The 144179-nt window shown below is 45.8% G+C and overlaps 2 protein-coding genes across 3 annotated transcripts; one reads left to right on the top strand and one right to left on the bottom strand.

Moving 5' to 3' along the window:
• Positions 1 to 32403: 32403 nt before the first annotated feature.
• On the top strand, positions 32404 to 75885 carry C6 (complement C6). Of its 2 annotated transcripts, XM_044276700.1 has the most exons (18): positions 32404 to 32524; positions 35149 to 35299; positions 35402 to 35558; positions 38145 to 38289; positions 41713 to 41851; positions 41990 to 42137; positions 44680 to 44880; positions 51984 to 52224; positions 53535 to 53657; positions 54237 to 54403; positions 55924 to 56149; positions 56857 to 57028; positions 60460 to 60571; positions 64912 to 65044; positions 73645 to 73836; positions 74633 to 74723; positions 74809 to 75047; positions 75242 to 75885. In XM_044276700.1, exons 2-18 carry the CDS (start codon positions 35157 to 35159, stop codon positions 75415 to 75417), a joined length of 2805 nt encoding a protein of 934 aa, XP_044132635.1. In that variant the 5' UTR covers positions 32404 to 32524; positions 35149 to 35156; the 3' UTR covers positions 75418 to 75885. The 2 variants fall into 2 exon arrangements, with proteins under 2 accessions (XP_044132635.1, XP_044132636.1); XM_044276701.1 differs by lacking the exon at positions 32404 to 32524 and having other exon boundaries at positions 35146 to 35299.
• Positions 75886 to 78640: 2755 nt separating this feature from the next.
• On the bottom strand, positions 78641 to 133984 carry C7 (complement C7). The gene is made up of 18 exons (XM_044276699.1): positions 133844 to 133984; positions 125730 to 125803; positions 123752 to 123827; positions 123257 to 123398; positions 122022 to 122163; positions 118470 to 118608; positions 116113 to 116250; positions 114489 to 114732; positions 112969 to 113082; positions 110016 to 110182; positions 97348 to 97576; positions 94928 to 95105; positions 86961 to 87048; positions 86344 to 86476; positions 84902 to 85093; positions 81592 to 81688; positions 81129 to 81313; positions 78641 to 78938 (listed from the first exon to the last, which is right to left on the bottom strand). The coding sequence occupies exons 1-18, from the start codon at positions 133967 to 133969 to the stop codon at positions 78766 to 78768; spliced, it is 2637 nt and encodes an 878-aa protein (XP_044132634.1). The 5' UTR covers positions 133970 to 133984; the 3' UTR covers positions 78641 to 78765.
• Between the last annotated feature and the right edge of the window lie 10195 nt (positions 133985 to 144179).

The raw sequence follows: 144179 nt of genomic DNA, 5'->3' as shown, positions 1-144179 counted from the left end.
GGGGCCCTTGGCACATGGATCCCATCAGCTGCAGACCACAGCACACAGAGATCTCCACAACCATTCAATGTCACCTCTCCTGGTTGCACTGTCCCTGCAGTTAATTTTGCCTTAGGACCATGGACAGACTGGGAATTTAAATTGGCCCTGGAAAAAAATAAAAATAAAAGTGGCTCCAAATTGACAGACGGTGGGACAACACAAATACAGTATGCAGGACAGCAATACCGTAGTGCAGCACTAAATACCGCCCCTGCAGAACAAATACCAGAGGGTAGCGCAGATTTTTGTCTCCTGAGGATGGTGATACCGGTGAATTCAGGAGAGCTCATGGCGGCCATGAGGAGGGTTCAGACAGCCCCCTGGGCATCGGCTCACAGGGAAATTGCCCGGTATGGTCTATGGCCAGTCCGCTCATGCTTAGGACCCAGGAGCTTTAAGTGACACCTCAGCCTCCTGTCCTGTATGTTGGTGTCTTGGTGGACAATCTTGTCTTTGTAGGCCCTACTGCTTCCAGGTTTCAGGTGAGTATTAGGCCTCTTGCACACAAACGTTGTGTGCCCGTTGCCTTATTGTGTCCCGCATACGGCGGGTCCGCATTACACGGGCACCGGCCGTGTGCACTCCGCATCATGGATGCGGACCCATTCACTTGAATGGGTCCGCAATCACGGAAATGCGGAACGGAAGCACGGATCGGGACCCCACGAAAGCACTACAGAGTGCTTCCGTGGTGTTTCTGCCCTTGCCTCTGCACCACAAAAAAATAGAACTTGTGGTGCAGACGGATCACGGACTCATTCAAGTTTAATGGGTCTCGATCCGTCCCGGCTGCTGCACGGACGTTGCCCGTGCATTGGGGACCGGACCACAATTCGCACGGAATGGGTGCACAGCGTTCCTGTGAAAGAGGCCTTAGAGTAACATTCGAGGATCATATTTGTAGACTGAAAGATGATCGTTTTAATGCGAGATAAGCCAAAGACTGACGTGAATCCAGGATAAACAAGAAGTGGAACAGAAGGTGAACTGCTATTCTCAGCTGGCACCATCTGCAGGAAACTGGCAAAACCTGATATGTCAGGTCACTGCCAGGTACATGTGAGAAGATCTGGATCTCTCTTCATCGTAGCCACAGTTGTCAGAGCCCCGGAAGGCCCTCCAGGTTGATGGTGAGTGCTCTCTCATTTATACTTTAAAGGGGCACTCCGCTTTGGAGACACACACTTTCATCCTGTATTATCTGTATAGGGATGGCCATATTGGAGACACAGACTTCCTTCCTGTATTATCAGTATAGGGGTGGCCAATTGGAGACGCACACCTCCTTCCTGTATTGTCTATATAGAGGGAGCCACATTGCTGGCATCAGCACCCGGCAAATCGCTGTACAGGGAATCCCCCAGTGTTACTGACCAGTCAATACTCTAGTTCCCAGCTTAGGAGTCCCTGCTCTGACTCCATATATGGCTATGTCAGTATGCTTGGGGACACCCAGTGTATTTGAGGGCTCATGCACACGAACGTATATTCTTTCCGTGTCCGTTCCTTTTTTTTTTGCGGACCGTATACGGAACCATTCATTTCAATGGGTCCACAAAAAAACGGACATTATTCCGTGTGCATTCCGTTTGTCCGTATTTCCGTTCCACAAAAAAATAGAACATGGCCTATTATTATCCGCCTTACAGACAGGGATAGGACTGTTCTATTAGGGGCCAGCTGTTCCGTTCCGCAAAATACGCAATGCACATGGACGTCATCCGTACATTTTGCAGATCGCAAAATACACGCGGTCGTGTGCATGAGGCCTAAGTCTAATTTAGCCCTATTTCTGAAATGTTTGTGCAAGGATTTGAACTCACAACCTTTTACATTAGATGCAAGAACCTTAACCACCGAGCTATGAAGGGCTGAACCCAGAAATACCTCCATTTCTCCCCGGCAGCCCGAATGACATGAGCATCAGAGCAGTTCATGCTCTGATGCTCTCCTTTGCCCTGCGCTAAATCGCGCAGGGAAAATGCATTTTTTGAAGATCTGGTAACGTATCGGGGCTCTCCATGGAGCTACCAGGAACCCCGGTGATGTCACTGGCACTGATGGGAGGGATTTAGCGCTGCCCTAGCCAGTAAAACCGATGACATCACCAAACACACTGCCGTGTGTTATTGAAAACAAAAGAGCCCATGCCATGCTCGATTTAGCTCCGATGCTAGCCTCAGGGGGGCTGCCTGGGTGAAAATAAGGGTATGTCCGGGTTCAGCTCTGAATCCGGACAACCCCTTTAAAGGGATTCTGTCACCAAGTTTTGGGCTATAGAGCTGCGGACATGCACGGCTAGATTGCCGCTAGCATGTCCGCAATATACCTGTCCTATAGGGCTGTGTGCTTTTAATTTCTTTAAAAAAGGATTTTATAGATATGTAAATTAGTCTTGTATGTGTCCAAGGGGCTGTACTAACCTTCCTGGTGCCCAGCCGTGCCCAGCCACGCTCACCTGTGAAGGAGCCCAGCACGAATCTCCTCCTTTCATCAACTATAGATTGCCATAATCTCGCAATGCGCGAGCTCGAGCATGCGCAGTGCCGGTATAGTGTTTCTTCCCTGTGCTGGCATCAACCTTTTTAATTTGTGTAACTATTATTTTTTGTTGGGAAAGGTGGCAACCCTAACAGAACCCCTGCTCCTTAGTGACCCCCATAACTTTTTTTTATAGTTATGTCTACAGAGATGTCTGGGGTCTCATTTGAGGGAAATCTGTCTTTTTTTACAATACCATTTTGGGGTATGTATGACTTTTTATTCAATTTTCTTGGGAGATAAAGTGATGAAAAACAGCTAACTTTTTTTAATATTTTAATAGTATGGGTGTTTTCGCTTGCGACGATCCCCATAATTTTATTCTTTTTTTGTTCATTTTTGGGGAAAGTGGGTGATATTAAATTTTAAGATTTTTTTTATATTTTCAAAACTTTTTTTAAATTACTTTTCATTAGATTGCAACTTATACAGAATAATGGAAATTGCTCCATTATTCTCTATAGAAATCCCTATATCACAGTTTAGTGCTGCCACCTAGTGGCCTGAACTGGGATATACTAACAATAAGCCTGGAAGCCTAGTACAGGCTGCAGCTCATTTTTAGAACAGGGTGCTTTCCATGATCTCCGCTGGTGGAAGGCCTGTCTGAGCAGGCCTGTCCGTTTTTTAACACTCTCAGATGCCGTGGTGACATTTTACAAATGCCACAAGGGGGCCCACTGAGATTTATCACCGAAGAGCCCACATGAACCTGGAGCCGGCCCTGATATTGGAGATGCACACTTCCTTCCTGTATTTTCTGTATAGAGGCGGCCATATTGGAGATGCACACTTCCTTCCTGTATTGTCTGTATAGAGGTGGCCATATTGGGGACACACACTTCCTTCCTGTATTATCTGTATAGGGGGTGGCCATATTGGAGACACACACTTCCTTCCTGTATTGTCTGTATAGAGGCGGCCATATTGGAGATGCACACTTCCTTCCTGTATTATCTGTATAGGGGGTGGCCATATTGGAGACACACATTTCCTTCCTGTATTGTCTGTATAGAGGCGGCCATATTGGAGACACACACTTCCTTCCTGTATTATCTGTATAGGGGCGGCCATATTGGAGACACACACTTCCTTCCTGTATTATCTGTATAGAGGCGGCCATATTGGAGACAAACACTTCCTTCCTGTATTGTCTGTATAGGGGCGGCCATATTGGAGGCACACACTTCCTTCCTGTATTATCTGTATAGAGACAGCCATATTGGAGACACACACTTCCTTCCTGTATTGTCTGTATAGGGGCGGCCATATTGGAGACACACACTTCCTTCCTGTATTATCTGTATAGGGGCGGCCATATTGGAGACACACACTTCCTTCCTGTATTATCTGTATAGGGGCGGCCATATTGGAGGCACACACTTCCTTCCTGTTTTGTCTGTTTAGGTACTGAAGCATAGCGTGCGCTTCATCGAAGCTGCAATGAATGGGAGTTAAAAGTCAGAGAAAGGTCTATAGACTAATACAGTCGATACAAAGAGAGTGAATACAGCCCCTTGCCCGAGACTAGGGAGCAAATGGGTGCCTTATCTATGCATATACATGGATCAACCATACCATTAAAACCTCTGAGAGGTGAAGTGATTAACTGATTATCTGGTGACCAAAATGGTTAGGGGGGAAATATCAGTCAGTTCTTGAATTTGGGAAGCAAAAAAAAAAGTGAGTATAAGGATATGAGGGAGTCAAACAGAGCCAAGTTATGATTTGCAGACGACTTGGTCATATCACCATCCAGAACAGCTGGTCATGTGAAGTGTTCCCCATGTAGTGGTTAATACCTACCTAGAGTGTGGTGATCTGGTCACTCAAGGCTCACTGATGTATTTGGCCCCCAGTAGTACAATAGAGCTTTCCATAATATATATCCCCTCAAATGAGATGACTCTGCTCACTCTGTCCCAGTCTATAGTGCAAAACCGACGAGGGAGATGCAGAAAACGTCATGACAACAATAAAAAAATATAAATAGCAAAAATATTTTTATATTAAACATTTTAGAAAATTCCTTTTCTGTCGATACATTCCCTTTCATTAGCTTTGCACCAGTAATAAAAAATAAAATAAAAGTTGCAGTGTAGAATTGTGTATGGTGGGTCCCTTTAAGAATGTGCTTCTTTTCTGTGGAAATATTTGATAGCGATTACTTTTTGTTCTAGATTTTTTAGAATTCCATGAAACTGTTTTGTACTGAAGTACGGAGTCGCGTCCTTGTGCCGCTGTTGAATAGGCGCAGGATACGGTTGCTAGGAAACGCGAGAATAACGCAGCAATACGCGTGAGGGCCACAATTCCGACACAATAGAATGGAGCGTCTAAATGTCCTATGGGTTGTTAACCTTTTCTAAATCATATTTCAGAAATGTCTATGGAGTATAAAGGTGTTCCTGGCGAGGATTAATGAATGTATTAGTACCTGGTGCTCTTCGCAGTCGGCAGAAGCCGTAATTACAGACAAGTTCCTTCTGCTTTATTGTCTACCTGAACTTTCTATCAGTCTCATATTAGTCACATTCTCCTCAGCGACTCCTTGAAGACTCTTACGGAAAAACTTCACGACGCTCCGATAAATGATGTTGCTGCCAATAACTGGGATACAATTATATTTCAAGGGGTTCTCCAGGACTTTAACAATCATGGCCCAAGCGATCAGCAAAAGGGGTGCCTGGGATTTAAAAACCCCCACCCTGCATCAACAGCCAAGATTGGAGCAAACTCTAATCCCAGCTGTTTGGTATGCTATGATAAAGACCTCCATTACAGGACCCCCTGTCAGGCTTAACGACCAACACTTTTAGACAGCTATGGGCCCGACAATGAACCCAAGGACTATAAAACCATGTAAGGCTATGTTCACACCTGCCCTGCAGACTTTCGAATGAATGTTCATTTCTCTACCATAAGCCATCTCCAAAGGCGTTTCAGATAATTTGGCAGTACATCCAACCGGCCTCACAATCGCAGACCACGTGTAACTGCAGTGGGCAGGTATGGATGGATAATATTCTGTATTTGTGGTGACGTCAATTGCAGCGTGCGCAGGGTATTATCCCAGGGCCCTTCCAAGGTGTTATAACGCACGTCCCAGGTTAGGAATGCCAGAGTGGTGTAATGGCCTATAATGTCTCTATAGTTTTGTGGGAGTTGTGCCACGGTGTCTCCTACCTGGGTACGGCCGGACTCCTGGCTCCTGGCTCACTTGCAATACATTTTAGTGTAGTGATAGTAGGAGCAATAGAGGAATAAATGATGTTCAGACCTTTAGGTGAAGTTCAAACATTGCTTTACTTGAAATAACTTGCATCCATACAGTATACAGCTTTGGTCTCTTGGTCCTAATCATTGGCAGGAATGAGTACCTCTGCTTTAAATGTGGAGCTTGCAGGATAAACGTCTGATAGCCCTGTAACTGTTGCAGGATTAGCTTCTGCACTATCTGTAACTTCGGCTGTGTGGGGACAGACTAGCTGAGGAGGAATAAACTTCTCCTAGGACTCTGGACTTATCTCACAGATGGATTCTCAGGGGATGCTTTCTTCCTGGAACTCTGGAGTTTGTCTGGTGTTTCTGCTTTCCTCATCCAGCAGAGCTAAAGGTGCTCAGACTGGTTATATGGCCAAGTCTCAGCCGAGACTAGGTCCTTGCTGTCTTCCCTATGCAGGGGGTAAACTATATCTGGTCCTAACTGGTTTTTCCCTCCCTTGCTGCAGGAAGAGGGACTAGCCTAACTCTCTCTCTAGAAGTCTAGAGGGGGGAGGGGGGGGGCAGAATAGAACAGGATTGTTCCACTCTGAACTGCCATAACATTAAGACAATCTCTGCCAATGATGCTGCCACCTGCTGGTAATCAGGCTAATTACATGAACCATTACAGTTAACAGAGTTTTATATGTACATTAGTGTAGGACATGAGCAAAATTATATCTGATGACAGTATAAAGGCTTTTAGGAGATAGTAGTGGGGTAGAGGCTTGTAGTACTAGTAACACAACTCTGGGGTGTTACATAACCACACCAGCCCAGGACCTCCACATCCAGCATGTTCACCTCCATGATCGTCTGAGACCAGCCACCCGGACAGCTGCAGCAACAATCGGTTTGCATAACCAAAGAATTTCTGCACAAACTGTCAGAAACCGTCTCAGGGAAGCTCATCTGCTCGTCGTCCTCATCAGGGTCTGGACCTGACTGCAGTTTGTCGTCGTAACCGACTTGAGTGGGCAAATGCTCACATTGGATGGCCGTATTCACGGATGAGTCCCGTTTTTCACTGTTCAGGGCAGATCGCAGACAGTGCGTGTGGCGTCATGTGGGTGAGCGGTTTGCTGACGTCAACGTTGTGGATCGAGTGGCCCATGGTTTCGGTGGGGTTATGGTATGGGCAGGCGTATGTTATGGACAACGAACACAGGTGCATTTTATTGATGGCATTTTGAATGCACAGAGACACCGTGACGAGATCCTGAGGCCCATTGTTCTGCCATTCATCCACGACCATCACCTCATGTTGCAGCATGATAATGCACGGCCCCATATTATAAGGAGCTATACACAGTTTCTGGAAGCTGAAAACATCCCAGTTCTTGCATGGCCAGCATACTCACCGGACATGTCACCCATGGAGCACTTTTGGGATGCTCTGGATCTGCGTATATATGACAGCGTGTTCCAGTTCCTGCCAATATTCTGCAACTTCGCACAGCTATTAAAGAGGAGTGGGCCAATATTCCACAGGTCACAATCAACAACCTGATCAACTCTATGCAACAGAGATGTGTTGCACTGCGTGAGGCAAATGGTGGCCACACCAGATACTGACTGGTTTTCTAACACCCCCCTTCCCCCCAGTAAGGCAAAACTGTGCACATTTCAGAGTGGCCTTTTATTGTGGGCAGTCTAAGGCACACCTGTGCAATATTTATGCTGTCTAATCAGCACCTTGATATGCCACACCTGTGAGGTGGGATGGATTACCTCGGCAAAGGAGAAGTGCTCACTAACACAGATTTGTGAACAATATCTTAGAGTAATGGGTCTTTTGTGTATGTAGAAAATGTTTCAGATCTTTGAGTTCAGCTCATGCAAAATGGGAGCAAAACCGAAAGGGTTGCGTTTATATTTTTGTTCAGTGTATGTATAGTTCCTTCCACCCCTGCTGTCATTCCCTGTCCCTCCAAAGGTGTCCTCCAGTGCAGTCTTATCCTGTCCCTCCAGAGGTCTCCACCAGTGCAGTCTTATCCTGTGCCTCCAGAGATCTCTTCAAGTTCAGTCTTATCCTGTGCCTCCAGAGGTGTCCTCCAGTGCAGTCTTATTCTGTCCCTCCAGAGGTGTCCTCCAGTGCAGTCTTATCCTATCCCTCCAGAGGTGTCCTCCAGTGCAGTCTTATCCTATCCCTCCAGAGGTGTCCTCCAGTGCAGTCTTATCCTGTCCCTCCAGAGGTCTCCACCAGTGCAGTCTTATCCTATCCTTCCAGAGGTCTCCACCAGTGCAGTCTTATCCTGTGCCTCCACAGGTCTCCACCAGTGCAGTCTTATCCTGTGCCTCCAGAGGTGTCCTCCAGTGCAGTCTTATCCTATCCCTCCAGAGGTCTCCACCAGTGCAGTCTTATCCTATCCTTCCAGAGGTCTCCACCAGTGCAGTCTTATCCTGTGCCTCCACAGGTCTCCACCAGTGCAGTCTTATCCTGTGCCTCCAGAGGTGTCCTCCAGTGCAGTCTTATCCTATCCCTCCAGAGGTCTCCACCAGTGCAGTCTTATCCTATCCCTCCAGAGGTGTCCTCCAGTGCAGTCTTATCCTGTCCCTCCAGAGGTGTCCTCCAGTGCAGTCTTATCCTATCCCTTCAGAGGTCTCCACCAGTGCAGTCTTATCCTATCCTTCCAGAGGTCTCCACCAGTGCAGTCTTATCCTGTGCCTCCACAGGTCTCCACCAGTGCAGTCTTATCCTATCCCTCCAGAGGTGTCCTCCAGTGCAGTCTTATCCTGTCCCTCCAGAGGTGTCCTCCAGTGCAGTCTTATCCTATCCCTCCAGAGGTCTCCACCAGTGCAGTCTTATCCTGTGCCTCCACAGGTCTCCACCAGTGCAGTCTTATCCTGTGCCTCCAGAGGTGTCCTCCAGTGCAGTCTTATTCTGTCCCTCCAGAGGTGTCCTCCAGTGCAGTCTTATCTTATCCCTCCAGAGGTGTCCTCCAGTGCAGTCTTATCCTATCCCTCCAGAGGTGTCCTCCAGTGCAGTCTTATCCTATCCCTCCAGAGGTGTACTCCAGTGCAGTCTTATCCTATCCCTCCAGAGGTGTCCTCCAGTGCAGTCTTATCCTATCCTTCCAGAGGTGTCCTCCAGTGCAGTCTTATCCTATCCCTCCAGAGGTGTCCTCCAGTGCAGTCTTATCCTATCCCTCCAGAGGTGTCCTCCAGTGCAGTCTTATCCTATCCCGCCAGAGGTGTCCTCCAGTGCAGTCTTATCCTGTGCCTCCACAGGTCTCCACCAGTGCAGTCTTATCCTGTCCCTCCAGAGGTGTCCTCCAGTGCAGTTTTATCCTATCCTTCCAGAGGTGTACTCCAGTGCAGTCTTATCCTATCCTTCCAGAGGTGTCCTCCAGTGCAGTCTTATCCTATCCCTCCAGAGGTGTCCTCCAGTGCAGTCTTATCCTATCCCTCCAGAGGTGTCCTGCAGTGCAGTCTTATCCTATCCCGCCAGAGGTGTCCTCCAGTGCAGTCTTATCCTGTGCCTCCACAGGTCTCCACCAGTGCAGTCTTATCCTGTCCCTCCAGAGGTGTCCTCCAGTGCAGTCTTATCCTATCCTTCCAGAGGTGTCCTCCAGTGCAGTCTTATCCTATCCTTCCAGAGGTGTCCTCCAGTGCAGTCTTATCCTATCCCTCCAGAGGTGTCCTCCAGTGCAGTCTTAACCTATCCCTCCTGAGGTGTCCTGCAGTGCAGTCTTATCCTATCCCGCCAGAGGTGTCCTCCAGTGCAGTGTTATCCTGGCCCTCCCTTGGTGTCCTCCTCAGCGGTGTATCCTTTAATAATACTGGGGTATCCTCCTCTGCAGTCTTATCCTGTCCTTCCTGGGGTGTCCTCCTCTGTGGCCTATCCTTTGTTCCTCTTGGCATGTCCTCCCCCTCTACAGTCTTACCCTGTCCCTCCAGTGGCGTCTTCCTCTGCAATCTTACCTTGTCCCTCCTCTGCAGTTTTTACCTATCACTCCAGAAGAGTCCTTCTCTGCAGTGTTATCCTTTCCCTCCCTTGTCATCCTCCTCAGCAATCTATCCTTTGATCCTCTATGTGCAGTGACCAGGCCGCAGGGGCAACACGTGAGGCACAGTGGGCCGATGGGGGTAGTAGTTTTTTACTCACAGTTAGCAGAGCCTCCCTGGGCCGGTGTGCAGTGATAGGGAAGACAGCACTAAATCCTCCGGGGCATTCTCTGGTACAGGGATCACCAGCCAGATGGTAGTTCAGGTGCCCTTGATCTTATAGGCGTTTAGGGTGCTTGTGAGGCTGGGACTCTGGTCGATTTGTGACGCCAGCACCGTTAGGTAAAAATAATGGTGGTGGAAAAGATGAGGAGTCAGTTGTAGTAAAACAGTTGAACTTTTACTCAAATCACTTGTCTCAGGTAGTCAGTACAGTTCATGTAGATAAGAAAGCAATAATCCAAATATTAGTTCAGCTGTATTCCTTATAACAGGCTTGGCAATTGTAATTTGAGGAATTTTCCTACTTTCTATATCTGACTATACTTCGTCCACAATCTAGCACTCAGGTACTGAATATAATAACTCTTACTTGTGAGTAGCAATCCACAGGGCGGCTCCCTAATGGCAGGCATCAGTCTTCTACTCCATGGAGGCACATTACACCCACGAGGCTTAACTTAAGCATAACTAAATTAAGACCAAGTCACCTGCATTATTTTTCGCCCTATAAGACGCACCTGCCCATAAGACGCACCTAGGTTTTTGAGGAGGAAAATAAGAAAAACTTTTTTTTGAACAAAAAGGTGTGCTTTTGGTGGCTTTTGAACTAATGGTGGTCTGTGGATAACACTATTATGGGGGATCTGTGGGTGACACTGTTATGGGGGATCTGTGGGTGACACTGTTATGGGGGATCTGTGGGTGACACTGTTATGGGGGATCTGTGGGTGACACTGTTATGAGGATCTCTGGATGGCTCTTATTGGGGTCTCTGGATGACACTGTTATGGGGATCTGTGGATGACACTGTTATGGGTCATCCACAGATCCCCTCCATAACAGTGTCCCTGTAGTGTGAATGACCCCCAATACAGGGGGTGGGGGTCGCATCTGGTTTTATAATGACAGCATGGCCCGTGCAGTGACTGTATTCTATTACACGGGCCCCGGTCACTGTATATACCGTAATCTTATCTATAATTGTAGGCATTGTTAATATATACAAATTCAGGGTAATCAGCGCCTGTATTACTTACAACAAGCGCTCGGTAGCAGAGAGGAGGGAGGAGGCAGGCCGGGAGGATGGGCGCTGGCACCGTGAGTCACTACGTCATGCGCCCACGCCGCCTGCTTCATTCATAAAGTGGGCGGCGCAGGCATCGCGGCGTATCATTGACAGTTCGGCAAAATGCAGCATTCGCCCCATAAGACGCACTGCTATTTCCCCCCCCAACTTTTTTGGGGGAAAAAGTGCGTATTATAGGGCGAAAAATACGGTATCTGATGGAAGAAATAGCTGCAATGCTTTATTATGAGTTACCCAATAAATAAATTAATCAATAGATCAGAATAAATAAATAATTAACCCTTAAAAAACAAATCATTAAAGACCACAATCCACTCAGTTATACCTTCTGAAGCTAATGCGACAGGAAAATAAAAAAATTCTGAAATTTTAGGGCGGGCGGGCGGGCGGAGATCAGGTCCTCTTCAGACTGGTACCCCAGCTCAGTCAAGTGATGCCATATAAAGGGGTCAGTTTCCCACCGCAATTTGCTACGACAAATCAACGGCTTGGATTTCCCCCCCAGCAACTGATGGCAACCAATCAGCAGAGACCTCCACTACCCATCAGAATCGGCTTCAAACCAGATTAACCTGGTCATCTTCTCTCGGGGAATTCTCCTGAGGTAATTTTACCTGTCAAATATAAAACAGACAAGGGGGGGTGGGAGAGAACATACAAACCCTAAAAAAAACAAAATGCCCTACCCTAAAGGTGTATGTGTCCCCCAAGATAAACGCTCTGGGGGGGCCTATCTATGGAGGCACATTACACCCACGAGGCTTAACTTAAGCATAACTAAATAATAAATAAAGACCAAGACACCTATCTGATGGAAGAAATGGCTGCAGTGCTTTATTATGAGTTACCCAATAAATTAATAATTCGGATTTATTGATTAATTAATTAACCCTTAAAAACCAAATCATTACCCATTAAAGACCACAATCCACTCAGCTATAGCTGAGTGATGAATCCCACAAGCTCTGCCTTAACAATGCGAGGCCCCCCACACGCATTGCAGCCCTTTCTCAATAGCACATTTTTTATGTTGGTTTGCAATGTGAACCCCAATTTCTGACAAATGCACATTTTTAGATATGAAAAGGCCTAAAACACAGCCCTCCAAATCAATGTGCCTGTAAGAAGCACCACCTAGCAATTGAAGGAACTGCGCAGGGCGCAGAAGGAAAGGAATGCCATACAGTTTTGGAAAGGCAGATTTTGCTAGACAGTTTTTTTTGGACACCATGTCCCATTTGAATCCCCCCTGATGCACCCCATGAGTAGAAACTCCATAAAAGTGACTCCATCTAAGAAACTACACCCCTCAAGGTATTCAAAACTGATTTTGCAAATGTTGTTAACCCTTTAGGTGTTCCACAAGAGTTATTGGCAAATAGAGATGACAGTTCAGAATTTAAATTTTTGGGCAAATTTTCCATTTTACTATTTTTTTTCCAGTTACAAAGCAAGGGTTAACAGCCAAAAAAACCTCATTATTTATGGCCCTGATTCTGTAGTTTACAGAAACGCCCCATATGTGGTCGTAAACCGATGTACGGGCACACGGCAGGGCGCAGAAGGAAAGGAATGCCATACGTTTTGGAAAGGCAGATTTTGCTAGACAGTTTTTTTTGGACACCATGTCCCATTTAAATCCCCCCTGATGCACCCCTAGAGTAGAAACTCCATAAAAGTGACTCCATCTAAGAAACTACACCCTTCAAGGTATTCAAACTGATTTTTACAAACGTTGTTAACCCTTTAGGTGTTCCACAAGAGTTATTGGCAAATGGAGATGAAATTTCAGAATTTCAATTTTGGGCAAATTTTCCATTTTACTATTTTTTTCAAGTTACAAAGCAAGGTTTAACAGCCAAACAAAACTCATTATTTATGGCCCTGATTCTGTAGTTTACAGAAACGCCCCATATGTGGTCGTAAACCACTGTACGCGCACACGGCAGGGCGCAGAAGGATAGGAATGCCATACAGTTTTGGAAAGGCAGATTTTGCTAGACAGTTTTTTTTGGACACCATGTCCCATTTGAAGCCCCCCTGATGCACCCCTAGAGTAGAAACTCCATAAAAGTGACTCCATCTAAGAAACTACACCCCTCAAGGTATTCAAAACTGATTTTGCAAATGTTGTTAACCCTTTAGGTGTTCCACAAGAGTTATTGGCAAATAGAGATGACAGTTCAGAATTTAAATTTTTGGGCAAATTTTCCATTTTACTATTTTTTTTCCAGTTACAAAGCAAGGGTTAACAGCCAAAAAAAACTCATTATTTATGGCCCTGATTCTGTAGTTTACAGAAACGCCCCATATGTGGTCGTAAACCGATGTACGGGCACACGGCAGGGCGCAGAAGGAAAGGAATGCCATACGGTTTTGGAAAGGCAGATTTTGCTAGACAGTTTTTTTTGGACACCATGTCCCATTTGAATCCCCCCTGATGCACCCCTAGAGTAGAAACTCCATAAAAGTGACTCCATCTAAGAAACTACACCCTTCAAGGTATTCAAAACTGATTTTTACAAACGTTGTTAACCCTTTAGGTGTTCCACAAGAGTTATTGGCAAATGGAGATGAAATTTCAGAATTTCAATTTTTGGGCAAATTTTCCATTTTACTATTTTTTTTCAAGTTACAAAGCAAGGGTTAACAGCCAAACAAAACTCATTATTTATGGCCCTGATTCTGTAGTTTACAGAAACGCCCCATATGTGGTCGTAAACCACTGTACGGGCACACGGCAGGGCGCAGAAGGATAGGAATGCCATACAGTTTTGGAAAGGCAGATTTTGCTAGACAGTTATTTTGGACACCATGTCCCATTTGAAGCCCTCCTGATGCACCCCTAGAGTAGAAACTCCATAAAAGTGACTCCATCTAAGAAACTACACCCCTCAAGGTATTCAAAACTGATTTTACAAACGTTGTTAACCCTTTAGTTGTTCCACAAGAGCTATTGGCAAATAGAGATGACATTTCAGAATTTCAATTTTTGGGCAAATTTTCAATTTTACTGTTTTTTTCCAGTCACAAAGCAAGGGTTAACAGCCAAACAAAACTCATTATTTATGGCCATGATTCTGTAGTTTACAGAAACACCCCATATGTGGTTATAAACTACTGTACGGGCACACGGCAGGGCGCAGAAGGAAAGGAATGCCATACGGTTTTTGGAAGGCAGATTTTGTTGGACTGGTTTATTGACAATATGTTCCTTTTGAAGCCCCCCTGACGCACCCCTAGAGTAAAAACTCCAAAAAGTGACCCCATTTTAGAAACTACGGGATAGGGTGGAAGTTTTGTTGGTACTAGTTTAGGGTGCATATGATTTTTGGTTGCTCTATATTACACTTTTTGTGAGGCAAGGTAACAAGAAATAGCTTTTTTGGCACGTTTTTTTTTTTGTTATTTACAACATTTATCTGACAGGTTAGATCATGTGGTATTTAGATAGAGCAGGTTGTCACGGACGCGGCGATACCCAATATGTATACAATTTTTTTTATTTATGTAAGTTTTACACAATGATTTTGTTTTTGAAACAAAAAAAATATGTTTTAGTATCTCCATAGTCTGAGAGCCATAATTTTTTCAGTTTTTGGGCGAATATCTAAAGTAGGGTCTTATTTTTTGTGGGATGAGATGACGGTTTTATTGGCACTATTTTGGGGTGCATATGACTTTTTGATCGCTTGCTATTACACTTTTTGTGACATAAGATGACAAAAAATTGCTTTTTTTTACACGTTTTTTTTTTTTTTTTACGGTGTTCACCTGAGGGGTTAGGTCATGTGATATTTTTATAGAGCCGGTCGATACGGATGCGGCGATACCTAATATGTATACTTTTTTTATTTATGTAAGTTTTACACAATGATTTCATTTTTGAAACAAAAGAAATCATGTTTTAGTGTTTCCATAGTCTAAGAGCCATAGTTTTTTCAGTTTTTGGGCGATTACCTTGGGTAGGGTATGATTTTTGCAGGATGAGATGACGGTTTGATTGGCGCTATTTTGGGGTGCGTGTGACTTTTTGATCGCTTGCTATTACACTTTTTGTGATGTAAGGTGACAAAAAATTGTTTATTTAGCACAGTTTTTATTTTTTATTTTTTACGATGTTCATCTGAGGGGTTAGCTCATGTGATATTATTATAGAGCTGGTCGATACGGATGCGGTGATACCTAATATGTATACTTTTTTTTATTTATGTAAGTTTTACACAATAATATCATTTTTGAAACAAAAATAAAATCATGTTATAGTGTCCCCATAGTTTTTTTTATTTTTTGGGCCATTGTCTCATGTAGGGGCTCATTTTTTGCGGGATAAGGCGACGGTTTGATTGATACTATTTTGGCGTACATGCGACTCTTTTGATCACTTTTATTACCTTTTTTGGGAAGTAAGGTCGGCAAAATTTCAATTTCCTGATAGTTTTAATTTTTTTATGGCGTTCACCGTGCGGGGAAAGTAACATGACCGTTTTATAGATCAGGACCTAATATGTGTAGTGTATTTTATTTTTTTAGTTTTTATTAACTTTTTTTATTTACTTTTTTTATTTACTTTTTTTTCCCTTTTTTTTTACATTTTTTGGACCCAGACCTACTTGGTTCTTGAAGATCCAGTGGGTCTGATGTCTGACTGTATTGTACTGTACTGTATTTTGCATACACTGAACAGATCTATGCTTTTAGCATAGATCTGTTCAGCACCATGGACAGCAGGACGCCTGAGAAGGCGTCCTGTTGCCATGGGAACCTTCCCCGTCTGCCACAACTGAGCAGACGGGGAAGGGGAAGGAGAGGAGCTCCCTCCCTCTGTCCACCCATCCATCTGGGGGCTGCAAAGGCACAGCAGCCCCCCGATGGCAGAGGGGGGGAGCTCCCTGACTTAACCCTTTCCATACCGCCGTCCGTACGGACCGCGGTATGGAAAGGGTGAAACAGCTAAACGGCTGACATCGCAGCGATGTCAGCCGTTTATACCAGAGTGTCAGCAATGTGCTGACACTCTGGTACCACTGACCACCAATGAAAATTTAGCGGGAGGCGGGCGGGGGATCGCGATCCCGCCTGCCGCACCGCCCGCCTCCCGCAACTGCTGCACCGCAACTGCCGCACCGCCCACAAACCGCCCCCCTGCACCCCGCCACATAAATGAATTCAGGGGTGCAGGGGGGGGTTAAAAAATGTTGATTTTGGCCATTTTTAGGTTTCTGATCCCTGCGGTCAGGGACCGCAGGGATCAGAAACTATATAAAGAGCTGCAAACCGCAGGTCTGAATTGACCTGCGGTTTGCAGTGATCGCCGATATGGGGGGGTCACAGGACCCCCCTCGGCATTGAGCCTGAGTGCCTGGCTGTGTGTAACAGCCGGCACTCAGCGCTGTCACCATGTCTGCATGGTGCGCTAAGTACCCTCGCTCCAGGATGAGTATACTCGTCCAAGGTCCTGAAGGTGTTAAAAGACCAAAGCAAGCGAGGCACTATTTCAGAAAACACCAAAACAGTGTCTGGCAACAGGCATCTTAGCAGTGAGAAGTCTCTTTTCATCTCCCCTACATGTAGAACCAGAACATCAGGAAGAGGCCATTCAGAACATAACTTCTTAACCTCCCACAACACACTACTCCAGCTCATTCCTCTGTTGCTGCTCCAATCCTGAAAGAATGCAAGGACATTTTAAGAGAGCCAAGCCCAAGAGCAGCTAAACATTTCTTAAGTGCCGAGCAAAATTGAAACTTGGTAAGAGGAGAGACATCTTTATGAATCAAAAATAAGCCTGACACAGCCGGCCGCACCACAAGCCAATCACGCACTATATTAACTGGACAAAGTAAAGAACCAACCCAAGCATTTAGCCTTATCACTCTACCCCTTCCAAATCGATCAGTTTCAGACCGCTTCAGAAAAATTTCAACAAAATCAGCGTTTAAGGAGACATCTGAAAAATCTAAACCAGAACAAACTGAACGATTTGCCGAAACTAACTCCCCAATCCTTAAAGCTGCAAAAAATGCTAGAACAAAACTAGTATGAAAAAGTAATACTTCGAATGAATCCACACACACCACAGACAGAATCTCATATACACTCACCTAAAGAATTATTAGGATCACCTGTTCTATTTCTCATTAATGAGATTATCTAGTCAACCAATCACATGGCAGTTGCTTCAATGCATGTAGGGTTGTGGTCCTGGTCAAGACAATCTCCTGAACTCCAAACTGAATGTCAGAATGGGAAAGAAAGGTGGGCTACAACAGCAGAAGACCCCTCCGGGTACCACTCATCTCCACTACAAATAGGAAAAAGAGGCTACAATTTGCACAAGCTCACCAAAATTGGACTGTTGAAGACTGGAAAAATGTTGCCTGGTCTGATGAGTCTCGATTTCTGTTGAGACATTCAAATGGTAGAGTCCGAATTTGGCGTAAACAGAATGAGAACATGTATCCATCATGCCTTGTTACCACTGTGCAGGCTGGGGGTGGTGGTGGTGTAATGGTGTGGGGGATGTTTTCTGGGCACACTTTAGGCCCCTTACTGCCAATTGGCCATCATTTAAATGCCACGGGCTACCTGAGCATTGTTACTGACCATGTCCATCCCTTCATAACCACCATGTATCCATCCTCTGATGGCTACTTCCAGCAGGATAATGCACCAGGTCACAAAGCTCGAATCATTTCAAATTGGTTTCTTGAACATGACAATGAGGTCACTGTACTAAAATGGCCCCACAGTCACCAGATCTCAACCCAATAGAGCATCTTTGTGATGTGGTGGAACGGGAGCTTCGTGCCCTGGATGTGCATCCCTCAAATCTCCATCAACTGCAAGATGCCATCCTATCAATATGGGCCAACATTTCTAAAGAATGCTATCAACACCTTGTTGAATCAATGCCACGTAGAATTACGGCAGTTCTGAAGGCAAAAAGGGATCCAACACCGTATTAGTATGGTGTTCCTAATAATTCTTTAGGTGAGTGTATACTTCCCAACAGCTTAACAGATATCGGTCTCATGTTATCCAATTTTTACGGTATCCCTTTAACATCTGCTTAATAGGAAAATAAGCTGACAACGTTTTTTTGCCAAATAACTTTGATTCAAGATTCTAGCAACAGTTTTCGCAACTGAAGAAAAAGTCAGTTGTTTTTTGAATGGATTAGCAACAAACTGCACCCAATATCATCATGCTCTCCGCTTAATGAATTAGAAAATAGCCAATCCCGCCATGCAGCTGCATACGCAGCCCATGTTTTAGGCGCTACAGACTGTTTAATAGCCTCAGCTATCAATCCCATACCATATCCCAAAGATGACAAGGACAAGGAACTCCCTTCACATCCGCTCCTGGTGCTAGCTCCCGAAACTTGCCAAACTGAAAACGAGATAAAGAATCCGCTAAGAAATTAAATTTACCTTGAACATATCTTGCCTTAACCCAAATGTAGAATGTGCTCTGCTTTGCGGGTGCCTTAAATTACTGAAGAACAACTACATCTTAACTCAGTGTTGGATTTATTTACAAAATAGGGATATATCTACATTCTAAATACAATTAAGGGAATGGGAGAGGGGATTGGAGGGGGTCAGGATCCTTGAGCTAGCTACACCCTTCTCTCTCTCAGTCACACATGCCATGGGCTTTTCTCTCTCCTCTCCAGTAGGTCTCAGCGAATCACATTCTTGATTGTAGAGTCCAGGAAGACTTGTCTTGTCCCAGAGGTCACCAAGGTCACCATTGCTCTTACTTGTGAGTTAAGGTTGGTGCAGGTAATTACACAGGAAGAAAGTTGTATCATATACCCCTGCCCCCATCCCAGCATATATGTCCTTGCTGACACAGGTGTGGGCAGTAAATACCAGCAGGGGGTCGGGCTTTCCCCAGGATGTGACAGTCCTGGCAGATCTTCCTTTCATCAGTGTCCTGCCCCAAGAACCCTTTGATGGTCCTCATTTGCATAACAAGCAGACCCGGGCTGATTCAGTTCAAGATATCAAGGAACATCTTTGCATTAAAGCTGTATCATAGATGTCAATTTTATCAGTTCCAACACCAAATATTAAGTTTCATACAACATAAAACAAAATGCCTCAATAACGTAACCACTATTTCACACTTAGACAAAAGCGTATTAATTGCGAATACGACACCCTTGTTATCTGTGTTGATCACAAAATCCTTCTGTTTTTAAAAAAACCTACCCCATAAAACAACTGACACCAGCACAGGAAAAAATTCTAAGAGAACAATGTTACGAGTCAATCCATTATTAATCCATGAAACTGGCCAAGCCTCTGCTCACCATTTACCATCCCAAAAAGTGCCATAACCATAACTCCCTGCCGCGCCTGTAAATAAACCCAAGGCATTACCTCCACGAACTCCTCCTGCCAACTGGCTTCATTGGAATTCTCTAAAAATTCTAACCAAATCGCCATATCATCTTTCAAACTTTTAACTAACCTAATATGCGAAACTAGGAGATTTCAGACCTCTAGTAGAAAAGTACAGCCGTTTGGAAAAGACCCTTCCCACTGGAATAATCCTGCAAGCAAAGTTCAACGTACCTAGCAAGGATTGCAACTGCTTCAACCTGCATTTTTCTTTTCTTATTAAAGAAACCTTTAACCCCTCTGGCCCGCCCAGGTTCTTCTGATTGCGTCCTCCTCTTAGTGAGAAATCCAGCGCCGTTCAACAGATTCGCCGCACCTGCGCACTTCATTCCCCATTATGGGCAGAGGCACAAGGCCGGCTAGATTGAGATGTACAGGCTGGCACATGCACATTAAACGCTCTTGTGCCTCTGCCCATAATGGGGAATGAAGTGCGCAGGCGCGGCGAATCTGTTGAACGGCGCTGGCGCTGGATTTCTCACTAAGAGGAGCACGTAATCATATAAACCTAGGGCGTGCCAGAGGGGTGAAAGGGGAGGGGTTTCATATGAAAAGCACCGAGAGCCCTGGGCACCGGCCGGCGAAAAACGCCGCCCTGGGCACCTTCAGAAGCTAATTAACATATTGAATAATAGTGTTTTTCTGTGAAAATCGGCGATGGACAGTAATATGGAAGGTAGCATTCTAATATGGGGAATGTAATGGAGATCCTGATGTTAGTGGTCTATAATGCTAATTTTAGGTGAAAGACTCCCTTTAAACGACCTTGGCATAGCACGCTTCCTATCATCCTCACTTCTTTCTTATCCCGCACCACATTTTTATTTGCAGACGGCAAAAGGGACATGATCTCCACATATTCCATCCTCCAAATCCTCTCTTTCGTACCAGAGGCCAAATGATAACCAAGGGGCGATATCTCACACACCATCGCCTCTTTAACACACATTTCATTAACTCCAACATCCTTTTCCAACACAGGCAAAGCATTAACTGCAGCATTGCTAGAAGCAACCTGCTTTTTACTATTACTCCAAACGTCAGACGCTGTGTGAGGCACCTGCCTCTGCTGACAGCTTAACCAGCCCAGACAACAGCGTGGACTCAGACAATACATGGAGACTCTCACCATCCATATGATCCTCCTGGGCCGCTCCAGAGGCTGTCTTCAATCTTCTGTGGAGGCTTGGAGGTGGCTCTACACCACCAAGGGGGAGCCCGTCAACAAGCTGCCCCACCACTGCTTAGCTGCATGAAGGGCCCACGCTGTTCACTTCCTGGATGGCCTTTACTGTATGTGGAATGCAACGCTCCAAAGCTCCGCCCTTCGGCCGCCGCTCCCTTGCGACGTCTTCACCCTGCACTCCACAGGGCTCGCCATTTTGTACTCTTAAGTCCTCCCGCCTGGAGGACCGATGCCACGTCTTCTTGCTTCCTGCTGCCGGCGATGGGCTCCCTGCTCTGCTGCGTCGACGCCCCGCTTCAGGAGGAGGAGTATAGGCGCTCCTTGACTTCCTAGCTCTTTTGCAAGGAAGCGGCAACAACTCCTCCCCCCTCCGCTGACAGGCAGCCGCAACCTCCGCCGTCACGTCCGGCGCTCCAGGGTTCTTTTCCTCCGCTCTTCCCTCCTCAGTGGTGCTTGATCCAGGCAGCTCCTCATCCATTCTTCCCCGCCAGCGGCCTCCGCTCTCACGATCAGCTGATGCAGGAGCTCTTCTGAAATTTTAGGGCGGGCGGGCGGAGATCAGGTCCTCTACAGACTGGTACCCCAGCTCAGACAAGTGGTGCCAAATAAAGGGGTCAGTTTCCCGCCGCAACCTGCTACGACAAATCAACGGCTTGGATTTCTCCCTTAGCAACGGATGGCAACCAATCAGCAGAAACCTCCACTACCCATCAGAATCCGCTTCAAACCAGATTAACCTGGTCATCTTCTCTCAGGTAATTCTCCTGAGGTAATTTTTCCTGTCAAATATAAAACAGACAAGGGGGAGGGGGGAGAGAACATACAAACCCTAAAAAACCCAAATGCCCTACCCTAAAGGCATATGTGCCCCTATGTGTCCCCCAAGCTAATCGGTCTGGGGGGCTATCCATTCTTTGGAAAGGATGCTCACTGAAGAATTACAGTGCACTATGTCTATAGAAGCACATAAAAGGATAATTTTGCACATTAATCATCCGGCTGTGTCCAGGTACTTTTAGGCTTCTCCCGATCACTGGTGATTGTGAAGTCCATTGGATAATTTAGCTCTAATCTCCACTAGACTTTCTCTATATCCAGATGTAGACTGGTCCGTGCTTTGTTGCTGCAATACTGTTCTCTATACTCTCTTGGCTTGATCAGGGCAGCTACATTGTGGACTAGACCTTTTCTGCTCCTCCATTAACTTCCTTCTCACTACACATCAACTAACAACAACCTCCCTATTAGCATACCCCAGATATATATATATGTGGTGCCAGCACCGCCTAGGGGGTGAATAAATGTAATAAGACTCCTATCAGCCTGCTATAAGGAATTTACAGGTATATACAGAAATACATATCATAAGCATATACAAAAGTTTGAAGTCCCCACGACCCTTACTGAGTGGGACACTGCACATGGGTGTCCTCCTTTGCAGTCCTCCCCTGTCCCTCCTGGGCTGTCTTCCTGCTTCATAATCTTACCCTGTACTTCCAGAGGTGTCCTCCTCTGCAGTTTTCCCCTACCCCTCCCGGGGTGTCCTCCTCTGCAGTTTTCCCCTACCCCTCCCGGGGTGTCCTCCTCTGCAGTTTTCCCCTGTCCCTCCTGGGGTGTCCTCCTCTGCAGTTTTCCCCTGTCTCTCCCGGGGTGTCCTCCTCTGCAGTTTTCCCCTACCCCTCCCGGGGTGTCCTCCTCTGCAGTTTTCCCCTGTCCCTCCAGGGGTGTCCTCCTCTGCAGTTTTCCCCTACCCCTCCCGGGGTGTCCTCCTCTGCAGTTTTCCCCTACCCCTCCCGGGGTGTCCTCCTCTGCAGTTTTCCCCTGTCCCTCCTGGGGTGTCCTCCTCTGCAGTTTTCCCCTGTCTCTCCCGGGGTGTCCTCCTCTGCAGTTTTCCCCTGTCCCTCCTGGGGTGTCCTCCTCTGCAGTTTTCCCCTGTCCCTCCTGAGGTGTCCTCCTCTGCAGTTTTCCCCTGTCCCTCCCAGGGTGTCCTCCTCTGCAGTTTTCCCCTGTCCCTCCTTGGGTGTCCTCCTCTGCAGTTTTCCCCTGTCCCTCCCGGGGTGTCCTCCTCTATATATATTTTATATATTTATATTGTTTTTTTATAGAATTTTCCTTCTATGTACATATATCCATATGTATGTATATATACATATATATTTAGATATGGTATTTATATATATATATATATAAATATTTTATTTATTTTTTTTGTATATATGTATTTTTCCATATATATTTATATTTTTATTCTATATATCTGTGTTTTTTACATGTGTGTGTGTGTGTGCATATGTGTGTGTATGTGTATACATGTATGTGTGCATATATATGTGTATGTGTGTACATGTATGTGTGTATATATATATATATATGTGTATCTCATCTTTTTGATTTTTATCTATTTATATATATTTTTAATTCTATTTTTTTATTATATATTTTTTTATTATTATTTAGTATTAGTTTTTGTTCCCTCTACTAATCTTCTAATGTATCCTGTAATTGTGGTATACATAGATATGGATATTCATTGCATTGTACTTTTGAGGTTCTACATTATTTTATTTTATTTTACTATATTTCATTCTATAGCACAATATTTCTAGCCTGTTGGCAGCCCTCTGCACGCTTTTCCATGGTGGAGTGCATTGTTCCTGATGCGTTCCACACACCGTAACCCCTGGTTGGCCTGTGGTGGAACGCATCGTCCCCGATGCGTTCCACATACCGGAACTTCTGTCTGACCCGATCCTTTATAGTAAGACGCACCACCTCTGATGCGTTCCAGGCCTCCGCACTTCCGGTTTACACATCTTTTTATTTTAGATCTTTTTTATGTCTCCCTCATGCCCCTTATTGTTTGGTCCCTCTCATGCACCGGCCCTGTGCTTATACATCTTTTTTACTCTGCCACCCTCGGCCCCAGCCCTGCTTCTATGACGGACATCTGGAACGCACTTCCGGTGATGCGTTCCACACACCGGAAGTCCCTCCGGCTGAGTCCGTTCTCAGCCATAAGGTTTCTTGCAGCTGTTCATACCGATAAGAAGATCGAGTGAGACTACCCTAGAGGGGCACACTCTGTCTGATAGTTTTGTCGCTTTATATTTTTATTATTTACATTATTTTTACATTGTATATTTACCATGATTGATGTCACTTCCGGTAATGACACCCATCACTGTTTTGGCGCCAAACACGCCTCCTTTTTCACCTGTGATTCTGCTATATATGGCTGTATGTTTCTTTATTTCTTTGTATAAACCTATCACTGACTCTGCTCCTGAGGAAGGGGTCTATGTGTCCCCGAAACGCGTTGAGCCTACCTGATTTATTCTTCAATTAAAGGGATTATACCTGAAGACCCTTGGTGTGGACTGCCGTATTTTTCTACCACTCTACTTACGAACCAGGCGAGGGAGGCGGCTGTATTGGGTGTCTTGAGTTTTATCCCTCTTCACCCCTCCCTGGTGAAGTGAGTTTCGGTGTTGTTTACCTTTTACCCTACCTTCTTTTATATCAGTTATTCCTCGTGACCCCATAGGGGCTTTTAATTAATTATTTATCTAACAGTGTTTCCTCTGCCGTATTCTGAGACACTCTATACCATAGCATTCACTACATGTTATCAGCGGTTGGCGCCATTTGGTGATTTTTTTCTTCTTTATCCCTCTCCAGTTTCACTATACTGCTTTTCTGCAGATAGTTTATCACCTAGGCTGCCCTGCTTTCTTGACTCTGATCTCTGATACAACAGTATATATACCTTACTATTTAACAATTTTTTGTTCCCCACTCCACTGTGTCCTTTACCTCTGGCGCCCTGTCTGTTCATCCCATACTTCCTATTTTTGGAGTACAGGATTAACCCTCTTCTTTTTTCCCCCTCCTACCTCGATTCATTACTCGGCCGATGGGAGACCATAGGCCGACTAGAGGAGCAGAGGCCGACTCAGGTTGGACCTATGTGGAAAAAGACTTACCGGACCTATTCCTAAGAATCCGGCGGGAACTCAATTCCATATTACCCAAAGAGGAATTTCAAAAACTGGATACTCATACTGTGGGAACCTCACCGACTTCTGAAGATCACCATCGGAAAGTCCAGGTGGACGAACGAGTATACAACCTGTCTGACACCATCAAGAATTTCGTACACAGTGAGATTGACTGGTTTTTTCTTTCATGTTATGTTGCCCTGGATCTTATCCCTAGAGGTCTTAGACTTCCGCTGAAACCGACCTTTTCTAATGATTTGCTATTCTCTAAAAAATGGTTTGAAATCAGTGATCAATGTTCAGCACAATTTCTGAAAATGTTAATACTAAAAAGAAAAATGATCTGCCAGGATCTAAGGAACACTATAGACCGCTTAGGGCTATCATCATCACCTAAAATCCTTGCCCCCAATATATACATTAAATACAGCTTTTTGCGTAACTTTGAGTATAATGAGGTACGTAAGAAATGTAATAAACTTATGAGAGACCTCAATGATTACCGGCAGGGTAAAATAAGAAATTGGGAACGAAAATGGCTCCATCACAACAGGGCCCTTGCAGGAAATACTAATACTACCAGTTTCTCCTCCGCCCCCTCTCATAGATCTTTAGAGGGTAAATCCACGTGCCATATCCCTTATTCCCCACAGGGAAAAACCTTTTATAATAGGAACTATTCTAGACAACAAACACTGGTTCCCCCCAGAATACAACATAAACCTTATTCCGTTAGGCCGGCCAACACTTTAGACCACACAAAAGTTGTTCCACCTAGGACGATTCCCCAACTTAGTTCTAAGGAGAAGCCCTCCATCAGTACTAGTAGCATCGTTCCGGTTGCTACTCCCACACTTGTAGAGACATTACAAACCTATACTCCGACCATGGACATTAATGTAAGTTCATCTCCACATATTCCCCTGACCCCTATCCGACTATCATCAGCCAACAGAGAATCAGTAGTCTTATCCCCTTGTATTGGTAAGAATGGTGATTTATCTAAAGGACCCCTTATTGAATACCCAGCTGATTCTACACTTAATTTCTCTGTACACTCCACTTCCACCATTCATGACGACCTTTTTTTAGATCTTCCGGAAAACTTATCAGAGAGCCCTTTTTTAGGGAAAATAGCATCAGACACTGCCTCACTTCCCCCGACACCACCAAACAGACCCACATTTTGCAGTATTCAACAACTCACCCCATTCCTGACACCGACTGGTCCATCACCTCACAGGGTGTCATTCGATCACCAGAACCACAAAATCACCCAATTCTTCACCCCAGTATCACAAACCAGAAAAAGGCGAAACGTTCCAGAGGATGCCGCGGAGGCAAATTTAAACACACCCGAAAAGAAAAAAACAAAAACATAATAGGATCGCCTATGGTCCCAATAGATATCTGTCATCTAAGTGAAACCTTATCACTTCCTACTACTGCTCCTTTGGACCGTAGTTCCCCTTCCCCTGAACCTAGTATTGCCAAAGGTATTTTTAACCTCTCTAAACACAGCCTGTCTACTGATGAAACAAAATTGCTTAGTAAAGGGTTGTCTTTCTGCCCATCCAATCCTCCAGATCCCTTTGAACTCTTTGTGGATCTGAATAAATTCATCCGTAACCTTACTCTAAAACGTCATTTTAAAATTAAAGAACTCACCAAAATAAACACCACTGCTAATACCACAGAGACTACAAAGTCTATCATTGACCCTCTCATCCTGACATCTGAAAAAGAAGGCCCAACCCCCATCCGGTCCAAACTTTGTATGAAATCCACTTTTTATCCGCTAGAGAGTAAAGGTCCCCACCTCGAGAGCTATTACAACATGGTTCTCGATGACTTTAAATCACTTACTACTAATAATAAGGCACCATCTGACGTTAGACACCACAATTTAACCTCTAAGGAGAAAAAAGCTCTAAAAAACCTGCGCAATAATAATGATATTGTCATTAAGAACGCTGACAAAGGAGGGGGAGTCGTAATTATGGACACTGACTATTATCTCAAAGAAGCCAACAATATCCTCTCAGATCCAGAGTATTACAGAACCCTAGATAGTGACCCGACTGATGTTTTTAAAAAGTCACTTACTTCACTAATTGAACTAGGTTATGCCTCCGGGATCATAGATAAGAAAGAAAAACAATTCCTTATCCCTTTCCACCCGGCAACTGCTATTTTTTATTTTCTTCCAAAAATCCATAAGAACGACAAAAACCCGCCGGGCCGACCAATTATTTCAGGGATAGACTCCCTTACCACTAACCTTTCAGCTTATGTGGATTCCTTCCTTCAAAAGTACGTTCAATTACTGCCGTCCTATCTAAGGGATTCGTCGCACCTAATTAATCTCTTGAAGAGTATACAGTGGCATGATAATTATATTTGGGTCACCCTTGATGTGACTGCACTATATAGCAACATTAGACATGATTTAGGTCTAATGGCTGTTAAACACTATCTGGAAGGTGACCCACTATTACCTAACGAACAAAAAGAATTCATATGGAAAGGCATTGATTTTATTTTACATCACAACTATTTTACCTTTAACGAGAAATTTTATATACAACGAAAAGGGACCGCGATGGGGACAAAATTCGCGCCATCTTACGCTAATCTCCTTATGGGTCGCTTTGAAGAATTACACAACCTTTTATATAACCCTAAGATTAAATTTTACCGTCGCTATATAGACGACATTATTTTTATCTGGGAAGGCACTGATGTCGAACTTTTATCTTTTTTTAATATTCTTAATACCAATGATTGGGGCCTATCGTTTAGCATTGACCATCATCCATTAGAAGCTATATTCTTAGATATCCACCTCAATTCCTTCAATAAGACCATTCATACAAAAACCTTTTTTAAGAAGGTGGACGCAAACAGTTTCCTCGATTTCACCAGCTGCCATTATCTGAAATGGAAAAAAAATATTCCTTTCAGCCAAATGAAGCGTTTAAGAAGGAACTGCTCCGACGACCATATCCTCAAAAGGCAATTAACTCTTCTAAAAAACCGCTTTAGAGAAAAAGGTTACCCCAAACCACTTATAGCAGGATCTGAAAAACGGGCACTTTCACTTAATCAAGATGAATCATTAAAACCTAAGATTATTGTCAAAAATGATCGCCCTTTCGAAAGGATGGAAACCCAATCTTATCTGGTTACCAGATATAACACCAAACATAAAAAAATTAGGGAAATTTTAGCTAAACATTGGCCTATTCTACAGAAGGACCCCATATTGGGTAAAACACTCCCACTCATCCCTTCACTCACCTTCAGAAGAGCGCCGACTCTAAAAAATATACTGGCCCCTTCATGTCCTAAACTAAAACACAAACGTGCAAAAACTTCCATCTTTGGGGAACCTTTAACATCCATGCCAGCTGCTATCCCGGGGATCTCTAAATGCTATAGGACTAGATGTAAATGTTGTAAAATGATCATACATGGTAGGAAGACAATTAACATTCCAGGAACAGATGAAGTGTTCACCCTCAGACATAATTTGAGCTGTAGCTCCACAAATGTTATATATCTGCTGGAATGTTCGTGTCAATTAAAATACATAGGTCGGACTACTCAAACAGTCAGAGAGCGCATGAATGACCATAGGTCAAACATAAAAAGAAAGGTACTAACACACAGTGTCTCTAGACACTTTTCAGAGATTCATGATGGGAATCCGCAATCTCTCTCTGTCACCCCACTTGAATGGGTCCCTTCCTCTTTCCAGAACCTGGCGAGGAAGGAGATGTATTGGATCTATCGTATGAACACGCTAACACCTTTTGGCCTCAATGAGAGTCTTGAATACACTAAATATTGATTAATCGTCCGTCCTGCCTGTCCATTTATTTATCCTTATTGTAGTTTTAGAGCTATCCTACTATATATATTTTATATATTTATATTGTTTTTTATAGAATTTTCCTTCTATGTACATATATCCATATGTATGTATATATACATATATATTTAGATATGGTATTTATATATATATATATATATATAAATACCATATATATATATATATGGTGCGTCTTACTATAAAGGATCGGAACTTCTGTCTGACCCGATCCTTTATAGTAAGACGCACCACCTCTGATGCGTTCCAGGCCTCCGCACTTCCGGTTTACACATCTTTTTATTTTAGATCTTTTTTATGTCTCCCTCATGCCCCTTATTGTTTGGTCCCTCTCATGCACCGGCCCTGTGCTTATACATCTTTTTTACTCTGCCACCCTCGGCCCCAGCCCTGCTTCTATGACGGACATCTGGAACGCACTTCCGGTGATGCGTTCCACACACCGGAAGTCCCTCCGGCTGAGTCCGTTCTCAGCCATAAGGTTTCTTGCAGCTGTTCATACCGATAAGAAGATCGAGTGAGACTACCCTAGAGGGGCACACTCTGTCTGATAGTTTTGTCGCTTTATATTTTTATTATTTACATTATTTTTACATTGTATATTTACCATGATTGATGTCACTTCCGGTAATGACACCCATCACTGTTTTGGCGCCAAACACGCCTCCTTTTTCACCTGTGATTGTGCTATATATGGCTGTATGTTTCTTTATTTCTTTGTATAAACCTATCACTGACTCTGCTCCTGAGGAAGGGGTCTATGTGTCCCCGAAACGCGTTGAGCCTACCTGATTTATTCTTCAATTAAAGGGATTATACCTGAAGACCCTTGGTGTGGACTGCCGTATTTTTCTACCACTCTACTTACGAACCAGGCGAGGGAGGCGGCTGTATTGGGTGTCTTGAGTTTTATCCCTCTACACCCCTCCCTGGTGAAGTGAGTTTCGGTGTTGTTTACCTTTTACCCTACCTTCTTTTATATCAGTTATTCCTCGTGACCCCATAGGGGCTTTTAATTAATTATTTATCTAACAGTGTTTCCTCTGCCGTATTCTGAGACACTCTATACCATAGCATTCACTACATGTTATCAGCGGTTGGCGCCATTTGGTGATTTTTTTCTTCTTTATCCCTCTCCAGTGTCCTCCTCTGCAGTTTTCCCCTGTCCCTCCCGGGGTGTCCTCCTCTGCAGTTTTCCCCTGTCCCTCCTTGGGTGTCCTCCTCTGCAGTTTTCCCCTGTCCCTCCTTGGGTGTCCTCCTCTGCAGTTTTCCCCTGTCCCTCCTTGGGTGTCCTCCTCTGCAGTTTTCCCAGTGAATTCCTGTGCCGTTCTCCTCATCACTTGTGCCCACCTCGGCCCACCTATTGCTCACACCGTGACCTCGCGTATAATTCCCCTGTCGGTCTGGCATACTCCAAGTACAGATCCTTCATTGCTTCCCGGTCCTCCGGTACTAATCAGCGTTAAAGGGGAATCAGCGGGGGGAGGCACCCGGGAGCACGGAGGTGACAGGCTTGATTAGGGTGTGCCCAGGCACACCCCGTGCACACGCCTATGAGTATATCATGCATATCAGTCTGTAGTAGACTGAACAGGGAAATCCAAGCAGTTTGACCCCAGATCCCCCAGGAACCACCAAATTTACCGCAGTAAACAACAGGTGAAGCGGTCTGGCTAAGGAACGCCGGCATCCCCCTGGCATTGAAGTTAAGTAGTCGAACTTCCGGTCTGCGTTCCTGCATGCGGCGTGTGCGCACTACAAGCTCCCCACAGCCCTCTGCGCATGCATCTGCCCAATATTGCCGTGGCCAAGTAACGGCTCTGTGGAGTGAGGCACTGTATACACTACACAGGGGGAAGGTGCGCTCATCCCGCCTACCCCCTGAGGGACAGGGGAACCCTGTATGCCACCTGGATCGGGGTCGGGTCTCTGCTGACCGTTAGTATGTGTCCATCTGATACCTAGAGAAATAAAAAATACAAGGCTCTGGTGTCATGCATTACCCTATATAGCCTGCTGATTGTGGTAATCAATGTTTATTGCTTTCTAATGTGTCTCTATCTTGGTTGTACCTAGCGGACTTAACCCTTCAGTCATGTGCTGCCAAGGACGATCAGGAAAGAGGAAATACCGGCTCTGATATCCTTGTTTCTCCACATTTACGGGAACTGTTTTGAAATCCTGTTCAGACTGGACATTAGACGGGAATTCAGCCTGGGGAATGTTTACGACGGGTCAAGTAAACAGTACAGATAAGGAAAGTTATAAGCAGGCATTGTGCTTCCTACGGGAAGTGGTCAGCAGAAAGCAGAGACCCTGCAGATTCCCAATTATCTGCACTGGAAATATTGCGTGAAATGAAGCAGAAATCCTAAGTTGTCGCAGATTGTTGGACACGAGGCAGCGGTGAGGGGTAGTAAGGGTAACTGCCCACGGTGCCACTAGGCAACCTGCAGTTTAATTTTGAAAAAAATAAATGAAAATGATAGGCAACCGATGTACGGGTGACTGCTCAGATTCTGTGCATAAATCTATTCTGCATCATAAGAAAGCGAATTGGGGATTCAACTGACAGAAAAAGGGGGGCAGCCAGCACATCCCAATGTGCCGGTGCACGCTGCCATGGCTAGAAACACAAAGAGAAAAAGACAATGCCGCAGCACTCCGCTTATTTTGCAAATGTGAGATTCTTGGCAAATACATTTTGTACAAAATTATTTGGGCCCGTCTGCCAAACGTCAAGGCGATCTCTATAAGACAGGAACCTAATTTTGGTGGCCATTTTGGCACATAACAGGTAGTATTTAGTGCTCTTACAGAGATCGCCTTGACGTTTGGCAGACGGGCCCAAATAATTTTGTACAAAATGTATTTACCAAGAATCTCAAATTTGCTAAATAAGCGTAGCATTAGTACCAGAATGTTTTCTATAATTATGGCATTTTTGTACTTGAATTGGGCATTCAACAACCACGATTTTTAACTGTGCCACAGAAAAAAACTACACAAGAATTTTGCTCAGTGTCTTTGGGCCCCCTCAGGCTCCTAGCCCGGTAGCAACTGCTACCTTCGCACCCCTATAGCTACACCCCTGGTGACTGCTACCTCTGCACCCCCTGTAGCTACACTTTTATCCCAACATGATGATACGGTACCTTATGAAGCCAACATGTGGTTGCCCCCACCACTCTCACCTTCTACCACCCTGCAGCCTGACCTGTCTTGACTGACTACGCACACCTATGGGCACCATATAACCAAGTTCTGTATAAGAAGCTACTCTAAGGCATCCTTCTCCAACCATGCTCTGCTCATGGCCGCCTATTCTTGTTGCTACAAGCTTTTTCGTAAGCCCTTACTGGCTCATATAGCAGCCCATGCATCTGGGAATGGATAAGGCACATTGGCTGCTGCCTTTGTCCATGGTCTTGGATTGTAGATGGAGGGAATCCCCGCCCCCGAGGTACCTGCCATGTATAAATCATCACCAGGGGCTCACGTGGGAAATCTGAATTTGCCAGGAATTTTTTTAAAAAATTTCAAATCCTTTTTATTAAAACTAAATGTAATGTAATGTTTGCATTGGTCTTAGTCTGGGGTGGGAGGAGGGTTCTGATAGCGAATTCAATTTGTATTAATACTGGAAAGATATTGGGTCCTTCCTACCAGTAGTCTGAGCAATGGTTGATGCTGTCTCCTTGCCAGAGATTAGTCTGGTTTTAAAGGGGCATGTGGTGGAAAAAGGTATGACTGCCAGTTTCAAAGGCTAAAAAAGCCCAAACAGAGAAAGAGACAATAGTTTTTTTGTATCATTCCCAGTTTGCTTGCAGAGTGGGAGGGAGTGGTGAATGGTGGAAAATTAACCAGTGTACACACAGACCCTGGACTTTTAGGTGATATCCTACACACAGAGAAGAAGCCATCAGAAGGGTAAGGTCTACTCATATCCTTATGTTGTACATATGGGGGGTTCACCCCAGGACGAGGTATAGGTTATAAATATAACATGCACGACCATCCTGCTTCTGCCTTTTTGCACCAATCATAGAGGTTTAAGGGGTGAGAGTTGTGGATCCACACAAGAGAACATCATGGATGTTCACGGCTCAGCTATGCACAGGAGCAGATACTCTGTAACATAGGGGACTGCACATGAGAGCCGTCCTGGAGGACACACACAGTGACATACATAAATAGCAGTCTTGATGCTCTCCAAAAGAGAAACAATATAAAATATTGTGAGTTGATACCCTTTAATGGCTAACTAAAATACATGATGTTACGAGGCAAGCTTTCGAGACTCTGAGGTCCCTTCTTCAGGCCAGGAATAAAAAAATGTAAAGAAACATGGATATACACAGGATAGAACAGATTGCAAAACACAAACAAACAGGGAATGGTCTTGGAGAAAGAGTCGTTAATTAGTTTAGAGATAAGCTGTGTGAAAGTTTGTTAGTCTCTGAGTTTAGAGAGGAGACCTCAGATGTTGTAGGAGGCCATAAAACCTTGAGACAAATTCAGTCCTGAGTTGAGTGTGTCAAAGACAGTCATAAATGTGTATTCCCAAACTCGTCTATCCCTTTGGGATTTGAAATGACCCTTTAATATTAATACTTGGAGGTCCGTAATGTTATGGCCAGGATCACAAAAATGTTTGGCAACGGGGAAAGTTGTCTTTTTCTCTTTTATAATATGACGGTGAGACCTTATCCTCGCTCTCAGAGTGTCTTCCCTGTTTCCCCCACATAAAGACCCTGAGTGGGACATTTTGTGCACATAATGAGGTACACCACATTGGATGTAGAACATATGAATGTTCTAGGAATCTCATAGTCCTGCTGGGTGTTGGGGATACGTATCCTGTCTGTGGTCACTATGTGTGGACAGGTTTTGCAGCTCCTCACATTGCAGGGAAAAGTTCCTTTCTGTATATTGGATAGTAGTGAGCTTCTGATAATTAGATTTCTTAAATTTGGAGGTTGTCCAAAGCATAGTATAGGGCGGTCTGGGAATATTGTCCTGAGACGGTCATCTTTGAGTAGCGTGTGGTGTAGTTTCCTTGCGGTTTTTCTTAGTACCTCTAGTTGTGGGTTGTAGGTCACCACTAGAGGTTATTACCTTCCTTTTGTTTATATTTATACGGTACCAAACCTTTTTCTTTTGACATAAATAGCATTGATGGAAATAAATCCCACAGGGTGGAAGGGTCTTGTCTTTGTTCCCCCCCCCCACCCCCACCCTTTTGTTTACCCATGACCCCCACTGACCCTTTTATTTCTGAAAGGGATTGTGTACTCTGGATAATCCCCTTGCCGATAAGCAGATCGCAGAGTCTCGCCTGCTGGGACTTCCAGCGATCAGCCTTAAGGTTCATATCCATACTGAAATGCCGGATCCGTCCTTCCTCGCGGACTGAAAAATAGGTAAAAAAAATAAATGCCTGATCCGTTTTTCCGGATGACACCGGAAAGACGGATCCGGTATTGCAATGCATTTTTCTGACTGATCAGGCATTTTTCTGACTGATCAGTCTTACAAATGCCATCAGTTGGCATACGTTTTGCCGGATCCGGCAGGCAGTCCTGGCGACGGAACTGCTTGCCGGATCACTCTGCCGCAAGTGTGAAAGTAGCCTTATACTGGACAGTCCCTTTAACAATGGAGTCCCCCCGATGTGGGAAGTCCTGCTTAGTAATAGAGAATGGACCAATCAGGGCCACACATACAGTCATGTTGGCTTCATTTATGGTACATTTGCCCTTGATGGCCCTGAAGTGTCTGCTTCACTATAGTCAGGGGTGTACACAAATCTCATAGAGCCCCATAGCAACACTTAATATACCCCCACCCCAAATGACTTTTATTTTTTTTATCAAGTGGAGTAAACCTTTAATAGAAAGAAAAAGTTGTACCCTGACTTCTATGTTCTTTCTATTATTTACAACAGACAATAAGATTAACTATATTGATAAATCTCATAAATCTCCCCCATATAGCTCTAAAATCTGCTGATTCCCTTCATTTAGTACATGATAAAACTGGCTTCCCACAGCCACCACTAGGGGGAGCTCATGGTGTAGGAATTTATATAGTTACCATTGAACATAATGTAAAGAAAAATCTCTATGCACTGAGCTCCCTCTAGTGGTGGCTGCTGGACAATGCCATGGATTTATGTCAACAACAAAAGAACAACACTAACCCCCTTCCCCCTCACCTCCGGTGGTCCGCCTCCATGCTAGGTAAGTTACTACTAGGTAAGGTAAGTTACTGTTCTTGCTCCTCAGTGGTGGCCCCTCAACCAGGGGAGTAGCTATAGAGGGTGCAGAGGTAGCAGTCGCTACCGGGCCCAGGAGCCTGAGGGGGCCCAAAGACCCTTGGGCTGCATAAGAAGACACACAAAGCACTGAGGGAAGGGGGGCCCAAGTCTAACTCTTGCACCAGGGCCCATGAGCCTTTAGCTACGCCCCTGCCCTCAAGGTTTTGGAATCCTGATTGCAGCATGGGGATAGGGCAGATGTCAGCTAGTAAAGGCTTTTTTTCTCTTCCAGCAGAAACCTCCATGGATTGCAGCATTTTTCTTGCGTGCTTGCTCTTCAGCTCCATCGTGGGGAAGGCGTCTTCGTGCTTCTGTGAGCATTATCCCTGGTCCTCCTGGTCAAGTTGTTCTAAAACCTGTACACATGGAAGTCAGAGTAGATCTCGGTGGGTTCAACTTCTGAAACATTTTGAGTTTAGACTTGAGAGAAATATCATCAAAATGTATTTACTTAACATTGCTTTTACGCAAATATCTTTTACACACAGTAATATCATCTATGACGAACACTACAGAAGAAACAATTGTGAACAGCTTTGTGTGAAGATTGAGAGTCGATCTTGCAATGAACAGCCATGTCCAATCAACTGCCAGCTAGGAGACTTCGGTCCCTGGTCCGAATGTGATCCGTGTCTCAAGAAGCAGGTATTTCAGTCATGGGAAAATAATAATGATCATGTACATTGGGGTGGACTATTGCCATAAGGTCAGATTTACACAGTGCAATGGACCCAAAAATAAGGATTAGAAGTTTTTCGTTTATAATTTTCCTCCAATCTTGTATTTCTGTAAAAGAAAAAAGAAAATCTAAAACTACAGTGTGAACCAGGCCTTATGAAAATTTACCCTTATAATATATACCTATAATCTGGACAAAGGAGTCTGGAGGGGAACAGAGGAGACAAGAGGAGCCTGGGGGGAGCAGAGGAGCCTGGCGGGAGCAGAGGAGCCTGGGGGGAGCAGAGGACCCTGGGGGCACAGAGGAGTCTGAAGAGGGCAGAGGAGTCTGGAGAGGACAAAGGAGTCTGGAGGTATACAGAGAAGTCTGGAAGGAGCTGAGGAGTCTAGAGGGGATCAAGGAGTCTGAAGATACACAGAGAAGTCTGGAGGGAGCAGAGTCTGGAGTTATACAGAGAAGTCTGGACAGAGCAGAGGAGTCTGCTTGGGAAAAAGGAGTCTGGTGGGAATAGAGGAGTATGGTGGGGACAGAGGAGTCTGAAGGGGTCAAAGAGAATAGGAGGGAGCAGAGGAGTCAGGAGTGGGACAGAGAAAGATGGACTGGATCAAGTGGACTGAGGAAGAGGGATTGGGAGGGTACAGAGGAGTCAGGAGGAGATAGAGGAGTCTGGATGGGACAGAGGAGTCTGGAGGTGACAAAGGAGTCTGAAGGGGAAATAGGTGTCTGGATAGGGCAGAGGAGTCTGGAGGGGAAAGAGAAGACAGAGGAGTCTGGAGGGGACAGAGGAGTCTGGAGGGGACAGAGGAGTCTGGAGGTATACAGAGAAGTCTGGAAGGAGAAGAGTAGCCTGGAAGATAGAGGAGTCTGGATTGGACAGAGGAGTCTGGAAAGGGCAGAGGAGTCTGGAGGTATACAGAGAAGTTTGGAGGAAGCAGAAAAGCCTGGAGAGGACAGGGGAGTTTAGGGGTGGGGGGGGGGGGTGGAGTGAGGAGTCTGGAGGGGAAGAGGAGTCTGGAGAGGGAGTGGACAGAGAAAGAGGGATTGGGAGGGTATAAAGGAGTCTGGAGGGGACAGAGAAGTTTGGAATGGACAGAGGGATGTATGCGGTACAGGGTAGTCTGGAGAGGGCAGAGGTGTCTAGAGGGGACAGAAGAGCCTGTTGGGGATAGAGGAGCCTGGAGGGAACAAAAAAATCTGAAGGGGACAGATCATTTTGGACAGAGGAGACTGGAGGTGACATAGGTGTCTCAAGGGGATCGAGGTGACAGTGGTATGTGGAGATTGGGGTCTGGAGAGAACACAGGGGTCTCAACAGAGGAGTATGTAGGGGATATAGGATTTATGACAGAGGAGAGGACAAAGAGATGTGGAGACAACATAAAAATCTGGAGTGGACAGTGAAAGAGGGATTGGGACAGTATAGAGTAGTCTGGAAGGACATAGGAGTCTGGAGAGGACAGAGGGGTCTGGAGAGGGCAGAGGAGTCTGGAGAGGGCAGAGGAGTCTGGAGAGGGCAGAGGAGTCTGGAGAGGGCAGAGGAGTCTGGAGGGGACAGAGGAGTCTGGAGAGGGCAGAGGAGTCTGGAGAGGGCAGAGGAGTCTGGAGGGGACAGAGGAGTCTGGAGAGGGCAGAGGAGTCTGGAGAGGGCAGAGGAGTCTGGAGGGGACAGAGGAGTCTGGAGGGGACAGAGGAGTCTGGATAGGGCAGAGGGGTCTGGAGGGGGCAGAGGAGTCTGGAGGGGACAGAGGAGTCTGGAGGGGACAGAGGAGTCTGGAGGGGACAGAGGAGTCTGGAGGGGACAGAGGAGTCTGGAGAGGGCAGAGGAGTCTGGAGGGGACAGAGGAGTCTGGAGAGGGCAGAGGAGTCTGGAGAGGGCAGAGGAGTCTGGAGGGGACAGAGGTATATGGAGGAAGCAGAGGAGCCTATGAGGACAGATGAGTCGTGACTCGTGACAGAAGAATCTGGAAGGGACAAAGTTGTCTGGAGGAGATAGAGGAGTCTTGAGTGGACAGAGGGGTCTTCGGGGGGAAAGAGGAGTCTGGTGGAGATGAAAACAAGAGTGTTGCCATTCACTGACAGCAAACACATATCTTGAAGAATTGAAACGCACAGATTCTCAATCTCAATTAGAAAGATGTAGAACTTTTTAGTTATACAGAGATTCATCTTTATATATACAGCGGTGGAATACCTCTTTAACACCACAGTACGAACTGTATAAACAGCTCTATATCTATTAACCTGTTGCATCCGGGACCAACAGATTTATTTTTCACTAATCTGATAAAGAGCAGGTTCTCATTGAAATGGGAATGATTCTTCAATAAAGCAGAATATCTCAGTTCACAGGAAATATAACGGCATATTTACTGTCTATACCCTTCAGGGTGTGTGGAAAGCTGGGTGATGTCCCAGTGTTATGGTTGTCAATCAGTGAGGACAAGACTAGGGGACATCCAGATAGAACACAATAATATAATACTCCCATCAGGCAGACATGCTGTACATTTGCTGATTGTTTTTTTCCATGTCCTGCTCCTTTATATTTCCAGTTCCGGGTTCGATCATTACAGCGCCCCTCTCAGTTTGGAGGTCAGAGCTGCGCAGGACAGTTATCAGACTCCCGGCCATGTATCCCAACCAAACTGTGTAATATTGAGGAAGCCGACTGCACGAAGAGGTTCCAATGTGACAGCGGTAAGACGAGGGTGACCATAATATAAGATAGATATGTGACGTCACATGGACAAACCATTCTCTTAAACAAAACAAAAAAAATGAATACTACATTTTTCCCTGTGGGGGGCGCTGCAGAGGAATTGAACATTTCCTTTCAGGTTCTTCCAGAGATTACAGGTCATCGTTGGGGATCCAAGTAGTGGAAGAAATTGTGACCAGCTTATCTTCAGGGACAGACACAGTTCCAGCACTACTAGAAGCCAAACCCCAGGGCTAGTGTACTCTTCCCAGGGTACCCAAGGCCTTATAGATAAACAGTTGTGACCTCAGGTATGGGGACATCATAATGGACAATGTCATTGATGCTTTCCTTTAAGGAGCAAGACCTGGTAGTGATGTCATAATATGAAGGCCTAAGGAAGCATTGCTTCAAGGCTAGAAATATGTTAGGTCTGGGGTCTGAATAAATATAGGAACTGGTCTGGAATCTGATTAATACAGGGATCAGGTCTGGGGTCTAATTAATAAAGTTGTCTGGTCTGGGTTCTGACAAATATAGGAGTCTGATATGGGGTATGATTAATATAGGAGTCTGGTCTAAGGTCTGATTTATATAGGTGTCATGTCTGGGGTATGATTTATATAGGAGTCTGGTATGGGGTCTAATTAATATAGAGGTCTGGTCTGGTGTTTGATTAATAAAGGTGCCTGGTCTAGGATTTAATTAATCTTGGAGTCTGGTCTGGGATCGTATTACTATTGGAGACTAGTCTGGGATCTGGTTTATGTAGGACTCTGGTCTAGGGTCTGATTAATATGGGGATTTGGTCTGGGGTCGGATTAATATAGGGGCCTGGTCTGGAGTCTGATTTATATGGGAGTCTGGTGTGGGGTTTCATTAATATAGGGTGTCTGACCCGGGTCATGATTACTATAGAGGTCTGATTAATACATGGGCCTGGTCTAAAATATGAATAATATAGGAGTCTAGTCTGGGGTTTGATTAATATAGGAGTCTGGTCTGGGTCCTGATACTATAGAGGTCTGATTGATATAAGGGTTTGTTCTAAAATATGATTACAATGAGTCTGGTGTGGGGTCTGATTAATATAGGGGTCTGATCTGGGGTCTGATTAATATAGGGGTCTGATCTGGGGTCTGATTAATATAGGGGTCCAGGGTCTGATTAATAATGGATTCTGGTCTGGGGTCTGATTAATATAGTGGTCTTGTCTGTGGTCCGATTAATATAGAAGTCTGGTTTGGGGCCTGATACATATAGGGGTCCAGGGTCTGATTAATACAGGGGTCTGGTCTGGGGTCTGATTGATAGAATGGTCTTGTCTGGTGTCTGATTAATATAGGAGTCTGGTCTAAGGTCTGAGATCATGAGGAGAGGGGCAGAAGATACTGCATAATTAAAACTGTGGGAGTCCGATCTGGTGAGTACCAGGAAGTATTGGCCCCTTTCTTTGGACTAGCCGCTGATGGCAGCTCTGAGAACAGGTACAGTATGTGCAGCAGTTTAGCAGTAGGTTCTAGGTAGGTGACACCGGTCACAATTACCTTCTCTTGTTTACATTGTCGCCGGCAAAGTTTTGTTGGATTTCAATCTCTCGCTTGTCCCTTCTGTTAACATTATTTTCCTACTACTTTAAATGCACAGCTTCAGAACACAAACTGTTTACTTGGAGGAAGCGGCGATAACCCACCGAGACATCAGCGAGCATCTGTTCAGTGCAAGGAGAAGCCGCTCGTCTGTTCCTTTTGTGATAATTACTACACTCACCTCTGATGTTTCTGGACAGGAAGGGAACAGTCAGATCCATCAAAGATATTACTGATTTGGATAATTTCATTTCCCAGCAGATGCTGACAGACCGTGGCAGAACGAAAGGAAACAGTTACATGTTTGTTTCCTTCATTTGCCCAAATAACTTGTAAATGTAGTCCACACAATGCATTCATTACAATTAATGGGGGAATTTACTAAAATGAAATCAATTAAAGAAACTTTAATCATAGAACGTCACATTCCCCATATTACGATTATAACTGAGAAATATATTAAAATCACCTTTACAAGTCCCAGAGGCTCAGCCATATCCCCCTTCTCCTCCTTACTGCCCTGTGTCAACTTGCTGCAGCAGGAAAGTACTGCATACAGATATATACAGCCACCACTAGAGGGAGCTCAGGAGATTACTACATACAGATATATACAGACACCACTAGAGGGAGCTCAGGAGATTACTACATACAGATATATACAGACACCACTAGAGGGAGCTCAGGAGATTACTACATACAGATATATACAGCCACCACTAGAGGGAGCTCAGGAGATTACTACATACAGATATATACAGCCACCACTAGAGGGAGCTCAGGAGATTACTACATACAGATATATACAGACACCACTAGAGGGAGCTCAGGAGATTACTACACACAGATATATACAGCCACCACTAGAGGGAGCTTAGGAGATTACTGCATACAGATATATACAGCCACCACTAGAGGGAGCTGAGTAGATTAATGCATACAGATATATACAGCCAACAATAGAGAGAACTCAGGAGATTACTACATACAGATATATACAGCCCCCACTAGAGAGAGCTCAGGAGATTACTGCATACACATATATACAGCCCCCACTAGAGAGAGCTCAGGAGATTACTGCACACAGATATCTACAACCAGCACTAGAGGGAGCTCAGGAGATTACTACATACAGATATATACAGCCACCACTAGAGGGAGCTCAGGAGATTACTACATACAGATATATACAGCCACCACTAGAGAGAGCTCAGGAGATTACTGCATACAGATATATACAGCCACCACTAGAGGGAGCTCAGGAGATTACTGCACACAGATATATACAGCCACCACTAGATGGAGCTCAGGAGATTACTGCACACAGATATATACAGCCACCACTAGAGGGAGCTCAGGAGATTACTGCATACAGATATATACAGCCACCACTAGAGGGAGCTCAGGAGATTACCGTATACATATATATACAGCCACCACTAGAGGGAGCTCAGGAGATTACTGCATACTGTGTTCAATGTATATACAATGTGCAAGCTCTCATGTGAGGTAGCTAATTAAACCACAATCTTATGGTTAACTCTATTTTATGCAGAGGTTTTGGAGCTCTGTATCAAAACAGAGATGCAACTGCTAAAAATTTATTATATCAATGTTTTAATTTTAAAATTATATGGGCTGTATATGGCAGTATTATATATTTATATATATATTGTAATGTGAGCTGCAATTATGAGCTAAATGGTCTAAAAATGGCAAGTGGCATGGGGGGGCCCTATGTTGCATGTTGCCCAGGGCCCCATTTTTTTTTTATAAGACTCCCATAAAGCACGTTGAATTTAAGATATTATATACTGTATATATTGTATACAGGTCGCTGCATCGACCCCAAGCTGAAGTGTAATGGAGACAATGACTGTGGAGACAATTCAGATGAAAGGGGCTGCAGGAGAAAGATCGAACCCAAAAGAAGCTTCGAGAACATCCCCGGGGTGCAGCTGATGGGAAATGGGTAAAACATGGAGTAAACAAATGATCTGATTTCTCCATATATAGAAATACATGGACCTAACGTGGATCGATGCAGCCCCAGCCCAGGGCACCCTCAGTCAATACACCTGCCTGATATAAATTCATGTCCCATGTTTAGGTATAACTACTTGTCCGGGGAGAGTCGGGGCGAGATCCTTGATAACTCATTTTTTGGAGGAAGCCGTGAAACAGTTTCTGGGAATGGAACAGGACCAAACAGGAAGTTATATCGGCTGCCTGCAAACGTGGAAAGCATCACATTTCAGGTGAGTACATCTCTTTTTGCATTTTGTCCAAGAGTACTAGAGAATAGTTGCCATATCTTTCACCTTCCAGAAGCTTTAGCCCTTGCCTGTGCTTGTAGGAGATCTGTGAATGTCCAGGAACCTCCTCAACCACTAAACAGTCCACCTAGTGTAATACAGTAAATAGGGGAGAGGAGCTGAAGAGGAGGAGGAGATGAGGAAGAGGAGGGGAGAGGAACTCAAGAGAAGGAGGGGAGAGGAGCTGAAGAGAAGGAGGAGGAGATGAGGAAGAGGAGGGGAGAGGAACTCAAGAGGAGGAGGGGATAGGAGCTGAAGAGGAGGATGAGACGAGGAAGAGGAGGAGAGAGGAACTCAAGAGAAGGAGGGGAGAGGAGCTGAAGAGGAGGAGGAGATGAGGAAGAGGAGGGGAGATGAACTCAAGATAAGGAGGGGAGAGGAGCTGAAGAGGAGGAGGAGGAGATGAGGAAGAGGAGGGGAGAGGAACTCAAGAGAAGGAGGGGAGAGGAGCTGAAGAGGAGGAGGAGATGAGGAAGAGGAGGGGAGAGGAACTCAAGAGAAGGAGGGGAGAGGAGCTGAAGAGGAGGAGGAGATGAGGAAGAGGAGGGGAGATGAACTCAAGAGAAGGAGGGGAGAGGAGCTGAAGAGGAGGAGATGAGGAAGAGGAGAGGAGAGGAACTCAAGAGAAGGAGGGGAGAGGAGCTGAAGAGGAGGAGGAGATGAGGAAGAGGAGGGGAGAGGAACTCAAGAGAAGGAGAAGAGAGGAGCTGAAGAGGAGGAGGAGATGAGGAAGAGGAGGAGGAGATGAGGAAGAGGAGGGGAGAGGAACTCAAGAGGAGGAGGAGATGAGGAAGAGGAGGAGGAGATGTAAAAGAGGAGGAGGAGATGAGGAAGAGGAGGGGAGAGGAACTCAAGAGAAGGAGGGGAGAGGAGCTGAAGAGGAGGAGGAGATGAGGAAGAGGAGGGGAGAGGAACTCAAGAGAAGGAGGGGAGAGGAGCTGAAGAGGAGGAGGAGATGAGGAAGAGGAGGGGAGAGGAACTCAAGAGAAGGAGGGGAGAGGAGCTGAAGAGGAGGAGGAGATGAGGAAGAGGAGGAGGAGATGAGGAAGAGGAGGGGAGAGGAACTCAAGAGGAGGAGGAGATGAGGAAGAGGAGGAGGAGATGTAAAAGAGGAGGAGGAGATGAGGAAGAGGAGGGGAGAGGAACTCAAGAGGAGGAGGGGATAGGAGCTGAAGAGGAGGAGGAGATGAGGAAGAGGAGGAGGAGATGAGGAAGAGGAGGGGAGAGGAACTCAGGAGAAGGAGGGGAGAGGAGCTGAAGAGGAGGAGGAGATGAGGAAGAGGAGGGGAGAGGAACTCAAGAGGAGGAGGAGATGAGGAAGAGGAGGGGAGAGGAACTCAAGAGGAGAAGGAGATGAGGAAGAGGTGGGGAGAGGAGGTGAAGAAGAGGGGTGGGGTAGCTGCAGCTTTTTACTTAGTATTTAAATGTAAAGGGGACATGGGAGGGTCAGTAGCAGTGAGAGGCGGCTAACTGGTTCATACCCAGCACAGCACCTACATCACATCAGGAGGAGCCTGGAAATCTGGAGAGAGAAAATGCACATTTCCATATTGGAGGCACACACTTCCTTCCTGTATTGTCTGTATAGGGGTGGCCATATTGGAGACACACATTTCCTTCCTGTATTGATAGTATAGGGGGGGTCATATTGGAGGCACACACTTACTTCCTGTATAGTTTGTATAGAGGTGGCCATATTAGAGCCACACACTTCCTTCCTTGATTGATAGTATAGGGGTGGCCATATTGGAGGCACACACTTCCTTCTTGTATTGTCTGTATAGGGGCGGCCATATTAGAGCCACATACTTCCTTCCTTTATTGTCTGTATAGGGGCGGCCATATTAGAGCCACACACTTCCTTCCTGTATTGTCTGTATAGGGGCGGCCATATTGGAGACACACACTTCCTTCCTGTATAGTTTGTATAGGGGCGGCCATATTGGAGGCACACACTTCCTTCCTGTATAGTTTGTATAGAGGTGGCCATATTAGAGCCACACACTTCCTTCCTGTATTGTCTGTATAGGGGCGGCCATATTGGAGACACACACTTCCTTCCTGTATAGTTTGTATAGGGGCGGCCATATTAAAGGCACACACTTCCTTCCTGTATTGTCTGTATAGGGGCGGCCATATTGGAGACACACACTTCCTTCCTGTATAGTTTGTATAGGGGCGGCCATATTGGAGGGACACACTACCTTCCTGTATAGTTTGTATAGGGACGGCCATATTGGAGACACACACTTCCTTCCTGCAACCTTATAACCTTATATGTGCGTATAGTGTTACCCTCTAGACCTCCAGCAGTGTAATAGAGCTGTCATTATATTACCATCCCTGTAATGATGAGATGACTCTGCTTATTCCGTCCCATTCTACACAGCATATAAATATGACAAGTTAGCTGAAGGTAACAGGATGTATCAGCCTATTGTGTGCTCTAGTGGTAATGTAATGTGTGTGTTTGTCCTTTCAACAGACGAAAGACGAGGAGGATGATGTGTCCTCTGATTTCTACAACAGTCTCATCAATTTCGCTCATTCCGGTAGCCAATCTGGCATTTATCAGGGGTCAGGAAGTAGATCTAGTGGAATTCCCATATTATTCCACTCTAAAAGTAAAACCAAAAGGACGTCCTCCTCATCCTTTAAGGAAGCCTTACAAGCCTCTTATAAGAAGGTAAAACAACAAGTGAATTCTGCGGGGTGAATGACTGTAGAGGCAACGCCCTGTACCTTCTGTTTGGGGCCCCAATCTGTGTGCCTCTAAAGGCCTTAGGACCGTTTCAGACATTCCGTTTTTGGTCAGTGTTTGCTCAGTGATTGTGAGCTGAAACCAGGAGCAGGTCAGAAACACCAAGCAGGGCCAAGTCCTTCCCTTATACCTTACCTAGATATGAGATAGATACAGAGGCGTAGCTAGAACTGACTGGGCCCCACAGCACATTTTTGTACGGGGCCCCCCCACACACTTACACACTTCTCCACAAACCCCCTCCTCCTGTCCAAACCCCTCTGATATGGCTATTTTGTGACTTTTCATTAACTTTTTTTTTTTGCCTCTCATTTTTAGCCCGACTTTATTGTTTTTTAACATTTCCAGTCGCTGACAGGGTTTATATTCAACTCAACCCCTTTAAAACCTGCGCTGCAATTGTAATAAACATGTCAGATTTACCTTTACAAGTATTTTAGCCTCTGTACCTTTTATACCTTTCATACTGCAGCCATGGACGCAGTCATACACACACTCTCCACATACATGGACGCAGTCATACACACACTCTCCACATACACGGACGCAGACACACACGCACTCTCCATATACATGGACGCAGTCATACACACACTCTCCACATACATGGACGCAGTCATACACACACTCTCCACGTACATGGACGCAGTCATACACACACTCTCCACGTACATGGACGAAGTCATAAACGCACTCTCCACATACATGGACGAAGTCATACACACACTCTCCACACACATGGACGCAGTCATACACGCACTCTCCACATACATGGACGCAGTCATACATGCACTCTCCACATACACGGACGCAGTCATACACACACTCTCCACATACACGGACGCAGTCATACACACACTCTTCACATACATGGACGCAGTCATACATGCACTCTCCACGTACATGGACGAAGTCATAAACGCACTCTCCACACACATGGACGCAGTCATACACGCACTCTCCACATACATGGACGCAGTCATACATGCACTCTCCACGTACATGGACGCAGTCATACATGCACTCTCCACATACACGGACGCAGTCATACACACACTCTCCACATACACGGACGCAGTCATACACACACTCTTCACATACATGGACGCAGTCATACATGCACTCTCCACATACATGGACGCAGTCATACATGCACTCTCCACATACATGGACGCAGTCATACACACACTCTCCACATACACGGACGCAGTCATACACACACTCTCCACATACACGGACGCAGTCATACACACACTCTTCACATACATGGACGCAGTCATACATGCACTCTCCACATACATGGACGCAGTCATACATGCACTCTCCACATACATGGACGCAGTCATACACACACTCTCCACATACATGGATGCAGTCATACACGCACTCTCCACATACATGGACGCAGTCATACACGCACTCTCCACATACATGGACGCAGTCATACACGCACTCTCCACATACATGGACGCAGTCATACACACACTCTCCACATACATGGACGCAGTCATACACGCACTCTCCACATACATGGACGCACTCATACACGCACTCTCCACATACATGGATGCAGTCATACACGCACTCTCCACATACACGTACGCAGTCATACACGCACTCACCACATACATGGACGCAGTCATACACGCACTCTCCACATACATGGACGCAGTCATACACGCACTCACCACATACATGGACGCAGTCATACACACACTCTCCACATACATGGATGCAGTCATACACGCACTCTCCACATACATGGACGCAGTCATACACGCACTCTCCACATACATGGACGCAGTCATACACGCACTCTCCACATACATGGACGCAGTCATACACGCACTCTCCACATACATGGACGCAGTCATACACGCACTCTCCACATACATGGACGCAGTCATACATGCACTCTCCACATACATGGACGCAGTCATACACGCACTCTCCACATACATGGACGCAGTCATACACGCACTCTCCACATACATGGACACGCTCATACACGCACTCTCCACATACACGGACGCAGTCATACACGCACTCTCCACATACATGGACGCAGTCATACACGCACTCTCCACATACATGGACGCAGTCATACACGCACTCTCCACATACATGGACGCAGTCATACACGCACTCTCCACATACATGGACGCAGTCATACACGCACTCTCCACATACATGGACGCAGTCATACACGCACTCACCACATACATGGACGCAGTCATACACGCACTCTCCACATACATGGACGCAGTCATACACGCACTCTCCACATACATGGACGCAGTCATACACGCACTCTCCACATACATGGACGCAGTCATACACGCACTCACCACATACATGGACGCAGTCATACACGCACTCTCCACATACTTGGACGCAGTCATACATGCACTCTCCACATACATGGACGCAGTCATACACGCACTCTCCACATACACGGACGCAGTCATACACGCACTCTCCACATACATGGACGCAGTCATACACGCACTCTCCACATACATGGACGCAGTCATACACGCACTCTCCACATACATGGAAGCAGTTATACACGCACTCCCCACATACATGGACGCAGTCATACATGCACTCTCCACATACATGGACGCAGTCATACACGCTCTCCTCACATGCATGGACACACTCTCCACATACATGGATGCACTCTCCATATACATGGATCACCATATACAGGTGAAACTCAAAAAATTAGAATATCGTGCAAAACTTCATTTATTTCAGTAATGCAACTTAAAAGAAATTGCATTAATTCTGCTTAAAATTAGAGTTTTGTGAAAAGGTTCCATATTCTAGGCTCAAAGTGTCACACTGTAGTCAGCTAATTAGTCCATACCCCCTGAGCAAAGGGGACCTCAAAATTGTGACTTTGGGGTTTCATAAGCTGTAAGCCATAATCATCCAAATTATAACAAATAAAGGCTTGAAATATCTCGCTTTGCCTGTAATGAGTCTCATATGTTAATTTCACCTTTTAATTTGCATTAGTGAAATAAATGAACTTTGCACAATATTCGCATTTTTCGAGTTTCACCTGTATCTAGATGCACTCAAATACACACAGTCTCCACATACATGGACGCACACATATACAATACACATATACAGACACCCAGCTTTCCTGCTGTGCCTCTCCCCCATACTCTGATGCCTCTGCACTTGTGCCATGCAGGATAGCAGGGAAGCTGGATGACATCTCATGATATAATTCACCCAGCTTTCCTACTGGGAAGTCTGGGAAAGCTGAATATACCCGCAGTTCCCCTGCCGCTCACATCACTGGCGCAGTGGTGGCAATCCAACCAGGAATCGCGTGTAGGAAAGGGGCGGGGCTATTCTAGCTCCGCCCACATTGGACCGTCCTGATGCTGGTCACTGAACTGAGGAGGGGGAGAGGCGGAGCAATGTCACTGATGTCAGGTCAGAGGTGCAAGTGCAGGAGCTGCTCTGACAGGGGCCCGGGGTGACCAAGTACAGTGACTGCTCCCGGGCCCCTTCTGAACTCGGCCCCGAAGCAGCTGCTTCCCTGAAAGCTACGCCACTGGATAGATAGGTAGTAACATAGTACATAAGGCCGAAAAAATACATCTGTCCATCCAGTTCGGCCTGTCATCCTGCAAGTTGATTCAGAGGAAGGCAAAAAAAAAACTGTGAGGTAGAAGCCAATTTCCCCCACTTAACCCCTTCACTACCGAGCCACTTTTTATCCCAGGCCGAATTTTGCAAATCTGACCAGTGTCACTTTATGTGGTGATAACTTTAAAACACTTTTGCTCATCCAGGCCATTCTGAGACAGTTTTCTCGTCACATATTGTACTTCATGACAGTGGTGAAATTGAATTTTCATTTTTATTTATAAAAAAAATACCAAATTTACCAAAGATTTAGAAAAATTTCAATTTCTCTACTTTTACAATACATAGTAATAACTCCAAAAATAGTTACTACTTTACATTCCCCATATGTCTACTTCATGTTTGGATCATTTTGGGAATAATATTTTATTTTTTGGGGACGTTAGAAGGCTTAGAAGTTTAGAAGCAAATCTTGAAAATTTTTCAGAACATTTCCAAAACCCACCTTTTAAGGATCAGTTCAGGAGAGTGTGTCCATCAGTGAAAAACGGACCGCAAAACAACAACGGTCGTGTGCATGAGCCCTAAGAGTCCGTCCCTTGAGGACACATAATGCTGGTTGTTGATGGCTTTCAATTATACATCAATGATATATTGCCATGGTCTGGTATACTGCATTTGTAGTAATAGTCGGACCTGCAATGGTTAAGTTCACTGTATTATACTGCGCAACAGACCGTTCTGTTTGATTTAAAATATTGTCTTCCAAATGACAAATTGATGCAGTTCCAAAGGTTCACCTTGCGCAGTCTAATATGGGTCTGGATGGTTATATGAGTAGATGTCGCAGCCACTAATGTGTAGCCGGCACTGTGTATGCACAACCCGCTGTGCTCGGCCTCCCACGTGGTTCTGTGTTGGGATGCCCAGATTTGCAGGTATATCCACAGGTAAATACGGGTGAATAGATTAGTACATGGAAGCGCTTGCAAATAATGTATCAGACAGAGTTCATCTAATCATAGATTAAGCGGGTACTGTGTTAAGAACTTACCATCACCACCTCCTCAGGCAGAGAGCTCCATAGTCTCACTGCTCTTACCATAAAGAATCCTCTTCTATGTTTGTGTACAAACCTTCTTTCCTCCAGACGCAGAGGATGTCCCCTCGTCACAGTCACCGTCCTGGGGATAAATAGATGATGGGAGTGATCTCTGTACTGACCCCTGATATATTTATACATAGTAATTAGATCCCCCTCAGTCGTCTTTTTTTTTAAGTGAATGACCCTAATGCTGATAATCTTTCAGGGTACTGTAGTTGCCCCATTCCAGTTATTACTTTAGTTGCCCTCCTCTGGACCCTCTCCAGCTCTGCTATGTCTGCATTGTTCACAGGAGCCCAGAACTGTACACAGTACTCCATGTGTGGTCTGACTAGCGATGTGTAAAGTGGTAGGACTATGTTCTCATCACGGGCATCTATGCCCCTTCTGATGCAACCCATTATCTTATTGGCCTTGGCAGCAGCTGCCTGACACTGGTTTTTGCAGCTTAGTTTGCTGTTTATTAAAATTCCTAGATCCTTTTCCATGTCAGTGTTACCCAGTGTTTTACCATTTAGTATGTACGGGTGACTTGCATTATTCCTTCCCATGTGCATAACTTTACATTTGTCAGTGTTAAACCTCATCTGCCCCTTCTCTGCCTAAGCCTCCAGTCTATCCAGATCCCTCTGTAGTAGTATACTGTCCTCTGTAGTATATATATACAGTATACTGTCCTCTGTAGTATATACACAGTATACTGTCCTCTTCCGTGTCAATTACTTTACACAGTTTAGTGTCATCTGCGAAAATTGATACTTTACTATGCAAGCCTTCTACAAGATCATTAATAAATATATTGGACAATAGGGCCTAATACTGACCCCTGAGGTACCCCACTAGTGACAGTGACCCAATCTGAGTGTGTACCGTTAATAACCACCCTCTGTTTTCGATCATTGTGCCAGTTACTTACCCACATACAGACATTTGCTCCCAGTCCGCGCATTCTCATTTTATATACTAACCTTTTATGTGGTACAGTGTCAAATGCTTTGGTGAAGTCCAGATACACGACATCCATTGATTCGCCGCTGTCAAGTCTAGAACTTACCTCCTCATAGAAACTGATTAAATTAGTTTGGCATGACCGATCCCTCACGAATCCATGCTGATATGGCGTTATTTGCTTATTTCCGTTGAGATGCTCTAAGATAGCATCTCTCAGAAAACCTTCAAACAGTTTACCCACAACAGATGTTAAACTTACCGGCCTATAGTTTCCAGTCTCTGTTTTTGGACCCTTTTTGAATATTGGCACCACATTTGCCATGCGCCAATCCTGTGGGACATTCCCTGTCAATATAGAGTCTGCAAATATCAGAAATAAGGGTCTGGCTATGACATTACTTAATTCCCTTAGGATACGGGGGTGTATGCCATCTGGTCCTGGTGATTTGTCTATTTTAATATTTTTAAGTCGCTGATGTACTTCTTCCTGGGTCAGACAGGACACTTTTAATGGGGAATTTATTTCAACATTCGGCATGTCATCTGACAGTTTATTTTCCTCAGTGAATACATTGGAGAAAAAAATATTTAACAACTTTGCTTTCTCCTCGTCGCTCTCTGCGACTCCCCCCTCATTACTCTTTAACGGGCCGACACCTTCAGTTTTATACTTTTTTACCATTTATATAATTGAAGAACATTTTAGGGTTAGTTTTGCTCTCTTTGGCAATTAATCTCTCGGTCTCTAGTTTGGCCGCTTTTATTTGTTTTTTACATGTTCTATTTTTTTCCTTATAGTTTTTCAGTGCTTCCGTGCTCCCCTCCTGTTTTAGTGATTTAACTGCTTTCTTTTTGTCATTTATTGCTTTCTTTACATTTCTATTTATCCACATTGGTTTCTTCTAGTTCCTTAACCTTTTATTCCCATACGGTATGTACCTCTCTGAGATTTTAAGATGCTTTTAAAGATATACCATTTTGTGGCTGTATTTTTATTTTTGAGGACTTTGTCCCAGTTAGTTAGGCCTATGGCCTCTCTTAGTTGGCTAAATTTAGCTTTTTTGAAGTTTGGTATTTTTGTTCCTCCCTGAATAAACACTCTTTTGAATGATAATTGGAAAGTTATTACTTTATGGTCACTGTTGTTCTGTCAGGTCTATTGGTTAATACTAAGTCCAGTATGGCCATCCCTCTAGTCGGGTCCTGAACCAGTTGGGAAAGGTAATTGTCTTTGGTTATTGCCAAGAACCTGTTTCCTTTATGAGATGTACAGGTAGATAAATAAATAGATAGATAGATAGATAGATAGATAGATACAATGTTTTAGCAGTATATTACTATTAAACTGTTTTTCTTCTAGAATTCTAACTTTATTCGGATCCATAAAGTGATCTCGGTGTCAGAATTCCGAATGAAGCCGGACAATCTGTGGCTGTCGGACGTCTTCCTGCGAGCTCTGAATCATCTGCCCTTGGAATACAACTATCCGCTTTACAGCAGAATATTTGATGATTTTGGCACCCATTACATCACAGCGGGCTCCATGGGTGGATTATATGACCTCCTCTACCAATATAGTGCGGAAGAGCTGAAGAGTTCAGGTACTAACAGACCCTGCACCACAGCACAGAGACTGGACTCCTGCTCCACCACTGACTGGACTCCTGCTCCACCACTGACTGGACTCCTGCCCCAACACTGACTGGACTCCTGCCCCACCACTGACTGGACTCCTGCCCCACCACTGACTGGACTCCTGCCCCACCACTGACTGGACTCATGCTCCACCACTGACTGGACTCATGCTCCACCACTGACTGGACTCCTGCTCCACTACTGACTGGACTCCTGCCCCAACACTGACTGGACTCCTGCCACACCACTGACTGGACTCCTGCCGCCCAACAACTGAACGGACTCCTGCCCCACCACTGACTGGACTCCTGCTCCACCACTGACTGGACTCCTGCCCCACCACTGACTGGACTCCTGCCCCACCACTGACTGGACTCCTGCCCCACCACTGACTGGACTCCTGCCCCACCACTGACTGGACTCCTGCTCCACCACTGACTGGACTCCTGCCCCACCACTGACTGGACTCCTGCCCCACCACTGACTGGACTCCTGCCCCACCACTGACTGGACTCCTGCCCCACCACTGACTGGACTCCTGCTCCACCACTGACTGGACTCCTGCCCCACCACTGACTGGACTCCTGCCCCACCACTGACTGGACTCCTGCCCCACCACTGACTGGACTCCTGCCACACCACTGACTGGACTCCTGCCCCACCACTGACTGGACTCCTGCCCCACCACTGACTGGACTCCTGCCCCACCACTGACTGGACTCCTGCCCCACCACTGACTGGACTCCTGCCCCACCACTGACTGGACTCCTGCCCCACCACTGACTGGACTCCTGCCCCACCACTGACTGGACTCCTGCCCCACCACTGACTGGACTCCTGCCCCACCACTGACTGGACTCCTTCTCCACCTCTGGAGGTTACATGAGGATAGATACAATGTAACAAGACATATTTGTATTATGTTATATGAGGTTACTGTAGCTTCACATTCCAGGCTCTTAGCTCGGTACATTAGATTTTTAGGGGGTCTTACCCCCAGGGTGATATGCGGCAGGCAATCCCTTTATAGTACAGCAGCGGAATATATTGATTGAGGTGTATAAGTCTCCCAGTTGTGGGGAATTTAGCAATGACGGCTCCCACCCGACATCAGTAGTGTAACCGCACATTGATCTCATTTCCCTGCACTGATCCTGATTACAGGATTTACATTCACTGATACATCCAGAATTCTGCCGGCTGCCGTGAGAACCAGTTGACGCCGCGCTGACGGGCACGTCCCTAAGCTCACTATATCCAATGTGTCTATTCTTAGGTCTGACCGTGTCTGAATCAACAGAATGTTCACGAACGGAAACAACGAAGCGGTTTCTTTTTTTTAAGAAGAAAACCGTGAAACACATATGTACGACCAACAAGATGAGCGAGCAACACGCAGGTACCGGCACTGTGCGAGTAATGTATGAAGGGGATCATATTATAGACCTCCTATCACCACCAGACACTAACGGGTTAGTCCCATCTCAACATTTCCATGGGATAAATGCCTGAGGGGTGCGGGTCCCACCTCTGAGAACCACACCTATTCTAAGAGACTTTGCTGCGCATGCGCAGCTCTTTCCATTGACTTCTATGGTCATTACAAAGGAACCTTTTCTTTCGGACTCCAATAGAAGTGAATGGAGAGAGCTGCCCATGCCAACGGCCAATGTATATTTTTCCAGAGAATCTGCAGAAATCTAAGGCTGCCACCTGAATTTCTGCAGCGCATGCGCCGACAGATCCACACAAGGGTTAGTCCTCAACTTTTCAAAATCGCAGACACTTCAGCTCTCAGGATCCACAGTGCAGTCATCATTCCGCATGGATCTTTTCATACCCTCTTCACTTGCCTTGGAGGTGGATTTGATTGAATTGGAGCCTAAATCTCTATCAAGTCCTGAGGGTGTGAACGCGTGGTACGTGTATCCGTTGTATCGGGTGCTGCCTCTTGTAACCAGCCTCACTTTCCTCTCAGGTTCATTTTTACAGTCCTCTGAAAAATCGATATCTCTTGTCAAAGGCGGCCGGGCGGAATATGCAGCGAAATTAGCCTGGCAGAAGAAGGGTTCCTTCCCAGAGCACAACGTCTACGCAGAATGGAGCGCGTCCACCGCGGATAACCCTGTGGTGGTGGATTTTGAGGTAATGTAAGCTTATTCTGGTTCATTGGCATACCTGGCACAAAATGTTTGCTGCTAGAGGACACATGTGCTTCATAAAACTCAATGTCACAAACCCACACGGTGTGTATTATCTTGTATGCAAACTGAACTGATTGCAATCCTTTCTGCTGCCACTAGATGGAGTTCACTGCAAACTAATTCATGATTGAGGCCAGTGGGAGCTGTACTTGCAGGGTGCTCCCCCTAGTGGCGGCTGCTGGAAGACAGAATTTTCTCATTTAGTTTTTGGGACTATTGTGGACTATTTCAATGAAATCAGAATAAATTATAGGCATAGTTGCAATGCTCGCGCCCTAGGGGTCTTATGTGAATGTAATGGTGATGGTGTGCCGAATGAGGGTAGTAGTAAAGTTTAGTTGTCCCCTGGGCCGGCCTGCAGTGGAGGGAAAGACAGCACTAAATCCTCTGGGGCACTCTCTATTGCAGGGAACACCAGACAGATGGTGGTTGAGGTGCCCTTGATGGTAATGGGTATTTAAGGTGCTTTGGTGGCTGGGCCCCTGTGTTGTTCGTGACGCCAGCACCGTACGGTGCAAATGTTGAGGGTAGTAGAAAGGATGAGGAGTCAGTTGTAGTAGAAACAGTTGAACATTTATGTAAATCAAATGTCTCAAGACCGTTGGTACAGTTCTTCAGTACAGTACACTTGTATGGCATAAAGGAGGATTCAGAAATTAGTTTAACTGTAATCCTTACAACAGGTCTGGCAATTGTCTTTTGAGGAGTTTTCCTAAAGCTGTTACTTTACAGGCAAGACAAAAGTTCTCTTATTAAATAGTTCTACTTTAAGTCCAATCTCTGGCACTCAGGTACTGAATATAATGGTTTCCTTACTTTATATTGAGCAATCCAATAAGGGCGTTCTCCCTCGTGGCAGGCAAACTCTCTGCTACATTATTTGATGCAGGATGCTCTCCTGAAATATTCAGGTTCACTATGTCCCAGAAGGCATTTAGTGAAAAAGGATAATTATGGCCTTTAATTATCCAGTTGTGTCCAGGTACCCTTAAGTTCCTCCTGGACACTGGTGCTTGTGAAGTCCCTTGGCTAGACTCAGCTCTAATCTTCGCTAGACTTTCTCTATATTCGTACATAGACTCACTTGTCTGTGCTGGGCTGCTGTGACTACTTGGTCTGTCATCTCCAGGCTTGATCAGGGCCCAGAGGAAACACTCCACTACACACTCTCCACTAAGTCAGCAAACCCCAAGCTATATATAATATGTGGCACCAGCACCACCTAGGGGCGAATAGATGTAATGACAATGCCAGCCTGAACTTAGGAATTACAATACTTTAAATACATATACAGAAATTTAAGGAAACCATTTATACACACATAAGTGGGACACTGCACTGTTTGCCCCATAAACGTTGCGCTGCGTGCAGTTTGGGGCGCCATGATTTGCTGAGGGGCCCACATTAAATATCTTCGCACCTTCTGCATTTCAAGATGTCCTCCTATTATTGATATTGCAGCTGAAGCCGATTGTGGATCTGTTGACTGGTTTTCCGTGTGCGGTGACAAAAAGGCGCAACCTCCTGAAAGCGTTTGATGAGTATTTAGGAAATTTTGACCCGTGCCGCTGCTCGCTGTGCCCTAATAACGCCAGGACTGTATTACTGGACACTGAGTGCCACTGTGTGTGCCAGCCCGGCACCTATGGGGAAAGTTGTGAGAAACGGGCTCCAGATTACAATTCAGGTAAAGTAGCGTCTAATGTAAAGAGCCTAATGTAAATGTAAAGCAGGACTGTGTTTAGATAATATCGTCATACAGTGCTCAAATAATTCATCTATGCAGTATGCAAACAATACCATCATGCAGTACTCAAACAATACCATTATACAGTGCTCAAATAGTGCAATCATACTGTGTCCAAATAATACCATCATACAGGACTCACATAATACCATTATGTGGTGCTTAAATAATACCACCATATACCTTATTCAACTAATTCCATCATACAGTACCAAATAATATCATTAAAAAGCGCCTTAAATTACAATCAAAAAGTGCTCAAATAATACCACAATAAAGGGCTAAAATAACACCACCATACCATGCCCAAATAATACCATTTTACAGTTCACAAATAACACCAACATACAGTGCTCAAATAATACAGTTGTACATTTCTCACATGATACCATCATATAGCGCTCAAATAATAACACATTACAGTACTCAAATAATACTACCATATTGCGCTCACATACTGTGCACATATAAAACCAACATACAGTGCACATTTAATATCATCATACAGTGCGGAAATAATGCTGTAATATAATACTGCTATACAAATTAATATTAGGATTCTTTTTAGTGGCCAGTCCCCGGACACCTGTGGTCCTCCACCAATGAGTTTGACCTTAGTTAACCCATTGTTGTCTTACCTCCTCTAGTTGTGGTTGACGGGTCTTGGAGCTGTTGGTCAGCCTGGAGCTCATGTGACGCCTTCTCAAATAAGAAGAGAACGAGGCAGTGTAACAACCCTACCCCTCGTAATGGGGGCAAACCATGTGAGGGTCCGCAGATGGAGGAGGACTATTGCTACGTCGCTCTTTTTGAAGACAAGTAGGTCAATCAGATGTGCATAATATTATACATTTCATATATACATGGAGGCAGAACGGGCACCTGCTATGGGGCGGTGGTGGCAGGGGATGAGGAAAACTGGAAACTGGTATGGCAGAACTATAGCAGATTGTAGCAGAGTTAACTGGAGACTGATGTAGCAGAGTTGATGTAGCAGAGAAGCTGCACTTGGATGAAGATCTGGGCAGAGGTTGGCATCCCACCAGCCAAACTAGGTTCAGATAACCCGTTGGAATGATGTTATCAGTGCAGACAGTGGCAACCCACGGTGTAGAAAAAGAGACAGAGCCTGCCAGAGGAAGGGAGCAAACGGGTCTGGATCCAGGAGAGGTGAGTAACAAAGCTACAATGTTCCCAGGTCACTGCCGGGATAACACATCATCAGGTATCTACGGAATGTTGTTTGCTCTGTCTTATACTGCCATTCTTTCTGTAAACAGCAGTTTTTTGGAGTATTAGTCGGGGATTTGCAATGACCTACAGATCCACTGCAAAAGGGTTAATGCTTTGGTTCACTTAAAAAAATTGTTGCAGTGTTTACTGAGATGACAACTGTGCACATTTAGTGCTGTAAACGGCTAATGTAGCTTAATATACACTCTGTATTCCAGAAGGCTATGTATGGGTGAGGAAATAGTTAACTGACAGTGCTTAGTAATAGTTGCTGGGCAGTGGACTGGTCACCTTCTCCTCTGGCTAGTTAGGAGTTCCTGGCAAGTCATCTTACATGCTGCTAATAGGTGTGTAAGCCAGATAAGGAACAGCAGGAACATTCTTCTCCAGAGAGAGTCCACCCTCTGTGAGCGAGAGCTGCCAGAAAAGCAAGTTTGCTAAGAGCCATATCCCTAGGGAAAGAAGCTGAAACAGCAGTTGCTGACCGCCGATGTCCGAGCCCTCCTGCACCTATATAAGTGGTCCAGCCCCCTTCCCAGGTGCCTGAGCGTCAAAGTTCCTTGTATCCTGCAAAGGTTGCTGTTACCTGTGCTTGTGTTTCTCGACTCCGCTACCTGTGTGACCTTTACCTGCTCTACCTCGACTCTCCTCTTGCTGACCCAGATTACCTGCCCTGACCCATTGCCTGTTTGACTTTGCCTCTGCCTCATCCTTCAGTCCTGCACTGTTGCTCCTGGTTACGACTCGCCCTGCTGACTACATCCATACCTCTGGTACTTTGCACTGGTACCCTCTGGTCCGCCTGGACCAGCTGCCTCGTGTGCAAATCCTCCTAAAGTTAGTCACCTGGTGTCCCCCTTGACAAAGTCTATCCCCACCATCAGAGGTAATGTGAAGAACCGGTGGTTCACTTAGACAACGCCTTAGAGGAGGTAAGACATGTGGCACAGTGGGTTCACACCCACTGGTTTGTGGCAGAAGCATAAAATTTGTGCAGGTGGTTGAGGACCATAAGGGACCGTGCTTAGATAGAGGCAGTAAAGGTAATCTGCACATGTTGCTGTAGGCTTTACTGCACATGGTTTGGGTTTGATTGCTTCGGACTCCCGCCACATTACTAAGACAGACCGGCCATCCGGTCTAGGACTGCACCCCACAGTTGCAGAGAAATATTGAGAGTTTGTAATCATTTGTTCATTTGGCAAGATTTCATGGTATATCTAGAGAGAGACTTAGATGGGACCATCATATAATCAAGCTGTGTACATAAAAAGTCCGGACCGCACGTGTCATAAATATAAGGTATAAAACAGTTTTTTTTCTCTTCCTCCCTTCAAAAAGTTACCAAGGTCTGCAGATCTCCTACTGATGGATATCCTGCAACTTACAAAGAAAAACAATAGGGTAGATCCGTATGTTTGTACTTCCCTGTGATGCACAGATTGTACTTACAAGGCACTCCACCAATATCAAGCGTATCACAGATTTCCTCTGCAATCTAGTTGGTTCTCCGCAGGGAAGGTGCACGGTCACACGCTGTTACACAGGGTTCAACCACGGACTTGATTACAGCATACGCCTGGTGAGTCTGCTGGGGTTCCCAACTTCTTTAGGTTCAAAATTTTAAACATGCACTTTAAAATCGCATAAAAATCCCAGCCTCTTTTCTCCTTGCCCGACCCAGGTTTCGCTCCTTGAGCTTCGTCATGGGCAAGGAGCGAAACCTGGGAAGTTGGGAACCCCAGCAGACTCACCAGGCGTATGCTGTAATCAAGTCCGTGGTTGAACCCTGTGTAACAGCGTGTGACCGTGCACCTTCCCTGCGGAGAACCAACTAGATTGCAGAGGAAATCTGTGATACGCTTGATATTGGTGGAGTGCCTTGTAAGTACAATCTGTGCATCACAGGGAAGTACAAACATACGGATCTACCCTATTGTTTTTCTTTGTAAGTTGCAGGATATCCATCAGTAGGAGATCTGCAGACCTTGGTAACTTTTTGAAGGGAGGAAGAGAAAAAAAACTGTTTTATACCTTATATTTATGACACGCGCGGTCCGGACTTTTTATGTACATTTCTTGAAAGTGTAATCTACCCCACAACACTCCACGGACCTGCAGCAGTTTTTTGCGGACTGGTGATTAAGTATATTTTTTTACAATATAATCAAGCTGGCCTGGATATTGATCTCCATACCTCAACCAGGTTCCCTCGCCAGGAGACGTGAAATGTTTTCAAAGCTTAAAACTTGACATGTCTGAGGGATGTGGAGCCGAGAACATTACTAACGCCCATGAATAAGTGAGAGGCAGACACCGAGCGCAGAGGCCTGCAGAGACGGGACAGCGGGTAGACGAAGAATGAAGAATGCGCACATTACTTCGGTTTCCTCGCTCCTTGGCTCATTTCCAGTGTTCTCTGGTGTCTCTGCTCCAGACGTGAACAGAAAGTTATTAAATGTGTTCACCTTTGAACTAAACAAGCATTCTTTGGAAGCATTTATTTATTTATTTATTTATTTGCTTCTCTCCATGTGAAAGCAAATGACAAAATATTACAGTTCCTGCAGTGGCCAGTAGATGTCAGCACAACACGCAGACCAATAACCCACTGACATCTCATTTTACAGCCTACAGCAAAACTGAATGTTATCAGCTAAGAGATAGAGAGATGAAATAACTAGGTATCTAGATAGAGTATCCCATATCTATCTATCTTACAAAGTATCAAATGTCTATGTGTCTAATTTGTATCTATCTCATATATATATTATATTATATATCAATCCATCAAATATCTATCTATGTTCTAGCTATCTCATATCTATCTATCTATCTATCCCATATCTATCTATGTACCTCATATCTATCTATCTATCCCATATCTATCTATGTACCTCATATCTATCTATCTATCTATCTATCTATCTCATATCTATCTATCTATCTATCTAATATCTGTCTATATATTTAATATCCATATTTCTCATCTATCTCTATATATCTGTATTTTTTAGAGGAGCGCTCTGTATTAACGACAATGAAGACAAGAAAGAAGTGGATCAGAAACATCCCGATCCTGACAGTGGATGTCCCAAACCTGAGCCCCCAGAACATGGACTACTCGCGGTAAGCCCTTGTCTCTATACTGTGGGGTGGGACCAGCGGTGGTGGAGCTCTGGGAGGATTGTTCAGATACTTTTCGGTGTCATGACCAGACACAAGCACTGCTTCACATGATTTCTTTCTTGTTTTTATTTCCAACTTCTTCTCGTTTTTATTAGTCAAGAAATAAACAGAATAAACCATTACTCTTTTTTTTAGAGACCTATAAATTTATCAGGCAATATTCCTAAAAGACATAACATGTATCAGACGCGTCTTCTGCTGTATCTGGTGATATAGACTTGTAGTTCAGGGTTGTGGGACATGAATTAGGAGAAGGCTGAGGAGTTATGTCTAGTGTAACTTTATTATATCATTGTGTTTTACTACATAAGTGCCTCCCCATTCTGAGACAAGTGATGGAAGGATGGACAGACAGACAGATAGATATATAGATAAATAGGTTAGATATTGTAGAAAGATATTAGATTGATTGATCTGAGATAAATATGGATGGATGGATCGATCGATGGATGAATGGATAGATGGATAGATAGATAGATAGATTTGGAGAGCTCAATGCAAGAACAGGGAGGGAGAGAGACTACCTGACCACTGATGGAAACGTCTATATATTCGGAGCAGACACTGACTGTGACAGCATAGTGTACACAGAGAGGAACAGCTATTAACGGTGCAACGGGCGCCCCCCCCCCCCCCCCCCCCCGGGCCCTCTAAGAGGAAAAAAGTACTTGTTTTCATGACGTCATTTGCAGTGAGGCAACAAGGGCACAGGGCCCCTTTTTAGTGATACTGTGGATGGTACCCAGGTGTAGGAATGCCAGAGTGGTGTAGGATGGCCTTATTGTTGGTGCACGTGTCACGGTGCTCCTACCTGGATACGCTGGACCCTAGGCGTTGGCTCCGAAGCAATGAAAAGGGGGGAATGTTGATGAAGGGGATGAAGAAATCGAATTTAAATTGAATAGACAGCTCCATTCTATGAGACTGTAGCGCTGCCTTGTTTGCTGCCACCTGCTGGTGAATCAGGCATATTACACATGAACATAAACAGTTGCAAAATAGGAAATGCACTTTATATAGGACTTGGAATAAATACACAGGATGACACTAAGTTAACCATAGGAGATAGTAGTGAGGTGCAGAAGTGGTAATGGCACTCTGGGGCGTTACAACGGCACAGATAACAAAAGTGTCCGAAAAATGCTGAACTTATATCAAAGCATCGGAATTCATATTCTCAATGGCCGTACCAAGGGAGACTCTCTTGGTAGACATACCCTAAAATCCCCTGTAGGCAGCATTGTGGTAGACTACACCATCACAGATATGGACCCCACAAATTTTGGTGGAATCATAGTAGTCACCCCACAAACACACCTGTCAGACCACAACCAACTGCTCCTATACATTCAATCCACAAGCAAACCAACTACACAAACACCACAGTAGAACAGCCTCATAACCTACCTCCATCTCTTAAATGGTCCAAGATGTCAGCCCAGAAGTAAATGGAGACCATAAACAGCACAGAGATCCATGAGATACTCCATAGCTTCCATAATAAAGTGTGTGAGCTGAACCCAGAAGGAGTAAATCTTGTAGTAAAGGAGTTCAACAATATACTTTACACTATGGTTGAAATTTCCAAGTTCAAAAGATGTAACAAGAGGCCAAGAAAGCAGCAACCCAACAGTTGGTTTGACTGGGAGTGTAAAGATATAAGGAAGGAGCTAAGAACAGCCTCAAATAGGAGACACTGAGACCCAAACAACCCTAGTCTGAGGGAAGCCTACTACACCACACAATGTCAATACAAAACCATCCTCAGAAAGAAAAAACAAAGCAACATCTCAACTAAGCTCCTCCAAATCCAAGACGCTCTCCAGAACAACTTCTTCTGAGAACTATGGAAGCACATGGACAAAACCAGTAAGAACACCAATCTCCACATCCAAAATGGCAACATCTGGCTCCAGTACTTCAAGGACCTTTATAAAGACATCTCGAGGGAGGACCGAAGCCCAGAACAAAAAGAGATCACGGCAAAGCTGACGGATATGGAGTAAAAAAATTAAAGATTTCCCAAACCCTCTAGACACATCGATCACACTGCAGGAGATAACAGAGAGGATCTCAGCGATAAAGAGTAAAAAAAGTCAGCGGCCCAGATGGGATCCTCCTAGAAATGATCAAATACAGCCCGCCAGGTATCCAGGCCGCAATAGTAAAACTCTACAATGTTGTGCTGAGTGCCGGCTACTTCCCCCAGAGCTGGAACCAGGGCATCATCACCCCATACACAAAAGTGGAGACAGGTACGACCCGGCCAACTATAGAGGGATATTTGTCAGCAGCAACCTGGCGAAACTCCTCAGCAGTATCCTGAATAAGAGAATCCTCAGCTTCCTCACCCAGCATAACGTCCTCAGCAGAAGCCAAGCCAAGAAAGATCTATGCCTGCTTTGTGAACTTTAAGAAGGCCTTTGACTCCGTGTGGTACCCGGGCCTATTCCAAAAACTTCTCAAAAGTGGAATAGGATGAAAAACATACAGTGTCATCACAGCGTGAAGGTAAATGGGAGGAGAGCGGCTTATTTCTGGCAGAGCCGAGGAGTCAGACTGGGGATGCAGCCTTACCGAGGTGCAATTTCTGCTTTATGCAGATGATCTTCTGCTATTACCACCAACTGAGAAAGGTCTCCAAAATAACCTAGAAATTCTAGAGAAATTCAGCATCACATGGGCATTGCCCATCAAGCCAAAGAAAACCAACATCATGGTGTTCCAGAAAAGAAACCAGAAAGCAGCCGGGCATCTTCCCTTCCTGCCAAACAACTGTCCATTTTCAGAAACTGACAGCTACACCTACCTGGGACTAGAAATGAGCCTGTCAGGGAGCTTTAAGCAAGCCATAGACACACTGAAAGAGGCGTGCAAAACCTTCTATGCCATCAGAAGGCGTCTGTATCATCTCAAGGCACCAGTGACCATCTGGTTTATAATCTTAGACAGCATCATCGCCCCAACCCTTCTGTGTGACAGCGAAGTCTGGGGCCCAGACACATAACTAGACTGGTCAAAGTGGGACTCTGGGCCAACAAAAATATTCCACCTAGAATTCTGCAAACACCTCCTCCAGATCCATGGGAGCACCTCTAACAGAGCCTGTTGAGCAGAGCTGGGCACATTCCCATTATACATTGCTATCCAGAAGAGGGCGCTATCATTCAGAGCCCATCTACATAGCAGCAGTCCCAGCTCCTACCATCACAAAGCCTTGCTGCACTAAGAAGCCTCAGAAAAACAAAGCAGCCCGCAACAAGTCACCCAAAACCAACCTGACAAAGGTGGAAATCCAGAAGACAATACACAAGGGCATAGAGGAGTATATCAGTGTCTGGAGGAACAACATAAGAACATCACAAAAGCTGACCATCTACTAGATACTGCAGAGAGAGTACAAACTGGCTCCATATCTGGAGAAACTCTCCAACCCCAGAGACCAACAGATCCTGAGTCGGTACAGACTAAACGCCCACAGCCTGCTCATTGAATCCGGACAGCACTACTGACAGAGGTACATGCCGAGAGAGAGCAGAATGTCCCAGCAGTGTGACCAGGAGTTTGTGGAGGATGAGGCTCATTTTCTGCTGCGGTGCCTCAAACACTCAGCAGTGAGGGACACTCACTTCAGGAGACTGTCTGGTCTCTTCCCAGACTTCACCTCCATGGAGGAGGAATAGACACTATCGATACTGCTGGGGGAAGGGGAGAACACAACGACCATAGCAGTGCCTGCCATTGACTGAGAGGAGCCTGATATTACTCAGCAGTGAGGGAGACTCACTTCAGGAGGCTGTCTGATCTCTGCCCAGGATTCACCTCCATGGAGAAGGAAGAGAGACTCTCAATACTGCTGGTGGAAGAAGAGAACACAGCGACCATAGCAACATAATATGTCAGTGCCTGCCATAGACTGAGAGGAGCCTGATATACCATGGACTTATACCCCCATCATGGATGTGTCCACATCCCCCAAACCTACCCAATTGTTTCTCTCTTACTTTGGCAATGCTATTATGTATTTAGTCCTGCCAATAAAGCTGATTTGAATAAGATATGAGATAGATAGACACATAGATAGATAAATAGATATGACATTAGTGACATATAAGATGACCTCAGACATCATGCGCTGTGAATCTCATGATGGGACAGCATGAAGATAGGGGAGATGTTCCTATCTGGCCGTATAATTGCAATGTGCGGATTGTCTTCCATGTTGTTATCAGATATTATTAGATATCATGTAAGTGACGTTTTCCGCTTCCTCTGCTTAGAATGAGAAGACCTGGTATTCTGTGGCCGAGGAGGTCGAAATCATCTGCTTCTCTGGTTATGAACTTTCTGGGTTTCAGTTCCTGAGATGTCTTCCTGATGGAACGTGGAAGCAAGAGCCTGTGGAGTGCATCAGTAAGTGGGCTTGTAATTTACTGGACTCGTTTATATGGAAATGTGGCGGCGGGTTTATGAGATTCCTCCTGTTTATATGCTCACCGGTTAATAAGTCACCTTCTTAGAGCAGCGTCAAGTGATGGATTTCTAGTGTGCAGGAGGAGATGGAGCATGGAGGACACCACAGCAGACAGATCGGGCTATAAGCAGAACATGCAGGCAGCAGGTAGAAGAGTCCAACCTGCCTTGTGTGCAGTCAGTGGGCATGTGTGATAGATTATGTAGCAGAGCCCAGTTTGTCATATGGTACAGTTCATTGTCACAATATATTATCTGGATTGCAAGTAAAATTGTGCAAACCCAGCTGACAGTACGGGGAAAGAGTAGGGTTGCCACCTGGCTGGTATCTCACCGGCAAGACCGGTAAATAAGTGGCCCCCTGGTAACGATAATTTTTTTCTACCGCCAATATTAATTCCATTGTGGAGCGTTCATTAGTCCAGCCTTTAACCCTCCCCACACTTGTGTTAATAAAAAAACAATTTTTTTTTTCCATTTTCCATCGTGCCACGGGGGAACGCTCACTGCTGACTGCAGGACAGGACCTGCGAGACGTCATCACGCTGGAGCGCAGATCCTGTCCTGAGCTCCCAGTCAGCAGCGCGAGCAAATGGAGGAGGTGAGTGCTTTATTTTTATTTTTTTTGCAGAGAAGGGGTGCACTAATGGGGGCATTACTCTTACTGGGGGGCACTAATGGGAGCATTATTCTTACTGGGGGCAGTAATGGGGGCATTGCTCTTATTGGGGGGGCACTAATGGGGGCATTACTCTTACTGGGGTGCACCAGTGGGGGCACTATTAATTCTGGGGTGCACTAATGGGGGCATTATTCTTACTGGGGGCACTAATGGGGGCATTACTCTTACTAGGAGGCACTAAAGAGGGCATTACTCTTACTGGGGGGCACCAGTGGGGGCACTATTAATTCTGGGGGAGCACTAATGGGGTCATTACTCTTACTGGGGGGCACTTATGGGGGCATCACTCTTACTGGGGGGCACTAATGGGGGCATTATTTTTACTGGGGAGCACTAATGGGGCCATTACTCTTACTGAGGGGCACTAATGGGGGCATTATTTTTACTGGGGGGCACTAATGGGGCCATTACTCTTACTGGGGTGCACTAACAGGGGGCATTATTTCTGGGGTGCACTAATGGGGGCATAACTATTACTGGGGACATTAATATTTCTGGAGGCACTAATGGCAGCAGTATTAATTATGGGGGCTGTTAATGGGGCATTAATATTATTGGGGTGCAGTAATGGGGGTATTATTAATGCTGGGAGGCACTAATGGGGTCATTATTAATTCTGGGTAGCACTAATGGGGGCATTAATGTTGCTATTGGGGGCCACCTTGTGTTAGGCCATGCCCCCCACAACCACACACCCTCTGGGTGTGGCTTAACTTGGCAGGCATTTTTTGTTGGGAAACGTGGCAACCCTAGTCACAACCCTAAAAAGTCTCCTCATGCCCGGTCTCTGCCATTTTCCAGTGAACGTACTGCAGGGAGAGACGTGACAATAAATACTTTATTCACAAAATATTACTATTGAGCAGTTCAGGGAAAGATCATTGTGTAGGGATATAATAGGGAGGCATCAGCTACACTATAGGGAGAGAGCAGGGACCAATAGGAGAGAGTAAAGCCGGGGTAATAGGCAGTGGTGTATCTTGGTTTTGTGCTGCCCTAGGCGAGACTAAACTCTGGCACCCTCCTAATATAAATTTGACCCACCCCTTCCTGTCAAGGCCAAACCCCTTTCTCTCTAAACCCCACCCCTTCCTATGTGCCATCCACAGATCCCCCTCCCCTAAACAGTGCCATCCACGGATCCCCCTCCCCTAAACAGTGCCATCCATGGATCCCCCTCCCCTAAACAGTGCCATCCACAGATCCCCCTCCCCTAAACAGTGCCATCCACAGATCCCCCTCCCCTAAACAGTGCCATCCACAGAGCCACCTCCCCTAAACAGTGCCATCCACAGATCCCCCTCCCCTAAACACTGCCATCCACAGATCCCCCTCCCCTAAACAGTGCCATCCACAGATCCCCCTCCCCTAAACAGTGCCATCCACAGATCCATCTCCCCTAAATAGTGCCATCCACAGATCTCCCTCCCCATAACAGAGCTATCCACATATCCCCCCTAAACAGTGCCATCCACAGATCCCCCTCCCCATAACAGTGCTATCCCCATATCCCCCCTAAACAGTGCCATCCACAGATCCCCCTCCCCATAACAGTGCTATCCACATATCCCCCCTAAACAGTGCCATCCACAGATCCCCCTCCCCATAACAGTGCCATCCACAGATCCCCCCCTAAATAGTGCTATCCACAGATCCTCTCCCCATAACAGTGCCATCCACAGATCCCCCTCCCCATAACAGTGCCATCCACAGATCCCCCTCCCCATAACAGTGCCATCCACAGATCCCCCCTAAACAGTGCCATCCACAGATCCCCCTCCCCTAAACAGTGCCATCCACAGATCCCCCTCCCCTAAACAGTGCCATCCACAGATTCCCCTCCCCTAAACAGTGCCATCAACAGATCCCCTCCCCTAAACAGTGCCATCCACAGATCCCCCTCCCCTAAATAGTGCCATCAACAGATCCCCCTCCCCTAAACAGTGCCATCTACAGATCTTCCTTCCCTAAATAGTGCCATCCACAGATCCCCCTCCCCTAAATAGTGCCATCCACAGATCCCCCTCCCCTAAATAGTGGCATCCACAGATCCCCCTTCCCTAAACAGTGCCATCCACAGATCCCCCACCCCTAAACAGTGCCATCCACAGATCCCCCTCCCCTAAACAGTGCCATCCACAGATCCCCCTCCCCTAAACAGTGCCATCCACAGATCCCCCTCCCCTAAACAGTGCCATCCACAGATCCCCCTCCCCTAAACAGTGCCATCCACAGATCCCCCTCCCCTAAACAGTGCCATCAACAGAACACCCCCCCCCCCCCCCCCCCCCCGACGCTCACAGGAGAACATTTATAAACTAATCAGTAACTTTAACTTTATTCATTGGTGATCTCTTTACTGGATACCTTACTCTGTCTTAGCTCCGGTAACAGCAGGCAGTGCGGGCGGGCGGCGCTCACTCACTGACGTCACACGCCTGCTCCTCCCACTAGGCGGCGCAGGCGCGTGACGTCAGTGAGTGAGCACCGCCCACCCGCACTGCCTGCTGTTACCGGAGCTGTGACGGAGTAAGGTATCCAGTAAAGAGATCACCAATGAATAAAGTTAAAGTTACTGATTCGTTTTTAAATGTTCTCCTGTGAGCGGCGTGGCCCTGTATATTCTAACGCCCAGGCAAGCGTCCCCGTCACCATGGGAGCGCCTGGGGGTTAGAATATACCATCGGATCTTCTGAATATACCGGCGGCATATAAAACTGATGGGACAAGGGGCAAACAAGGCATTTTGCCGCCCCATTGGAAAGTGCCGCCCTAGGCAAATGCCTTGTTTGCCTCATGATAGATACGCCACTGGTAATAAGAGCGATTACTATTACACCTTGCTGCACTAATTGGGATTACTAAAAGCAACCTATTACTACAGATTTTAGGTTGTTTGCATTCTTTTATACCAGTGGCGTCGCTACAGGGGGGCAAGGGGGGGCAATTGCCCCCCCCAGGTCATTCCTTGCCCCCCCGGGTGCCCCCCCCCCCCCCGCTGATTCGCTGAATATCGCTGACTCTAGCGCTAATCGCTGCTTGCTGCGCCGGCCGCCCGCACTAAAAGTACACACACTGACAGAGAAGAGAACACACACAGATACGTAACATACAGTCAGTGCCAGTCCGTCGGCTATGGAGTGGAGTCACATGACAGATGGGGTGGTGCCGTGGTGGGGGCGGCGTTTGGACCCAGCGGACTCGCGGAGGCAGAGCGTGCAGGGCGCAGGCTGGGAGTGTGGCAGCCGCAGAGACGAGTTGACGACTTGACGTCACGGTCGTCAACACGTAAAGCTGCGCTGCTGCGTGCCTGCCCGCCCGCGCAAACGGACTTTGCAAATTGCTGCCGCCTGCCAGTGAGTACCTTGCCTTCCCTTCATGTTCTGCGTTCTCTCTGCTCCTGCTAAAAAGTTTTAAAAAATGTACCCCTATACCCCCACTACCTCGCCTCATGGCCTGCCCTCCCATCTACTTGGTTTGCGCCCAGACCCTCCTCAACCTATCCCTGATGATATGGTTACCCCTATAACTTAGGGTATAATTGGTAGTACATTATACAAGGGTAATATGCCGCCTGCCAGTGAGTGCCTTGCCTTGCCTTCATGTTCTGACTCTGAGTTCTCTCTGCTCCTGCTAAAAAGTTTTTAAAAAAATGTACCCCTATACCCCCACTACCTCGCCTCATGGCCTGCCCTCCCTCCTGCTTGGTTTGCGCCCAGCCCCTCCTCAACCTGTCCTTGATGATATGGTTACCCCTATAACTTAGTTATATTACCCCTGTATAATGTACCCTGATACCCCTTAGTTATAATATAACCCATAATGTCCCCTGACTGATACCCCTCAGTTATATAACTGAGGGTAATCAGGGTACATTATACATGGGGGTAATATAACCAAGGGGTATCGGGGTACATTATACAGGGGGTAATATAACTTATATTACCACCGTATAATGCCTGACAGGCCTCCTGAGTAACTTATATTACCCTTGTATAATTATGTACCAGGATACCTCTTAGTTATATGATCTCAGCGGGGTTATATAACTAAGGGGTATCAGGGTACGTTTTATACATGGGTAATATAACTCAGGAGGCCTATCGGGCATTATACGGTGGTAATATAGCTTACATTACCTCTGTATAATGTCCCATGATAGCCCTCCTCAGTTATATTACCCTTGTATAATGTACCCTGATACCCCTCAGTTATATTACCCCTGCGTAATGTACCCTGATATCCCTTAGTTATATAATATAACTAAGGGGTATCAGGGTACATTATTATACAGGGGTGATATAACTCAGGAGGCCTATCAGGCATTATACGGTTGCAATATAGCTTACATTACTCCTGTATAATGTCCCATGATAGCCCTCCTCAGTTATATTACCCCTGTGTAATGTACCCTGATATCCCTTAGTTATATAATATAACTAAGGGGTATCAGGGTGCATTATACAGGGGTAACCTAACTGAGGAGTGCTATCCTATCAGGGACGTAATACAGGGGTAATGTAAGCTGTATTACCTCTTTATAATGTCTGATAGCCCTCCTCAGTTATATTATACCCAATGTACCCTGATACCCCTTAATTATATTACCCCGGCATCAGGGGCGTAGCTGCAGGGGAAGCGGCTGCTTTAGTATTTTTCAGTAGTATGATTAGCTGGTGAAAATTATTAGTGCCCCCCCATTTTTGACTGTGTATCTTCTGTGCCCCCCCTATATATTGATCCTAGAGTCGCCACTGTTTTATACATAAGTCATTCTTGTAATCCTTAATTCGATTATTACTTAATTGTGGCTTAATACTACAGAATTTGGGGCGTTCACTGTGTTTTTATATATAATTCAATCTGTTAATCCTTATTTGTTGAATTGGGGTGAAACAGGTTCTGTTTGTCGAATTGGGGTGAATCAGTAGATACTACTGATTTTGGGGTGAACAGGTTCTGTAGACATCTATGTGGAATCAGATGACGGTGTAGAAGGAGTGCGCTCTTTCACGCCATAGTAGGATCTTGGGCCTCTGCACGGTTCTTTATACCTGGCGCGAACATTGACCTGTAAGGCTGAGTTCACACTTGAGTTATTTGGTCAGTTTTGGCCCAGTGACTGCCCTAATAACTGAAGTGTGCAGTGATTCTAAGGCCTCTTTCACACGGGCGTCGCGTGTGAGCAGGGCCGGTGCAAGGATTTTTGCCAACACAAGCGAAGCTACATTTTGGCGCCCCCCTATCCCCTCACAGCTCACCTGGCCCTGGTCCCGTCTGCAGCAGCTGGCTTCTCCTCTGTGTGGTCCTGGTATCTTCCCTCTGCTTTAGACAATGGCTGGTTTGAGGACCGTATTTTTCGCCCTCTAAGACGCACCTAGGTTTTAGAGGAGGATAATAAGAAAAATATATTTTCAATTACACCTCAGGTCAGACCAGCAATCAGACCCCCAATGTTAATCAGACCTCAATTTACAGCCCCAATCAGACCCCTATGTCAGACATCAGCCCCCATGTTAGACATCATGCCACCATGTCAGCCATTAGCCCCCCATGTCAGCCACCAGCCCCCATCCATCAGCCCCCCCATGTAAGCCATCAGACCCCCATGTCACATTTCTCCCCCTCCATGTCAAATCACCCCCTTGTCACATCAGCCCTCCATGTCACATTTCTCCCCCTCAATGTCACATTTTTCCGCCCTCTCCCAGGGTGCGCCCTAAGGCAGCCGCTTGGTCTGCCTTATGGTAGCACCGGCCCTGCGTGTGAGGGCCGGATAGGATGCGGGTGCGTCGTGGGAAAATGCATGATTTTTCCGCGCGAGTGCAAAACATTGTAATGCGTTTTGCACACGCATGAGAAAAATCGGCATGTTTGGTACCCAGGTTAGGTGTTGTGTAGATTTTATTATTTTCCCTTATATCATGGTCATAGTGGAAACCAATAGCATTCTTAATAGTAAATTAGAGATGGAGGGGTTAAAAATAAATAAATAAATTAAACTCACCTCATCCACTTGTTTGTTCAGCCCGATCGTCACCTAGCAACCATGCGTTAAAATCGCACCGCATCCGCACTTGCTTGCGGATGCTTGCGATTTTCACGCAGGCCCATTAGCTTCTATGAAAAGCGCACAGTATAGAGCATGCTGCTATTTTCGCACAACGCACAAGTGATGTGTGAAAATCACCGCTCATGTGCACAGCCCCATAGAAATGAATGGGTCCGAAATCAGTGAGGAAAACTCGCCCGTGTAAAAATAGGCCTAAGAGCGACGCCTGTCATCTGCATGTTATACGGACTCACAGTATTGTTTCACTCCCACAGCAGACTCCCTATGCGTGTTACTGCAAGGCACAGTGTTCTACACCAATATGCAGGCTCTCTGCAGTCTGGAAATAGCTGTTTTTAACACTCTTCATCAAAAATTTCATTTGAATTGAATCAAATTTTTTGGGGAAAATTCGGCGAAGCGTCCGGATTCAATTTTTGAAAACTTCGCTCATCTCTAATTGTCACATATTGAAGCGTTTCTAGTGACACCAATTGCATGAATTCTATGAACACATCAATTCATGAACATAGCCTTGGAGTGCATAACCTGCTTTATGATGGTTTCCATATCGCACAGGGGTCTTTAAATTATGCAGCATGCACTATTTCTTTCTGTGTGCGCATGTATTTTCTAAAAATGAACAGGAGAATGCCAAATGTATGTTAGGAAGAAGAAAGGCAGGAAGTGTGACTGCTGGATCAGACTACACAGGGCTTGTTTGTAGTCTGTTACCATGGAGACACATAGATCGGCATAGAAGCCCCACTGTTCCTCTTCCAGGCTGCAGTCTGTGTGCTCTCCTGTAGGCCTCTTGTAACCTGGGATGACAGGCAGCTAGAAATCAGAGTCGACAGTCAGGCTGGAGCACGGTACATGGGTAGTCAGACAGGGAATACACCTTTGCTGGTTACTAAAGACTAGGAAACCTAAAGCTCAGGAACCCTCTCACTGGGGATTATGCCTAAAACACCATAGGATGGTCAGCAATAGGCTGGGGAAGAATTGGAATGCACGCACTGGCCCTTTAAGAAGCCTATGGCTGGATGTCCCAGAGTTTTTTGGGTACTTTTTCAAGTGGGAGGGTGCCTGAGCTTTAGGTTTGCTGGTCTTTAGTAACCAGCAAAGGTGTATTCCCTGTCTGACTAACGGTGTACCACACTTCAGCCTGACTACCGACTCTGACTTCTCGCCACCTGGTCTGACATTATTCTGTTTCTTGGACTTCCCTACTGCCGCCTCTCTTGACCTCGGACTCCTCTCACGAATATGCTAGTACACAGCCTGCCCTGACCTTGGCCCGTCTCCAGATTATGCGTATTGTCTGATCTATTGGTGCTTTGGACTGGTGTCTCTGACCCCTATGGGTCAGCCGCCAACCACACCAGGACTATCTCAAGACCTGGTAGCTTTCACGCAGCAAAGTCCAGATCCCTGTATAGGGGCTAAAGAGTGAATATTGGGGGACTGCCAGGATAACCTCCAATTTGAGTTAGCCCTAGGCCAAACCGGTTGGTTGGTACAGTGGCTCCACACCCACTGCTCGTAACAATAGGCATGGGTAGAGCCTGAGCCTGTGATCGGGCATGTTGGCGTCTGTGATCAAAGCTGTCCCCTAATGGAGCGATGGTGCAGTGTAAAGTACAAGTCACTGAAATGTTCAGTCTGATCAGCAAGGATCACAGCAGTCGGATCAGTAGCCATAGATGGAAATGTCAGGGGCACTAAGGAAGGTCCCACACATCAGCTCGATACAAGGTCGCCATATACTCTCACTGTATATACATTTCTGTATTTCCATCTCAGGGTCAACGTGCCCCAGACCTTCAGCAACCGATGACGTCACCATTTATCGCTTTAAGTCAGTCTATAAAGTCGGGGAAGTGATCCAGTTAAGTTGTCGGTCCGGATTTACAGTCACCGGGGGAGAGCGCTACACGTGCGGAAGTGATTATGAGTGGAGCCCACCGATTCGGGGAGATCTCACCTGCGTAAAAGGTTCTTACATTGTTTATAGTGTCAAAAATTCATAAATGAGGTCATATACACAGAGCTGTATGCATCATTAGGGCAAGCTAGTCATGTGCAGAATAAGGCGTCTAGCAAACGTGGCACCTGACTGCATCGGGGCTATGGTGAAGGCGGACTGCTCTCAACTGCATTTCCTACAGCCACCACTAAGGGGAGCTCACTTACATGCAGAATTATACAGCTCCCACTGTGTTCTATGCTCTTTGTATGCCGCAAGCTCCCCCTGGTGGTGACTCCAGGGAGCCAGAATTACATCATTTATCAAGTCAGAAAAACAGAGCCTCCTACACAGATATACCTTGATATTTTTTAGAGAAGATATAAAAACATCATGGCGGACAGTAACTGTTATGGAGACTTAGTAGGTGCATTTTGGCCTGCAAGAAAAATCTGTGGTCCATTTTACAGTTAAACAGTAAAACTGTATGTCTGGGGAGCTTTTTGATAATAGCCCTTAAAGACATTTAATCTCCTAATAGGTTATTTGTGAAATAATCCAAAAAAAGACCCTCCCCCTGGGGGGGAGGGGGGGTGAGTCCAATATTCTGGTGGGCCCTGCCCTGGGACAATATCTTATGAGTAAGAGGTTCACCTTAATGTAATAATGTTTGGGGACTAATCACACACAGTATGAAGATTTTACAGCAACCAAGTGAACTGATCTGGGACCAGTCAGTAAATGCAGCAGCTCTCTCTTCCCCTAACACAGCGGGAATTGTCAGCATGATCTTAATTCATGTCTATTACGTTCTCCTTTGTTCAGTACAACAAAAGGCCTCTCAAGGGAACTGCGGCCCGGGAGAAAAGCAAGTGGGTTCTCAGTGTGTCTGCATGTCATCTGAGGAGGATTGTGGGTAAGGAGTCTAGTGCCCCAGGCCGGTCACCTTATGTTGCATAGTATGCATTTAGTTCCTGACTGAGATTTCCATCCTCTTTTAGGCATGACACGGAAGATATCTGCGCTTATGACGAAGACATTGATGACTTAGTCACTGTGTCTCAGTGCAATTTCTTTGCTGAGCAATGCCAGGGATTGAAACGGCTTAATTTCTTAAATAACGGCACCTGCAAAGACGCCAACGTAAACTGGGCACGAGACCGAAAATCTCTGTCGGCAAGGAGCACCAAGAGGGAGCAGTGTGGATATGACTTCTGCTACGACTGGGAGCGATGCACAGGTATTATACAGAGTGATATGGTTTAGTTTCAGGGTTGGCAGACATGGCAGCTGCCATCTACACACATTCATTAAACATGCTGCCTATAGGCAGGTGCCCAGTGTGCCTATAGGTGCCCCTCAGTTTTGATAACTTTCTTGGCTGCAATCATTGGCTTTCACAGATTAACACTTCATTTTCCCCGTTCTTCACAGGGTCTCAGTGTTCTTGCCTTCTCCCATATCAGTGCCCAAAGAACAACGAGCAACTCTTTTGCATCAAGACCGGATCTTCTGGGAGACAGAGAACTGTGAACCTCTGCGGACTGGGAGCCACAAAGTGCACTAAGCTGAAGGCTGAGATATTGCATGATGGCCCGTGTGCCGAGTAACCCCCCCCCCCCCATATATGTCCCATATGTACAGTCATAAAAATAAAAATGCATAGTTAGATGGACAAGGATTCTCATGATCATCAATATTCTCCGATTTACATAGGTCTGATGTTATGATAGATCTAATTCATAGAAGCCCCAACTAAAATCTGGGTCATAGGAACTTGGAAAAGTTTTACTGCCTGGTTCTGTGTCTGCGTAGAGGAGGAGATGGAGGCTGTAGATGAGAGCAGAAAGAGGGATCACAGCCCGTCACTGTCAACTCTCCCCTGAGGAAGCAGGATACAAGAACGTTTCTTCATGTTATCACCCCCGTCATCTCTTTGCCTGTTCAGCTTCTAGTGACCTCAGAAAAAGGAGGGACACAGAAAGTTTTCTTCATGCTATCACCTCCTATGACTATCATTATTACACCTATACAGTCTCTAGTGACTGCAGAAAAATGAGGAATACAAGAACTTTTCTCCATATTATCCCCCCCCCCGTCACTGTCAGTAGTACACCTGTACAGCCTCTAGTGACCAAGAAAATTAGGGATACAGGAACTTTTCTTCATGTTATCAACCCCCCCCCCCCCCCCCGTCACTGTCAGTAGTACACCTGTACAGCCTCCAGTGACCAAGAAAATGAGGGATACAGGAACTTTTCTTCATGTTATCACCTCCCCCCCCCGTCACTGTCAGTAGTACACCTGTACAGCCTCTAGTGACCAAGAAAATTAGGGATACAGGAACTTTTCTTCATGTTATCAACCCCCCCCCCCCCCCCGTCACTGTCAGTAGTACACCTGTACAGCCTCCAGTGACCAAGAAAATGAGGGATACAGGAACTTTTCTTCATATTATCCCCCGCCCCCGTCACTGTCAGTAGTACACCTGTACAGCCTCTAGTGACCAAGAAAATGAGGGATACAGAAACTTTTCTTCATGTTATCACCCCCCCCCCCCCCGTCACTGTCAGTAGTACACCTGTACAGCCTCTAGTGACAAAGAAAATGAGGGATACAGGAACTTTTCTTCATATTATCCCCCCCCCCGTCACTGTCAGTAGTACACCTGTACAGCCTCCAGTGACCAAGAAAAATGAGGGATACAGGAACTTTTCTTCATATTATCCTGTCCCCCGTCACTGTCAGTAGTACACCTGTACAGCCTCTAGTGACCAAGAAAAATGAGGGATACAGAAACTTTTCTTCATGTTATCACCCCCCCCCCCTTCCCCATCACTGTCAGTAGTACACCTGTACAGCCTCCAGTGACCAAGAAAATGAGGGATACAGGAACTTTTCTTCATGTTATCACCTCCCCCCCCCCCCCCGTCACTGTCAGTAGTACACCTGTACAGCCTCTAGTGACCAAGAAAATTAGGGATACAGGAACTTTTCTTCATGTTATCAACCCCCCCCCCCCCCCCGTCACTGTCAGTAGTACACCTGTACAGCCTCCAGTGACCAAGAAAAATGAGGGATACAGGAACTTTTCTTCATGTTATCACCTCCCCCCCCCCCCCCCCCCGTCACTGTCAGTAGTACACCTGTACAGCCTCCAGTGACCAAGAAAATGAGGGATACAGGAACTTTTCTTCATATTATCCCCCGCCCCCGTCACTGTCAGTAGTACACCTGTACAGCCTCTAGTGACCAAGAAAATGAGGGATACAGAAACTTTTCTTCATGTTATCACCCCCCCCCCCCGTCACTGTCAGTAGTACACCTGTACAGCCTCTAGTGACAAAGAAAATGAGGGATACAGGAACTTTTCTTCATATTATCCCCCCCCCCCCCCGTCACTGTCAGTAGTACACCTGTACAGCCTCCAGTGACCAAGAAAAATGAGGGATACAGGAACTTTTCTTCATATTATCCTGTCCCCCGTCACTGTCAGTAGTACACCTGTACAGCCTCTAGTGACCAAGAAAAATGAGGGATACAGAAACTTTTCTTCATGTTATCACCCCCCCCCTTCCCCATCACTGTCAGTAGTACACCTGTACAGCCTCCAGTGAGCAAGAACATGAGGGATACAGGAACTTTTCTTCATGTTATCACCCCCCCTTCCCCATCACTGTCAGTAGTACACCTGTACAGCCTTTAGTGACAAAGAAAATGAGGGATACAGGAACTTTTCTTCATATTATCCCCCCCCCCCCCCCGTCACTGTCAGTAGTACACCTGTACAGCCTCCAGTGACCAAGAAAAATGAGGGATACAGGAACTTTTCTTCATATTATCCCCCCCCCCCCGTCACTGTCAGTAGTACACCTGTACAGCCTCTAATGACCAAGAAAATGAGGGATACGGGAACTTTTCTTCATATTATCCTCCCCCCCCCCCCCCCCCCCCGTCACTGTCAGTAGTACACCTGTACAGCCTCCAGTGACCAAGAAAATGAGGGATACAGGAACTTTTCTTCATGTTATCACCTCCCCCCCCCCCCCATCACTGTCAGTAGTACACCTGTACAGCCTCCAGTGACCAAGAAAATGAGGCATACAGGAACTTTTCTTCATGTTATCACCCCCATTCACTGTCACAATGACCTCAGAGGAAGCAGGAACTTTTCTTCAAGGTATTACCCTGTCACTGTCTGTACAGCTCTAGTAACCCCAGAAAAATCTGGGATACGGGAAATTTTATTCATGTTATCACCTCTTTAAACTGTTATTATTACCTGTATATAGCCACCATTGACCCCAGAAAAAGGAGGGATACAGGAACTTTTCTTAATTTTATCACCCCCTGTCACTGTCATCTCTCCTCCTTGTAAAGCCTCTAGTGATCCCCAGAGGAAGGAAGGATGCAGGAGCTTCTCTTCAAGTTATGACCCCATCTTTTCTTTCCTGTACAACCTCCATTGATCTCAGGGAGGGGGAAAAATAAACTTGTATTCATGTTATCATCCCTCTAACAAATGTGGGAGGTTATGTACTCTCTTATTGTCGCAATTAGGGTGGTACTTTATTCTACTGCAGGGATGAGACGAGGAGCAGTTGCACCTATAATCACCCCATTTGTCCTCTCTGTGACTTGGATCCAGCATGCTCTAGTTAGGCCCCGTGCGGATTAATTCTGTACCCATAAATGATGTGCCCATCAGTGCAGTAGTCGGTTGGAGGGAGAGAGAAGTGATTTTCTGTAATTACTTATATTACAAAGTTTCCTATCTTCGCTTATACTATTGATTTTCAGAAAGTTATTTCAGTTGAAATGACAAAGAAAAAGCATGGTACAGAACGGGTTTTAATTATTTTAGCTGATATAAAACAAGAAGAAAGAAGACACAGAACGATTCCATGACATTTTCTGGCATGGAGCAGCTGACAGGGGCGGACAATGCTCCGATTCCTCTAGACATCACAGGGATTTGTGCTGACAACCGACACCTCTTCCCCTTGGCATTTCAGGATCCCGGCGTCACATTCACTCAGGGTTTGCTTCTTGCCATTCACTAGGACACAAATGCTGATGCCGTCGGTTTTACAGGTCCGGGCTTCTCTACAGACGCACGCGTTGGATTTATCTAGATAAAGAGGTAGAAGCAGGGTGACAATTACAACTGGCATCTAGGGAACACACAGATCACAGAGAACGGAGTCACCTATGAAGACATTGACATTACTGCACCTAGACATTTCACGCATCGCACACGAGACAATGTGCAAGATGACCCTCAAAAGAGTTAGAAATATCAACCTCTCTCATTTGGGTATTACTTGATATACTGTATACGTGTGTCTCAGTGTAGGTCATGAAGGGGAATTAACGTCATACTCCCGATTGGAAACACTTTGGTTCGTGAGTAAAGTTGATGTTTTTAACTCTTTTAAAAGGTATTTTTTAACTGTAAGAACAAAAGTTAAGCTTTCTATTAATAGACCATAAACAGGACTCGTATAGCTTTCAGCTATTAAATCTTCAGAATCTAGATAGGCCCTGGGCCGCCTTTTGGGTATTTGATATTTATATAATGTACAAGACACAAACATTAAAGGGGTTTTCTGGCTGACAATTAAGCTTTATCTCTGTATAAATGAAAAGTTCTACAGCTTTCTAATAGACTATTGTGTTTCAACTCCACTATTTTCAAATCGCTGTCAGTGAACGAGGCCACTCTAGTTTCCATTCAGAGACAGTAATCCTGCCCATAGCCGGTCCTGCTCTCAGCCGAGACAATTGTATCCAGTGTAGACAATGCTCTGTGAGCTAAACAGCCCGGTACATTGTAACAAACCAGTACATAAATCTTTGAAGCTGCTGCAGATGGTTTTGACTCACAGAGCATTGTCTAGACTGGATACAACTGTGCTAGTTTGTTACAATGTATCAGTCTGGAGTCCGGCTGTTTAGCTCACAGAGCATTGTCTAGACTGGATACAACTGTGCTAGTTTGTTACAATGTATCAGTCTGGAGTCCGGACTGTTTAGCTCACAGAGCATTGTCTAGACTGGATACATCTCTGCTAGTTTGTTACAATGTATCAGTCTGGAGTCCCGGCTGTTTAGCTCACAGAGCATTGTCTAGACTGGATACAACTGTGCTGGTTTGTTACAATGTATCAGTCTGGAGTCCGGGCTGTTTAGCTCACAGAGCATTGTCTAGACTGGATACAACTGTACTAGTTTGTTACAATCTATCAGTCTGGAGTCCGGGCTGTTGAGCTCACAGAGCATTGTCTAGACTGGATACAACTCTGCTAGTTTGTTACAATGTATCAGTTTGGAGTCCAGGCTGTTTAGCTCACAGAGCATTGTCTAGACTGGATACAACTGTGCTAGTTTGTTACAATGTATCAGTCTGGAGTCCGGACTGTTTAGCTCACAGAGCATTGTCTAGACTGGATACAACTGTGCTAGTTTGTTACAATGTATCAGTCTGGAGTCCAGGCTGTTTAGCTCAAAGAGCATTGTCTAGACTGGATACAACTGTGCTGGTTTGTTACAATGTATCAGTCTGGAGTCCAGGCTGTTTAGCTCACAGAGCATTGTCTAGACTGGATACAACTGTACTAGTTTGTTACAATGTATCAGTCTGGAGTCCGGGCTGTTTAGCTCACAGAGCATTGTCTACACTGGATACAACTGTGCTAGTTTGTTACAATGTATCAGTCTGGAGTCCGGACTGTTTAGCTCACAGAGCATTGTCTAGACTGGATACAACTGTGCTAGTTTGTTACAATGTATCAGTCTGGAGTCTGGACTGTTTAGCTCACAGAGCATTGTCTAGACTGGATACAACTGTCTCCACTTCTCAGCTGAGAGCAGGATGAGTTGTGGACAGGATTACTGCCTCTGAATGGAAGCAGTGTGCTTATTCACTGAAAGAAGGCAGAGATTTAAAAAAATGGTGAAAAACTGACGCATGAAGTCTATTAGAAAGTCATAGTATCGTAAAGAAAACTGTAAAGCTCCTTTAACCCCATAGTAACTAGAGTATACAGAAATACACTGTACCCTGTGAGATCTCAGTATAGAAAGGGGCTGTCATGTTAGAAAAAACGGGGACAACCCCCCAGGGCCTCATGGATGCATCGTAGGTCTGATATTTTCTAGATCATCTCCCAATGTGCTATCTGGACATGTCAGCAGAAGCCATTCATTTCCAGCAGTGGAGCCACGAACTCCACGGTTGGAAATCTCTGCTCCTTGTCTCACAGTGTATGGGATGTATGTGATGAATACCAGTCCCCCAGAAATGATGGCGATCCTCTACCTGAGCAGGTTTCCCACAAGTGGCACGAGTCACATGTCCGCTCTGCTTTTTGGGGGAATTTGCAGTCTGCGTCCTTGGTCAGGGTGTATGTCCTCCCCAGACACTGCAGGGCGTGCATTTTACAGACGGTTAGCGCCACGTTTCTGCTTGTTCTACCATCGATGGCGCATATATCCAACGAGGAACTGAAAAGCAAGCACAGTACATAATAATATTATCCAACCGTGACCCTGAATGTGGATGAAGAGGGGGACATCGGTGGAGGATCCACTGCCTACTTCCCTCCTCCTCCCCCATATACAGAACTCCAAGTGGTCATCAGTAACTGAGGGGGAGAAGGTCCCTGAGATCCATCATCAGGGCTGTGTCTGCTCCTCAGAGCATCCAGATCATTGGACCGGTGCTGTACGTGTACGCGGTGTAATATCTGAATCCGCGCGGTTCACGCTTATATCACACTCACCCGCACTCAAAAGGCATTTTGCAGGTGCACGTAGAGTCCTGGATTTTTTCCCACGGTTTGCATTTGGAATCATCCACTTTTTGGGTGACTGCGGCTTCTACAGGAAGAGAGAGATCTTACCGTTACTCCATTATACCGTACGTCCTGTAACAGGGGAGGATGACACCTGTAATCGGGGAACTGCCTTTATGGAAAGAGGATTCAGGAACTGAGTTGTCTAACCCAAGACTGTGGTGCTCAACCACGCTGGGGTCCTACCTTGGACTTGAAGCATCAAGGAGCGGGGTGTATTTGGGTGACCATATACCTGTCTGCCCACATCTCTGTGTCACGTCCTGCAGCAGCTCTCTCCACCCTTTAGATGCCGTGATCTCACTTGATCATAGCATCTCAAGGCTTTAATGACCGCGATTGGCATTATTGCTGGTCGCGATCGTTAGCCGCGGGTCTAGGCTGTTTGAAACCCGCCGGCCATGATGCCTGCTGCACACACGGGCGGGCGCCATGTTAAAGGGGAATTCCCATCTGAGACAATGTGGGCATATTGCTAGGATATGTCCCCATTGTCTGATATGTGTGTTTCCCACCGCTGGGATCCATACATAATACTGCTATACCACACACATACATAGTACTCCTATCCCACACACATACATCGTACTGCTATACCACACACATACATACATACATAGTACTGCTATACTGCACTAACATAGTACTGCTATACTGCTAACATACATAGTACTGCTATACTGCTCACATACATAGTACTGCTATACCACACACATACATAGTACTGCTATACCACACCCATACATAGTACTGCTATACCGCACACATACATAGTACTCCTATCCCACACACATACATAGTACTCCTATCCCACACACATACATAGTACTGCTATACTGCACACATACATAGTACTGCTATACCGCACACATACATACATAGTACTGCTATACTACACACATACATAGTACTGCTATACCGCACACATACATAGTACTCCTATCCCACACACATACATAGTACTGCTATGCTGCACACATACATAGTACTGCTATACCGCACACATACATAGTACTGCTATACCGCACACATACATAGTACTGCTATACCGCACACATACATAGTACTGCTATAACGCACACATACATAGTACTGCTATAACGCACACATACATAGTACTGCTATACCGCACACATACATAGTACTGCTATACCACACACATACATAGTACTGTTATACTGCCCACATTCATAGTACTGCTATACCGCATACATACGTACATAGTACTGCTGTACCACACACATTCATAGTACTGCTATACCGCACACATAAATAATAATACTATACCACAAACATTCATAGTACTGCTTTGCCACATAAATACATAGTACTGCAATGCCGCATACATACAGACGTGGACAAAATTGTTGGTACCCTTTGGTCAATGAAAGAAAAAGTCACAATGGTCACAGAAATAACTTTAATCTGACAAAAGTAATAATAAATTAAAATTCTATAAATGTTAACCAATGAAAGTCAGACATTGTTTTTCAACCATGCTTCAACAGAATTATGTAAAAAAATAAACTCATGAAACAGGCATGGACAAAAATGATGGTACCCCTAACTTAATATTTTGTTGCGCAACCTTTTGAGGCAATCACTGCAATCAAACGCTTCCTGTAACTGTCAATGAGACATCTGCACCTCTCAGCAGGTATTTTGGCCCACTCCTCATGAGCAAACTGCTCCAGTTGTGTCCGGTTTGAAGGGTGCCTTTTCCAGACTGCATGTTTCAGCTCCTTCCAAAGATGCTCAATAGGATTGAGGTCAGGGCTCATAGAAGGCCACTTTAGAATAGTCCAATTTTTTCCTCTTAGCCATTCTTGGGTGTTTTTAGCGGTGTGTTTTGGGTCATTGTCCTGTTGCAAGACCCATGACCTGCGACTGAGACCAAGCTTTCTGACACTGGCTAGTACATTTCTCTCTAGAATTCCTTGATAGTCTTGAGATTTCATTGTACCCTGCACAGATTCAAGACACCCTGTGCCAGACGCAGCAAAGCAGCCCCAGAACATAACAGAGCCTCCTCCATGTTTCACAGTAGGGACAGTGTTCTTTTCTTGATATGCTTCATTTTTTCGTCTGTGAACATACAGCTGATGTGCCTTGGCAAAAACTTCGATTTTTGTCTCATCTGTCCACAGGACATTCTCCCAGAAGCTTTGTGGCTTGTCAACATGTAGTTTGGCATATTCCAGTCTTGCTTTTTTATGATTCGTTTTCAACAATGGTGTCCTCCTTGGTCGTCTCCCATGTAGTCCACTTTGGCTCAAACAACGACGGATGGTGCGATCTGACACTGATGTTCCTTGAGCATGAAGTTCACCTTGAATCTCTTTAGAAGTCTTTCTAGGCTCTTTTGTTACCATTCGGATTATCCGTCTCTTAGATTTGTCATCAATTTTCCTCCTGCGGCCACGTCCAGGGAGGTTGGCTACAGTCCCATGGATCTTAAACTTATGAATAATATGTGCAACTGTACTCACAGGAACATCTAGTTGCTTGGAGATGGTCTTATAGCCTTTACCTTTAACATGCTTGTCTATAATTTTCTTTCTGATCTCTTGAGACAGCTCTTTCCTTTGCTTCCTCTGGTCCATGTCGAGTGTGGTACACACCATATCACCAAACAACACAGTGATTACCTGGAGCCATATATATAGGCCCAATGGCTGATTACAAGGTTGTAGACACCTGTGATGCTAATTAGTGGACACACCTTGAATTAACATGTCCCTTTGGTCACATTATGTTCTGTGTTTTCTAGGGGTACCATCATTTTTGTCCATGCCTGTTTCATGAGTTTATTTTTTTACATAATTCTGTTGAAGCATGGTTGAAAAACAATGTCTGACTTTCATTGGTTAACATTTATAGAATTTTAATTTATTATTACTTTTGTCAGATTAAAGTTATTTCTGTGACCATTGTGACTTTTTCTTTCATTGACCAAAGGGTACCAACAATTTTGTCCACGTCTGTATATAGTACTGCTATACCACAAACATTCATAATACTGCTATGCCGCATAAATACATAGCACTGCTATACAATACACATACATAGTACTGCTATACCACACACATTCACAGTACTGCTATACTACACAATGACTACACGACATGGTGCTCTGTATATGGCTGTACAGTGACATACATTGCGGTATTTCTTCTTATACCGTTGTTGTATTTCTCTAATGTCATGTGACGGTAAGTCGCACATTATCCACACTCACCGCTCTTCATACACTGGATGCTTTGCACAGGAGGATTCCAGGTTAGGCTTGAACTGCACTGGATAACACCAGGACCATCCAAATCCAGCCCGGGGGGACACGACAGCCTCAGCTTGTCCCCAACTTCATAGGAGTCCTTCTCCGGAGCAGCTTTAACATCCCTTGGGAGATGAGGAGCGGAACACATCACCCCTGAGAGGATACAATGTAACCACAATGTGTCAGAGTCAGCCTCCATCAGATACATTGCATCAGGGCGACAGTCTGCAAGTGCAGGGGAACAGGGCTGTCAGGACCGTGTTCACACCGAGCAGATCACTGACCCGCAGAATGGATATTTTTGTGCAGATTTCAACTGGTAGCGTACTCAGCAAAATTCCCAGATTCACCTCCAAATCTGCAGAGCAATGACCCCCACCGACATCGGAGCAGCACACAAATGCTCTGGATATAAGATCGGGCGCTGTAACCGCCACCAGGGGTCCAGGCAAATAAAACTCAGCCACCAGTGGCAGCGCAAGGGGCACCGAGCTTCACTAATATGAGAAAAATGCCCCATGTAATCGAGACAATGCGCAAACCTGGTTCCCAACACGGCGCCCATCACATAAACTTCCACTTAAAGGGGTTATCCTATAACTAATGTAAATAAATACATCATATAGCACATGACAACCCCTTTCTAACAAAGCTAGAACCAGCCCTGTACCTCACATGGATCCAGAGATCTCCCCATTCATTGCTCTGCTAGATTTATATCAAGCTGACAGCTAAAGGGGCGTGTCTCAGCTCTCCCTACCACAGCTCAGGGGGAGTGTCTTTTCTGCTGCAGCTAAAGGGGCGTGTCTCAGCTCTCCCTACCACAGCTCAGGGGGAGTGTCTTTTCTGCTGCAGCTAAGGGGCGTGTCTGAGCTCTCCCTACCACAGCTCAGGGGGAGTGTCTTTTCTGCTGCAGCTAAAGGGGCGTGTCTGAGCTCTGCCTACCACAGCTCAAGGGGAGTGTCTTCTCTGCTGCAGCTAAAGGGGCGTGTCTGAGCTCTCCCTACCACAGCTCAGGGGGAGTGTCTTTTCTGCTGCAGCTAAGGGGGCGTGGCCATGATCCCCCTATCACAGCTCAGGGGGCGTGTCTCAGCTCTCCCTATCACACCTCAGGAGCCAGTTGAAGGATGAAACTGAGCATGTGCGGCCATCTCAGTGAGCAGGTCAAACAAATAAGAAAAAACAAACAGCAGGTGGCGCTGTGTAGATAGATTTCAGTGAATAACTCAGCGTCTATGCTAAATTTTTAACTACATGCAATTACAAAAGTATATAGGTTTAGGTGCTGGTTTAAAAACTGTAGAATATTTTTTGTGGGACAACCCCTTTAATACTTCCCATCCCCCGCGTTCGATTCATCCGTTTACTATGTGCATTGATAATAATATGATATTTGTACTCACGTTTGCATTGCATGGCACCGATTCGCCACTGTCGGTCATCGTTACACTCGCCAATGGGGTCACCCGTCATTGTATATCCGCCGTGGCAGGCGTATATTATGCGTTTTCCAACATGGTGAGAGCCGTCGTCGTCCTGTTAAGGAAACGTCCAGAATTTAGGAAATCCCGGCTGCTTTCTTACATAAACGGCGCCCCGCCTGCCCACAGGAGGTGTCAGGTACTGCAGCCACATTCACTTCAATGGAGATGAGCTTCAGAGACAGATGTGAGACGGGCGTGAAGCTGTTTGCGATAGAAGGCCTGTTGCCCACTTTAATTTCTGCATGTATGAGCGGGAATTAGTGGAGCGGTTCTCTACGGTATATGCTGGCGATATGTCAGTAATGGTAAGTAAAATATACCGCCTTCTACAAGCCCTGAGGAGAGATCAGGGTGGGGGAGGACCCGCAGAACGTCTGCTGGAAAGTATTAGGAGGTTTGCACCCACAGGCGACTTTAGTCCATAGCCTCCTGCAACATTTATCAAAAGGTTCGGTTTTTAGCTACTTTGTATATAGGAAAGAGAGACAACGCGGGAGAAAATGCGGTCCTGGGGGAGACGTGGACGGATGCGGTACCTGGATGTAGCCATTTTCCAGTGGAGGGGGGGCTGGGCAGAACTCTGTTGGTAAGATTTTGATGTCGAAGCAGTGCGGCTCCACCGTACTATAGAGAAAGACAAAAATACGAATTGAAACCACCAGCTTCCTGTCTGGGTGACCACCAGTTCAGTACGTGTATTGGAGTGGTCACAGTAGACGCTCTGTGTATATACTTACTATGGGAGGTCTCTTACTTCCAAAAACAGCACCACCCTTGTACAAAGGTTGCTTGTGGTATTACAGCTCAGACCCATTCAATTCAATGAAGCTGCAATACCAGGCACAGCCCACGGACAGGTGTGGGGCTGTTTTTTGGAATCAAGCAACCATGTTTTGCTAATCCTGCACAACCCCTTTAAAGGACAGGGTGGTGCTCTTGTTTAATTTAGAGCATTTCATAAAACAATGAGCCCCTTACAATAATGGAGGGTCGGACGGTGCCCTAGTGTGCGCTATGAGACCCGAATGTTGTACCTGGAGTTTCTAACAGATGCTTTAAATGGGTTGTCTGGAAATAAAAATAAAAAACAGAAATAGCACCACCCCTGCCCACAGGTCGTGTCTGGTATTGCAGCTCAGTTCTACGGAAATTAATGAGGCAGAGCTGCAATATCAGGCAGAACCCATAAACAGAGGTGGCGCTGTTTTACGAAGAATGAATGCAGCCATGTTTTTTCCTAAGATAAAGGGATCTGCCGCCATGAGCGATGAAGAATACATTCTGTATGACACGGTGTCTGGCAGCCACACGGGGTGACATGAGTTGCGGGTGGGAACAAGAGAGCCGGGTGGCGGGTTTATGATAAGGATTGTAGTTTATCTCAACACGTAATAAAAACGACTCATGTATAAAGAAATCAGGATGAGCCCCCGGGCCACGACAAGCTGGGAGGCCTCGTTCTGGAGACAATGGCGTTTATTGTCCAGTCAGTGACTAAGTGGAGGTGACAGTCGTCAGAACAGGTGAGCGTTTCAGGAAAGGACAGGTCACGTCACAATATGAGCACGTGGCAGATGTGGTCTGCGTCTCCCACAAATGATTCCAAATTAAATATGATTAACTCATTCCTGGGGATGGACTTGGACAAGAAGTAAAGAAAAATCTGCCGTGTGCAATGTACCATGAAATCAGAAATCATCAGCAATACACCCAGGAGATGCTGCGTTCAGAAGAGGATGCAGCCAGAAGACGAAGCTCAGGAGATGCTGCACCCAGAAAATGATAAACCTCAGGAGATGCTGCACCCAGAAGATGCTGAACCTCAGGAGATGCTGCACCCAAGTGATGTTGCACTCAGAAGAGGCTGCAGCCTGATGATGTTCAACCTCAGGAGATGCTGTACCCACAAGAGGCTACACCCAGAAAATGATAAACCTCAGGAGATGCTGCACCCAGGAGATGCTGAACCTCAGGAGATACTGCACCCAGGGGATGCTGAACCTCAGGAGGTACTGCACCCAGGAGATGCTGCACATATAAGAGGCTGCACCCAGAAAACGCTGAACCTCAGGAGATGCTGCACACAAAAGAGACAGTACCTAGGAGATGATGCACACAGAGAATACTGCAACCCAGGAGATGTTGCACCCATTAGAGGCAGCACCCAGAAAATGCTAAACCTCAAGAGGTGCTGCAAACAAAAGTGAATGCACCCAGAAATGCTGCGCCCAGAAGCTTCTTTACCTCTGGACATATTGCACTTCTGGAAATGCTGCACAAATAAGAGACTGCACCCAAGAGAGCCTGCGCCAAGACATGTTGCACCCAAGGATTCTGCCTCTGCTCTGCAGCACTGGCGGATCCAGGGGGGGGCAATTGGGCAATTGCCCGCCCCCCCCCCCCCCGAGCTGCTCAGAAGTTGGGGGGGGGGGGGGCGGCGGCGGAGCACAGGGAGATGAACGCTTCCATTGTGGAAGCACTCATGTCCATAGTCATCTGTATCGCCGTCCTCAGGACAGCGATATAGATGGAAGTGCTGAGGCAGGGGAGGGAGAGGCGTGTCCCTTCCTCTTCCTCTGATAGGCTGACGGCCTAGTGCCTGCAGCCTATCAGAGGCCGGCGCAGGCGGCGTGATGATGTCATCGCGCGGCCTGTGCCGTACAGCGCGGGACACAGGCCGGAAGAGGCCTGCATTGCATCGCTGCCAAGGAGGTAAGTATAAGTGTTTATTATTTTTTTTGTGTACAATACTGGTGGCTGCTGGCACATAATGGGGGTCTCTGGCTACTGGCACATAATGGGGGGCTGTCATTACTGGCACAAGGGGGGGCTGTCATTACTGGCACATAATGGGGGGGCTGTCATTACTGGCACATAATGGGGGCTGTCATTACTGGCACATGATGAGGGGGCTGTTATTACTGGCACATGATGAGGGGGCTGTCATTACTGGCACAAGGGGGGCTGTCATTACTGGCACATGATGAGGGGGCTGTTATTACTGGCACATGATGGGGGGCTGTTATTACTGGCACATGATGGGGGGGCTGTTATTACTGGCACATAATAGGGGGGCTGTTATTACTGGCACATTATTGGGGGCACTATAGGGGCATCTACTGAGGCCACAAAGAAGGGGTGTTTTATATGGGGGGCTCTGTGCAGTAACATTTTATACTGTGACACATTATGGTGGGTACTATGGGGAAGGGGGAGAGGAGTACTCTGGGGTCATCTACGGGGGGCACTAAGATTGGGTATTTTCTACTTGCAAATTATGGAGGACACTGAGGGCATCTACTGGAGCATTTTATACTGGTACATTATGGGGGGCACTAGGAGGGAGGGGGGAGAGGATAACTATGGAGGCATTTACTGGGGGCACTATATAAGGGGATTTTATACTGACACATTATGGGGGTACTATGGGGAAGGGGGGAGAGAAGCACTATGGGGGCATTTACTGGGGGCACAATATAGGGGTATTTTATACTGGCACATTATGGGGACATTAGCTCAACTGGGGGCATAAGGGGGTATTTTTTACACTGTCACATTATAAGGAGAATTATTACTACTGGGGGGGGGGCATTATGGTGGGCTTTATTACTCCCCCATGGTATGACCCCCTAGTAGCAGCACCGGCCTCTCCCTGCTCTGCTCTCCCTCTGCTCCTTCTCCAAATCCTTATTATGAAATCTTTCTCAATAGGATAAAACACAACATCAGCTCCGCCGAGCCCCCGCCAAAGTGTGGAAGGGGCGTCCGAGATCTCCAAGGGCCAAGCCAAGTAACTGTAAGTGTTCATGTGAAATATGTTTATGTTTTACACATATACCGCTACACTGGGGCCCACAATATACAGTATACCGCTACACTGGGCCCCACAATATACAGTATACCGCTACACTGGGGCCCACAATATACAGTATACCGCTACACTGGGCCCCACAATATACAGAATACCGCTACACTGTGCCACACAATATACAGTATACCTCTACACTGTGCCCCACAATATACAGTATACCGCTACACTGGGGCCCACAATATACAGTATACCGCTACACTGTGCCCCACAATATACAGTATACCTCTACACTGTGCCACACAATATACAGTATACCTCTACACTGTGCCACACAATATACAGTATACCTCTACACTGTGCCACACAATATACAGTATACCGCTACACTGTGCCCCACAATATACAGTATACCGCTACACTGGGGCCCACAATATAAAGTATACCTCTACACTGTGCCCCACACAATATACAGTATACCGCTACACTGTGCCACACAATATACAGTATACCGCTACACTGTGCCCCACAATATACAGTATACCGCTACACTGGGGCCCACAATATACAGTATACCGCTACACTGGGCCCCACAATATACAGAATACCGCTACACTGTGCCACACAATGTACAGTATACCTCTACACTGTGCCCCACAATATACAGTATACCTCTACACTGTGCCACACAATATACAGTATACCTCTACACTGTGCCCCACAATATACAGTATACCACTACACTGTGCCACACAATATACAGTATACCTCTACACTGTGCCCCACAATATACAGTATACCTCTACACTGTGCCACACAATATACAGTATACCTCTACACTGTGCCACACAATATACAGTATACCTCTACACTGTGCCCCACAATATACAGTATACCTCTACACTGTGCCACACAATATACAGTATACCTCTACACTGTGCCACACAATATACAGTATACCGCTACACTGTGCCACACAATATACAGTATACCGCTACACTGTGCCACACAATATACAGTATACCGCTACACTGTGCCACACAATATACAGTATACCGCTACACTGTGCCACACAATATACCGCTACACTGTGCCACACAATATACAGTATACCTCTACACTGTGCCCCACAATATACAGTATACCTCTACACTGTGCCCCATAATATACAGTATACCGCTACACTGTGCCCCACAATATACAGTATATCTCTACACTGTGCCCCACAATATACAGTATACCTCTACACTGTGCCACACAATATACAGTATACCTCTACACTGTGCCCCACAATATACAGTATACCTCTACACTGTGCCACACAATATACAGTATACCTCTACACTGTGCCCCACAATATACAGTATACCGCTACACTGTGCCCCACAATATACAGTATATCTCTACACTGTGCCCCACAATATACAGTATACCTCTACACTGTGCCACACAATATACAGTATACCTCTACACTGTGCCCCACAATATACAGTATACCTCTACACTGTGCCCCACAATATACAGTATACCTCTACACTGTGCCCCACAATATACAGTATACCTCTACACTGTGCCACACAATATACAGTATACCTCTACACTGTGCCCCATAATATACAGTATACCGCTACACTGTGCCCCACAATATACAGTATATCTCTACACTGTGCCCCACAATATACAGTATACCGCTACACTGTGCCACACAATATACAGTATACCGCTACACTGTGCCGCACAATATACAGTATACCTCTACACTGTGCCACACAATATACAGTATACCTCTACACTGTGCCCCACAATATACAGTATACCGCTACACTGTGCCACACAATATACAGTATACCTCTACACTGTGCCCCATAATATACAGTATACCGCTACACTGTGCCCCACAATATTACAGTATACCTCTACACTGTGCCCCACAATATACCTCTACACTGTGCCCCACAATATACAGTATACCTCTACACTGTGCCACACAATATACAGTATACCTCTACACTGTGCCCCACAATATACAGTATACTGCTACACTGTGCCACACAATATACAGTATACCTCTACACTGTGCCCCACAATATACAGTATACCGCTACACTGTGCCACACAATATACAGTATACCTCTACACTGTGCCATACAATATACAGTATACCTCTACACTGTGCCACACAATATACAGTATAGCGCTACACTGTGCCACAGAATATACAGTATACCTCTACACTGTGCCACACAATATACAGTATACCTCTACACTGTGCCACACAATATACAGTATACCGCTACACTGTGCCACACAATATACAGTATACCGCTACACTGTGCCCCACAATATACAGTATACCTCTACACTGTGCCACACAATATACAGTATACCGCTACACTGTGCCAAACAAATATACAGTATACCTCTACACTGTGCCCCACAATATACAGTATACCTCTACACTGTGCCACACAATATACAGTATACCGCTACACTGTGCCACACAATATACAGTATACCGCTACACTGTGCCACACAATATACAGTATACCGCTACACTGTGCCACACAATATACAGTATACCTCTACACTGTGCCACACAATATACAGTATAGCTCTACACTGTGCCACACAATATACAGTATACCTCTACACTGTGCCACACAATATACAGTATACCGCTACACTGTGCCACACAATATACAGTATACCGCTACACTGTGCCACACAATATACAGTATACCTCTACACTGTGCCACACAATATACAGTATACCTCTACACTGTGCCACACAATATACAGTATACCTCTACACTGTGCCACACAATATACAGTATACCTCTACACTGTGCCACACAATATACAGTATACCTCTACACTGTGCCACACAATATACAGTATACCTCTACACTGTGCCACACAATATACAGTATACCTCTACACTGTGCCACACAATATACAGTATACCGCTACACTGTGCCACACAATATACAGTATACCGCTACACTGTGCCACACAATATACAGTATATCGCTACACTGTGCCACACAATATACAGTATACCGCTACACTGTGCCACACAATATACAGTATACCGCTACACTGTGCCACACAATATACAGTATACCGCTACACTGTGCCACACAATATACAGTATACCGCTACACTGTGCCACACAATATACAGTATACCTCTACACTGTGCCACACAATATACAGTATACCGCTACACTGTGCCACACAATATACAGTATACCTCTACACTGTGCCACACAATATACAGTATACCTCTACACTGTGCCACACAATATACAGTATACCGCTACACTGTGCCACACAATATACAGTATACCTCTACACTGTGCCACACAATATACAGTATACCTCTACACTGTGCCACACAATATACAGTATAGCGCTACACTGTGCCACACAATACAGTATACCTCTACACTGTGCCACACAATATACAGTATACCTCTACACTGTGCCACACAATATGCAGTATACCGCTACACTGTGCCACACAATATGCAGTATACCTCTACACTGTGCCCCACAATATACAGTATACCGCTACACTGTGCCACACAATATACAGTATACCTCTACACTGTGCCCCACAATATACAGTATACCTCTACACTGTGCCACACAATATACAGTATACCTCTACACTGTGCCACACAATATACAGTATACCGCTACACTGTGCCACACAATATACAGTATACCGCTACACCGTGTAGTCTGTTCTATAAGCACCATTGTTTTGTGGCGGCGGACAGAAAATAATCTGGAAGTGCCCCTCCCGAGACCAGGCTCTGGATCCGCCACTGCACAGCTCATGCGTTATTATACTTTGTGATAATGAATACCCCCCTCCCCTTCATTACATTCTCAGAAACAAGCAGAGCATGGATGTCAATAAAACTATGCCCCCCCTGGAAAAATGTCTGCGGACGCCCATGGATATGCCATACCCAGAAGATGCAACACGCAGAAGCTGCTGCAACCCAGGATATGCTAGACCCAAGGAGATGACGCTTCCACACGTAAACTACAGCCAAGGAGATGCTGCCCCACAGATTCTGCAATAATCCGCTATTTTCATTTTAGATATCTATGGCATATCTACTGATGATAAATCTAGGAAACACATCATCTCCACCCCGACCCCCTGCCCCTACCTGACCCATGGGCACTGTGAAAGGAGAGGTGGCTGCACAGACGCATGACTGTCTGTATTCACCTCTCCATACTTGCTCGCTCAGCAGTATTGGGATCGCCAATAGAAGTGGATGTGCAGTGCGCCAGCGGCCCACTGCTTAAGGGGTTAATGCATAAGGTATTACCTTTCCAAAGGCTGTATATAGGGATTAGGGGTTTGTTACTAGAGATAGTTGCTGGATGTGGGCTGGTCCCACCCCCTCTAGTTAGAGGCTGTTTATTTAAACTGTGTGGATGCTGTGTGTGAGAGAGTGGAGTGAGTCGCAAGGACAAGGGGACGGGGGACCCCTATGCTGGACATAAGTGTGGCGCCCAGCTCTGTGGATATTCCATAAATTTCTAGGATGAGAATATCCCTTAACATCCGCTGCATTACACGAATCATACGGTGCTCTGCGGTAACTCAGTACCGAGCGGCTGTCCGGTGTATGACCAGTGCACCGAGGAACAAAATGCAAATAAAATGTACCGTAAATGCAGTAACTCATCCTCTTCACATTTCTGGCTTTCTATTGAGTCCCCAGTGCAGTGCTTCCCCCCACCAGCAGGAGAAGGGTTATTACAGACGCGGCTTCTCACTCGTCTCCCAGTGCTCCCAGCGCAGGTACTCCAGGATGTCCAGCAGCCCCAGTTACCATCAATAACCCCTTGAAGAAAGACAATACAAGAGACTATCAGTAGTCGCCTCTATACCATAACATTGATTACTTACCAGACAGATACCACACCGGCGCCATTATCCCTGGCTGTGGTGCGGTCAAATCACAGCGGAGGGTGTCACAGCCAGGGAGAAGGTGGGTTTTTTTTCTCCCTGGCTGTGACGCTTTCTGGCAAGTAAAGGTATTTTTCTAGAATAAAACAAAACTGTGAAAGGTCCAGGAGACGCCTGACACAAGAAATAAGAGCTGACAGACACTGATATTCCTGCGTGAAGCTAGCTAGAAGTAGAGGTAAGTGGCACTAGATATAAAGGTGCACCACCTCTGGGCCTAGAGAGGGCAAGTATAGCTGAACACCCCAGAGGAGTGGAAGCAATGCGAAGGGACAGGAAGGGAATTCCAAAATTTGCTAATTACCCCCACTTCCCAACATTTCCAATCTAGGCTCTACACTGCTTACGACATTTATGACTGGACATGAGTTTGTCCACATGTGTTGCATGTCGCAATCTTACTTCAGGTACCTGTGTTAGAAGGGTATTTTGTAGTTGTTCTTATTGGTTCTTTCCTTTTAATTATCATTACCTTTACTTATTAGGGTCCATTCACACGTTCGTAGTGTATTGCGGATCTGCAATACACCCGGCCGGCACCCCCCATAGAACTGCCTATTCTTGTCCGCATTTGCGGACAAGAATAGGACATGTTCTATTTTTTGGCAGAGCCGCGGCCTGGAAGTTCAGGGCCGCGCTCCGGAAATGCGGATGCGCAGAGCACATAGTGTGCTCTATGCATCTATTCCTGTCCCATTGAGAAAAAATGGGTCCAATATTGCGGAACGGATGCGGACCCATTTGCGGACGTGTGAATGGACCCTTAGCCTTTCAATGTTGTACTATTCCCTGAATGGAGTTTAGCTAGTAAGCATATTCAAGACCTCCATTGTGCTCTAAAGGCTGCATTCCTGCCTATGTGATTACCTCAGGGGCATGAATTTTGCACATTGCGCATCCTAATGAGGAGGGACTAAGAGGTATAAACTTCATGCATGATGGAAAAGAGCTGCAAGCCACAGGAGACATCATGTGAAGAAGGATATCTGTGACTATACCTCTCCTATCACCTCAGGCGTCAGTCACGTGCTATGTTGGTAGTGTCGACGAATTGGAGTTTGCTCATTGGTTTGAGCTATTGTTAGAGCTATTGTTTTTTTTACTATGTATGTGAGTTGTTTGTTTCATCCTTCTGTTTTATCTTTAATATAATTAAATCACAATTAGTAAATATTTTTATCACTTAGCCTGTATAAGCCTATTTATTCTCAAATCTTTGACTTCACATTAAAACAGTACCCTATGAAATAGGGATTATAATGCAGGAGCAGAACCTATGAATAATACACACTATGTATTATAGGCTGCAACAGCATAAACTGGCTCAGTGCCGGCAGCAACGGTCCACAAAACGCTTTGTGGCAGGACACGGTCCTGGGTCGATTTTGCCTCCACTACAGATGGTTCTTGCAGCATACAAAGAGCCGGTGTGTTCACATTATTATAAGGCCTCATGCACACGACCGTTGTTTCATTCCGTGTCCGTTGTACCGCTTTTCGTGATTTTCTGCGGACCCATTGATTTTCAATGGGTCCGTTGAAAACTCGGCTAATGCACCGTTTGCCATCCGCGTCCGTGATCCGTGGTTCCAGTCCGTCCAAAAAATATAACCTGTCCTATTATTTTCGCGGAAAACGGTTCGCCGAACCATTCAAGTCAATGGGACCGCTAAAAAACGCGGAGGCACACAAGATTGTCATCCGCGTACGCGTCCGTTTTTTTCCTATCACTTGCATGACAAACCTGTCTTAGACTTTTTTTTACCTTTCTTTATGTCTGGTGGTCCTCCGAAAATAAAGGAAGACACACGGAAACAAAAACGGAAACGGATCATGGAACAACGGAACCCCATTTTGCGGAACGGAACACAACAACGGTCGTGTGCATGAGGCCTAAGCAGAGGGTAACCTCCTATTCTGTGTATTGTATTTCACTTGATCTAGTTCATGCTGAGCGTATATTTTCCCTTTGCATTGTGGCAAATTTCCCTAGTGTCGAGACACATGGGTGCTGCGGTAAATCTCTGATATATCTGTATAAGTACCATCATCTTACCAAAGAACCTTGAAAAGAAAGAAAAAGACATTAAAAAACTTTATAGAAGTGTGACTCCTACCGGGATCATCCTGGGTCAGCACGCCTTGCTCACACGAATATCCATATGTGTATGGCTTACAGTGGCACACACACTTTGTACCCTCGACCACCGGCAGCCCTTTGTTCTGACAAGGTTTACACCGGCATGGACTGTCCTCACTCATATACTCCTCTATGGCCCGTTTCAGGTACTGCCTTTTAACTGAGTAACATGGCACTTCTCTCACCAGCTCATATAATGGAGCGAGCTAACGAAAAAATGCGAAGAAAGAAAAGGTTATTAACGACTAGGACTAAAAACAACATGGCTGTTTTCAAACAGCTCCACACCTGGCCATGGGTTGTGCATGGTATTGGGGCTCAGCTCCATTGAAGTGAATGAGACTGAGCTGCAATACCACACACGACCTGTGGACAGGCGTGGCTCCGTTTCTGGAACAAACCACCCATGCATATAAGACGAGCCCTCGGATATAATAAAAGTATACATTTTTCCATCATGGGCTAGATCAATCTCCATTTCTGTCTGGCTTAGAAATCATGTTTTCAAATAAGATGTTTAGGATCCTCATGTATCGGAGAGCAGCTACAAAGAGCACCAGGACGAGTATGCATTACATAAAAGCAGTGTAATACTTCATTTCTCCTGTGGAGGCGCTGCAGAGAAATTGAACCCTTGATCACAGTTTCTGATCTTCTGTGATCAGCCTGTCATCTGGGGACCTTTCTATCCAAAGCTGGCAACTTTTTGTCTTTTACATGACAGACCATTTCTATGAATGCTGGGTTCTGTTCACATCTTACACAAGGGTACTGCAGCGTCACAGAGGAAGGTTACTAGGATGCAGCTATGGGAAGACACCTACAGGGCATTCAGAAAGTCTTCAGACCCTTTCACGTTTTTCATAATTTGCTATGTTGCTCCTTGTGTTAAAAAAAGAAAAAAGTTGCAGTTCCCCATAATGAGAAAGTGAGAACAGAATGTTAGAAATATTAACTGATTTATTGAAAAGGAAAAACTAAAATCTCACATTGACATAAGTGTTCAGCCCCTTTACTCAGGACATAAGTGTTCAGCCCCTTTACTCAGGACATAAGTATTCAGACCCTTTACTCGGGACATAAGTGTTCAGCACCTTTACTCAGGACATAAGTGTTCAGCCCCTTTACTCAGGACATAAGTGTTCAGCCTCTTTACTCAGGACATAAGTGTTCATCCCCTTTACTCAGGACATAAGTGTTCAGCCCCTTTACTCGGGACATAAGTATTCAGCCCCTTTACTCAGGACATAAGTGTTCAGCCCCTTTACTCAGGACATAAGTCTTCAGCCCCTTTACTCAGGACATAAGTGTTCAGCCTCTTTACTCAGGACATAAGTGTTCATCCCCTTTACTCAGGACATAAGTGTTCAGCCCCTTTACTCGGGACATAAGTATTCAGCCCCTTTACTCAGGACATAAGTGTTCAGCCCCTTTACTCAGGACATAAGTATTCAGCCCCTGTTCAGTGTTCTTCAATTATATAAATGTTAAAAAGTATAAATCTGAAGGTGTCGGCCCTTTAAAGAGTAATGAGGGGGAAGTTGCAGAGAGCGACGAGGAGAAAGCAAAGTTGTTAAATATTTTTTTCTCCAATGTATTCACTGAGGAAAATAAATTGTCAGATGACATGCAGAATGCAAAAATAAATTCCCCATTAAAAGTGTCCTGTCTGACCCAGGAAGAAGTACATCAGCGACTTAAAAAGATTAAAATAGACAAATCGCCAGGACCGGATGGCATACACCCCCGTATCCTAAGGGAATTAAGTAATGTCATAGCCAGACCCTTATTTCTGATATTTGCGGACTCTGTACTGCCAGGGAATGTCCCACAGGATTGGCGCATGGCAAATATGGTGCCAATATTCAAAAAGGGGCCAAAAACAGAGCCTGGAAACTATAGGCCGGTAAGTTTAACATCTGTTGTGGGTAAACTGTTTGAAGGTTTTCTGAGAGATGCCATCTTAGAGCATCTCAACGGAAATAAGCAAATAACGCCATATCAGCATGGCTTCATGAGGGATCGGTCATGTCAGACAAATTTAATCCGTTTCTATGAGGAGGTAAGTTCTAGACTTGACAGCGGCGAATCAATGGATGTCGTGTATCTGGACTTCTCCAAAGCATTTGACGCTGCACCACATAAAAGGTTAGTATATAAAATGAGAATGCTCGGACTGGGAGAAAACGTCTGTATGTGGGTAACTAACTGGCTCAATGATAGAAAACAGAGGGTGGTTATTAACGGTATACACTCAGATTGGGTCACTGTCACTAGTGGGGTACCTCAGGGGTCAGTATTGGGCCCTATTCTCTTCAATATATTTATTAATGATCTTGTAGAAGGCTTGCATAGTAAAGTATCAATTTTCGCAGATGACACTAAACTGTGTAAAGTAATTTACACTGAAGAGGACAGTATACTGTATATACTACAGAGGACAGTATACTGCTACAGAGGGATCTGGATAGACTGGAGGCTTGGGCAGATAAGTGGCAGATGAGGTTTAACACTGATAAATGTAAAGTTATGCACATGGGAAGGAAAAATGCAAGTCATCCGTACATACTAAATGGTAAAACACTCGGTAACACTGACATGGAAAAGGATCTAGGAATTTTAATAAACAGCAAACTAAGCTGCAAAAACCAGTGTCAGGCAGCTGCTGCCAAGGCCAATAAGATAATGGGTTGCATCAGAAGGGGCATAGATTCCGTGATGAGAACATAGTCCTACCACTTTACAAATCGCTAGTCAGACCACACATGGAGTACTGTGAACAGTTCTGGGCTCCTGCAAACAAGGCAGACATAGCAGAGCTGGAGAGGGTCCAGAGGAGGGCAACTAAAGTAATAACTGGAATGGGGCAACTACAGGACCCTGAAAGATTATCAAAATTAGGGTTATTCACTTTAGAAAAAAGACGACTGAGAGGAGATCTAATTACTATGTATAAATATATCAGGGGTCAGTACAGAGATCTCTCCCATCATCTATTTATCCCCAGGACTGTGACTGTGACGAGGGGACATCCTCTGCGTCCGGAGGAAAGAAGGTTTGTACACAAACATAGAAGAGGATTCTTTACGGTAAGAGCAGTGAGACTATGGAACTCTCTGCCTGAGGAGGTGGTGATGGTGAGTACAATAAAGGAATTCAAGAGGGGCCTGGATGTATTTCTGGAGTGTAATAATATTACAGGCTATAGCTACTAGAGAGGGGTCGTGATCCGGGGAGTTATTCTGATGCCTGATTGGAGTCGGGAAGGAATTTTTTATTCCCCTAAAGTGGGGAAAATTGGCTCCTACCTCACAGTTTGTTTTTTGCCTTCCTCTGGATCAACTTGCAGGATGACAGGCCGAACTGGATGGACTAATGTCTTTTTTCGGCCTTATGTACTATGTTACTATGCTATTATGTTTACTCAGGACATAAGTGTTCAGCCCCTTTACTCGGGACATAAGTGTTCAGCCCCATTACTCGGGACATAAGTGTTCAGCCCCTTTACTCGGGACATAAGTGTTCAGCCCCTTTACTTGGGACATAAGTGTTCAGCCCCTTTACTCAGGACATAAGTATTCAGCCCCTTTACTCAGGACATAAGTGTTCAGCCCCTTTACTCGGGACATAAGTGTTCAGCCCCATTACTCGGGACATAAGTGTTCAGCCCCATTACTCGGGACATAAGTGTTCAGCCCCTTTACTCGGGACATAAGTGTTCAGCCCCTTTACTCAGGACATAAGTATTCAGCCCCTTTACTCAGGACATAAGTGTTCAGCCCCTTTACTCAGGACATAAGTGTTCAGCCCCTTTACTCAGGACATAAGTGTTCAGCCCCTTTACTCAGGACATAAGTATTCAGCCCCTTTACTCAGGACATAAGTGTTCAGCCCCTTTACTCAGGACATAAGTATTCAGCCCCTTTACTCAGGACATAAGTGTTTAGCCCCTTTACTCAGGACATAAGTGTTCAGCCCCTTTACTCAGGACATAAGTGTTCAGCCCCTTTACTTGGGACATAAGTGTTCAGCCCCTTTACTCGGGACATAAGTGTTAAGCCCCTTTACTCAGGACATAAGTGTTAAGCCCCTTTACTCAGGACTTAGTTGAAGCCCCTTTGGCAGTGATACCAGCCTCCAGTCTTCTTGGGGATGATGCCACAAGGTTTATACCTGGATTTGGGGATTTTCCAACATTCTTCTCTGCAGATCTTCTCAAGCTCTCTCAGATTGGATGGGGATCGTTGGTGGACGGCCATTTTTAGGTCTCTCAAGAGATGTTCCATTGGGTTTAGATCAGGGCTCTGGTTGTACCACTCAAGGACATTCACAGAGCTGTCCTTAAGCCGCTCCTGTGTTGGCTGTGTGCTTAGGGTCATTGTCTTGTTAGAAGGTAAGCTTTTGGCCCAGTCTGAGGACCAGAGATCTGGATCAGGTTTTTGATTAAGAATATCTCTGTACTTTGCTCCATTCAACTTTCTCCCAACCCTGACCAGTCTCCCTGTCCCCCCAGAATGATGCTTCGCTGTAGGGATGGTATTGGGCAGGTGATAAGCAGTGCCTTGTTTCTTCCAGACATGATGCTTAGAATTGAGGCCAAAAAGATAAATATTGGTTTCATCAGACCAGATAATCTTGTTTCTCACAGTCTGGGAGTCCTTAAGGAGATATTTTTTGCAAATGCCAGGTGGGCTTCCTTGTGTCTTTTACTGAGGAGAGGATTTTTTCTGACCAGTGTCACAAAGCCCAGATTGGTGGAGTTCTGCAGTGATTGTTGACCTTCTGGAAGTTTTTTTCCCATCTACACATAGGATCTCTGGAGCTCAGCCAGAGTGACCATTTGGTTCTTGGTCACCTTTTTTAAAAAAAGTTGCAGTTTTAAAAAAAAGTTGCAACGTGTTAGTAAATCTTTATACAGCACTTGTAACATATTTTAATGTAAATGGTGTTTCTGTGCCGCCATAGCAACTTTCTGGGAAAATGGGCATGGTGAGGGCAGGGCGGGGAGGGGGCCAACAGTCTGTCTCATTGGTCTTTATTTGCGCCTGTTTGCTTGAGCTCAAATGAAGAAATAATGCTACAGCAGCTCAATGGCTGGGAGTGGTAGTGGCCCTGATGATGATGTGTCACAGTGTACTCCCTCAGGCCGTCACTCGCTGGGCTTAATGCAGTGAAGGAGGGGCCCCTGTGTTCCCTCGGGGGACTCTCTATAGCTGATGTCAGTTCAGGGGGGCCCATGGTATTAATGTCCATGTGGGTCCTGGGCAGGGCACTTGTTGCAAATGCATTGCTCAGCATGTGGTGTTAAGGAAGAGTCCGAGACCGGACCAGTTAGAAATTAACAAGACACTCTCTTTACTGTGTGCTGAACTGAAGTTGTAGTACATCCATCAGTAGTTTCTATACAATGCAAAGTCCTGCCAGATATCCCAGCATGAGCTATGCAGATATATACGGCATTGGCCCTCAGAGTATTCTGGCTAAAATATCTGCTTTAGAGATCTCTGGCTAATAGCTGCTCTGGCAAGCATGGCTGTAATATCCAGTATTTTGTTATACATAAGGTGTCTTAACTTGTTATCCCTCTGTAGCAGGAGTGTCTGGAATGCTATAAGCTGGGTTTCCTTACTGTTTCTCTCTCACTTTACCCATGCAAATCCTCCTCCTTTATTTTTTTTGTTGCTTTCATCTCTTGGAGCTTGTGAAGGTGACTGAGGCCCCAGGGCTTGTAGCTGGAATCGGGGGGGACAGGGACAAATGGAGGTTTGCTCCCTTCCTCCTTTCTCTCTACAGCTACTCAAACCTATTGCAGATACCGCCAGTACTGGGGTACCGCACCAGTCAACAGGGGCCCAACTATTGTGGCGGTATGGCATGGCATGCTGCTGTAAAAACTTTTTGCTGCCAGTGTTTTCTGCTTTTCTAGTCCAGAAAAAAAAACAAGACTCATCATGGAGTCTCCCGTCCGCGGTCCTCACCACATCAGGCAGCGCGTGCGGGACGTGAGCCGCATGACAATAACACTGATAAACATAATTCAGGCAAAGCCATTGATCACGCGGAAAGGTCAGCGGCGTCCCTGTCAGATCCCTAATTACTTTTTGCCTCCCATATTCCCTAATGCAAAAAGGTGTTGAAGTGTCTGGCGATGTAAGGCATGATAAATGGCGCCGTCATGTGCCGCCTGCTAGAAGGAAGGCTTCGCGGCTTCCTGTCATTTCACAGGATCTTCCATTATTTCAAATGTAAATGTAACATCATTGAAGGAGACATCAGGAGCAATCGCTGGGTAAGGCCTCTTGCACATGACCGTATGGCTTTTTTAGTATTTTGCGTTCCGCAAAAAACACGGATGATGTCCGTGTGCATTCAGTTTTTTTTGCGGAACGGAACAGCTGGCCCCTGATAGAACAGTTTTATCCTTGTCTGTTATGCGGACAATAATAGGAAATGTTCTATTTTTGAACGTAACAGAAAAACTGAAATACGAAAACGGAAGGCATACGGAGTACCTTGTGTGCAAGAGGCCTAAAGCAAAAGTTCTACAACTGTCTAATGGACGTCATGTTTCAGCTTTTCACAATCTCTGATATATCTGCTTGCTGTCAGTGAACAAGAACACTGTAGTTCCATTTAGAGGCAGTAATCCTGTCCACAGCTAGTCCTGCTGTCAGCTGAGAAGTGGATACAGTTGTATCCAGTCTAGACAATGCTCTGTGAGCTAAAAAGCCCGGACTCCAGACTGATACATTGTAACAAACTAGTACAGCTGTATCCAGTCTGGACAATGCTCTGTGAGCTAAACAGCCTGGACTCCAGACTGATACATTGTAACAAACTAGCAGAATTATATCCAGTCTAGACAATGCTCAGTGAGCTAAACAGCCCGAACTCCAGACTGATACATTGTAACAAACTAGTACAGTTGTATCCAGTCTGGACAATGCTCAGTGAGCTAAACAGCCCGGACTCCAGACTGATACATTGTAACAAACTAGTACAGTTGTATCCAGTCTGGACAATGCTCAGTGAGCTAAACAGCCCGGACTCCAGACTGATACATTGTAACAAACTAGTACAGTTGTATCCAGTCTGGACAATGCTCTGTGAGCTAAACAGCCTGGACTCCAGACTGATACATTGTAACAAACTAGTACAGTTGTATCCAGTCTGGACAATGCTCTGTGAGCTAAACAGCCTGGACTCCAGACTGATACATTGTAACAAACTAGCACAGTTGTATCCAGTCTAGACAATGCTCAGTGAGCTAAACAGCCCGGACTCCAGACTGATACATTGTAACAAACTAGTACAGTTGTATCCAGTCTGGACAATGCTCAGTGAGCTAAACAGCCCGGACTCCAGACTGATACATTGTAACAAACTAGTACAGCTGTATCCAGTCTGGACAATGCTCTGTGAGCTAAACAGCCTGGACTCCAGACTGATACATTGTAACAAACTAGCAGAATTATATCCAGTCTAGACAATGCTCAGTAAGCTAAACAGCCCGGACTCCAGACTGATACATTGTAACAAACTAGTACAGTTGTATCCAGTCTGGACAATGCTCAGTGAGCTAAACAGCCCGGACTCCAGACTGATACATTGTAACAAACTAGTACAGTTGTATCCAGTCTGGACAATGCTCTGTGAGCTAAACAGCCTGGACTCCAGACTGATACATTGTAACAAACTAGTACAGTTGTATCCAGTCTAGACAATGCTCAGTGAGCTAAACAGCCCGGACTCCAGACTGATACATTGTAACAAACTAGTACAGTTGTATCCAGTCTGGACAATGCTCAGTGAGCTAAACAGCCCGGACTCCAGACTAATACATTGTAACAAACTAGTACAGTTGTATCCAGTCTGGACAATGCTCTGTGAGCTAAACAGCCTGGACTCCAGACTGATACATTGTAACAAACTAGTACAGTTGTATCCAGTCTGGACAATGCTCTGTGAGCTAAACAGCCCGGACTCCAGACTGATACATTGTAACAAACAAGCACAGTTGTATCCAGTCCAGACAATGCTCTGTGAGCTAAACAGCAAGGACACCAAAGTAATACATTGTAGCAAACTAGCAGAGAGATTTATGCAACTGCTGCTGATGGTTTGAGCTTGCAGAGCATTGTCTACACTGGATACAATTGTATCCACTTCTCAGCTGAGAGCAGGATACATTGTAACAAACAATCTCTGATAGTTTGTTACTCTGTATCAGTCTCTCTCTACTGCTGTCTTCTTATATATCCTGCTGCCTAGTAGGAGGAAGCTTAAAGGGGTATTCCCATCACATACAATGGGGGAATATCACTAGGATATGCCCCCTTTGCTTTATAGGTGTGAGTCCCACCTCTGGGACCCGCACCTCCAAGGAGAAGGGAGTGAGGAGAGCTGTGGCTGGAGGACCCCGGATTTCCCAGGGTCCGTCCACCACCAGGCGCTGCTCCCATACAAGTGAATAGGAGCACACCACGCACGCGCGGCCCCTGCTCCTATTCATTTGTAAAGGGCAGAAGGAAATAGCCTAGCAAGCGCTCGCTTATTTTCGGCAGCCCCATTGAAATGAATGGGGGCGGCTGTGCATGCGCAGTGCGCCCTCCATTCATTTCCCCGCTCCATTCTCATTGTAGGTGCGGGTCCCAGAGGCACCTATCAGACAATGGGGGCATTTCCTAGCGATATGCCCCTATTGTATGTGATGGGAATACCCCTTTAACTTATGGTGGAAGTCGCTTTTTAACGCTTGTAATGCCATACATGTACGTCGCTGGAGCGATAGGCAAAATGGCGCCTGCTCGCACATGCAACGGGCATCATGGCCTGCGGGTCTCCACTGTTTCAAATAGCAGAGACCCACTGCTAATTACCGCGACTGGCAATAATGCTGATCGCGGTAATTAGAGCCTTTAGATGAGTGAGATCACGGGATCAGGGCTTGATCACACGACCGTGCCATTTTTTGCGGTCTGAAAATTGCGGATCCGCAAAAAAGGGATGCCGCCCATGTGCCTTCCGCAATTTGCAGAATGAAACAGGAGGCCATTCTAGAAATGCCTATTCTTGTCTGCAAAACTGACAAAAATAGAACATGCCTCATAATTTTTGCGGGGCCACGCACAGAGTGCTGTCCGCATCTTTTGCGGACCCATGGAAATGAATGGTTCCATATACGGACCATATGCGGCACGCAGAAAACGGCCCCTATACGGAACGCAAAATACGTTCGTGTGAACGAGCCCTCAAAAGGGCTGCAATTCTTATTTTGGCCACCAGGCAGGCCAACATAGGAAACAAGCAATCCTGAGCAATAACCGGATTTTAAAAATCCATGATTGTTCAGAATTTTTCAAAAAAATTTGATTTTGTATGCTCAAATACGAGCTTCAAAATCATTACAAAAAAACTTAAAACAAATTGTTAAAAAATATGAAAAAAATAAAAAAATATATAAAAGTTTAAATAGCCCCTTTCCGTATAATAAAAAAAATAATACATCAATAGACATCATGGGTCATCACTGCGACTAAAAACGCCCATACTATTAAAATATAAAAATAATTTTCAAATATGGCGAATGGCGTAACGGAAAAAAGGGTCAAAATGGCCAATGACCAAAAAAGTTTATTAAAATGTGATCAAAAAGTCACACACACTCCAAAATGGTATCAATAAAAACTAAAGATTATCCTGCAAAAAATGAGCCCCCACACAGCTCAGTAGATATAACTATATAAATAAGTTATGGGGGTCAGAATATGGTGATGTAAAAAAAAATGTTTTTTTTCAAAGTTGAAATCTATTTTTACACTATTTAGACATAAAAACCTATACATATGGGGTATTGTTGTAATCGTACTGACCCAGAGAATGAAAGGAATGGGTCAGTTTCGCCGTAACTGAAACACCGTGGGAACAAAACCCGTAAAACGGTGGAGGAATCTTTTTTTTTCATTCTAATTCCACCCCATTTGGAATTTTTTTACCGCTTCCCACTACATTGTATGCCACAATTAATGATGGCAATAGAAAGTACAGCTTGTCCTGCAAAATAGAAGCCCCCATATGGATATGTGAACGGAAATATAAATAGGTTATGGCTCTAGGAAGATAGGGAAGAAAAATGAAAACGCAAAAAACAAAAAACCTCTGGTATCCTAAGAGTTAATCATGGCGCCCGCTCGGACGAGCAGCAGGAGCCACGCGCTGCCGCTGCCGTAACAGCGATCCCTGTCTGAGATTGGGGAATCTGTTATGCTATATACTAAGCTTCAAGCAGATATCGGCATCTATCAGTAAAATGTATCAATTTGTTAAGTATTTTTATTTTGGGGAAAGGGGGGCTATTTGAATGTTTATATTTCTATTTTTTTAATATATTTTTAAAAACTTTTTATCTTTTTTTTAACCCTGGGTGACTATTAGGGGTGAGCAAATAGAGCTTTGGATCCAAGATCCAAAGTCGATTACCGTAGTTCAAAAACCTGTCTCCGTACGGCATTAAAATGTATCTGCTTCGGCAAGGCAAATTTCCTTAAGTCCCAAGTTGCGAGAGACTTCGGTGAATACGACTTTCACGACCTTAAAAACATTTTAAAACAGGAATGGAAGTCGGCTTCAGTACCAGCTGGTACCTCAGTTTCCTGTTTTAAAATGTTTTTAAAGTTAAAAAATAAAGTTTTTAAAAATATTTTAAAAAAAATAAAAATATAAACGTTGAAATTACCCCCCTTTCCCTAAAAGAAAAATACTTAATATATAAAAATACACATCATGGACATCGTTGCGTGCAAAATCCCATACGGCGAATGGGGTAATGGAAAAAAAAATATATAAAAGCAGCCAATTCGCCAGTTTTTGTCACTTCAATTCCCCCAAAAAATCTTATAAAAAGCGATCAAAAAGTAACACACTTCAAAATGAGATCACTGAAAAATACAGATCGCCCCGCAAAATATGAGCCCGATAGAGCTCTGTACACATAACGACAAAAAAGTTATAGGGGGCAGAATATGGTGATGAAAGAAATGCAAGAAAACGATACAAATGTGGTATCGCTGTAATCGGAATGACCTGGAGAGGGAAGGGAACTGCTCAGCTTCACTGCATGGTGAACTCCGTTGCAAAATTGCATTTTTTTTCCCACTGCCCCCCATTTTTTCCCGCTACTCACTACATTGTATGCAATCCTAAATGGTGCCATTAGAAAGTACAACTTGTCCCACAAAAAAAAGAATCTACCCTCATATAGCTACATGAACGGAAAAATAAAAAAGTTATGGGAAGGCGGGGAGTGAAAAATAAAATGTAAAAATTTTAAAATGTTGATCCTTTTCGGGTTAAACAAGCCTGTGCATAATGGATATGGAGTACAATTATGCAGAACTGGGGGGGGGGGAGGAGGGGAAAGGAACAGGGGGAGGGGTAATGAAAGGGGGGGGGAGGGGAAAGGAACGGGGGGGGGAGGGAAAAGGAATGTGGGGGAAGGGAAAAGGAATGTGGGGGAAGGGAAAAGGAACGGGGGGAAGGGGAAAGGAACGGGGGAAGAAGAAAGGAACGGGGGAAGGGAAAAGGAATGGGGAGAGGGGAAAGAGGAACGGGGGGAGGGGAAAGGAACGGAGGGGAGGGGAAAGGATCGGGGGAAGAAGGAAAGGAACGGGGGAAGGGGAAAGGAACGGGGGGAAGGGGAAAGGAATGGGGGGGGGAGGGGAAAGGAACGGAGAAGGGGGAGGGGAAAGGAACGGAGGGGGGGGAACGGAGGGGGGGAGGGGGAAGGAACGGAGGGGGGGAGGGGGAAGGAACGGAGGGGGGAGGGGGAAGGAACGGAGGGGGGGAAAGGAACGGAGGGGGGAGGGGAAAGGAACGGAGGGGGAGGGGAAAGGCACGGAGGGGGGGAGGGGAAAGGAACAGGGGAAGCGGAAAGGAACGGAGGGGGGAAGGGGAAAGGAACAGGGGGGAAGGGGAAAGGAACAGGGGGGAAGGGGAAAGGAACGGGGGGGGAAGGCGAAAGGAACGGAGGGGGGAAGGGGAAAGGAATGTGGGGGAAGGGAAAAGGAACGGGGGGAAGGGGAAAGGAACGGGGGGGAAGGGGAAAGGAACGGGGGGGAAGGGGAAAGGAACGGGGGGGGAAGGGGAAAGGAACGGGGGGGGGGGGAGGGGAAAGGAACGGGGGGGGTTGGGGTTTTGGCATCATTGAGATTAGAAAACCATGGCTACTTTCTTTCAAAACCAGCGCCACACCTGTCCATAGAGTCTGTCCAGTATTGAAGTAAATGGAACTGAGCTGCATTACCACAACCAGCCTGTGGTCAGGGGAGGCGTGGGTTCGGAAGAAAGCAACCTCTAGAAACAAGTCCCTTGCATGAGAAGGGTCACATGTCGTCTCACCTTGGGATGCCCATTAATCGGTGGCAATCTGCTCAGTGTTTACTTTCCCTGCAGCGCCACCACAGGAGAAATGAGGTATTACACAGTTTCCATTAAAATGAATGGACTGTCCATGTATGTATGTACGTCCAGAGGGGGCGACGCTCTTTTCAGCCGCTCTCCACTCATAGATGGTGGTCCTGAATGGAAGACTCTCTACTGTCTGAGCAAAACAGGGTTTTCTAGAGCAGACAGCACTATTATACTGACCTTAAACTTTATAATACTTGGCAGATTGGTCACGGAGCCGGCCCAGGACGCATACCGCTGGTCATTTGCCACTGGGTTTTCCAGGGAGAAATAGCTGAGGGCAGAGATAAATTTGGGCTCTCCTCCTTTCACAATTGCTTGGCCTCGAATCTCTTTGGCGCTGCCACCTGTAAAAGACGGGCTATATTTATAGCATTATCTCTGGTCAGAACAAACACATCCCATGGAGAATGGTGACGGCTCGTCTTACTGTGAGCATGCTGCGGCAAGAAAGAATAGAGATAAAAGAAAAAAAGAAGAAAAAAAAAAGTCCTTGAGTTCTCCTTCCCTGCAGCTTTTACATCAGGTTTTTCCTTATTTATCGGAAGTATAAAACCATCTCAGACCCCGCGGACACAGGAACAATGACGCGGACGCGCGTTTATCGTACTTTACAGCAATACATTTGGAAATGGTAGCTGGTGAGAGTAACTCATTAAGGCTCCATTCACACCTCCGCAAATGGGTACACATCCGTCCCGCAATATTGCGGAACGGGTGCGGACCCATTCATTTTCTATGGGGACAGAATGGATGCTGTCAGTGTGCTGTCCGCATCCGCATTTGCGGAGCGCGGCCCCAATCTTCGGGTCCGCAGCTCCGCAAAGGATAGAACATGTCCTATTCTTGCAGCTGCGGACAAGAATAGGCATTTATATAGGGGTGCCGGCCGGGTGTGTTGCGGGTCCGCAATTTGCGGGTCCGCAACACACCACGGACGTGTGAATGGAGCCTTAGGCCTCATGCACACGACAATTTTTTTTCACGGTCCGCAAAAACGGGGTCCGTGGGTCCGTGATCCGTGACCGTTTTTTCGTCCGTGGGTCTTCCTTGATTTTTGGAGGATCCACGGACATGAAAAAAAAGTCGTTTTGGTGTCCGCCTGGCCGTGCGGAGCCAAACGGATCCGTCCTGAATTACAATGCAAGTCAATGGGGACGGATCCGTTTGATGTTGACACAATATGGTGCCATTTCAAACGGATCCGTCCCCATTGACTTTCAATGTAAAGTCTGGAGTTCTTTTATACCATCGGATTGGAGTTTTCTCCAATCCGATGGTATATTTTAACTTGAAGCGTCCCCATCACCATGGGAACGCCTCTATGTTAGAATATACTGTCGGATATGAGCTACTTCGTGAACCTCAGATCCGACAGTATATTCTAACATAGAGGCGTTCCCATGGTGATGGGGACGCTTCAGGTTAGAATACACTACAAACTTTGTACAAGACTGCCCCCTGCTGCCTGGCAGCCCTGATCTCTTACAGGGGAATATGATAGTACAATTAACCCCTTTAGGTGCCGCACCTGAAGGGGTTAATTGTGCTATCATATCCCCCTGTAAGAGATCAGGTGCTGCCAGGCAGCAGGGGGCAGTCTTGTACAAAGTTTGCAGTGTATTCTAACTAAAAGCGTCCCCATCACCAAAAGCGTCCCCATCACCACAAGCTTTTATGCAGAGGGATCTTCGGATCCGTCTGTATGAAAGCAACCTACGGCCACGGATCACGGACACGGATGCCAATCTTGTGTGCATCCGTGTTCTTTCACGGACCCATTGACTTGAATGGGTCCGTGAACCGTTGTCCGTCAAAAAAATAGGACAGGTCATATTTTTTTGACGGACAGGATACACGGATCACGGCCTCGGCTGCAAAACGGTGCATTTTCCGATTTTTCCACGGACCCATTGAAAGTCAATGGGTCCGCGAAAAAAAACTGAAAACGGCACAACGGCCACGGATGCACACCACGGTCGTGTGCATGAGGCCTTAGTGAAAGTCGCAGGGCACTTAATACAGCTGCATTTGGAATTCACTGATTGAATTTCTTTAAGGCCTCTTTCACACGACCGTATGGCTTTTTCAGTGTTTTGCGGTCTGTTTTTCACGGATCCGTTGTTCCATTTTTTGTTTCTGTTGTGTTTCCGTTTCTGTTCCGTTTTTACGTATGGCATATACAGTATACAGTTATTACATAGAAAAAAATTGGGCTTGGCATAAAATTTTCAATAGATGGTTCAGCAAAAACGGAACGGATACAGAAGACATACGGAATGTATTCCGTATGTGTTCCGTTTTTTTGCGGACCCATTGACTTGAATTGAGCCATGGAACGTGATTTGCAGGCAATAATAGGACATGTTCTATCTTTGAAGGGAACAGAAAAATGGAAATATGGAAACGGAATGCATACGGAGTACATTCCGTTTTTTTTTGCGGAACCATTGAGATAAATGGTTCCCTATACGGAACGCAAAAAATGGCCCGTAAACGGAAAAATACAACAGTCTTGTGAAAGAGGCCTAAAGGGGCACTCCCGCTATAGGTGTTGATGACCTACCCTCAGGTTAGGGTAACAGAAAGCCCAATACAGTTTCCAGTGCTGCCCGAAACAGCTGATCGGTGGGGGGTGCCAGGAGTCGGACCCCCCACCTATCTCATATCGATGATCTATCCTGAAGATACCTGAGGCCCCTTTCACACGAGCGTGACGGATTTACTCCGGATGCGTTCAGTGAAACTCGCACCATTTTGCAAGCAACTTCAGTCAGTTTTGTCTGCAATTTTTTTTCGCGGGTGCAATGCGTTTTGATGCGTTTTTCACTCGCGTGCACCCGCACCTGCTTCCGGATGCAATGCGTTTTTTCACTGGAGCCCCATTCACTTCTATGGGGCCAGGGCTGCATGAAAAACTCTGAATATAGAACATGCTGCGTTTTTCACACAACGCAGAACTGACTCGTGAAAAAAATGGGTCAGGATTCAGTGCGGGTGCTATGCGTTCACGTCACGCTTTGCACCCGTGCGGAAAACTCGCTTGTGTGAAAGGGGCCTAAGTCCTGTACAATGCTGCTGAGTGTGAATGAAGTGTATTACGTTTATGACGCACGTACGAGCCGAGACCTACCTGAGGATGATCTTATTGCATCAAACAACTTTTTGCATTCTGTTTTTGAAGTCTTAATAAAAAGAAATCCCGAGCTGGAGGAAGTGCATTGCTCAAAATTTGTCTTAGATCCATCTAGAAACAAAAAAAGGATTGCAGTATTATTTCAGATAAAGGTTTTGACCAGTTTAGAAAACCTATTGTCCCACACCCTAATTGTGAATTAATGGGGGGGAGTGGAGTCTGTACTCAGGACATTCACTTTATGGGAAGGTTGGAGGGATATTTAGCGAGTGTCCAGGACTGGGATGGTTGGCCACGACTAAAATCCACTGGCATATCACCAGCGCCATTGTGCCAACCATTATCTGATCCTCTGAGGAGCCTATAGACCTAAAATAGGGGAAATGCATCAGGAAGGAAAGATTACATAGGATGATGGGATACTAGGGACAGCTATTTTGAGGGTCAGCCACCGAGAAGTGGGGCCGCCCCTTTCAGGGCGATTACTCTGCTTGTAGGCAGGGAATTTTAGTATTATAGGGTAAGAATCCCAAAAGCAAACCCATGTATGTCCCCCAGAGCTATACAAGGTGGACATTATCAAGAATCACAAGACATCTTTTTCTGTGATCTGGGGCGGCCTGTTCCAGTTGATGACGTCACACGGAATCTGGATAATGCTTTGGCTTAACTACTATCTGGTTGACTACTGAATCGTGTGGCAAATATCCCTCATCCACATGTGATAGATGATAGTTATATGTATTTATGTTTAATGGGACTTTATTTTAGCATTATCTGATTAAAAGTTATGTTTTAAGTAGGTTTAGTCCAGAGAACCCCCAATAATCTACCTACAATACTATCTAGTTAATGTTCAGTGATGGGCAGGTTGGAGGGCGGTCACATAGAACATCTCTCTTTCTGGAGGACCTGTATTACACAGACAACCCATTGATGTGAATTGACATTGTGTAATACTTCATGTCCCCTGTAGGGGCACTGCAGGGAAACCCAACCCTTACTACCAGGTTACAGATCACAGCTGATCACTGGTGGTCCCAGCAGGAGGACACTCTGCATATTGTCAAGAGACCCTTCTAACAAGTGGGGATTGCCCAGAGTGAAGAACCTCTGAGCATGATGGCCATGTTGGATGATGGTAAATTATTAAAACCAAGACCAAGATATTTGATAAATCCTGGATTATGGAGATTTTTTGATCACCATGATCATGATTTAAGATTAAAGACCACCACTCATTAAACTTAATGGATATCCGAGATGCTTTTTTGGAAAAGTCCATCAGTGGTCTCCATCCTGTGATTCTTCAGTGACTTTCAGAAGATGCTGAGAGTTGTCGTTTTGCAACAGCTATTGACTCCATGTTTGGAACCACTGGTGCCCTTCATATCATGACCGATGGGGAAAAAAAAATTCTAGGTGTCAATCAAAAAATGTCCCCCCACCACTTCTGTGTGCCTCACAATCTAGAACGATATCTAGGGTGATGACCTCATGGGTGTAACAGTTTGTACCGTATTGCGTCACTTTCTCAGTATCTAGAAGAAAACGGAATTCATATTCGCCACCCAGAGATCCAGAGCGTAGAAAATGGGTTCCATATCTTTCGATGAGCCTTCTGTAAGTGGTGTAGTCGTAGACGGAAGGGAGGGTGAAGAGTTCTCTCCAGAACGGCTCCGCCAGCAGTAAATGTTCCGGATTGTTATTGATGAATTGCGCCACTTCTACGTGATTCCTGATAACCAAGAACTGGTAACTCTGCAGGAGAGGGACAAAAACATCCCTGTATTACTTCTTTGGGCGTAATGGCAGCAAGCAGTGATCTTAAAAACCAGGACGAATTGATGTATAACTATATTGACAACTGTGAGTTACCATTCTCTTTGCCAGTTAGGCGAGTCCTTGTTTAGAGAAATGCCCCCTTGACAAAGGGATTGGCAGCACCCAGTTGTCAGTTTTTGATACATATCCAGGATGAATAACAGAGGGACGGCATAATGCAGCGCTCTAAGAAAAGATGCTCCAGTGCAAGCATTTACTAAAACAATACAAGCTGTTCTAGCTGTATAGTACCGCACGATGTGCATGGAATACCGCGGGGAGGTTCTGCTCTGACCACAGCTATAAACTTGTTTTTCCAGACCAGTTCTAATAGTCCATTATAGCGCCGCCCTATAAACCACAAGGTGTAAGCAGCTGGTCACATACCATTACATTTATTACAGAACCTTCTGTTAGAAATGGGCAGAAACCCAACAATAAAACCGCCAGATGCAGACACAGCCGTGAAGGTATGACCGGACTGATGTTGCTTGTGTTGTGAGATGGGCAGCTCTAGCTGCTACTATAAATATAGTCGGGCAACTATTTAGACTGCACTTTACCCTCATAAGTGGTGCATTTTTTGCATTTACTTTTATGGCGGCGCTATCCTGGAAAGATAGTCTGCACTCATTTATCAAACATTGGTGCCATTCCTCTATTATTCCTGCAAGAGGTAATGAATGAATTATTTGGCATTTTGCAATGAAGGTCCAGATGGGGGTTCCCAGTTGGGAGGTGTTTCCCCGCACAGTCTGGCAACACTGATTAGATAGTCAGACTGTGCAGTGGCAAATTTCCAACTTCATTGAAAACTCCTAGCAATTAATTTGTAACTTCTAGCAGGAATAATAGTGGCGCAGCATAGAGTTGTAAGAATTGTCACTAAAATTGCTATTACATGGGGAATGCAGGTAGTTGCTAAATCAGACATATCAGAAGAAGGGAGGGGTCCTATTTAAAGGGCAACTATTGCTTTTTTTCCCCCATGAATCCATTGTATCTGTAAATCTATGAATCTATGAAACTTTGTAATATACGTTATTAAAGGAAAGTCATCTTCCTCACCATCCAGCAGCCCTTTTCTGAATATTCTCACAAACCTCTGGAGGAGGGAGAGGAGGGGGATGCAGCTGCAGTTTTATGTGCGGTCTACGGGTGCAGTGGCAGAGAGAGGAGGATCGGGGAGACCAGCGAGGGGCAGAAGAAGACCCTAAGCCACCAGTGCCCAATGTAACGTCCAGTATGGAGGTGTACCTGGACTCACACGCACACAATACATGGTGCCGCATGCTGGAGGTGCAGGCTCAGGGTTACCTTTTCTTTGGAGGTTGAGAAGGTTCTGGACACGTCCTTGTTCCCAGCGTAGTTGGACCGCACTGTTTCTTCTGTGTTTTTCACGTAGGACCAGCTGCTGTTATAGAAATCATAGCTGAAGTCGTTCTTAGCCTCCACCTGCACAAAAATATGTATGTAAAAATATGTCCAAGTCTACAGCCGCCATACTCATGCAGTATATGTCAAATGCCCATCCAACCGAGAGCCACCGCCTCCACCATAAACAGGCACGATCAGCCAGAATGTCAGGGCGATGCTCTGAAGGGGGGGGCACTCCATGACCTCCTTGATTCTGCGGTCTTCATCACCCCCACAGATTACACCCAACTGCAGAGGCTGAAGTCAGGGCTTTGTCTGCCGCAGCGAAAAGGATTACAATCTGCAGGAATGAAGAGAAGTATCTGCAGTTTCTGGTCTGGGGTCCATATTTTGGGGTTTGGGGTCTGTATTTATTTAGGGTTCTGGTCTGGGGTCTGTATTTATTTAGGGGTTTGGTCTGGGGTCTGTATTTATTTAGGGTTCTGGTCTGGGGTCTGTATTTATTTAGGGTTCTGGTCTGGGGTCTGTATTTATTTAGGGTTCTGGTCTGGGGTCTGTATTTATTTAGGGGTTTGGTCTGGGGTCTGTATTTATTTAGGGTTCTGGTTTGGGCTCTGTATTTATTTAGGGTTCTGGTCTGGGGTCTGTATTTATTTAGGGTTCTGGTCTGGGGTCTGTATTTATTTAGGGTTCTGGTCTGGGGTCTGTATTTATTTAGGGTTCTGGTTTGGGCTCTGTATTTATTTAGGGTTCTGGTTTGGGCTCTGTATTTATTTAGGGTTCTGGTCTGGGGTCTGTATTTATTTAGGGGTTTGGTCTGGGGTCTGTATTTATTTAGGGGGTCTTGTCTGGGGTCTGTATTTATTTAGGGTTCTGGTCTGGGGTCTGTATTTATTTAGGGGTCTGGTTTGAGGGCTGTATTTATTTAGGGGGTCTGGTCTAGGGTCTGTAGTTATTTAGGGGGTCTGGTCTAGGGTCTGTATTTATTTAAGGGTCTGGTCAGCAATAATGTATGAATGATCCCTCCGGCATCAATGTATGAATGATCCCATAGGCATCAAAGTATGAATGCTCCTACCGGCATCAATGTATTAATGATCACACCAGCAAGAATGTATGAATGATCACAACAGCATCAATGTATGTATGAATGATCACAACAGCAACAATGTATGAATGATCACACCAGCATCAATGTATGAATGATCCCACCAGCATCAATGTATGAATGATCCCACCAGCAACAATGTATGAATGATCCCACCAGCAACAATGAATGAATGATCCCACCGGGAACAATGTATGAATGATCCCACCAGCCACAATATATGAATGATCTCACCAGCATCAATGTATGGATGATCCCAACAGCAACAATGTATGAATGATCCCACCGGCATCAATGTATGAATGATCCCACCAGCCACAATATATGAATGATCCCACCAGCATCAATGTATGAATGATCCCAACAGCAACAATGTATGAATGATCCCACCAGTGACAATGTATGAATGATCCCACCAGCATCAATGTATGAATGATCCCATCAGTAACAATGTAAGATTGTCCCCACCAGCCACAATGTATGAATGATCTCACCAACATCAATGTATGAATGATCCCACTGGCAACAATGTATGAATGATCCTACCAGCATCAATGTATGAATGATCCCACCTGTAACAATGTATGAATGATCCCAACAGCAACAATGTATGAATGATCCCGCCAGTGACAATGTATGAATGATCCCGCCAGTGACAATGTATGAATGATCCCGCCAGTGACAATGTATGAATGATCCCACCAGCATCAATGTATGAATGATCCCACCAGCATCAATGTATGAATGATCCCAACAGCAACACTGTATGAATAATCCCATAGTAACAATGGACAGTATGAATGATCCCTCCAACAACAAATTATGAATGATCCCACCAGTTACATTCCAGTCTAAACTGGCCGACCATCGAGGCAATTAAAAAAAATACCAGACTCCCTGGTCCTTCAGCACAATGGCACATGCGCTGTGTATAACCAGGCATCATCTTGTATAGCACTCGCCGACATCTCCAGTGATCTCCATCGGGTTGGATGCCTACAGAGTTCTTGCTGTGCTCCTAACATTCTGTATCCCCTCTCATCATACACACAATGATGGGAGTCTTCTCCTTCTGCTGTCTCACTGAACATTTTTCATGTCTAGATATTTCCCAATTAAAAATAGGAGGCGGCAGCGATCTCTATGAAGGACAGAAAATACTGAGGAAACCCGTCCAATGTGGACTTACCTTGAAGGTGTAGGTGAGGAGGTTGTCACTTAACCTGTAGAAGTCTCTGCCATCACCGCTGAACACTTTACGACACTTTCCGCCAAAGCTTTTCGTATGAATGACGCCGCTCTTCAGCTGTTGGGAGGTGACATCAAAACTGGAAACAAAGGAGCAAATTGTGACTGTCCCTACATTTCACATAATCCTCGGCACCGGGTCAGAGACAGACATTGTCCTGCCCCCTGCTGAAATGTGCAGTGATCGCCCTGTGATGTCATCAGCCGCCACTTTCCGGGTCTTGCCCTACAGGCATTATCATCATGATGATGTCATATGTACTCAACACCGTTTTATGGCTCAACTTTATAAATAGCAGTCATTCAAAATCTTCTACCGTTTTGTGTATACAGCTCCTACGCAGACCTACAGTATGTGCTCCACAATAACAGACTGATACCACTGCCATCTAACTGTCCTTTTTCTTACAAATCTGCTAAAGGCGAGTTATTAGAAATGGTGAAACAGACAGAGAGGAGGAAGACACGGGTCTGCAGAAGAGCTGAAAACACAAAACGACAGAATATTTTCAATTCAAACAATTTAAAAGGTTGATTCATATTTTTATTTCAGATGCATGAAACCAATACAAAGGTGGCTCTGTCCTTTAAGACAATGCAACCAGAAACAGGGACTGTTATTAATGAGGTCCCTGTAGCTCTAGGGACCCCTAAGAGTGAGTTCAGATACTCCTGGGAGAAGAAATGGGCCACGCTGGCATGGTGAATCCATTTTAAGGCTCCATGGTGTTTCCATTCCGTTTAATGCTCCAGCCACTTTGTGTCTCCTCCCCCGCAGAGCTCCTGTCACTTTGTGTCTCCTCCACCACAGAACTCCTGCCACTATGTGTCTCCTTCCCCGCAGAGCTCCTGCTACTTTGTGTCTCCTCCCCACAGAGCTTCTGTCACTTTGTGTCTCCTCCCCCACAGAACTCCTGCTACTTTGTGTCTCCTCCCCCACAGAGCTCCTGCTACTTTGTGTCTCCTACCCACAGAGCTCCTGCTACTTTGTGTCTCCTCCCCCACAGAACTCCTGCTACTTTGTGTCTCCTCCCCCACAGAGCTCCTGCTACTTTGTGTCTCCTCCCCACAGAGCTCCTGTCACTTTGTGTATCCTCCCCCACAGACCTCCTGCCACTTTGTGTCTCCTCCACCACAGAGCTCCTGCCACTTTGTGTCTCCTCCCCCACAGAGCTCCTGCCACTTTGTGTCTCCTCCCCCGCAGAGCTCCTGCCACTTTGTGTCTCCTCCCCCACAGAGCTCCTGCCACTTTGTGTCTCCTCCCCCACACAGCTCCTGCCACTTTGTGTCTCCTCCCCCACAGAGCTCCTGCCACTTTGTGTCTCCTCCCCCACAGAGCTCCTGCCACTTTGTGTCTCCTCCCCCACAGAGCTCCTGCCACTTTGTATCTCCTCCCCTGCATAGCTCCTGCCACTTTGTGTCTCCTCTCCCATAGAGCTCCTGCCACTTTGTGTCTCCTCCCCCACAGAGCTCCTGCCACTTTGTGTCTCCTCCCCCACAGAGCTCCTGCCACTTTGTGTCTCCTCCCCCACAGAGCTCCTGCCACTTTGTATCTCCTCCCCTGCATAGCTCCTGCCACTTTGTGTCTCCTCTCCCATAGAGCTCCTGTCACTTTGTGTCTCCTCCCCCACAGAGCTCCTGCCACTTTGTGTCTCCTCCCCCACAGAGCTCCTGCCACTTTGTGTCTCCTCCCCCACAGAGCTCCTGCCACTTTGTGTCTCCTCCCCCACAGAGCTCCTGCCACTTTGTATCTCCTCCCCTGCATAGCTCCTGCCACTTTGTGTCTCCTCTCCCATAGAGCTCCTGCCACTTTGTGTCTTCTTCCTCACAAAGCTCCTGTCACTTTCTTTCTCCTTCCCAGCAGTAATCAAATGGTCAAAGACCGAAAATCCCTGTAGGGGTACTACTGTACGTGAATCAAAATTATATACATTATTAGATTATTGTTTAAAATACTGGTTTCTAACAAACCATGAAACCCCACAACACTAAAACTCTCAGGTGAAGCGCTGGTTAACTACTTGTTAATTTAAATCCCTGCAACCATGTAGCAAAAGGAATCTGAGTGGCTATTCATTACATGTGCCGTTAGCAAATGCTCCAATTGAGATATGTCCCTATAGGGGAATATGAGTTGGCTTTGCCACTCTCAATACATCATTTTAGAATTTTATGTTTATGTCTCCAGGGTAATAACTCAAATTTGCATTGCTAATTGGCCCTATATTTAGCCAGTTAAACTGTAGCGTGCACACACTTCCCAACAAGGAAAGCCACACTTGTTGCAATTGGGTATAAATGTATTTTCATGTATACAAGAACCAAAGCGCCAAACACCTGCCTAAAAAAGCGCCTAACACTACTCCCCACCCGACATGTTTTGCCGCTTCCCAGCAGAGCTTCTGCTACTTTGTGTCTCCTTCCCAGCAGAGCCCCTGCCACTTTGTGTCTCCTCTATAGCAGAGCTTCTGCTACTTTGTGTCTCCTTCCCAGCAGAGCTCCTGCCACTTTGTGTCTCCTTCCCAGCAGAGCTCCTGCTACTTTGTGTCTCCTCTACAGCAGAGCTCCTGCTACTTTGTGTCTCCTTCCCAGCAGAGCTCCTGCTACTTTGTGTCTCCTCAACTGCAGAGCTCCTGCCACTTTGTGTCTCCTCTACTGCAGAGCTCCTGCCACTTTGTGTCTCCTTCCCAGAAGAACTCCTGCTACTTTGTGTCTCCTCTACTGCAGAGCTCCTACTACTTTGTGTCTCCTCTACTGCAGAGCTCCTGCTACTTTGTGTCTCCTTCCCAGCAGAGCTCCTGCTACTTTGTGTCTCCTCTACTGCAGAGCTCCTGCTACTTTGTGTCTCCTCTATAGCAGAGCTCCTGCCACTTTGTGTCTCCTTCCCAGCAGAGCTCCTGCTACTTTGTGTCTCCTCTACTGCAGAGCTCCTACTGCTTTGTGTCTCCTCTACTGCAGAGCTCCTGCTACTTTGTGTCTCCTTCCCAGCAGAGCTCCTGCTACTTTGTGTCTCCTTCCCAGCAGAGCTCCTGCTACTTTGTGTCTCCTCTACTGCAGAGCTCCTGCTACTTTGTGTCTCCTCTACTGCAGAGCTCCTGCTACTTTGTGTCTCCTCTACTGCAGAGCTCCTGCTACTTTGTGTCTCCTTCCCAGCAGAGCTCCTGCTACTTTGTGTCTCCTTCCCAGCAGAGCTCCTGCTACTTTGTGTTTCCTCTACTGCAGAGCTCCTGCTACTTTGTGTCTCCTCTACTGCAGAGCTCCTACTACTTTGTGTCTCCTCTACTGCAGAGCTCCTGCTACTTTGTGTCTCCTTCCCAGCAGAGCTCCTGCTACTTTGTGCCTCCTTCTCCACAGAGCCACTGCCATACTTGTGTCCTCTCCTTTACAGTTTCCACTTATAGAGCCTCACCATTTGCTCTTTCCTTACCTAATCCCTGTCACTTTGTGTCCTCCCTTCACCCACAGAGCCCCTGCAACATTGTTTCCCCCTTACCCCAGTCCAGTTAACTCTGTATTGGGGGGGTATTTATCAATGTCGCACACTTTATGCCGCTCATCACAGTTGGCCTCATCGCTGCTGTCTTCTTCACAGTCATGATCGCCATTACACACCAGAGCTTTACTGATACACTGACCTGAAACACAGAGACAGAGAATATCACTCCCCTCATCCTGGGTTACACAGAGGAGGGCAGAGATTGTAGCAAAAGTCATCCAAGAGCAGAAGACATAATATCTGCACACAAGTGTCATCGTGACATTTTCCAAAAAGTTGGGTTTTTCTTTTATGTTCATGTTCATATTATGCTCATGTTCTTAGCTGCAGACCCATCGCAGTGAGTAGTGCAACCAGTAAACTGAATGGAGTCACAACCCAACTCGCAATTTTCCATGACCATGTAGCAACCTGTGAGTCACGCTGCGACACCATTCATTTTGGTAGCTACACTGCTACATAGTGGTGGTTGGTCACGTGATGGGTGTTTGTCATGCCCTCCTCGGACTACGTGCGGAGGTCTGCCAGATTAGCAGCACGTGTCTAGTCTTTTGTTTTGTTTTGGAGTCGAGCTAGATCCGCCTCCCTTCAGGTGCACTGGGTGGGGTCGTTGGTTTAAATTACACCCACTCCCAGTGTTCCGTGCAGGTTATAGCTTCTGTCTGGCTCTGTGGAAGTAAGGAAGGAAGGATTGGCTGTTCCTGCTCAGAAAAGATAAGTTGGTTGTTGTTTTCTTGTTGTTTGCTGTCTAGGCTGTTAGAGAGACACCTCTCCCCTCCAGGTTCTGAGGGAACAGGCTGACTCTATTCCCCTTCACCATCTCAGGGATTTTAGGGTATTTTCAGCCAAGGCACGAGGACACGTTATTCCCACCTTAAGGGTCTGAACGTGGGCATAGCAGTATAGGGAGAGCTGGTAGGGATTTGTCAGGAGGTGACTCTGATCCACAGCTTTTTGCGTAGATACTTGTTTGTTTATTTTTCTGTGTATCTGATATCCTGTCCGCCGTGACAGTGTTGCGGCCAAGGTGGCCATATGGCACCATCCTTCATGGAGAAAATTGAAAAGGCGAACGCACTTGGCAGTGGCGTGCCCCCAAGCAGCACAAGGCCACTGAGTCCAGCGCATGGCTGCGGTGGTGCATGTTTAGTTTATACGGTCTATCCAATGTGTAGATACCATTTACAAATATTGTTATGTATCACTGTTTGTGTCAATTATAAGGACATTACCTGAGAAGCATCTAAACCTGGCCCCGCAGCCGTCCTCTATAGGACATCCTTTGGTGGGAACACAAGGCTGAGTCTCATAAGAACTTCCAGTGCATTCCAGGCCTCCAAACTGGGCGTAGACCTCGATGGTCCGTCTGCGGGTCTAGATGGGAAAAAGTGAGAATGTGACTTCAGTCCTTTACCACGAAAAGCAGCATTAGAAGTTGTCTCTATAGCGCAACCTAGTGGAGGAAGTTACTCGACAGTCAATGTCCACTGGGTGGAGCTACAGAGGCAACTTCCTATTCCTTGGAGGCAGCTAATCTGCATATCCTTCTTTCCCAGGAAGCATTGCATGACTTCTAATGTTCCCTATATCCATTCTGATTCTCTCCACAAGGAGAAACAATACGGAAGTATGTAAACCAGCTAGTCACAAAATATACAGATTTCTATACCCAATTGGGGTCATTGACATAGACATCAGCACCCTGTAGGTGTGACGAGGTGACATACCTGTGTCTTAGAGCAGCCATCACATTCTGACCAAGGTCCATAGGGGCCCCATTTGCAGTTCACTTTTGTCACACGTCTGTAATATATAATGTACGAATGCCACATTGTTACACATATCCTCTGGCACCATAATAAGTAACATTAGTATATAGCAGAGTCACACTGGTGTTTTATTAGACCACTCGGAGGGCCCCTGATGGGACACACAGATTATTTCAATCAGGTTTTTGTTCCCAATATTTTTATATGTTATGATCTATATAAAGCAATCCTGAAATACTGCAGTTCTCACACTGGCCACTAGAGCACACAATTGGCTAACACTTCCTGTTTCCTGAAGCTAATCTGTCTGCTTTGCTGTATAGACTGGGACAGAATGAATAGAGTCATCTCATTATCATTCATGGGGATATATATTACAGATTGCTCATCCCATTATTATGAGAGGGCAGGGGAGGTAATGCCTATCTATTGTACAACATGGTTGACTTTAAAGCGGCACTGAGATTTCAACAAACTTGCAGTAGTCAATAGGGCAGTGTGGGGAATACGAGGACTAACACTATTTAAGGCTATATCACTTGTATCTGACATTTTTTAGCAGTTTTCCTGTGCATAGAGAATGTCTAGTTTGCAGATCTCTCATAAGACTAGTGAATGGAGACTAGCTGCCATCCACTGCACACAGTAAAGGAAAATCTCCTTCCTAATTGTTTCACAGTCAATCAGAAGCAGCCTCAGGAGAATGGAGGACATTACAGAGAGGTATGAGGTGTATTTCTTGTGAATAAAGCACTTGTGATAAGCTATAAGCTTCCTATGTAACTATGTAGTCCTGCTTGTTTGTGTGTGTCTCCTGAGTTCCTCCTCACTCCACCCCCTCCCCTCTCCATAGACTTGCATTAACAAGTGTAATATGATCTTCCCAAAGAGATAGTCTGTCCTGGAAGGGAAGGGAAAGGTTGGCGTGGAAGGCATTTTTCAAAGTGAAAAGCAATTAGCGTGTTGGGGCTGATACAAATCTCATAAAAGGAGAACTAGAGATTTTTCTGATAAAACACATTACAGAGTTTCTTGTGGTTACTTGTACTATTTATGCGAAGGTGTGTAACTTCGTGGAGGGGGGCCCCGGCTTCACTACTCTCTAGGAGCCAGAACGAAGATCGACTCTCTCATCTGGATGGTTGGAGAATTCATCCATACCACCAGCATCACGATAAAGAGTCCCTGGCCCGCCAGGCGAGGAGCCGCAGTGAGCAGCCATGTCATGCACAGCACTAATCATCATTAGCACCGAGTGTTATCTAATTAGAGCTGCTGCTTGTGTGGAGACAATACCGCAGATATTCGGGGTAATTACCCGCGTCGTTCAGCAACAAACATTCCTGCAAATGCAAACAAATTCCACGTGGAAGCCGCGGTCGGATGTGTTCAATATTCATGTTTTGTAGCTCTTGAATGTGTTCGCAGTTTTTTTTGTTTTTTTTACTTGTCTTCTCATTATATAGTCACCTCCCTATCATTCTGGGTTCTGGATTTCACAGTCTGAGTGCTCCACACGAACCATTACTCTCAACATTTGCATTAGAACTCCCATTTCAGGTCAACAAACCTACAAAAAGCTGGAGGGTTGGGGGCTATGGTCACAGTCAGGACCTATACTGCTGATAACGGCTATCCTGAGGATGTAATGTGCTCACAATGATTGTCACTGCCCCTCCTCCACAGCACATGAGAGTTCAGTGCCTCATACCTGCACATTAAAAAACTGCACTCATATGGCTTCCAAATATGGCAGGAGTCTCGGGAGTCTAAGATTCAGTCCTAGAATGTCAGTGCTCTTCAGGTTGGGGGGTCACCAAGCTTCTGTCCTGGGAGAAGCCACCATAAATGTCCCTCCTGCCCAGCAGCAATGCACCGCCCGACAAAGAAAGCCTAAACTCTAATTCTCATCTCATTGTTTGTCTCTGATCCTTACCTCGAAAAGAAACCCCAATCAAATCCGTTCCCATCTCCGATCTCCAAGAGCAGCACAAAGAAGAGCAGCCGATGCTGGGGAGGGAAAGAAATACGTTCTACTCGTTACATATATAATGGAAGAATATTGGCTATTGTACCCACTATAGAAAAGACCTCAGATCTTACTGAAAACATGAAAAAATATGATCTTTAAAATGATTGTACTGTGTCATCAGATTGTTTTTTTAAGTTTAATATCCTGCACTGATTCATTTCTTAACACATCTTTTTATAGGCCGTGGCTTCATTTTTATAATACATAGCTAAGAAACCTCTGCATTGATAGCTACAAAATAAAATGTGCTTCCTTCTGCCACCACTAGAGGGAGCTCAGGAGATTACTGCATACAGATATATACAGTCACCACTAGAGGGAGCTCAGGAGATTACTACATATAGATATATACAGCCACCACTAGAGGGAGCTCAGGAGATTACTGCATACAGATATATACAGCCACCACTAGAGGGAGCTCAGGAGATTACTGCATACAGATATATACAGTCACCACTAGAGGGAGCTCAGGAGATTACTACATATAGATATATACAGCCACCACTAGAGGGAGCTCAGGAGATTACTGCATACAGATATATACAGCCACCACTAGAGGGAGCTCTGGAGATTACTGCATACAGATATATACAGCCACCACTAGAGGGAGCGCAGGAGATTACTACATACAGATATATACAGTCACCACTAGAGGGAGCTCAGGAGATTACTGCATGCAGATATATACAGCCACAACTAGAGGGAGCTGAGGAGATTACTGCATACAGATATATACAGCCACCACTAGAGGGAGCTCAGGAGATTACTGCATACAGATATATACAGCCACCACTAGAGGGAGCTCAGGAGATTACTGGATCCAGATATATACAGCCACCACTAGAGGGAGCTCAGGAGATTACTGCATACAGATATATACAGCCACCACTAGAGGGAGCTCTGGAGATTACTGCATACAGATATATACAGCCACCACTAGAGGGAGCGCAGGAGATTACTACATACAGATATATACAGCTACCACTAGAGGGAGCTCAGGAGATTACTGCATACAGATATATACAGCCACCACTAGAGGGAGCTCAGGAGATTACTACATACAGATATATACAGTCACCACTAGAGGGAGCTCAGGAGATTATTGCATGCAGATATATACAGCCACCACTAAGGGGGAGCTCAGGAGATTACTGCATACAGATATATACAGCCACCACTAGAGGGAGCTCCGGAGATTACTGCATACAGATATATACAGTAACCACTAGAGGGAGACCAGGAGATTACTACATACAGATATCTACAGCCACCACTAGAGGGAGCTCTGGAGATTACTGCATACAGATATATACTGTACAAGCACCAAGGGGAGCTCAGGAGATTACTACATACAGATATATACAGCCACCACTAGAGGGAGCTCAGGAGATTACTGCATGCAGATATATACAGCCACCACTAAGGGGGAGCTCAGGAGATTACTACATATAGATATACACAGCCACAACTAGAGGGAGCTGAGGAGATTACTGCATACAGATATATACAGCCACCACTAGAGGGAGCTCAGGAGATTACTGCATACAGATATATACAGCCACCACTAGAGGGAGCTCAGGAGATTACTGGATCCAGATATATACAGCCACCACTAGAGGGAGCCCAGGAGCTTGCTCCATACAGATATATACAGCCACCACTAGAGGGAGCTCAGGAGATTACTACATATAGATATACACAGCCACCACTAGAGGGAGCTGAGGAGATTACTGCATACAGATATATACAGCCACCACTAGAGGGAGCTCAGGAGATTACTGCATACAGATATATACAGCCACCACTAGAGGGAGCTCAGGAGATTACTGGATCCAGATATATACAGCCACCACTAGAGGGAGCTCTGGAGATTACTGCATACAGATATATACAGCCACCACTAGAGGGAGCTCAGGAGATTACTGAATACAGATATATACAGCCACCACTGGAGGGAGCTCAGGAGATTACTGGATCCAGATATATACAGCCACCACTAGAGGGAGCCCAGGAGCTTGCTCCATACAGATATATACAGCCACCACTAGAGGGAGCTCAGGAGATTACTACATATAGATATACACAGCCACAACTAGAGGGAGCTCAGGAGATTACTGCATACAGATATATACAGCCACCACTAGAGGGAGCTCAGGAGATTACTGCATACAGATATATACAGCCACCACTAGAGGGAGCTCAGGAGATTACTGGATCCAGATATATACAGCCACCACTAGAGGGAGCTCAGGAGATTAATACATACAGATATACACAGCCACCACTAGAGGGAGCTGAGGAGCTTGCTCCATACAGATATATACAGCCACCACTAGAGGGAGTTCATTTCATTAGCTCGGCATCCATATCACAGCACATGCTGAGGCAATGCTCCATGTTATGAACTAGATATAATAATGTGGACCACAGGACAACCCCCACGGATTCCTAGAATTAGTCCTGACTACCGGACCCAGTTTCCATGTGCAGTCTCCAGGACTCGTCTAAGTAGCACTGGACGACTGGCGGTTGTGTATTAAGAACCTATCAGCCACATATGCTGTGTGTGCTGAGACCTCTGTAGGGCCCTGTGGCCCCATTATTGCAATGCTCTTTCTATCTGAGCTGATGTTGGAGCCTGCCCTTCCCCCCCGTTTAGTATAGTTCACCATCTACCATGGAACCAGGAGGCTGCCATCCGTGTCCACAGTCACAATGAGCATGTATAATGTCAGCCATTATAGGAAAGGGCGTCGTGTAATATCTCAGCTGGGCGCTCGCTACTCCTGCATTCAGGCAATGAGCATTCAATCAGTGACATTCGCGCAGCACTTACATATCACCTACAGACATGCTACATGCGCTTACATATCACCTACAGACATGCTACATGCGCTTACATATCACCTACAGACATGCTACATGCGCCCAGCGCTTACATATCACCTACAGACATGCTACATGCGCGCAGCGCTTACATATCACCTACAGACATGCTACATGCGCCCAGCGCTTACATATCACCTACAGACATGCTACATGCGCCCAGCGCTTACATATCACCTACAGACATGCTACATGCGCGCAGCGCTTACATATCACCTACAGACATGCTACATGCGCGCAGCGCTTACATATCACCTACAGACATGCTACATGCGCCCAGCGCTTACATATCACCTACAGACATGCTATATGCGCGCAGCGCTTACATATCACCTACAGACATGCTATATGCACGCAGCGCTTACATATCACCTACAGACATGCTACATGCGCGCAGCGCTTACATATCACCTACAGACATGCTACATGCGCGCAGCGCTTACATATCACCTACAGACATGCTACATGCGCCCAGCGCTTACATATCACCTACAGACATGCTATATGCACGCAGCGCTTACATATCACCTACAGACATGCTACATGCGCGCAGCGCTTACATATCACCTACAGACATGCTACATGCGCACAGCGCTTACATATCACCTACAGACATGCTATATGCGCGCAGCACTTACATATCACCTACAGACATGCTATATGCGCGCAGCGCTTACATATCACCTACAGACATGCTATATGCGCGCAGCGCTTACATATCACCTATAGACATGCTATATGCGCGCAGCACTTACATATCACCTACAGACATGCTACATGCGCGCAGCGCTTACATATCACCTACAGACATGCTACATGTGCGCAGCGCTTACATATCACCTACAGACATGCTACATGCGCGCAGCGCTTACATATCACCTACAGACATGCTACATGTGCGCAGCGCTTACATATCACCTACAGACATGCTACATGCGCGCAGCGCTTACATATCACCTACAGACATGCTACATGCGCGCAGCGCTTACATATCACCTACAGACATGCTACATGCGCACAGCGCTTACATATCACCTACAGACATGCTACATGCGCGCAGCGCTTACATATCACCTACAGACATGCTACATGCGCGCAGCGCTTACATATCACCTACAGACATGCTACATGCGCGCAGCAGCGAGACGATGGTAACCACAGGTCAGCTCCTGATACCCAGCGACAGAAGGTCTCCTTGCACCTGGACGTATACCGCACAGTCGCAGGGAATATATGGCGGACCGGGCACAACAGATGACTTCAGCCAATTAAAACAAGGGCTTTCCATGACTTTCCTCAGGATAGGGCATCAGTATCTGATCTGTGGGGGTCTGACACCGGGGACCCCCGCTGATTAGCTGTTTGAGAAGGTACTGGTGCTCCTGTGAGCGCTGCTGCCTTCTCTCTACTCACCAAGCACAGAGCCGTACATTGTATAGCGGCTATGCTCGGTATCGTGCTCAGCCCCTTTTATTTCTATGGAGCTGAGCTGCGCCTAGGCCACGTGACCGATGAACGTATCGTCACCGGCCTAGGGAATGCTGCGAGAGAGCGGCAGTGCTACTATGAGCGACAGTGCCTTCTCAAACAGATCATCGGCGAGGTCCCCAGTGACAGACCCCCAACGATCAGATACTGATGACCTAGATGAGAAGGGGATTTATAGAAGTAAAGTCTAATCTCTGTGTAAATGAAAAGATCTGCAACTTTCTAATACTCTTTTTGTTTCAATTGTTCACAACTATTCACCATTTCCAAGATTACCGGGAAAACTAATTTCCATTCAGAGACAGCAATCCTGTCCACAGCTGAGAAGTGGAGCCAATTGTATCCAGTGTAGACAATGCTCTGTGAGCTAAACAGCCCAGACTCCAGACTGATACATTGTAACAAACTAGCACAGTTGTATCCAGTCTAGACAATGCTCTGTATCAGTCTGGAGTCCGGGCTGTTTAGCTCACAGAGCATTGTCTAGACTGGATACAACTGTGCTAGTTTGTTACACTGTATCAGTCTGGAGTCCAGGCTGTTTAGCTCACAGAGCATTGTCTAGACTGGATACAACTGTGCTAGTTTGTTACAATGTATCAGTCTGCAGTCCGGGCTGTTTAGCTCACAGAGCATTGTCTAGACTGGATACAACTGTACTAGTTTGTTACAATGTATCAGTCTGGAGTCCAGGCTGTTTAGCTCACAGAGCATTGTCTAGACTGGATACAACTGTGCTAGTTTGTTACAATGTATCAGTCTGGAGTCCAGGCTGTTTAGCTCACAGAGCATTGTCTAGACTGGATACAACTGTGCTAGTTTGTTACAATGTATCAGTCTGGAGTCCGGGCTGTTTAGCTCACAGAGCATTGTCTAGACTGGAAACAACTGTGCTAGTTTGTTACAATGTATCAGTCTGGAGTCCAGGCTGTTTAGCTCACAGAGCATTGTCTAGACTGGATACAACTGTGCTAGTTTGTTACAATGTATCAGTCTGGAGTCCGGGCTGTTTAGCTCACAGAGCATTGTCTAGACTGGATACAATTGTATCTACTTCTCATCTGAGAGCAGGACGAGCTGTGGACTGGATTACTGCCTCTAAATGTATAAAAATTAAATTCCTTAGTGAATAATACCTTTTAATGGCTAACTAATAAGATGGTGACAAGACGGAAAGCTTTCCAGATTACTCAGGTCCCTTCCTCAGGGATGTTATTACCCGGTGTCTGAAGATTCCCATTATTACACACATAAATACATGAGAATAATAAGGTAGATGAGACAACTGAGGTGAAGCAGGTCCATGTGGGTGGAGGGGAGAGGGTTGCTATACACTTACAGATAAGGAGAGTGGACATTTCTTTGTCCCCTGATATATATCCAGTCCAGGAATGTGCTGACCCTTAGGAGGTCTGAATTCTTAAATAGGTTCTCCAGGCTTTTACTATTGATGACCTCTCCTCAGGATAGTTCATCAATATCAGATTGGAGGGGGTCCGACACCCGGCACCCCCGCCGATCAGCTGTATGAGGAGACGGCGCGCGCAGTGTGCACGTGCCGTCTCCCGACTGTCTTCCTGCTGCTGTCTATGGCAAAGACCACAGACTGCCGCGGTGAACAGTGCACTGCGCGCGCCGTCTCCTCCTCATACAGCGGATGGGCGGGGGTGCCCGAGTAGTCTCGAGAGCTTGCAGTTTTGTCATCATCCGTTCAGTTAGCCATTAAAAGGTGTAAACCACTGAGAAATCACAGTTTTATATCTTATGCTTACTGGCTAAAAGACGGTACAAAGACATTTTTTTTTTTGCCTCTGAATAAAGTGTTTTTATTCATTGACAGCAAGCAGAGATATTGATAACAATGAAGAATTGAAACATGTAGTCTATCAGAAAATTGTAGAACCTTTCCAGTTCCAATATAAAACTGGATAACTTTTATAATGCAAAGATCGGGATCTTTCTTTGCGATGAGTCTTCAGACTGACTTTAATGGAGGGAGAAGAATTTTTGGTAATTTTTATTTTTTGTTCAGATTAAAAAAACACTTAAAAGTGATGGAAACTGGTGTCATTAGTCGTCGGATAAGCCTGGAACAAAATACAGAAGTAGAATATTTGGCAAAACCATTGCAGTCAGACAGGATGGACCAGTCAAGTCTAACAGCACCACCTGCAGGTGAGAAGAGGTACTGCATCATGTCACCAAATTCTATCCTAAGCCTCATGCAGACGTCCGTGGAACACGGTCCGTGAGATACCAGACTGGCATTGCAGGAGTGCACGGCGTCACTGGTTGCTATGACAACGTGCGCTTCGTGCCGCCACTGTTGTACAGTAATACAGAATCCATAAGACGGAAGGACGGATCCGTTCTTCTGCCCATAGACTTGTATTCTTTAAAAGGCGTTTTGTTTGCTCTCCATCCTAATAGAAGTCTATGGGAATCAAAACGGATCCGTCTGGGTCCCGTTATGCAAGACGGAAAGCAAAGTCCTGTCGACAGGGACCCAGACGGATCCGTTATGCTTTCCCATAGACTTCTATTAGGACGGAGAGAAAACGGAATACTTTTTAAAGGCTTCCGTTTTGCATTCTGTCTGGGCATTGCGTTATTTTGCGTTATAACCGAAAGCCATAACGGAATCCCTAACGCTAGTGTGAACCCACCCTAACACCCCTGGGGTCTCCAACCTGCGCCTCAAAAGCTGCTGTGAGAGCACAACCCCCATCATGGAGTAGGGTCATATGATGGCAGTTGTAGTGTAATCGCATGATCAGAATCGTCCCCTTTACACAGAATGTCCTGATGATATGGCTGCGGCGGGTTTACCTTGGAAACCGTCAACAGGTAGCGGGCTGCTGTTTACTGACTTGGACACAAATATCGCTTCTCGCGGTTCTTTAAATTTTTTGAAAAATAGCAAAAAAAAAAGGTGCAGGGGTCGGCTGGTTACAGAATTGCATGCGCAGTACAGAGGCGGTCACCATTCACATCAGTCTCTGTCCTAAAGAGCTGACAATCTAATCACCCCCCATCTCTCACATGCACCGCGGCCAGTTTCATACAAAGCCGAATAACAGGAGGAAACTAGAGTACCCAGGCAAAATTGTCGTGGAAGAGGCTAAACATGAGCCACAGCTGAGGGTTTGCTACAGTGTGTCCGGTCTAGACAATCCTCTGTGAACACATACAGCTGCACAAATCTCTCTCCTGTCCCCCCGCTGATAGTTTGCTACAATGTATCAGTCTGGGCTGTTTTGATTGCAGAGGTGGATACATTGCAACAAACTCTCAGCTGTGAGAAGTTTTAGATCAAGGGAGAAAAAAAAAAAATATATATATATCAAACCCATTAGTCGACCCCCGTGGTCCGTCTACCAAGACTCAGATGTAGCAGAGCTGTTCTTGGCCAAACCTCATGTAGTTTCACAGTGTGATGGATTTTTTACATAGGACTGCTGGTACCATCACAGGACAACCCTTCGCACAGGAATGTAGACAATGTAGCAGAGCTGAGTCTGTTGTCCCTTGTCTCATGGTGAAATTAATTTTCAGCTCTCTTACATAGGACTGCAGGTAATATTACTGAATTATCTGGAGCAGTCGCTGTCCCCTGTGTGTCAGGGATGATCCCGGGGACTTACCTTCATATCTGGAGGATTTCCTCGCTCCTGGAGCTGCTGTCTGCTGCAGTTGGAGTTCAGCCTGGAAGTGTCGGGCTCCTGAGATAATCCTCTATCTGTATCCTGTTTACTGAAATCACCGCCCATTTCTCGCCCTGAACTGCCCCCACCGCTATAACATAGGATATCCTATAAATGTATGATCGGTGGGGTCCGACCTCGGGGACTGAGCACTAAAGTGACGCAGCTATGGCGCTATTCCGAGCACCAGATACTAGTGTAAGAGGTGACCTGGCGCCTCCCAAGTAAATGTGGTGCCAGATGAGGTGCAAGCGCTCGGACCCTGCTGGTAGAGGCCGGCGCCCACTGGTAACATAGGATATACCGTAACTATCTATGTGCCATAGAAGTAAGAGGTGGAAAACCCACACATGTATATAGTCATCATCTTTATTTATATAGCGCCAACATAGTCCGCAGAGCTTTATGTCACAGTGATAGGATTACAGCCAGGAATATCTAATTTTGGGAAAGCTGGGTGACAGACAATGTGGCCTCCGGCCCACCTTACACATCCATGGCTTCAGCAGCAAAACATCCCCTGCTGTAATATAGCTTACCCCGAAACTGGACTGGATATAGCAAGAAAGAAAAATATTCAGATGCAACTGTATCCAGTGTAAACAATGCTCTGTGAGCTAAACAGCCCGGACTGCAGACTGATACATTGTACCAAACCAGCACAGTTGTATCCAGTCTAGACAATGCTCTGTGAGCTAAACAGCCCGGACTGCAGACTGATACATTGTAACAAACCAGCACAGTTGTATCCAGTCTAGACAATGCTCTGTGAGCTAAACAGCCCGGACTCCAGACTGATACATTGTAACAAACTAGCACAGTTGTATCCAGTCTAGACAATGCTCTGTGAGCTAAACAGCCCGGACTCCAGACTGATACATTGTAACAAACTAGTACAGTTGTATCCAGTCTAGACAATGCTCTGTGAGCTAAACAGCCTGGACTCCAGACTGATACAGTGTAACAAACTAGTACAGTTGTATCCAGTCTAGACAATGCTCTGTGAGCTAAACAGCCCGGACACCAGACTGATACATTGTAACAAACTAGTACAGTTGTATCCAGTCTAGACAATGCTCTGTGAGCTAAACAGCCCGGACTCCAGACTGATACAGTGCAACAAACTAGTACAGTTGTATCCAGTCTAGACAATGCTCTGTGAGCTAAACAGCCCGGACTCCAGACTGATACATTGTAACAAACTAGTACAGTTGTATCCAGTCTAGACAATGCTCTGTGAGCTAAACAGCCCGGACTCCAGACTGATACAGTGTAACAAACTAGTACAGTTGTATCCAGTCTAGACAATGCTCTGTGAGCTAAACAGCCCGGACTCCAGACTGATACAGTGTAACAAACTAGTACAGTTGTATCCAGTCTAGACAATGCTCTGTGAGCTAAACAGCCCGGACTCCAGACTGATACATTGTAACAAACTAGTACAGTTGTATCCAGTCTAGATAATGCTCTGTGAGCTAAACAGCCCGGACACCAGACTGATACATTGTAACAAACTAGCACAGTTGTATCCAGTCTAGACAATGCTCTGTGAGCTAAACAGCCCGGACTCCAGATTGATACATTGTAGCAAACTAGCACAGTTGTATCCAGTCTAGACAATGCTCTGTGAGCTAAACAGCCCGGACTCCAGACTGATACATTGTAACAAACTAGTACAGTTGTATCCAGTCTAGACAATGCTCTGTGAGCATAACAGCCCAGACTCCAGACTGATACATTGTAACAAACTAGCACAGTTGTATCCAGTCTAGACAATGCTCTGTGAGCTAAACAGCCCGGACTCCAGACTGATACATTGTAACAAACTAGCAGAGTTGTATCCAGTCTGATCTTAGTGATTTAGTGGCACCCGCACAGCAAGCTCTCTGAACACCTAACCACTCGCCCTCCACTAGCTACAGCTCTCACATGCAGCGTCTAGGCTCGACGCGTTTCATCTAAACAGATTCCTCAGGAACAATCAACATAGCAAGATTGAAGAGCTCGTAGTGGACTTAGAAGACGCCACCACACTGGTGTAGTGTGACAGCATAAAGCGCCACTGTGGCGGCGTGAAGCGGCCGCGCAAACCGCCAGAATATAAAGGAGGTAAGACACCCCTCGGGGAGGCAGGAAGAAGGCAGCCAATGGGACCCGAGCAGGGAGGAACTCCTTCACTCTCCGTGTCACCAACGCTGCGTACAGTAAAACCCGTCTCTTCCCGGACATTTAAACAATAAATATGGACAACATGGGCGGGTAGGAAAATGAGCTCTTTTAGTTTTGTCGCACCTATTACTTGGCCTGGCTAAATGTAGAGGGAAGGAGTATTATGCAAAAATATGTATATATGTCTCTTATAATATACATATGTATATTGGCCCCGTATGGCCAGTATGGGCCCAGCATGTGGGTGTATATACAGATATGCATATCCCCAGTAATGCATGTCTGTATATATATACTTAAGTGCTGCCCATGTATGCCCCAGGATATACAGATGTATGTGTGTGTGTGTATATGTATATATATACATATGGACATGCCCAAATTGTCTATGTGTGTGTATGTATATATATTTATATATACTTATATAAATGTGCCTAAATACTGCCCCAGGTTGGTGTATGTGTATATATATGTATATAGATATGCCCCAAGTATCTATATAGATGTATATACTTATATATTGCTGGCCGGAGAATGGCCCCAATAGAATGGCCCCAATCCGAGTGCCCCCCCCAGCATAATCCTCCTGCTCTCCTGCGGGGGGGGGGGGGGTGACACCAGATGGCCGGACAATTATGTCCAGCTTTGGGTCACTTCAAAGGGCAAGGGATCATTAAGATCTTTTGGCCTTTTGGTTCAACCTTTCCAGAAGTGCTGGAAATGTTTAACATAACAGATAGGCTAAACAAATGTTCCCCTGCCTCTGTTACCACCCCCGGTGTGATAATTACAGCACCTGGGGTGTGCAGGCGCTTCCCCCGCCTGGAAGCATGCTGCACATTTTTCCAGGCACGTGCAGGGACGAGCGGGACGGTGCGGTGACGTCGTAATGCCGCGCGGGCCCACGTGTCCTTGCACGGGCTGCACGGGAGCGAGCGCCGCCGGATTTAAATAGTCCGGCGGCACTGCGTTTTTTTTCAATAGAGCCGTGCAGCCCTCTGGCATGGAAGAATCATCTCCTGGACAACGAGCTGGCTAAGTATCAATAACCACTATACCACCAATGCATTTAACCCCTTATTCCCTACTTCATTTACCCTCCCTGCATTCTTCATTTAACCCCTGCCCTGCTGCCCTTGTACCCCGGCATAATTGACCCCTTTATCGCCAACGATTCCAACCCATTAACCCCTGTAGTCATTGCCCTGCATTCCCACTGCCTCTTGAACATATCCATGGCCTGCATGTCCCTTGTAGTGCCATATTGATTGTGTTTCCCTGCCTTGGCCTGCATGTATTAACCCTTGCAGTGCCACCATTTGTGTCTCGCCATAGGCACAGTGTGTAGCCAGGTTAGGCTGTTGCTGAAATATACGTATGTAAGTGTGCAATGTATAGCTAGTTTGTGGGGTGGAATTATATTGTACTGTGTGTAGCGTAGTTTAGGATTGTGTTTATTGTTGTGCTAGTACTGTACTGTGGTGTGTGCGTCTATATGTATATTTATAACCATTGATATATAAATATATATATAGATATAGCGTAATAAATATTTCTTTATTCATAACACACAGTGTATTGTAGCAGTAAGTCGCACGTAGTTTAGGTCAGTAAATAGGTAAGGCAACACAGTCAGTTTTCATTTAAAGCATCAATAGACGACTCGCTCCTATTTATGAATATTAATTATTGAGATGAACACAAAATATCAATAATTTATATTTCCTTTAACACTAAACAACAAATCCAGTCCATGTTTTTGATAATACAAACCTGCGAGTGCGATTTTTTGAAATGTGTGTTTAAATATATTCCCCTTATTTTTACCTAATAATAAATAAAGTGCATTAGTTTTAGCGCCTCCAATTGTCCGCGATAGTAGTTCAGAATTGAGACGTTTACCAATAATATTTTTTTCTTGAGCAGTGAAAGGCATAGAAGTTTTTTTTTTCATGACTTCTGAAACTATGGCAGGATCCCTCTGTATTATTACTTAGGGATAATCCGGTGCCTCGTGCGGGTACAAAACTGAGGCAGTATGTGTGATATGGCGCCTGAAGGGCACGGGACTAGGCACAAATCCTGTGAAAATAATTGTCAGGATGGCAATAGGTCTGGTCCGATCCCACAGTAGAGCAAACTGCGGACAACATTACTGTTGGCTATAATAAAAAGTAGTCAGGAAACGCAGGACCTCACAGCTTGCTGTGTATGGGGGGCACATAGCCACAGACCAGTCAGAGCGCCAATGTTCACCCCTGTCCCGGGGCGTTGCTAGAGTCTCAAAAGATCCGGGGCCCAAGTCCTAATGAATATGGCCAAGTTCTCTAAGTCTCCCCCCACCCAAGCATTTTGCTGCACTTGCTATACAGCAGCACAAAACTCTCACATCCAGGGCCTCCAGGTGACGTCTCCTCCGATGTAGATCTTCTCTGTCATCATCTTCTCCATTAGCTCCGGACGCCTCGTCTCTGCAGAGTGTGACACACAGACATCTTAGATTTCTCACATTTCTATCATCATCCCCCAACCTGGAGCCCCCACAGTGTTATCCTGCTGCTCGCTGTGCTCCCCAATACCCCCGAATACTATACTGAAGAAATATGAGAGCCCCCCCATAGTAATAGTGCTCCTAATAGTCCCACCAATAGTAATTCCCTTCTAGAATACCCCCATTAGTAATACTGCCCCCTACAGCGCCCCAAACAGTGATAACGCTCCCCAAGAGTGCCCCCATTAGTAGAAGAGCCCTCCAGTATTAATAATACCCTCACAGAGCCCCCAGTAGAAATAAGCCCCCCCCCCATGTTCCCCAAGTGGTAATAAAGCGCTCTACAGACCCCTCAGTAGTAATAAGGCCCCCATAGTGCTCATAGCAGAAATAAGGTGGATCAACAAGTCCCTCCTATAGAGCCCCCAAGAGTAATAAGAACGCCTAATGTCCCCTGGATTTATAATACCCCTACAGTTCCCCCAGTATTTATACTGCCCCCTACTGTTATAATGGTCACCCTGAAGTGCCCCCAGTATTTATAATGCCCCCTGCAGTGTTCCCTGTAGTTATATTCCTCCCTCCACCATACAGGCCAATGTAAATAATATCACACCATCTCTCCAGCCCCCTCCAAAATACAGTCCTATGTAAATAACATCACTCCTCTCCAATCAGCCCCTCGAACATACAGTCCCATGTAAATAACACTATTTCCCTCTCTCCGCCATACAGTCCCATTTAAATAACATCACACCATCTCTCCAGCCCCCTCCAAAATACAGTCCCATGTAAATAACATCACCTCCTCCCCAGCCGCCTCCAACATGCAATCTCACGGAAACATCACCCCCTCAACATTCAGTCCCATGTAAATAACATCATTCCCACCACCAGCCACCTTCAACATACAGTCCCATGTAAATCACATTGCCCCTTCAACATTCAGTCCCATGTAAATAACATCACTCCCTCCCACAGCCGCCATCAACATACAGTCCCATGTAAATAACATGACTCCCTCCCAAGCCAGCTCCAACACACATTCCCATGTAAATAACATCCCTCCCTTCAGCCCTAATATACAGTCCCAGTTAAATAACCACAACCCCCAGCATTGCTCTGCCTCTCCCTTCAGGTATCTCTCCTCATGTAGCAGACCTCATCACAGCTTCTTCCCCCAGGTCTTCTCTTCACTGCCATCCTCTCCTGCACTGGTCTCATGATGGTGACATCATAGCAGGTACTTCTCAACCACTGCCTGTTTTGCTGGTCACATGACCTGTGATGTCACCACAGGTCCTTCAGATCTTCCAGTGCATTCGATTCAATTGTATTGCTGTCCTGAGGAGGACAATACAGTTGTATCTAGCAGGCAGGACATTCGGGGCCAGGGACAAAACATCAGGGGCCCAGGCCCTGAATGTTTTAACCTAGCAATGCCCCTGTCCTTCACAGAATGGGCATTTGTGCGTCATAGCTAGAGCAATGGAAGACAGCCTGGTCTGATGAACCAGGTTCCATCACGTAGACGGTTGGGTGCATGTGTGTAACTTAACTGAGGAAGAAATGACACCAGGAGCACTATGGAAGAAGACAAGCTGGTGGAGGCAGAGTGATGCTCTGGGCAATATTCTGCTGGAAATCTTGGGTCCTGGCATCATGTGGATGTGACATGTACCACTTTACAGACAAGTAGCCTCCTTCATAGCAGTGGTGCCCCCTAATGGCAGTGGCCTCATTCAGCAGGATAATGTCCTGACCATAGTGCAAAAACTGGCCAGGAATGAGGAACTTGACAAAGAGATGAAGGTGACGACTTGTCTCCACATTCCCAGATCTCAATTATAGGATGTGCTGGAAAACATGGGGGCCGCACCAAGCAACCTACAGGATCTGATACCACAGGACTCTTCAGAGGGCATCTGGAGACCAGGTCTCAATTGGTCAGAAAGGGGAAGTTACACATCATGTGCTCAGTGCCTTCAGAGCGAGAAACATGAGATGGTGGGCTCCAGATGAAGGGTTATGAGGGGCATCAATCCAACTTAGCAAGCTGGGTTAGGGAGTTGAGGGGCAAGATGGTGCTGGCTGCATGGTCATTGGCACCAGGTGGGATAGAGAGGCAGTAGATGAGGCTTAAATGATTAAATGTTTGTAAGACCGGATCACAACACTACACTCATGAGGGCCACGAAGGGCAAGAATCAAACTCAGCATCAGGGTGACCTGATCTGTGGGGGACGTTGAGCTGTATGGAAGGTTCCCAAGTAAGGTTTGGACCTGGCAGGCCACAGGGGTTGGTCATATTGTCTGGGGGCATTGACCAGAGGCAGCCAGGCGCGGTCACCTCTGTGTTTTTTGGTTTTGGGGCAGATGTGTCCCGGTAATGGGGTGCTGTGATTGGTTGGCTCCCCTGTCACTTTATGTCCATATTACTTAATGTAGCAGCAGATACAAAATAAAACCTTACAGACAAGAATCTGCAAGATGAGTAGATTTTGGGGAGGTGTCTGGTTCAGCAGCATGTAAATGATGGAAGGGTCCGTCCAGTGTAAAAGACACAGATGGAGTGGAATGTAGTGCTTATCATCACCCTTACCATCTGTCCGCTTATTGTCTAAGGATTCTTTGACCTTTCACCTTCGTGGCCATTTGGTGGACAGACAGCAGACCTGGAAGACGTCAGTGTGAACATCTGGAAAATGTCACTTGGTCAGGATCTGCATTTAAACACTCCATAAACACCAGATCACTGCAGGAGGGATTACAGAAAACTCCAGCAGGGAGAATAATCTACCCTCATCCTGAAATCTAACCTCTGTGACAACAGCAACATGGCCGCCATATTGCTTCTCGCATTCATAGTTGTGCAAGAATGGATGAATGGCAGCTGCCTAAAACTGAACCCAGACAGAAGTTCTGCAGGTTAGAGGGCAGACAGAAAAGCGTCAACTTGTACATCAAACACCAAAAAAACATAAAATCTCAGAGTCCGTACACAATTCGAGTGTAGTTGTTGATGGGGAACTTTCTTGCAGGAAACAGATATCAGCCATTACTTTCACATGAGGAACAATGCAAGAATTAAACACCTCGCTCCAGCAGAAGATTTGTCCACATTGGTACACACCTTCAGAAGCTCGCGGCTGGACTGCTGTAAAGCCCTTTATGTAAGCCTCCTATATGCAAAGAGGTATCTCCCAAAGAAAGAGAACCATCTCGCTAGCGCCACCTTCTGGAACTGGTGTCACATGTCCTACCTCCTCTAAGGGTGTTGTCTAAGTGAACCCCTCAATCTTCACAGTACCCCTGATGGTGGGGATAGACTTTCCCGAGGGGAACACCAGGTCGCTACCTCTTGATGAGGATAGGCACACGAGGCAGACCAGGAGGTACCTGAGAAAGGTACCAGAGGTACAGGCATTGTCAGCAGGCTGAGTTGTTACCAGGAGTAACAGTGCAGGACCGAAGGATGAGGCAGAGGCAAAGTCAGGCAGGCAATAGGTCAGGGCAGGCAGCACAGGTACAGTTCAGGCAATCCGGGTCGGCAACAGGAGAGGCAAGGCAAGCAGGCAGGGATCAAACAGGTAGCAGAGTCCAGGAACACAAGTACGAGTCAGGAACACAAGCAGATATAAGGAACCTTAGCAGGACACAAGGACCTTGTGTCATGGTGCGGTGTGGGTGGTAAACTCCACACCGAAAACAGGAGGGAAGGGAAAAAGTACTAGGCCTGGAAACTAGGGTAAAGGGAAAGGTCACCACCTAGTGAATCCCTAACCCAAGCCCTGACTACTATCAGTATGAACAGACCTTGATGATAGGAATGTTCATACGCAGGAACCTAGAGCCCTATCTGACCCTAAAGGACCCTGGAAATAGTGTCAGGACAAAAGATGACCTGTTCCTTCCCAGCTGAAGGAACAGGAGACTCCCTCAGGCCTAATACCAAAAGAGGGGAATACAACAAACTAGAAATAGGAAAAAGACACTTAACTCCGAAGTACGCGGACGATCAGGATCTTAGCACTTCCAGCGACGGAACTGCCTGCTGGAATCCAGCAACACGAGTGTGACCACCATTTGCCTCACGCAGTGCAACACATCTCCGTCACATAGAGTTGATCAGGTTGTTGATTGTGGCCTGTGAAATGTTGGTCCACTCCTCTTCAAAAGTTGTATGAAGTTGCAGAATATAGGCAGGTACTGGAACATGCTGTCACGCCGATCCAGAGCTTCCCTGAGACGGTTTCTGACAGTTTGTGCAGAAATTCTTTGGGTATGCAAACCGATTGTTGTTGCAGCTGTCCGGGTGGCTGGTCTCAGATGATCATAGAGGTGAACATGCTGTATTTGGAGGTCCTGGGCTGGTGTGGTTACACGTGGTCTGCGGTTGTGAGGCCGGTTGGATGTACTGCCAAATTCTCTGAAACGCCTTTGGAGACGGCTTATGGTAGAGAAATGAACATTGATTGCACGGGCAACAGCTCTGGTAGACATTTCTGCCGTCAGCAGGCCAATTGCACGCTCTCTCAAACGTTGCGACATCTGAGGCATTGTGCTGTGTAATCAAACTGCACATTTCAGAGTGGACTTTTATTGTGGGCAGTCTAAGGCACACCTGCGCAATATTCATGCTGTCTAATCAGCACCTAGATATGCCACACCTGTGAGGTGGGATGGATTATCTCGGCAAATGAAGTGCTCACTAACACAGATTTAGACAGATTTGTGAACAATATTTGAGAGTAATGGGTCTTTTGTGTCTGTAGAAAAGGTTTAAGATCTTTGAGTTCAGCTCATGCAAAATGGGAGCAAAACCGAAAGTGTTGCGTTTATATTTTTGTTCAGTGTATGTGCAGGAGGGCTAGGATTGGTTGGCGTGGTCACATGATCCAACCCATAAAACACAGGAAGTGACGCACGCCAGCCCTTAAGGAAATGCTTTAGGAAAAAAGCAGTAAGCCTGCTGTGGCCAGGGCTGAAAGGAAACCTTGGCAGCAGATCACTGCTGAACGCGGTGCCCGGGACCGCGGCAGTAAGCAGGGTAACAGCGGCGCACGGGAGCCACTATTACAGGTGGAACCGCTTCACAGAGGCCAGAGACCCCTATCATGAAACCTGAAGGGTCTTACACAAATCTTTCACAGACCAGAACCGTAAGAGGAGTCAGGAAAAGGCTAGCGTCCTCTCACACATGAAAACCCTATCTTGCGATATACAGTCGTGGCCAAAAGTTTTGAGAATTACATAAATATTGGAAATTGGAAAAGTTGCTGCTTAAGTTTTTATAATAGCAATTTGCATATACTCCAGAATGTTATGAAGAGTGATCAGATGAATTGCATAGTCCTTCTTTGCCATGAAAATTAACTTAATCCCAAAAAAACCTTTCCACTGCATTTCATTGCTGTCATTAAAGGACCTGCTGAGATCATTTCAGTAATCGTCTTGTTAACTCAGGTGAGAATGTTGACGAGCACAAGGCTGGAGATCATTATGTCAGGCTGATTGGGTTAAAATGGCAGACTTGACCTGTTAAAAGGAGGGTGATGCTTGAAATCATTGTTCTTCCATTGTTAACCATGGTGACCTGCAAAGAAACGCGTGCAG

This window comes from Bufo gargarizans, chromosome 1 (assembly GCF_014858855.1).
Source record: "Bufo gargarizans isolate SCDJY-AF-19 chromosome 1, ASM1485885v1, whole genome shotgun sequence".
Taxonomy (NCBI): Eukaryota; Metazoa; Chordata; class Amphibia; order Anura; family Bufonidae; genus Bufo; species Bufo gargarizans.
Note: the sequence above shows the minus strand (reverse complement) of the source record. Positions and strands in the feature narration are given on the sequence as shown.

Excerpts from the sequence above, each read along its gene's own strand:
- C6 (XM_044276700.1), top strand. The coding sequence starts at position 35,157 with ATGGATTGCAGCATTTTTCTTGCGTGCTTGCTCTTCAGCTCCATCGTG. Across the intron at positions 38,290-41,712 it reads GAGGTTCCAATGTGACAGCG|GTCGCTGCATCGACCCCAAG; the intron begins GTAAGACGAGGG and ends TATTGTATACAG. Across the intron at positions 65,045-73,644 it reads AGAGCCTGTGGAGTGCATCA|GGTCAACGTGCCCCAGACCT; the intron begins GTAAGTGGGCTT and ends TTTCCATCTCAG.
- C7 (XM_044276699.1), bottom strand. The coding sequence starts at position 133,969 with ATGGGCGGTGATTTCAGTAAACAGGATACAGATAGAGGATTATCTCAG. Across the intron at positions 122,164-123,256 it reads CAGGTTTAGATGCTTCTCAG|GTCAGTGTATCAGTAAAGCT; the intron begins GTAATGTCCTTA and ends TCTGTGTTTCAG. Across the intron at positions 81,314-81,591 it reads AAAATGCCTTTTGAGTGCGG|TTCCTCGTTGGATATATGCG; the intron begins GTGAGTGTGATA and ends CTTGCTTTTCAG.